The sequence below is a fragment of the Ovis aries genome, chromosome 6, assembly GCF_016772045.2.
Source record: "Ovis aries strain OAR_USU_Benz2616 breed Rambouillet chromosome 6, ARS-UI_Ramb_v3.0, whole genome shotgun sequence".
NCBI lineage: Eukaryota > Metazoa > Chordata > Mammalia > Artiodactyla > Bovidae > Ovis > Ovis aries.
The window spans coordinates 65,277,836-65,422,014 of record NC_056059.1 but is presented as its reverse complement, the minus strand read 5'-3'; the positions used below and the strand labels follow the sequence as shown (position 1 = coordinate 65,422,014).

Sequence of the window (144,179 nt, the reverse complement as noted above, 5' to 3'; positions counted from 1 at the left end):
ATTGAACATATAAGAATAGAAAGAATATATGAAATAATCAAAATAATTGTTTCTATCTACAAGTGTAAATTATATAACCTATGTTGGGTTTTAAATGTAGGTTTGAAGCACACAATGGAGATATTATTCTATTTCCTTGGCAGTGAATAATTTTAGAAGAATTTGTATCTTGCATTTTTGTAAAAACTTAGGCACTTTTTAAAGTATATTAATCAGAACAAATTATTAGCATAAAGAGCATTAATAGAGACAAAGAAAATGAAATATGTATGATCATATTCAAGCCAAGATAACAAAGTAATTATCAGATTATTTTGATATTTACAAAGTAAAACATGACCTATACCAATTTAAATAATGATAAACTTGTTATAGCAATTTTAAAATAACTTTTCATTTATATTTTAGAGATGTAATTAATAGAAAATATTTACTATATCATTTTGCACTCATCAAATTCATGAGAATGGCAATAATTTAATTAGATTAGTGAAATTGTTTTTCACCAAACAACTGAGGAGTAAAATATGGAATCAAGATGAATCACACTTGAGAAAGAATCCTGAAAAAGGATACTGAGTCACCTTTGTTCTTTTATATACATCTTTAGGAGTTACAGCTAGTTTACATATTATAAAGAAAGTATATTAAAAGGAGTCATACAGAATTTTAAGAACAAGAACAAATTTGTTTAAAGACAAGTAGAGAAACCCTTTTAATCCTAACTCCTTCTTGATCATTTTAATTGTTTTAATAAGAAAGTCTTGACAATGGTTCAATCATAGCAAGACAGGCATGACAAGAACGGGGTATGGTGATGGTATGTTAGCTTATCTATAAAACACTATTTTATTATATTTATCTCTTTTATTTTTATATTTTTACTTTATATTTTATTATGTCATATATTTTATTTATGTATTATACATATATATATTATTTACAAATACACATTTATATGCATAATGTTTTTTATAACTACTCCTTTCTTAAAGATCACATAGTCGAATTGTTGGCTTTCAAACTCCACTTTTTTCAATTCTTGAAACTCTGTAAAAGTCCCCATGTCCTTGTCTTTTGAAGCAAAATGTTGACTCAAGAATTAATGATTGGGAAATATAAAGATGTAGAAACAAAGAGTAGTTGTTGGGCTGGGGAACTGGCAACAATTTAGACTATAATTCTGTCACACAGCAGAATTACCAAACACACAGTTCCCTAAGAGATATAGATAAAGGCCTGACACACATTCCTAAGTTGTTTTTACAGGAAGCACACCCGCTCCAGATGAAAATTGTAACCATAAGTACATAGGCTGGTTGAAACCAGAGGTCCATGATGCTTGAAACTACACTTTGATGTTAATCAATCCAAGAATTGTTCACAAGTTGATCACATCCCACTTCTTGAACATGATAAAACTTCACAACACCCTCCAGTGTGGGTCACACAGTTTTGAGGACTTCAGCACATTGTGGTCCCCTTTGCTGGGCAAAGCAATCAAAGCCACTCTTTTCTACTTCACCCAAAACTGTCTCCACATTTCTATTCAGCATTGGTGAATAGAGGCTGAGTTTACAAAACACTTTTAGAAGATTGATTAATGATTCCTGTTGTTGGACGCTATGGGATAAGAACAAATAGCAGTGGAAGAACCAAGCAGGGTTCCATAACTTACATCCTTATTTATCCAGTTCGTATTTATTTTTAGCTTTTTTTGCAATTGGGATTGTGATAAGTATTCATCTGATAATAGGACTACAAATAAAACCAAAGCAAAACCCAAATGTTTACAAATAATTGATATAGTTCAAGATCTGCACTGAAAGAACTCAATCCTTTAAACATTGTTTAATTAACACCAGGCTCACCATTTAAGATCACTTTCTAATCCACACACCAGTCCTCTTAATGAAATGGCACATCTCTTCTCTCTACATTAGTTTTTATTTATTCTACTTAATTCAGTTTATTTCAGTAAACATATTATGCCTCTCCTTTATTCCATGCATGTATTAGGCACTGGAGGCATAAAGATGGGTAATGCATGATTTCTTTCCCTCTGAAATCTCAATTTGCTTAGGAGACAAACAGTAAATACAGATTTCAGAATACAGGAGTAAATGGTACTATGAGGTATATCGTATCCAAACACTATTAAGATTTAAGGCAGGAGTGTTTGAGAGAGGCCTTTTATTTCTCATCTGTTCATTCTAAGTACCAAAATCTTAATCCTAATGTTAAGAAAACATTCATATGTTTTTTATGTAAATATAAAACAATACTAAAGTGTTTTCATTTAACTTGGGCTTCCCTTGTGGCTCAGCTGGTAAAAAATCCACCAGCAATGTGGGAGACCTGGGTTCAATCCCTGGGTTGGAAAGATCCCTTGGAGAAGGGAAAGACCACCTACTCCAGTTTTATGGTCTCGAGAATTCCATGGAGTGTAGAGTCCATGGGTTTGCAAGGAGTCAGATAAGACTTAGCGACTTTCACTTCACTTCACTTCTTCATTTAACTCGGAAAATTTTGAAGTTAAAGCATTTATTGAGCATAACTAAATTTACACTCACTTTTGAAAACTATCTAGAATTACCTATACTATACTTATACATAATGGACTCTAAAGCAAGGTGGCTTTTATCATTAATTTCTAGTTTCTCTTTTTTAAGTAACAGTCTATAACATTTAACCTTTAATGTTTATAAAAGTAGAAGCTGTGATCCAATTTGTGTTTTCTTCCTGGCATTCACCATGTTGTTCTTTTCCACATCTTCCAGTCAATTTTGGGATTCTCATATTTTATTTCATGTCCTTTGTTAATAAAGGTTTTTCTCCACATCCCTGCGCCTCTGCCCACTACTGACCAACTGCAATGGCTGTTTATCTCCAGTCTGAATTATAGTATCTCTGGAATCTCCACTGAATTAATGTTTTCCCAAAGTATCAATGTTCTTCCACCTGACTAAAGACAGGTTCTACTTGAGCCCTCATTTGCATTGATGACACTTCCAGTGACTCATCATCAACAATAACTCAAGATCCAACTTTTTACTTATTTACTTGTCAATATCACATGGTCATACATGAGATGAAGCTCAAATTATGAAGTTTAAATTATCAGAATTTACTGCCAACTTCACTGGAGACCATGTCCTCTCACTGGAAATTATGTCTTATCAGGAAATTAGGTCACAGATTGACAGAACACTTTTCTACTTTGTGTTATACATCATTCTGACTTCAAATATATATGAGATAATAATAAGCATCTATTCTATTATCAAAGAGTAACTTTAAGCTTCAGAGACCATGGCTTATATTGCTTATATGAATGATTCTTACTTTCTAATATTTCTCATTGAAGAATTGATGATTTTGAGGTGTTGGAGAAGACTCTTGAGAGTCCCTTGGACTGCAAGGAGATCCAACCCGTCCATCCTAAAGGAGATCAGTCCTGGGTGTTCATTGGAAGAATTGATGCTGAAGCTGAAACTCCAATACTTTGGCCACCTTATGCGAAGAGTTGACTCATTGGAAAATATCCTGAGCTGGGAGGGATTGAGGGCAGGAGGAGAAGGGGACAACAGAGGATGAGATGGCTGGATGGCATCATTGACTCAGTGGACATGAGTTTGGGTAACCTCCGGGAGTTGGTGATGGACACAGAGGCCTGGCATGCTGCAATTCATGGGGTTGCAAAGGGTTGGACACGACTGAGCGACTGACTGAACTGAACTGAATATTTCTCAGTAGTCACCTTTACTGCTTGTACTTCTATATCTGATTAATTATGTTCATTTCTATAACATCAGAATTATTTAATCTCGTGTTTGAGTAAGCCTATGATCTTTTTAACGAGACACTATGATTAAAAAAAAAAAAAACTACTTGCTGAGGCTTGTGAGACTGATTTCTTCATTAATAGATTCTGATACCCTGAATTTAATTTATAATCATAAATTACTGTCAATAAACCCATGCATCTACTAAATTAGAATGAAGAGAAAAACATTGAGAGAATATTTTTATATTTAAGTGAGAAAAGTCATTTTATTTATTTTAGATATTTGAGTCCCAAGATTCCTTTATGATTAAACAAATCAATGCTTTTTTACCATTGGTATCCAATCTCCATTTTCCTTCTTTGATGTTTTGCTAGCATCACATTAGTTAAATGAAGCAAATATGGTTTTAGTGTTAAGCAGCCACTTAAATTCTCTTGACGTACAGTGGAAAGCAGCAGGGTTTTGGAGTTGGTAAGATCTGGGATTTAAATACCAGCTCTGCCATTTAGTAGCTGTGTAACCCTGGGCAAGTTTTTAACTTCTCCGAGTTTTCATTACTCTATCTATAAAATAAATATAATAATATTAAAGTGGAAGATTTCTTTTAGGGATTAAATGAAATACTAAATATATGCAAAAAGACAACATAGATCTTACTAAAAAGTATAATTATTCATTTAGTGGCAGCTATTACCAATTTTATGGAATTTACTATCTAATGGCAACTATTACTGATTTTACCAGTTTTGACTTATTTCTGAATTTTAACAACTTACTTTATATACACAATTATTTTAAACAATTTTTTATTTGAACTGATTGTTATTCAGAATATTCTAGAAACTTTCACCCAAGACTTATGAAGACATAAAGAAGAGCTTGACTGCCATAAGGGGAAAGAGAATAAATGCAGAGAAAGTCCTATTCCTAAGTCCACCAACAGTGGGTTAGTCTATGGCTCAGGCTGGACCAAGGCAAAAGCAAATTACTGTCCCCACATCTCACACAGTTCAAGCATTAAGTAACAAGCAACAATGGTCCAACAATTAATGGAGGGCAAGGGAATGTAGAAAAAGCCTATCTGTGGTGCAGGTGTGCCAAAATGACTAAAGTTTAAAGAGGAGCAGAGACACTAAAAAAAAAATTGATTCTCTACTCCTTACTTTATATCAACATTAAATGTGAGCACCAAAGAATGAATGCTTTCGAACTGTGGTGTTGGAGAAGACTCTTGAGAGTCCCTTGGACTGTAAGATCAAACCAGTCAATCATAAAGGAAATCATTCCTGAATATTCATTGGAAGGACTGATGCTGAAGCAGAAACTCCAATACTTTGGCCACCTGATGTGAAGAACTGACTCATTGGAAAAGACCCTGGCACTGGGAAATATTGAAAGCAGGAGGAGAAGGGTACTACAGAGGATGAGATGGTTGGACAGTATCACCAACTCAATGAACATGAGTTTGAGCAAGCTCTGGTAGTTGGTGATGGGCAGGGAAGCCTGGCGTGCTGCAGTCTATGGGGTCGCAAAGAGTCAGGCATGATTGAGCAACTGAACTGAACTGAAAATGTGACAACAGTGCATTACTAGATGAATATGTATCTGTATGAGTCAGGATTCTTTAAAGAAATAGAACCAATATGGTGTATACATACAGATGTGTAGAAAGAGTTTACTGTTAGGGATTGTCTCATGTTATTATGGAGGCTTGAGAAGTCCCATGATCTGTCATCTCTAAGCTGGAAGCCCAACAGAGCTGATGTAGTTCCCATCTAAACCCAGTGACTGAGAACCAGGAGGCCAGTGGTATGATTTCCAGTCTGAACCCAAAAGCCCAAGAACTAGAAGCACTGATGTCATAGGTAAGGGGGACATGGATATTCCTGCTCAAGTAGAGCAAGAGGATTTGCCCTTCCTCTGCTCTTTCTTCTAATCAGGCTCTCAACAGACTGAATGATGCATTGGTGAGGGCCATCTTCTTTACACAGAGTACCAATTCAAATGCTATCTGTTCTGGAAATATTCTCACAGACACACCCAGAAAAACATGTTTAAGCAGTTATCTTGGTATCCCTTAGCCCAGGCAAGTTAACACAGAAAATTAAGCATCAGAGTGTCCCCAAAGATAATAAGAGCTATAACAAAACCCAATTAGATTTCAACTACATACTAAATTAGTTCATCCCTACACTAGCAGTGTAACAAAAGAAGTATCATCATTTTTAGGCGTAAATAATATTTACCTCAGTCTTTATTATTTACATACAATTCCTGATACTCAAAATTACAAGGCATTCAAAAATATAAGGCAAAAAATTAAAATTATTGTCAAGGAATAAATCAATTAAAAAAAATCAGACTCAGAGGTGGGCCTGGTTTTGGATTATGAGATAGGGACATTCATATAACTAAAATGAATATGTTAGAAGATCTACAGGACAAAGTAGACAACATATGTGTATGAAGAAAGTTTAGCCAACAGATGAGTAATATAAGAAAGTAAAGTAAGAATGGACATCCCTGGTGACTCAGTGATAAATATTCTTGCCAGTGCAGGAGATGTAGGAGATACAAGTTCGATCTCTGGATCGGGAAGTTCCCCTGTAGGAGGAAGATCCCCTGGAGAATGGAATGGCAACCCACTCCAGTATTCTTGCCTGGAGAAACCCATGGACAGCGGAGCCTGTCAGGCTACACTCCATGAGGTTGCAAAAGAGTTGGGCACGACCTGGTGACTAAGCAACAACAAAAATAAGAATACTAGAATTCTAAAAATGCTATCGTATAAAAAGTTCCTTTGACTGACTTATTAGTAGATTGGACCCCAAAAAGAGAAAGAAGTAAAAGAGAATCTAAAAGAGTAGATAAACAACATGGAATAGTCAAGCACATGTATAATAAAGGTTCTGGAAGGAGAAGAGAAAATTGGGGTGGGGAAGAAATATTTGAAGATATAATGATCAAGATGCCTGTAGAATCTTAATCTGTATATATTGAAAGAGAAATAAACAAAAAAACTATCTACTTAGATACATCATAGTCAAAAATAATGTGGGAAAATATTTTAAATTTTTAATACAATCAGACTAAAAAGAAACTATTACACAACAAAAAATTTAAAAATAATCTTATTGATCAGAAATTATGCAAGGCAAAAGACAGTTTTACATCTTCAAACCACAGGGTAAAAAATAAAAACACTCAAAGCAGAATTTTATGTCCAAAGAATATATCTTACAAAAAATAAAATGAAATAAAGAACATTTTTCACTGCCAACAGATTATGTTAAGAAATTTTTCAGACCATGTTAAGAAATATCATATCAGATAGAAACTTGAATCTAGGCAAAGCAAAAATAATATGGGAAATAAAATTTTTAAAAATCCATGCAGATAGAAATTGCACACCTTCTTATTGTTAATAATTTAAAATATATTTGATTCTTTAAAGCAAAAGTGAACAAATATAATGTGGGCCTTATATCATATATAAAAGTAAAATTATGAGAAAAATAACAGAATGGATGAGAGTGCATAATTGGAATTATATAAACTCTTTTAATTTTCTTAAACTCTTTGTGAGTTGGTATAATATTGCTGTTGTTGAGTCATTCAGTCGTGTCCGACTCTTTGTGACCCCCATAGACTGCAGCATTCCAGGCTTCCCTGTCCTTCAGCATCTCCCAGAGCTTGCTCAAACTCATGTCCACTGAGTTGGTGATTCCATTCAACCATCTCATCCTCTGTCATCCCCTTCTTTTCCTGCCTTTAATCTTTCCCCAGCAATCAGGGTATTTTCTAACGAGTCAGCTCTTACATCAACTGGCCAAGTATTGGAGCTTAAGCTTCAACATCAGTCCTTCCAACGAATATTCAGGGTTGATTTCCTTTGGATTGACTGGTTTGGTCAGTCAAGAATACTGGAGTGGGCATCCTATCCTGAACTGGTGTTTCCTGCATTGCAGGTGGATTCTTTGCCAGCTGAACTATGTATAAGTCATGGAGTTGGCAAAACTACACTCTCTAGAGGCTTTTAGAAATACTCCATTCCTTGCCTTTTCCAAAAATAATTTGACATTTATGATAAAAACTGTTAGCAAAGGAGGAACAAAAGGAAACAATCTCAACCTGGTTAAAGGTATTTACCAAACAATTGCAGTTGATATCATAGATATAATATTGAGAAATTCATTCCTGCTAAGATGGAGAATAAGGCAGTGATGTACTCTCTAACCATTATTACTCAAAATAAAGGTCTTAACCAGAAAAATAGGGCAAACAAAACAAACAAAATCTAAAAGTACAGAGATGAGAAAGAAATAACTAAAACTTATTTTATTCATACTTTGATGTACTTGGGTACATTAAAAATAATTTTTATGTATATTGGTGGTAAAGTATTTAAATTGAATTTTAAATTTTATTACTTAAAATATCATGTAAAGTGACATCTACAGGAGTAATTTTAACCAAATGTAGTCAAGATTTTAAAAATAAAAACTAAATAGATGAGGAAACAAAAATTATGCTTGCAGCAAGCAGCTGAAAACAAACAAAAACCCTGAAATACTGTTTACAGTGGGATCAAAAATGTGAAGCACTAAAAGGGAAAAATCTATCAAAGTGTGTAAATGATGAATATGATGAAAACTAAGACATCAGTGAGAGAAATCAAAGAAAACCTAAATACATGGAAAGTTGATTTGGAAGACCCAATATTATTTAGATATCAATTATCCCCAAATTGATTTGTGGATCCAAAGCAATATCAAACACAATCCCAGTGGTATTTTTTACTTTTTGTTTTGTTACAGATTGATAAGCTTGTTTTAAAATATTTATGGACTGGTAAAGAACCTAAGGTTTTCCCAGATGGCTCAGATGGTAAAGAATCTGCCTGCAGTGTGGGAGACCGGGGTTTGATCCCTGTGTCAGGAAGATCCCCTGGAGGAGAGCATAGCAACCCACTCCTGTATTCTTGCCTCGAGAATCTCCATGAACAAAGGAACCTGGTAGCTACAGTCCATGGGGTTGCAAAGAGTCGGACACAACTGAGTGACTAAGCACAGCACAAAGAACCTATAAGTCAAAACAATTTTGAAGACAAGAAGTAACAGAACTTCCAATATCTGATTTGAAGACTTTTTCAACAAATCTATTGTAATCCAGATAGTGTGATATTGGCAAAAGGATCATTGAACCAGAACAGTGTACAGAAATAGATTTACATATATGTTAGTAATTAATTTTCAAAAAAAGTTGACAAGGTTATACAATGTTAAGAAAGAGCAGTCATCTCAACAAATTGTGATGTACCAGTTGGGTATTTGTATGAAGAGAAGGAGACTTATGCATATTTGCACAAGACATAAAAATCTACATTAATTGGATCATAGAATTAAACACAGAACCTACAACTAAAAAACTTTAGAAGTCATAAGAAAAAATCTTTCTGAGCTTGGATTAAGTAAAAATTTCTTTGATCATGCAAAGTATAATCCATAAAAGAAATCAAACTGATATCAGTATTTTTTCAAAATTACAAACTTTTGGTTTTTTATACATATTGAAGAGATTGAATAAAATATTTACAAGTCATATATCCATCAAAGTCATATAAGTTCTCACAACTCAATAGTAATAATAGTAACAAAAATAAATCCATTAAAAATGGGAAAAAATCTTTTGAACAGACTCTTAACCTTAAAAGAGATTTGGATGGCAAACAAGCACTTTCAAGAGGTTCAACATCCCTGTTTTTTAGGAAAATGCAAATAAAGACCAAAATGAGATTTCATTGTGCATGTATTAGCATGGCTAAAAAATGGCAATGTCTAGTGCAGACACGAATGCTGAGCAGCTGTCATACACTCTTTCCAGGAAAGCAAATGGTGCAGTCATTTGCTTTAGAGCACAGTTTAGCAGTTTTTATACAATGTATACTGCTACTGCTGCTACTGCTAGTAAGTTGCTTCAGTCATGTCCAACTCTGTGCGACCCCATAGACAGAAGCCTACTAGGCTCCTCTGTCTCTGGGATTCTCCAGGCAAGAATACTGGAGTGGGGTGCCATTGCCTTCTCCAGTGCATGAAAGTGAAAAGCAAAAGTGAAGTCGCTCAGTTGTGCTGACTCTTAGCGACCCCATGGACTGCAGCCTACCAGGCTCCTCTGTCCATGGGACTTTCCAGGCAAGAGTACTGGAGTGGGGTGCCATTGCCTTCTCCGTATACAATGTATAAGATGTATCTATGTCACATAATATAATATAATATAACATGTAGCATATGCAACCCAGTAATCCCCACCCCAGGCATCTAACAAAAATTATAAAGACATATGTCCACAAAAGACTGTATACAAAGGCTTATAGAACAGCTGGAAAAAAGAAAATTTATATATCAATCAGTGAATGAATAAATAAATCTTGGAACATCCATACAGTTACATATTGTTCCCAAATAAAAGAAGCAAAGTATTGATAACATCTAATAGAGCAGAATCTCAAATTTATTATGCTAAATGAAAGACACAGAAATGTAAGATTGCATACTTTAAGATTCTGTTTATATGACATTCTGGAAAAGGCCAAGCATAGAGACAGGTATCAAGACAGTGATTACCAGGATTGGGTATGAGATGGATTGACTACAGAGGAACATGGGGAAACTTTTGGGGTAGTGGGAAGATTTTACGTCTTCATAATGAGAATGTCAAAACCTACAGAATCAAACTCCTAAACAGGGTAAATTTTAACACTTGTAAAATATATCTCAATAATCATGAGATATAAGCAATATTCTTTATACTCGTTTCTGTTAGATTTTAACTGTGTCAAGATTTCCCAAAGCTAAATTCTGTCATGCAGTAGATAAGAAAGCTTTCTCTCCTAGCTTCATATTTTTCATTACCTTGCAAAAAATACTTTTCAATTTTCTTTCAGGGTGACATTGGTCAATTAAATCTATAGTGTCTTTGTTTGGTTGACTAACCAACTTTAAACCCACACAGACTATAGCTACTACACAGACTGAAACAGTAGGTACCCTAAGGACTTCAAAGCCATGACCCTTTACTATGTCTGTCAGAGGCAAGTTCCTGCAGTGTAACCAGCTGAGCTATAGAGAGGGTTGATGAAGTTATCTCAGAGCAAGGATTTCTGTCTTGAATTCTAATATGAAAAGCTTAAACCTCTGAGACTATTCTACATGTAAATTACCGTGGAAAAAAATGATGTTACTTGGCCTTGTTTCCTGATCATACTGTTTCCTTTTTATTCTAAGGGCATATGGATTCTTGGTAATTGCACTTTGTTTAACATTCAAATGATTTTGGTTGTGAGCCTAGAGGAAAGATTTTAGCATGCATGCAAATCAACAGCAATATGAGTAATTTAGGGCAATGGTTCTTAACCTTTGGGAGATGGAAGAAAGAATCCCTCATTGATAGTCAAATATTTGCTAAATTAGTGAGAATGAAATGGAGCTTCTTCTTAGAAAAAAAATACATACCTACTATTTATGTAAAATGGAGTTCAAAGACAATGAATCCCATTCATCTTTTCATTAAGAAGTTACCAAACTCTAAGAGAAGGATCACCATGATGTTGGCTTATAAATACTTGTTAAGCTCTGGCAAATATTTTAACATCCCTAGGAATGTGATACATTTAGCCAGGCTGCAAAGTTGGTCATTTATATATTCAGTGAGCCAATATGTATTGACCACATTTTGCAATTGTATATGGTATCAGTGGTTTCAATGTAGGTCTATATATCCTTTGTGTTAGTATTACTATCTTTTGAGAAGTTTGTTAGATATACAAATTTCAGGATTTTACCTAGTGAAACTGAATCATGTGGTATACAGTGGTGAAATTTCTATTTTTAAAGCCTCTACTAGGTCTTTCTGTTCAATAGCCTAGTTTGGAAATGTGGTTCAAAACTTACTAAGTCTTGTGATATTTTTCAATGTTTATAAAGAACTGAAATTATCTAACATGTTCTTTAACTTAAACTTTCTCAGTGGAAAAAAAATATTGATAACAAATTCGTTCCTAAAGATAATGGCAGTTAATTCCATGCCTTCATAATCATTTCAAACATTTGTTCTGGGAAGGATTATTTATGGATTAAATATGGATTATATTTAAATAATTAAAGATTATTTATTTTTTATTTTTGGAAAGATATTTATGGATTCTTTAGCAATAATGACAAAATAATAGTAAAGCATCTGTCTACAATGCAGGAGACCCAGGGTCGATCCCTGGGTTGGGAAGATCACCTGGAGAAGGAAATGGCAACCCACTCCAGTACTCTTACTTGGAAAATCCCATAGATGGAGGAAACTGGTAGGCTATAGTCCATGGGATCGCAGAGAGTTGGACACGATTGAACAACTTCAATTAAAAAAATTTAGCAATAATGAAGGAATCTTTACCAAGTGAACTACTGAATTTGAAGAAATAATATGATAATACTAAAAAAAAATTCATTTTCAGAGAATGGCACACTGATGTTCATAATTCTTCTGATGTTAAAATATGACAGAAAATGTTATAAAGACTTCTAGGAATCAGCTGTATTGGCCAAATATTTAATCTTGGGGAAAGTGAAAGTTGCTCAGTTGTGTCCGACTCTTTGTGACCCCATGGACTATAATCCATGAAATTCTTCAGGCCAGAATACTGGAGTGGGTAGCCTTTCATTTTCCAGGGGATCTTCCCAACCCAGGGATCAAACTCAGGTCTCCTGCATCACAGGCAGATTCTTTATCAGCTGAGCCATAAGGGAAGCCCAAGGATACTGGAGTGGGTACACTTACATTATCATGCATACATGTAATGTAAATTTGTAGATGTTTCCTCCTGTTCATCTACTCCACTTGTAAAATATTTTGTTTGACATTATTTGCTTTTTTAGTCCTCATTTCTGTGTCTCATAATTTGTTTCAGAGATTAATTGTCCATACTCTTGTTCTTTATCAAACCTTTGATATCCAGACAAATATATTCTTCTCTTTTACCCATGAGATATGATATAATTCACCTGATTAACTTTTAACTTTTGTTTGAATCAACAAAAATGCAATATATCATAATTCTGAAAGACTTAACTTGTACCAGACCCTTGTACCATCTCAATTTCTACTGAGAAATATCTCCCTGCATTAACCCTGACATCCCATCCCATGCACTCAAATTTACGACAAGTCTTCAATTCTTCATTATGCTTTCTTGACATAAATGCTAGTCTTATTTCTATAGCTAGTTATCTAGATAGATAGACTGACTGACAGATAATTTACAAATTTACTTTTTCATCCAACAACTAGTATACTTACTATTGCTAGGTATTATTAGAAGGATGGACAAAAGGGTCTTTGCTACAGAGAATTTGCCATATGGTATTATGACAAACACCATAATATGAAATACTAATGGCTAAAATGGAACATATACACAGTGTAGAAATACAGAAAATATATGGCAATATCTGATGATTGTGTGTATGTGGCATCTGTTGATAAAAAATTATTTTAAAAATATGTTTTACATTGTGATAACACATTAGCCCATGTTTATTCTCAAAAACATTTTGAGAATAATATTAATAGACATTAATATTCTTGGAGACTTTGTAATTTGCTCTTCTCTCAGAGCACCCTTAATTTTTGTTCAAAATGAGTCAGACTGCTATAGAATTTCATGGGTGGTGGTGGGTGAAAAATGGCTATAGGTCAGCAGGGATTGCAATTTTGGAAGAAAGCTGGCTGCAAAGGGATGAAGGGTGAAGAAAAACTGGAAACTAGGGTGTTTCTCACAACTTCCAATCTTGAAACTCAGGTAACTTGCTGAAGGGAATGGCATCCATGGTAGGGTCCAATTCAATCCACCTGCTACTGAGTGGCTAATTAATGCCCTCATGGAATGGTATCATGTTTGGAGCTAAGTATTAGCATCTGATATTGACTGGTTGGAAAATTTCCAAGTCAGACCATTCTCAGTGAATCTATGTTATTGAATCTGTGTATAACTTTCATCATTTTGTGTAAGATTACAGTCTGTAAGAACATGGGTGGTTGGAGAAAGCAGGTAGTCATATAGAACAACATTTGTTCATGTGAATATAAAGGACTTATTCTGCTGAGGGTATCTTTGGTGAGAATCACAGATAGAGTGAAAAATAACTTGATATTCTGTTCCTTCAGAGAGATCTATTCAAATATCTCTTCCCCATTCTTCTTGTCACTGATTTTCCAAATATGGCTCTTCCATGTCTCTGACTTTACACAACCTATATATCAATGTAGATTCTACTTCTGAAATCTCTTATTTAAAAAAAAATCCAACAAAACTATTTACTACTCAACATTCTGCCTCCTGGAAAGAGATTTTTTCAATTTATTTGGGAGGACCTGGAACAATACTTTATTAAGCTGAAGTTATCTACTTTGGGGTGCCAATTCTACAGAATCATTTGTAAAGAAGGCCTGATTTTTTTTTTTCATTCTGTTTACTACTCATAGGAAATGCCTAATGAAACTCTAGGTGAAGATTATTTTTTTCTTTTATTAAAATTTATTTTTAATTGGAGGATAATTGCTTTATAGTGTTGGGTTGGTTTCTGCCATACATCAACATGAACCAGTCATAGGTATAAATATATTCCTTCTCTCCTGAACCTCTTTCCCACCTCCCACCCCATCCTAACCCTCTAGGCTGTCACAGAGTACCAGACTGAGCTCCCTGCATCATAGAGCAAATTCCAACTGGCTATCTATTTTACATAGGGTAATGTATATGTTTCAGAGAAGGCAATGGCACCCCATTCCAGTACTCTTGCCTGGAAAATCCCATGGATGGAGGAGCCTGGTAGGCTGCAGTCCATGGGGTTGCTAAGAGTCGGACACGACTAAGCGACTTCACTTTCACTTTTCACTTTCATGCACTGGAGAAGGAAATGGCAACCCACTCTGTTTTTCTTGCCTGGAAAATCCCAGGGACGGGGAGCCTGGTGGGCTGCCATCTATGGGGTCACACAGAATCGGACACAACTGAAGTGACTTAGCAATGGCAGCAATGTATATGTTTTAGCACTACTCGCTCAATTTGACCCATAATCTCCTTCCCCGGCAGTGTCCATGGCCTGTCCTCTATATCTGCATCTCCTTTGCTGCCCTACAAATAGGTTCATCAGTACCATTTTTCTAGATTCCATATATATGAGTTAGCATACAATATTGTTTTTCCTTTTTCTGATTTACTTCACTCTGTATAATAGGGTCTAGGTTCATCCATCTCACTAAAACTGACTTGAATTCACTTATTTTATTGCTGAGTAATATCCCATTGTACATATATACCACAACTTCTTTATCCATTTATTTGTCAGTGGACAGCTAGTTTTCTTCCATATCCTGGCTATTGTAAAGAGTCCTGCAATGAACATTGGGGTACATGTGTCTTTTAGAACTGTGGTTTTCTCTGGGTATATGCCCAGTAGTGGGATTTCTGGGTCATATGGTAGTTTTATTCCTAGTTTTTAAAGAAATCTCCATACTTTTCTCCATAATGGCTGTATTAATTTACATTCTCAGCAGTGCAAGAGGCTTCCTTTTTCTCCACATCCTCTCCAGCATTTATTGTTTGTAGATTTCTTGATAATGACCATTCTGAACCTTGTGAGGTGATACTTCATTGTATTTTTGATTTTCCTTTCTCTAATCACAAGGGATATTAATTAAGCTGGAATCAAGATTGCCAGGAGAAATATCAACAACCTGAGATAGGCAGATGATACCCCTCTAATGACAGCAAATGAAGAGAAACTAAAGAGCCTGTTGATAAGGGTGAAAGAAGAGTGAAAAAGCTGGCCTAAAACTCAACATTCAGCACACTAAAATCATGGCATCCAGTCCTGTCATTTCATGGCAAATAGAAGAGGGAAAAGTGGAAACAGTGACAGATTTTATTTTCTTGGGCTCCAAAATCACTGTGGATGGTTACTGCAGTGAGGAAAATTTAAAAGACATTTGCACCTTGGGAAGAAAGCTATTGACAAACCTAGACAGTATATTAAAAAGCAGAGACATCACTTTGCTGACAAAGGTCCATATAGTCTAAGCTATGGTTAATCCCTTATGATTATACAGTGGAAGTGAGAAATAGATTTAATAGATCTGATAGAGAGAGTGCCTGATGAACTATGGAATGAGGTTCGTGACATTGTACAGGAGACAGGGATCAAGAGCATCCCCATGGAAAAGAAATGCAAAAAAGCAAAATGGCTGTCTGGGGAGGCCTTACAAATAGCTGTGAAAAAAAGAGAAGCAAAAAGCAAAGGAGAAAAGGAAACATATAAGCATCAGCATGTAGATTTCCAAAGAACAGCAAGAAGAGATAAGAAAGCCTTCTTCAGTGATCAATGCAAAGAAATAGAGGAAAACAACAGAATGGGAAAGACTAGAGATCTCTTCAAGAAAATTAGAGATACCGAGGGAATATTTCATGCAAAGATGGGCTCGATAAAGGATAGAAATGGTATGGACCTAACAGAAGCAGAAGATATTAAGAAGAGGTGGCAAGAATAAACAGAAGAATTGTATAAAAAAGATCTTCACGACCGGGATAATCATGATGGTGTGATCACTCATCTAGAGCCAGACATCCTGGAATGTGAAGTCAAGTGGGCCTTAGAAAGCATCACTACGAACAAAGCTAGTAGAGGTGATGGAATTCCAGTTGAGCTATTTCAAATTCTGAAAGATGATGCTGTGAAAGTGCTGCACTCAATATGCCAGCAAATTTGGAAAACTCAGCAGTGGCCACAGGACTGGAAAAGGTCAGTTTTCATTCCAATGCTAAAGAAAGGCAATGCCAAAGAATGCTCAAACTACCACACAATCGCACTCATCTCACACGCTAGTAAAGTAATGCTCAAAATTCTACAAGCCAGGCTTCAGCAATACATGAACCGTGAACTCCCTGATGTTCAAGCCGGTTTTAGAAAAGGCAGAGGAACCAGAGACCAAATTGCCAACATCTGCTGGATCATGGAAAAAGCAAGAGAGTTCCAGAAAAACATCTATTTCTGTTTTATTGACTATGCCAAAACCTTTGACTGTGTGGATCACATTAAACTGTGGAAAATTCTTCAAGAGATGGGAATACAGAACCACCTGACCTGCCTCTTGAGAAATCTGTATGCAGGTCAGGAAGCAACAGTTAGAACTGGACATGAAACAACAGACTGGTTCCAAATAGGAAAAGGAGTATGTCAAGGCTGTATACTGTCACCCTGCTTATTTAACTTATATGCAGAGAATATCATGAGAAACCCTGGACTGGAAGGAACACAAGCTGAAATCAGGATTGCCGGGAGAAATATCAATAACCTCAGATATGCAGATGACACCACCCTTATGGCAGAAAGTGAAGAGGAATTAAATAGCCTCTTGATGAAAGTGAAGTAGGAGGGTGAAAAAATTGGCTTAAAGCTCAACATTCAGAAAATGAAGATCATAGCATCCAGTCCCATCACTTCAGGGGAAGTAGATGGGGAAACAGTGGAAACAGTGTCAGACTTTATTTTTTTGGGCTCCAATCACTGCAGATGTTGATTGCAGCCATGAAATTAAAAGATGCTTACTCCTTGGAAGAAAAGTTATGACCAACTTAGATAGCATATTCAAAAGCAGAGACATTACTTTGCCAACTAAGGTCCATCTAGTCAAGGCAATGGTTTTTCCTGTGGTCATGTATGGATGTGAGAGTTGGACTGTGAAGAAAGCTGAACGCTGAAGAATTGATGCTTTTGAACTGTGGTGTTGGAAAGACTCTTGAGAGTCCTTTGGATGGCAAGGTGATCCAACCAGTCCCTTCTGAAGGAGATCAGCCCTGGGATTTCTTTGGAAGGAATGATGCTAAAGCTGAAACTGCAGTAGTTTGGCCACCTCATGTGAAGAGCTGACTCATTGGAAAATACTTTGATGCTGGGAGGGATTGGGAGCAGGAGGAGAAGGGGACGACAGATGATGAGATGGCTGGATGGCATCACTGACTCGATGGACGGGAATCTGAGTGAACTCCAGGAGATGGTGATGGACAGGGAGGCCTGGCGTGCTTCGATTCATAGGGTCTCAAAGATTTGGACACGACTGAGCGACTGAACTGAACAATGGTTTTCCCAGTAGTCATGTACAGATGAAAGTTTGACTGAAAGAAGGCTGAGCACAAAAGAAAAAAAAATAGATGATTCTGAATTTTGGTGCTGCAGAACAACCCTTGAGTGACCCTTGGATAGCAAGGTGATCAAACCTGTCATCCTGAGGGAGGTCAACCCTGAATATTCACTTGAAAGACTAAAGCTGAAGGTGAAGCTCCAGTACTTTGGCCATCTGATGCGAAGAACTGACTCATTGAAAAAGATCTTGATGCTGGGAAAGATTGAGGGCAGGAGGTGAAGGGCACGACAGAGGATGAGACAGCCGGATGGCATCACCGACTCAATGGACATAAGTTTGAACAAACTCTAACAGACAGTGAAGGACAGGGAAGCCTGGTGTACTGCGGTCCATGGGGTTGCAGAGTTGGTCACAACTTAGTGACTGAATAAAAACAACAAAGTGATGCTGAGCATGAAGACTGAGAGACACAAAGGAGCTAGGGAATAAGGGCCATAGACACCTTAGCCATTTGCTTGCATGTCTTAATCTATGCCTTCAGGCCTCATTCAAGCCTGATCTCTTATGTATGTGTTGCTATCATTTGACCGTGGACTTCTGTCCATGCTGAGAGTACCAGGTCATGAAGGGTAGCTCAGCTTGTAGGGTAACTTGGTGGCTTGTGGTAAATGTTCAGTCTCTATTAGGGGCCTGTAGCAAACCAGAATCTATCTCTTAAAAGGAGAATATTAATCTGAAGAGGATGGAACAGCTTTGCTCTAAAATTTTAAAAGTCTACTTTGTATTTCACCAACAGAAGTCTGTGTATAAGTGCCATACATTATCCCTATCCACTAAAATCTTTTCAGACATAATCGGATTAGCATTCACTTTTGGCTCAAGTGGTAGAGGCTCTTGTGCAGTAGTCTAAATCTATTGCAGAGTTTTCTATGTTTTTAAGTCCTAATAAAAATAATAATATCCCTAATAAAAACAGAGACGCTAAAGTTACTTGGTAAATGGGTTGGAGAAATAAACCTAAACAAGTGATATATTGCTTCTAAAATCCAAAGAGACAGTATTTTCCTTCTTTCATAATAGAAAGGACCTGATGCATGAAGTTTCCCTTCACCTTCACAGGAATATCTCCACGCCCAGGTCATTGAACCCCTAGTAATTTCATCAGGGTGTAAATAAGGCCTCTCATTTTTGTGGAGTTCTTTTCCCACATTTTAGTATGCATGTGTCTTATCAAGGTGTCTAGAGTAGTTCCTTCTTATTCACTAGATCCAGTCAGAATGGCATCTTCAATTCAATGAAAAAATATGATGTCTTATACAATAAGGGCTTCCCTGGTGGCTCAGATGGTAAGGAAGTGAAATGAAGTGAAGTCACTCAGTCGTGTCCGACTCTTTGCGACCCCATGGACTACATGTAGCCTACCAGGCTCCTCTGTCCGTGGGATTTTCCAGGCAATAGTACTGGAGTGGATTGTCATTTCCTTCTCCAGGGGATCTTCCCAACCCAGGGACTGAACCCGGGTCTCTCGCATTGTAGACAGACGCTTAACCGTCTGAGCCACCAGGGAAGGCTGCCTGCAATTCAGGAGTCCTGGGTTTGATACTTGGGTCAGGAAGATGCCCTGATGAAGGGAATGGCTACCCACTCCAGTATTCTTGTCTGGAGAATTCCATGGACAGAGGAGCTTGGCAGGCTACAGTCCAAGGGGTCACAAATAGTCAGATGTGACTGGCAACTAGCACACACAGAAGCTCTCTTTTGACTAGGTTATGTCACTGGGCTGGATGTTTGATTTGGCTCTGAGGTAAGTCAGCAACAGTGTATTCTGACTCTCTCGTCTGAAAGTAAACTTCTACTGACTTTCACCATTGATCTGTTTTTCTACACACCAGGTATCAGGAGATTCACTCCAGCAATAAAATCACATCTAGGAAAAGAGCTGCAATTGGAATCATTACCCAATTAGGTTTTTGCTAATCCACTCTTATTCTCTTATATCCATCTGATTTATGAATAAGCCAAATGGACAAGCTAAATTTCTTTTTAGTAAGAAGCACCACTTTGTCTTCTTTTATGTCTTTGATGTGGCAGAGATGTGGTATTGCAGTTTGCTTATTACATTGGTAGGTAAAAAAATAGTTCTATGACTTTTAATTGAGCTTTTCCCCCACAGGTCACAGAATTAATCCAGCATTCTACCAGTTGCTAAGTATGTGCCTCCCAACTATGTCTTGTATAACTGGGAAAAAACCCACATGATATGTTAAGGTGCATGTAGGCCTACTTTGGGAGTATCCCATACTATAAATGATCTTATATCTATTGATGCCTACTGTGGCTACATTGGACTATGGCAGCATTCGGGATCTCCAGTAATTGCTGTATGTTAGAACCAGGGCCTTGTAGTCTCAAGGAATCTGGTTATTCAGCTTCTATAGGTACTCTGATAAATGGTGGCAGGACTTCTTAGAGAAAGGCCAGGACATAAATTTACAGGATGAATTTTTGTATGTGTATCTGTAACCTTCTTTAAGCAAATCTCACTTCCCCTTCATTAAGAGTCTCTAGACTCAAAACTAGAAACTGGTTTGAGGGACTTGCACTCTTTTGTGATAATTCAAATTACATCTTCACCAGAACTAGTGACTTTTTGATTATACAAATCAATAAGATTCTATAGGCTGATCATTTACTTCAGTTCCAAGTGGTAAAGAATCCGCCTGCCAAGCAGAAGACGTGGGTCTGATCCCTAGATCAGGAAGATAACCTGGAGAAGGAAATGGCAACCCACTCTAGTATTCTTGCCTGGAAAATTCCATGGACAGAGGAGTCTGGTGGGCTATAGTTCATGGGGTCACAAAAAGATAAAACTTAGCGACTAAACAGCAGCAGCAGGAAAGGTCTCTGGGGATCAAACCAGGTTGATTACCATGTTGCCTCTGGTATATATTTCTGTACTAATGCCTACCTTAACCCTGATTATAAGTGTTGTCACTAGGCCCCTGACATTCTAGAATTCTATCAAGCTCATTGATACAGAGAAACCCTGAGTTCCATTATCCCCACTGTTTTGGGGAATCCAGTTTGATGGCAGCATTTCCCCCTATCGTCTCTGGCCTACATGTAATAGCCACCCAAGAGGTTCAAGGTGGCTGGAGCTTCCCCAGTGAATACATTAAAATTAAGGGAGTGTGCTTGGACAAATTTTGGGGCCACTATATTGGAGTTGGTAAGCTGGACAAATCTATATGCTAAAGTCCATTTCTTCTAAAATCTTTGTGAAAGTGAAGGCGTTAGTCACTCGGTTGTGTCTGAGTCTTTGTGATCCCATGGACTGTCTGTTGCCTGCCAGGCTCCTTTGTCCATAGAATTCTTCAGGCAAGAATACAGGAGTGGGTTGCCATTCTTTTCTCCAAGTGATCTTCCCAACCCAGGGATAGAACCTGGGTGTCCTGAATTGCACACAGATTCTTTACCATCTGAGCCACCAGTGAATGCCCTTCTAAAAATTCTGGATACCTACTTTTCAGTACCATGGATATTTTAACTTCATAACTTGCTACTTTTGGGTAAAGGATCAGTCAACCATTGATGCCAACTGTTAGAAACACTTTGATTAAACATATTGAATCCAAAATCTTCACTTAGTGAATGTGCACATTGCAACACGTGCTAACAATTCAGCATTATAATTCTTCTACTCTGGTCTAGTCAGCTTAGAATTTATTCTCACAAAGACTCCCCAGAGTGACTAAGAACAATTCTTTTGCTATGCATGGCATCTGCTCATGGGTCTAAAAGGAGATTTGAAGACTATAAATGCTTTTCTGATACTTACACATAATCACTGCATGCTTTGTTGGACCAAGAGTTCAGTTTAGTTCAGTTCAGTTGAGTCACTCAGTCGTGTCTGACTCTTTGCGACCCCATGAATCGCAGCATGCCAGGCCTCCCTGTCCATCACCATCTCCTGGAGTTCACTCAGATTCCTGTCCATCGAGTCAGTGATGCCATCCAGCCATCTCATCCTCTGTCGTCCCCTTCTCCTCCTGCCCCCAGTCCCTCCCAGCATCAGAGTCTTTTCCAATGAGTCAACTCTTCGCATGAGGTGGCCAAAGTACTGGAGTTTCAGCTTCAGCATCATTCCTTCCAAAGAAATCCCAGAGCCGATCTCCTTCAGAATGGACTGGTTGGATCTCCTTGCAGTCCAAGGGACTCTCAAGAGTCTTCTCCAACACCACAGTTCAAAAGCATCAGTTCTTCAGTGCTCAGCCTTCTTCACAGTCCAATTCTCACATCCATACATGACTACTGGAAAAACCATAGCTTTGACTAGATGGACCTTAGTCGGCAAAATAATGTCTCTGCTTTTGAATATGCTATCTAGGTTGATCATAAGAGTTACTGTGAGACAAATAAGGGAGTAAATATGCAAGCAGGAAGAGGTTCTCTCTCTGTGGACTATAATGGCCGTATGAAACTATATGATTCTTTAGCTGCTAGTCAAAACCACATAAATAGACATATTATGGGCTATTAACTAGATGAGTAGCGAGTTAAGTACTAGATAAGGACACATTCAGAGATGCCCTCGGGGCTACTATTTCAATGCCAGTCCTGCTAGCAAGACATTTTTAAAATAAAATATATTGGGCTATATACAAGGTGAATGAGTAATTGATATAATAAAGCTTCATCAAGACCTTTAAGGTTTTCATTAAATGTCAGGCTTTGATATATCTCCAAGTCCTGGACCTCTTCCTATAAGTGTCTCATATGCTGAACAAGACTGTATTCCTTTGAATCACGGCTGCTTAAGCGTCATTCTTTAAAAGCTCTTTGCCATCTTTGACATTTTTATGGGATGGGCCTTTAAAGTAAAATATGGAAGGTTTTCATGACAGTGATGCCCTCGTACGTAGTCACTAAAATAACAGTGTTGGTTGACCTGAGGTGGGAAAGGGTGTCATGGCAGAGATATAAATTATCTTCTTTAAAGCAGAAATCATGATTCATCTGTCATGGTGAAGACAATATCACATAGTAGTTCAAATGTGGGCTATGAATGCTGACTGCCTGGATTCAAATCCAAATTCTCTCATTTATTTGCTGTCTGAAATGAATAGTTACTAAATCTACTAGGTCAATTTTCTTATCTGTAAAATAAAGGAATTAAATAGTAACTGCCTCACATAATTATTTCAGGCTTTTAATAAATTACGATATCCAAACTAATAATTCCAAGTATTAGAAAACCATGAGGATTAAAAAATGGTGAGCTCTTGAAATTTCTTTGACATATCTCCTTTAATTACTGTCTTTTTCTACTGATCATTGAAGAATAATAACAGTGATACTACTGTTGTCTGATATTCAGTTCAGTTCAGTTCAGTCTCTCAGTCATGTCTGACTCTTAGCGATCCCATGAATCGCAGCATGCCAGGCCTCCTTGTCCATCACCAACACCCGGAGTTCACTCAGACTCACGTCCATCGAGTCAGTGATGCCATCCAGCCATCTCATCCTCTGTCGTCCCCTTCTTCTCCTGCCCCCAATCCCTCCCAGCATCAGAGTCTTTTCCAATGAGTCAACTCTTCGCATGAGGTGGCCAAAGTACTGGAGTTTCAGCTTCAGCATCATTCCTTCCAAAGAAATCCCAGGGCTGATCTCCTTCAGAATGGATTGGTTGGATCTCCTTGCAGTCCAAGGGACTCTCAAGAGTCTTCTCCAACACCACACTTCAAAAGCATCAATTCTTTGGCACTCAGCTTTCTTCACAGTCCAACTCTCACATCCATACATGACCACTGGAAAAACCATAGCCTTGACTAGATGGACCTTAGTCGGCAAAGTAATGTCTCTGCTTTTCAATATGCTATCTAGGTTGGTCATAACTTTTCTTCCAAGGGGTAAGCATCTGATGTTATTAGTAACATAACTAATATTTCTACATTATTTAATCATTTATTAAAAGTTATAATAAGATTATTGCATTTGATCTTCATACCAATTTTTTAGGGGTTTTCATTTTCACTTTGTAATTGAGAAATCTGAGGTTCACAGAGATGTTGTGTTTTGCCAAATGTCACAAAAATAATTAGTGTAGGCAGGATTTAAATTTATGTAAGATTGTACCAAATAGGAAACAGAGAATGTCAAGGCTGTATATTGTCACCCTGCTTATTTAACTTATATGCAGAGTACATCATGAGAAACACTGGGCTGGAAGAAGCACGAGCTGGAATCAAGATTGCTGGGAGGAATATCAATAACCTCAGATATGCAGGTGACACCAACCTTATGGCAGAAAGTGAGGAGGAACTAAAAAGCCTCTTGATGAAAGTGAGAGACAAGAGTTAAAAAGTTGACTTAAAGCTCAACATTTAAAAAATGAAGATCATGGCTTCTGGTCCAATCACTTTATGGGAAATAGATAGGGAAACAGTGGAAACAGTGTCAGACTTTATCTTTTTGGGCTCCAAAATCACTGCAGATGGTGATTGCAGCCATGAAATTAAAAGACGCTTACTCCTTGGAAGAAAAGTTATGACCAACCTAGATAGCATATTCAAAAGCAGCAACATTACTTTGCCAACAAAGGTCCATTTAGTTAAGACTATGGTTTTTCCTGTGGTCATGTATGGATGTGAGAGTTGGACTGTGAAAAAAGCTAAGCACCAAAGAATTGATGCTTTTGAACTGTGGTGTTGGAGAAGACTCTTGAGAGTCCCTTGGACTGCAAGGAGATCCAACGAGTCCATTCTGAAGGAGATCAGTCCTGGGTATTCCTTGGAAGGAATGATGCTAAAGCTGAAACTCCAGTACTTTGGCCACCTCATGAGAAGAGTTGACTCATTGGAAAAGACTCTGATGCTGGGAGGGATTGGAGGCAGGAGGAAAAGGGGACAATAGAGGATGAGATGGCTGGATGGCATCACCAACTTGATGGATGTGAGTTTCAGTGAACTCCGGGAGATGGTGATGGACAGGGATTCCTGGTGTGCTGTGCTTCATGGGGTTGCAAAGAGTTGGAGACAACTGAGTGACTGAACTGAACTGAACTGAAGCTGACTCCTGATGATAAGAGCTGACTCATTTGAAAAGACCCTGGGAAAGACTGAGGGCAGGAGAAGGGGATGACAGAGGATGAGATGGTGGGATGGCATCACCAACTTGATGGACATGGGTTTGGGTGGACTCCAGGAGTTGGTGATGGACAGGGAGGCCTGATGTGCTGCAGTTCATTGGGTCACAAAGAGTTGGACATGACTGAGCGACTGAACTGACTGAAGCTGACTCTACACACCTTACTTTTACAAGTGTAATTTAATCATATACTTTATGACGTTAACAAGAGTTTACCCACCTGATTCCAAATCTTAGCCATATATTGAGGTCTATTATGTGCTCGGCATTTTTGTATTATCTAATACTAGTACATCAACTCTGCAAATTTCATACTGATATCCTGTACATTTTTTTAAATAGAGAATAAATGTAAGCTTACAGAAATGAAGTATGCTGCTCAAACTTTTAGAGACAGTGAATGTAGAAATGTACTTCATTTCTTCATTCAACCAATGGATATGATGGGGGCAGAATCACAGACATTCGGGACAATGTACAAAAGGGTGAAAAAAAAAGCCAAAATGTCTTGTCATCATGGAGCTACAGTGTAGATAAGAGGTAAAAATTAAACAAAAGAGAATTTATATATTTCAGCGCTCTCTCTCAATGTGTCCCACCCTTTCATTCACCTGCTGTGACTACCAGTCCATCCTCTACGTCTGTGTGCCTCTGTTCCTGCCCTGCAAATAGGTGAACCCTGGCGGAGTGGGATAGAAGGAGGGGATGGGATGAATTTAGAGAGTAGCATTGACATAAACACACTACCACGTGTGAAACAGATGGCTAGTGGGAAGTTGCTATAAAACACAGGGAGCTCAGCTCAATCAACTGACAACCTAGAGGGGTGAGATAGGGGAGAGGGTGGGAGAGGGGCTCAAGAGGGAGGGGACGATTGTATAGCCATAGCTGGTTCAACTTGTTGTACAGCAGAAACCAACACAACATTGTAAAGCAATTATTCTCCAATTAAAAATATTTTTAATAGTCAAAAATAATAGATTGTGAAAAATATATTTAAGAATGAAAAATATATCTTTCATTTATTAAAGCTCAATAAAATGTAAGCTCCATGACAGCATGAATCTCTGTTTTATTTATTATGATGTGTATACTATATCAAAGAATGCTTAAAACCTTGAAACCTTCAATATATCAAAAAATGCTTAAAACTTTGGTGCTCAATGACTATTTCTTGAATTAAATAAATCAGTGAGTTATAGTTCAAGTGTCAGAAAGGAAAAGTACTGAATGCTACTAGATGGCATAACAGAGGACATAATTTAAATTTGGAAATTGGGGCTTCTTTGAGAATGTGCCAGTCAAGCTGAGACTGAAAAGAGAGTAATGAAATAGCCAGATAAAGGGTGAAGTGTGAGGTGGAGTGACCAAAATAAACAGAAAACATCTGTAAAGCCCAAAATTAACAGAGTTTTGGCAATGGGAAAAACAAAAAAAGTAAGTTCATTCTGGTAGGAACACATTGAGAGAAAGGAAGAGCTGAAAAGATGGTGCAGGGGAGAGATGTAGGGACCAGAAGCTGGAGGGTCTCAAAGTCCAGGATTAAACTTTGCATTTTGTCCTAAGTACAACCAGAAAATCACTGAATGTATAAGCAAAACATTAGCATTATCAGATTTCCACTTTAAAATTACCATTCAGGTAGTTATATAAAGAATAATTTAGGTTAGGCAAGGTTGAAAATGGTAGGCACTTAGTCCATGTAACTGATGATGGCTGCTTGGATTAATTGGCAGGAGAACTAGTTGGATTATGATAATAACAATAGTGATAGTAATAGCAGTAGTAATAATTGTTAAGATTGAGCACTTACTAAATTGTCTAACAATTTTCACATCAATCTAATGCAAATTAAGACACTGAAAAATGAGTAAACTTCCTATTCTTAGACAATTAGTAGTAGAAGATCTTGAGTTTGAACCCAGGCTAGTTTATATATGAGCCCATGGCCACTGCAATCTATTTATGTTGGTTGACGGGAGATACAGGCTTCTTAGGTAGTGCTGGTGGCAAAGAATCCGCCTGCTAATGCAGGAGATGTAAGAAAGGTGGGTTTGATCCTTGAATAGGGATGATCCCCTGGAAGAGGGCATGGCAACCCACTCCGGTATTCTTGCCTGGAGAATCCCCATGGATAGAGGAGCATGGCAGGCTCAATTCATAGGTTTGCAAAGAGTTGGACAGGACTGAAGTGACTTAGCACACAATCACGTGACTGGAAATATGGTTTGCAAATATTGAAGTGTTAATGACAGTTTAGATGATACATGTATCTAGAAGAAATGTGAGGTTTCTCATTTGACTACCTGGCTGGGATTAGTTTGATGTATGTTTTGATGGCCCAATAGAAATTCTTGGATTTTAAATTTCAGGGGATACACTTCAGGTTTTAAAATTATATAAATAGCTTAGGAAATAGATGAGTTTACTCAGTGTGAAAGTATGATGCAAAAAAGCAAAGAAGTTGAATTCATATTTGAGGAACTCAGAAATGTTGGAGTCAGGTAGAATAAGCATGCAAAGAAGCCTAAAATAAATTAGCTAAAGGAATGTAAAAAACAAACAAACCAGGAAAGCATGGTGTCATGATGCCAAGTATTTTGAGAAAGAGAATCAACTGGATCCAATGGAAATGAAACACAAGGTGACTGAGGGAAACTTCTACTGAATTTAGCAACCTGGATCCATCAGTGTCATGGCACAGAGGCCAGACTACAAGCTTGGTGAGTGAATGGGTGGTGACAAAATAGAGAAGAATGGCTCTTAGTGGGAGTAAGGAATAGGCATAAAAAACAGAGGAGGTAATAAGGTTAATGTAGTATGTGTACAAAGTTTAATGCTCTACATGGACATGTTTAGACTTTCCTTGTGGCTCAGTTGGTAAATAATCTGCCTGCAATGCAGGAGACCTGGGTTCAACTTCCTGGGTTGGGAAGAAACCCTGGAGAAGGGAAAGGCTAGCTACCCACTCCAGTATTCTAGTCTAGAGAATTCCATGGACTGTATAGCTCATGGGGTGGCAAAGAGTCAGACACAGTTCAGTTCAGTTCAGTCGCTCAGTCGTGTCTGACTTTTTGTGACCCCATGAGTCACAGCACGCCAGGCCTCACTGTCCATCACCAACTCCCTGTCCATCACCAACTCCCGGAGTTCACTCAGACTCACGTCCATCGAGTCAGTGATGCCATCCAGCCATCTCATCCTCTATCGTCCCCTTCCCCTCCTGCCCCCAATCCCTCCCAGCATCAGAGTCTTTTCCAATGAGTCAACTCTTCGCATGAGGTGGCCAAAGTACTGGAGTTTCAGCTTCAGCATCATTCCTTCCAAAGAAATCCCAGGGCTGATCTCCTTCAGAATGGACTGGTTGGATCTCCTTGCTGTCCAAGGGCTCCCAAGAGTCTTCTCCAACACCACACTTCAAAAGCATCAATTCTTCGGCACTTAGCCTTCTTCACAGTCCAACTCTCACATCCATACATGACCACAGGAAAAACCATAGCCTTGACTAGATGGACCTTAGTCAGCAAAGTAATGTCTCTGCTTTTGAATATGCTATCTAGATTGGTCATAACTTTTCTTCCAAGGAGTAAGCGTCTTTTAATTTCATGGCTGCAATCACCATCTGCAGTGATTTTCGAGCCCCAAAAAATAAAGTCTGACAGGGATCAAGATCATCCCCATGGAAAAGAAATGCAAAAAGCAAAATGGCTGTCTGGGGAGGCCTTACAAATAGCTGTGAAAAGAAGAGAGGTGAAAAACAAAGGAGAAAAGGAAAGATACAAGCATCTGAATGCAGAGTTCCAAAGAATAGCAAGAAGAGATAAGAAAGCCTTCTTCAGTGATCAATGCAAAGAAATAGAGGAAAAGAACAGAATGGGAAAGACTAGAGATCTCTTCAAGAAAATTAGAGATACCAAGGGAACATTTCATGCAAAGATGGGCTCGATAAAGGAGTCAGACACAATTGAGTGACTTTCACTTTCACTTTTATGGACATATTTGCATACTGAGAGGAAATCAGCTAAAAAAGAAAGCATGGAAGATACGAGAAAGAATAGTAATAACCAGTGGCAAAAGGTTATCGGAAACTACAATATAGAAACCAAAAAATGCAATGGATTTAGAAGCTTTAAATCCATGGCTACCTGCCACCAATGATCAGAATTCCTTCTCTTGGCTTTATGTCAGAGGTCAGGTACAGGATAAAGGAGATTGAACAGATTGACAAAGAAAGGGTGTGTGCTTTCAGTTTTGTGAAATTTCTGTCTGCTGGTCCTCTCTTCTGTTTGGTTTAAATACTAATCTTATTGCATAAAGTGCCTGAGTTTGTTAAGTTTTATCATTTATCAATATATAAATAAGAAAAATAATTAATTCCCATAGTGTGATAAGAAGGAATAAGTCAAGCAACAAGGTCTGGATTTTGTCTAATTAGGGATGGGCACTTGGAACCTATGCTGTTGAAAGAAGTCCCTTAATGACTCCAGAAATTTATAGAAGGATTAAAGCCATGTGTGTGTTTATTTATTGTCTGAACACTTATTTTCATTCTATAGGTATTTATCAAGTATCTAAAACTTACTAGTCATTGCTTTGGACAAAAGGAGTGAGTGATGAACACAGATGAAATCTTTGACATCATGGAGTTAAGTTCTAGGGAGAGAAATGTACATATGATATTAAAGATAAACTATAATAATATTAAATATATATATAATATAACATGTCTAGAAAGTGCTATAAATCTTTATATGTAAAATCTAAAAATACAGAATTAATAATTTGGGCAGAAATACAGATAGCTTTAACACATTTAAAAAATGTGTTATATTCTGTGATACAAATATGAAATGGTTACTTTAAGTTGTGAGAGTATTATATACATCTATAATGCAGAACCATTAAGAATAATGTCTGGTGACACATCAAACACTCAGTAAACATTCACTATTATTGGATGATAGAACTGTACCACAGACTAGCAGGTAGTGAACAATCAATAAAGACTCCCTGGAGAAAAATGACACTTAAACACTCACAAAGAATAATGAGAGACTAAGCAGATGAAGAAGAAGGAAGGGCCCCATGAGCTGAAGGAATAGCATATGACAGGATAAAACAAACACAAAATTATGATATTGAATGATAAGTTTAGGAAGCTACAATTACAGTTTTAACTGTATAGAATTTGTGGCCATCAGAAGAAAAGTGTTATCAGGAGAACTAGAACATGACTCCAATTATCTTCTTGCTCTGGAGAAGCCAGTTTTCAGGACAATGTTGAGGGTAGGATGAGAACACCAGTGTTCTCCTGATCTTCTCCATAGTCTCTGGAGAAGCCAGTTTTCAGGACAATGTTGAGGGTAGGATGAGAACACCAGTGTTCTCCTGATCTTCTCCATAGTCTTTATAAGATTGCTCATTCTAGGAATGCTGCTTTGTGCCAGATTCTATACCAATGGCTGGAATAAGAAAATTATATTTGAAATCCACTCTCAACAAGTCAATGACAGTGACAAATCACATTTTTTGAGTAATCTCTATTATCCACATACTGTTCAAAGCAATCCCCTTGTGTTCATCCATTTGATCTTAAAAACAACTCAATAGACTAAAAATTCTTATCACCTTCTTATAGATGAAGAAAGCAAGGCAAGAAGTTGTAAGTCTTATTCACTACTGTATTCTTAATGTCGGGTACAGTGTCTGACATCAAAATTTATTCACAAATATTTCAATGAATATATTAACAACAGACAGGTGAATCATGTGGAAATCTAGCTTTCCTAAGGCCAGGATTGCACATTCATAATCAGGTCACTGTCTCACTAGTCATTTTGTAGGACGATTATCAGATTATGTTTTTCAAACATTTTGACACATGAGAAGCTCCAGAGATTCTTGCTAAAAATTATAATTCATTTGGTCTGGGTAGAAGCCCATGTTTTTCACATTGTAAGTAGATACTCCAAACAATTTATTCTAATGTTCAAATATTCATTTTATTCTAATATTTGGATACATTTTGAAAAAAAAATTGCTGTGAACTATCAGTCTATGGTCATTACAACTAGATATGAGATGAATGAATAATGGTTATGGCTCAGCCGGTCAAAAGAGGGGCTTCCCAGGTGGTACCAGTGGTAAAGAATTTGTCTGCCAATGTAGGAGACCTAAGAGATGTAGGTTTGATTCCTAGGTTGGGAAGATCCCCTGGAGGCAGGCATGGCAACCCACTCCAGGATTCTTGCCTAGAGAATTCTATCGACAGAGGAGGCTGGCAGGCTGTAGACCATGCGGTTTCAAAAAGTTGGCCTTGACTAAAGCGACTTAACGTGCACGTCAAAGGAAGGAGAAGGGGTATGATGATTTCAATGATAATATTCGGAGATCATCAGCTGCAAGGGAATCAGTTTACTCTTCCTATTTTTATACATAATGCAAGGCTTCTCATCTTTGGTACTATTGACAGTTTGAATGCAAGAATTCTTTGCTGTGGGATGGCTCTCTCTTGCATTTTACAACATGGAGTAGCAACTCTGGACTCTGCTCACTCAGTGCCAGTAGCTCACTCCTCCCTCCAAGCTGTGACAACTGAAGATGTCTCCAGACACTGATACATGTCTTATGAGGTAAAACTGCCCAGGTTTGGAAACCACGGCCTTAATGGAAGACAGAGTTTTGTCTAGACTCTTCCCTATAGCAGCTTCTGGCCTTCTAATCTAGATGTGTGTAAGACACCTAATCTGTTTCTCCATAAGGCTCCTCCATGACACACTACGGTTGGTTTGATGAGCTCTGTTTTCCTTCTTGGCTTTTTTCAGAGCTCGCACTGTGTGTCATCCCCCACTCCCACCACACACACACACACACACACACACACACACACACACACACACACACACACAACTGATTCAGTAAATCAAATGAGACAGACTGTCAGGGTCAAGACATGGCTGATATACAAAATTAGGTTCTGTAGGGCACAGATCCCTCTAACATAGTTTACAGGGAATTATAATTAACTATGACAGCAGAATAGGATCCTTTTCCCAGAAGACAAATGTTACAAAAAGGAAAAGAAAAATCGAAGAAAGAGACATAGAAATAAAAAGTCACGTGACATTGTTTGAAGGAAAGGATTTAAATAAATTTGAAATATTTCAGCCCCAAATTGGCAAAAATGTGTATTTCAGAAAATACAGAAAATTTCCCAGTTTGGAAATTACTCCAGTCCTTTATCTTTTACAACAATAAACAATGTATAGTAGTCTAAGGATATATCCTTCACCTTTCCTCTCCATTAATTTTTTGTAATGGCTCCCAGCATTTTTCAGTTATGCATTAGAACAATAAAAGTAAAATTTTTGATGGGAGAACTTTCAACTACCGTTGTATAAATACATGCAATATCATATTGTCAACTCGATATCATATTGATTATATGCAGAAAACTTACCTAATCTTTGAAAAATGCAAAGAGTACCTAGACAAATATTTGTTATTCACCACATACTTCTAATAAATTCATTCCTAAGTTTGCTTGCTAACCAGAGCAGTGAATTAGTGTGTGCACCCAATGAAACAGTTAAACAGCTCTGCAAAGTGCATTCTTAATTGGCCAGAAAAACAACTACTACCCAGATTCAAATTGAAATCAACTTTTAACTATATTCAATTCATCTCAAAATTTATTATAATGAAACTTTATTCTTATTCAAATTATTTAGTATGAGGTACCTTGACTAATGTGGTTTGATGAAAGAGAATAATGCTTAGTAATTAACAAGTAGAAGAAGAAAAATAAGGAAGTCAACACCTATATTTAGAGAAGACTAAAGAGATGGAGAACCAAAGAGAGAGGAGAGAAGCCCTTGTATTTCACCATCTGTTATTCTGGGTAAGAAAATATCTGTGACCTTGTTACCCCATCCAGTTTCTTTAAGTGATTTCAGAAGCTAGGGTAGCAACAGCTACTCATCCACAAACATTGTTACTTCCACCTTGAACTATTTGCTGGGGAGACAAATACTCTAAAGTAACTCCATCAAATTGCAGTTCACCCCTGAATCTGGTCAGTTCCAGGTAGTTGTGAGATGATTAAAGGACACAGCCAAAGCCTCCAACCACACGGGTTTTGCGGGAAGCAGCGATCTAGGAGGGGACAGAGGAGGAAGATGGCTGGGCAGAGCGAGCCTGTTTCCACCGCCACCACTGTCAGCCTGTACAGTTGTTCAGGCTGCCAGAGGCTTTCTAGTTGCCATAGCAACTGTTGGGCTCTGCTGCAAACTCAAAGCAGAGCCTCTGAAGTTAGGTACCAAACACTGGAGCTCAACAAACGCAAAGGGGAGAACAAGGATTACACATGTATTCAATCTACAGCTCCTAGGACTAAAATAATCTCTCTAAAATCGGATTTTTGTTTATGTTTTTGTAAAATGAGAGAATTCTTCCCTGGTATTGTTCATTACTATCATTTGTTGCCCAGAGCGAGGAGACGGCAAATCCTCTCACTTGTAACTGCAGCTGAAGGGAGGTGGGTAGGAAACGTGATTATCAGGAATGCACCCAGCTGGCTCATTCACTCATACAGTTATATATTTCAACACCTCCCGAGAACATATTTGTGTGGGGCATTATGCCAGGTGCTGGGTCTGCAAAGAAATGAGACACCGCCCCACGCAAAGTAACAACGGTAATTACCAAAATTAGCAGAACCTTTGGGAGCCTGGGGAAAACCAATTAGGCATGGCAAGCTCCCCACGGATCCCTTTTGGAAGACAGATTCAGAATCCAAACGCGGGAGAGTAAAGAGACTCCCGAAATAGAGTCGGTCGGGAAGGCTGGGGGAAAAGAAGGAAGCCGCCTTTCCCTAGGGACGGAAATCTGTCAGAGCCACTCAACTGTTTCTCTGAGGCTGCCAGGGAGAAGAGGTTTGTTTTTCTTTTAGGAAGAAAAGAGCCCTTTTCCCTACTGGGCTCGATTTCTAGTAGGGGAAGCTCCGCCTCCTTGGGCTGTTGATTGGCCCAACTTTTTTTCAGATAATTTCTACCGGCATCCTCTCGGTCTGATTGGCTCGCTTTGCTCAATTCCGCTGGGAGTCGCATCCTACCTGGTTGGGAGGTGTGCAGCCTTTCTACCTTCTCCTTTCTGTACTCACCAGTCTGCAGCTGAGGTGGGAGGAAAAGTCCTGGCTGGAGAGCTAAGAAGAAAAAGCTATCCCCATGGGTTCTTGGAAAGCTCTTCTCTTCTCCCCTTTTCTTCTGTGGAATCAAAGGAGAGGGGTGAGGTTGATGTTCCTGTTACTGACCGTGCATCTGGGAAACTGGTGAGTAAATTCAAGGACTTTAAACTATTCTCTGGTATCTACCCACTCCTTCCTCGTTTCTCTTTAGAAATCATTCTGGGTTAAATAATTTGCATTTCCCCGGGCACATTTGGGATATTTTACCATCAGTTTATTTATTAGATCTACTCATACTCATTTTCTGATAGAATGAAATGAGCCTATGTGTGAAGCACCGAAATTAGCTCAGTTGGTTCTGACTTGAATCGCAGTGGAAACTAGTGAAGACTCAGTTACTGGAAGTAGGGAGGGGAGGAGAAATTATTTTGTTACTGCATTTAGTGAATGAATGCCACTGTTGAACTTTCTGAATTATTCTTCATTTTAAAGACAAAGTTATTTTAGAAACTTGTTACACAGCATGGAATGTATGATGCTTTTCTATACACTAATACTGCTTTTTCCCTTATCCTTTCTTTTTTGCTATTCGAAAAAAATAAGCAACGTTTTAGTCAAGAAAGACCATAAATATGGCTAAAAAAATCCATCAGGGTGGCAAGTGTGTTATATTTGTTAGAAATTAATTGTGTATAATTTATTGAGTCAGTTTTGAATGATTTTTATTTTCATTGGATGTGTACAAGTAAATGAAAGTGTTATGTTGATATGAATCTCCTGGATGCATGTGTGTGTGTGTGTGTGTGTGTGTGTGTGTGTGTGTGTGCATGTGTATGACAAAGGAAAGTGGGGGCAGTGTTTAGAACTCAAGAGTAAAATGCAATCACTATAGAGATGGAAACATGCTTTTATAACTACTTGCATCATTGCTAAAATTTATGATGATGATGATGATTTTTAGCATATAGCCAGAGTTTACCACTGGCCTATAGAACAACTGTATTTTCTCTCCAAAAACAGAGAATAAAGTATGCTAAGTAATATGAGTCTTGCCAGAATATGTTTGACACTGTTTTTTAAATATTACGGTTTTAGTTTTTCCTTAGAAACTTAAATGTTCTGTATGGGCACAAACATACTACGTAATTAATAACTTCTTATATTTAAGTGTATCATAATGATTTATTTCTTTGAATATATCATAAAATTATGAAAGATACCTTGGTAGGCCATGTATCAGTGCTCTCCTGCATCTTTATAATATTGCAAATGAATCTGTGTTCTCATAAGTATAAATAGATTACCCATTGGTTTTCTAAAATAGCAACCTGTATGCTCCTTTATCACTCCAAGTACAAGTTTCTTTTGCGACCTAATAGACAAGCTGGTTACTAAAGGGGATATTGTCTTTCTAAAGAGATGTTTGGTTTTAAATAATATATTTTCTTCTTGAGGATATTTGCATTATCCAGGTTCCGGAACTCTCTTTCAAGCTGCTCAGAATTAGAGAGTTTTGTTGTGGTGGTGTAGACAGAGATTGGACTCTGGGAGTCTGGAGACATGATTCTATGTGTCAAGAGTCCTTAATCTCTCTGAACACAGTTTCTTCATTTAGGAAATGAAGGAGAGTAGTAGATCATTCATAATTTCTTCAAGTTTTCATATACAACATGTCCAAGATTTGAACTGAAACAAAATAACTCAGTAGTCATGTCACTGGCTTTTCTTAGTAGTTTTCAAGGGGAAAATTTTAATTGGGAATGTCATGTACTTTTTTTGCCATTATGGATAAGTGAGAGACAAATGTGTTAACAGCTAAAGTAGATGAATTATTTTATCACAGTACCAAACAGAATATGAATTTTTCTGGCCAGTGAATAAATACATAGTAAAAAATTAAAGCTATATATTGCTGTTGTAGTTAGCTCTTAGGGTCTCAATGATGAGAATGTATGTATTCACTTTTCAAAGTAGCTACAGTTGTGATGAACTTTTCATCCTTTTAATATTTAGTTGAAGATAATTGATATAGACATGTATAAAACACTTATATTCATATTTTCTTCTTCCTTTTTCCTTTTTTGAGAGATCTTCCTAAAACTAACCACAGATGGTTCTTTCTAAGAATTTTGATGTCTGATGCCAGTTTCTAAATTAAATCTTCAAAGTCACCTATTTTGGAATTTACCAAATTGGAAGCCATTATCTTTTTGTATCTAATCAGAGACAGTAGCTTGTTTCCTCATTAGTTTTCATCAAGAGTATAAAGAAGAGACATTTTATTGATTTTTATATTGCTGAACTATGAAAACCGATCCTGGTGTTGTAGCTAAAACCTGAAGTCACAGTTCCTGTGTTTCATTCTCAGAGAGGCTCTATGGCATCTTGGCAAGTTGGTTAAAATTTCTCAAGCTTGAGCTGTCTTATTTGTAATGTTGAAAACAATCTCATTTTGATCAGACTTTGTAAAATAATTGAAAAAATGGTGTGAGATTTTGGCTGTTCTAAACTAATTTACACTGAGCTTTGACTAAGAAGTTATATTTTGAGAGAGCTCAAGGAAGAGAACTCTTCATTTTTAAAAACAATTTCTTAAGTCAGCAATCATTTGCCTAAATGATAATATTCAAGTATAATTGCTTTTAAAATATATTATTTTCAAATAATTTTAGTGAACATGATAATACATGGGTTTTTTTTAGACATTTAGATTTTTGGCTTCATTCTCTAATAAAATATGGGTGCAAACTTACAGACAAAATGACTGATAATGTTCTATAATAATTAAATATTTTAAGAAGAAATGAGAGACAAAATAATTTTGAAGCTAAAATGCAAATTCATAATTAATAAATCCCCTGTTTATAGAGTCTTTCAAGTATACTCTTCTTCCCTTTTATCCCATTATATACTATGAGACACATTTTTCTTAAGCAACAGAAGGAAATTTCTGATTTTTCATTAAAAAATGAAATAGACAAATCTGGTATTTTATATTTATATACAGGTGATTAAGATTTATCTAAGAAAATAATAATGAGAATAGGGTCCCAAACAAGAGGAGGCAAATCAGGGTGGAAAACTAAAAAAAAAAAAAAATTGGCTCTTGAGATATTATCAAAATATGATAAAATGACCACCACAGGTCTCTAGAGATTAATTCACATATATGCATACTGCCAACTGAGAATCCTGGACCTGATCATTAGATATAATTTCTAGTTTCAGCTACACTCCTTCCCACTAGGGTGATTTCATACAAATCTTTGAGGCAGAGTCCTCATTTGTGAAAAGCAGAAATGACATCTATGTTTTTAGCTTGTTTCAGGACCAAGAAAGAAAATTTGTGCAAAGTAATGTCACCTAAATTTTTAACTGAAATGACATACCAGATATTCTCAGAATCACAGTAACTCTAGAATTATTCTAGTTAAAGTCAAGCATAGTCAACTCCTTGAATTATTGTGTATTATTATTAAATATCTTACAGTGAACTGAACTATGAAACTACTTTTCATATTACTAAATCTCTTTTGAATTAGAGATATCATAAAGCCATCAGAAGCGTCCCTGATGGCTGAGATGGTCAAGAATCCACCTGCATTTCAGGAGACTGGGTGGGGAAGATACGCTGGAGAATGGAATGGCTATCCACTCCAATATGTTACCTGGAGAATTCAACAGACAGGAGCCTGATGGGCTACAGTTCATGGGATCATGAAAAGTTGGACACTACTGAGTGACTAACACTTTCACACTTTCAGTTTTGAATTATGAGAAATATCAGTCTTTCAGTCAACAAATATTTACTGAATGCCGGCTATCAGTGGCGAATAAACTAGACATGAGTTCTAACCATATGGACAGTACTTGTGTCCAGAATTTTACATGAGTACTACTGTTATACTCACTGCTAAGGCTGAGATTTATGATATTACTCAAAGGGAAACATCTTGTAGTCAAAATAGGGAAATACACCTTAACTCCAAAGATAAACAGAGAAGTCTAAATTTTTAAGGTTAGAGGGTGCTAATAGAAAATACCACAGTCAAGGCAAGAAAATTAGAACACCATGAGATTACTCATTGACAATACCAGAAAACCATGGGGGAAATGTCTCCAAAATAAAGACATATGTTCAACCTAGAATGTTATACTTAGTGGAACTACAATCAAGCATGAAGGGAAAATAAAGGTTAGATACTGTTATTTTCCCAGATTTACAGATGGAAAAATCAGGGCACATCAGTTTTTAGGAACTCACTAAAGATGCCAGGTATCTCAGTGGTAAACAATCCTCCTGCAATGCTGGAGGCACAGGATGGATCCTGGGTCTGAAAGATCCCCTGAAGGAGGAAATGGCAACCCACTCCAGTATTCTTGCTTGGGAAATCCCACAGAGAGACAAGCCTGGCTAGCTACAGTCCATGGGTTCACAAAAGAGTCTGACACAAATACGTAGCTAAATTCAGTTCAGTTCAGTTCAGTCGCTTAGTCGTGTCTAACTTTTTGCAACCCTATGGACTGCAACACACCCTGCCTCCATTCCCTGTGCATCACCAATTCCCAGAGCTTGCTCAAACTCATGTCCATTGAGTTGGTGATGCCATCCAACCATCCCATCCTCTGTCATCCTCTTCTGCTGCCTGCAATCTTTCCCAGCATCAGAGTCTTTTCCAATGAGTTAGTTCTTTGCATCAGGTAGACAAAGCATTGGAGTTTCAGCCTCAGCATCAGTCCTTCCAATGAATACCCAGGACTGATTTCCTTTAGGATGGACTGGTTGGATCTCCTTGCGGTCTAAGGGACTCTCAAACATCTTCTCCAACACCACAGTTCAAAAGCATCATTTCTTCAGTGCTCAGCTTTCTATAAAGAAAGTCCTATAAATGACTTTTGACTATAAAGTCCAACTCTCACATCCATACATGACTACTAGAAAAACCATAGCTCTGACTAGACAAACCTTTGTTTAAAAAATAATGTCTCTGCTTTTTAATGTGCTGTCTAGGTTGGTCATAGTTTTTTGTCCAAGGAACAAGGGTCTTTTAATTTCATGGCTGCAATAACCATCTGCAGTGATTTGGGAGCCCCCCCTAGATAATACAGAGTAGGCACTAAATACTACATAGAAAGAAAATGAAAGTTGGTCATGTCTGACTCTTTGTGGCCCCATAGACTGTATAGTCCATGGAATTCTTCAGGCCAGGATACTGAAGTGGGTAACCTATCCCTTCTCCAGGGGATCTTCCCAACCCAGGGATGAACCCAGGTCTCCCGCATTGCAGGCGGATTCTTTACCAACTGAGCTATCAAGGAAGCCCAAAATAAAACACAGTAGAGCAGCTAAACAAACAACAGCAAAGATCATCTTGCTGATAATGCTGAATCCAAGACTCAGATCCATGTGCTGTCTGCACAGAACCTGCATTTTTAATCACCTTTCCTCTAAGATTACAAATGTCATGTAAATCAAAGTCATTAACATAACTGTGGATGAGGAAAGCAAGGGAGGGAAGGAAAGGATGAGGAAGGGAAAGTAGAGAAAAAGAGAGGAGCAGAGAGAGGAGAAGAGAGGGGAGGAGACACTTGAGTGCAATTGAGAGAAGCGCAGTAGGTATACGATCCACTGCGTCAGTTCAGTTCAGTTCAGTTGCTCAGTCATGTCTGACTCTGCGACCCCATGAATTGCAGCATGCCAGGCCTCCCTGTCCATCACCAACTCTCGGAGTTCACTCAGACTCACGTCCATCGAGTCGGTGATGCCATCCAGCCATCTCATCCTCTGTCGTCCCCTTTTCCTCCTGCCCCCAGTCTCTCAAAGGGGAAGACAGAGGAAGAGATGGCTGGATGGCATCGATGGATGTGAGTTTGAGTGAACTCCGGGAGTTGGTGATGGACAGGGAGGCCTGGCGTGCTGCAATTCATGGGGTCACAAAGGGTTGGACATGACTGAGTGACTGAACTGAACTGAACTGACACAGTGGATAGTGTACCTACTGTGCTTCTCTCAATTGCACTCAAGTGTCTCCTCCCCTCTCTTCTCTTCTACCTGACACTTAATCTAGAATATTATGTGCAGTGCTGGATTAATTATTTTGGGAAAAAAAACTTCAACTGGACTTCTTAATCTAGAAAAAAACCCCACTGGATAAAGAGTTAAAAACGAGAATTTGGAATTCAGGAGACTTGTATTGAGGCATCTTATATTCTTAAGGATGCCAGAGAAAATCATGTTTGAATTTACTATGTATAGATGTTATAAACCGCCCATAACTAAGTAGTGAAAGCTATGTGAAGACAGATTTTCATCCATACAAAAGTCTTCTAACAAAGTAATGAATGCCTTATCACTAGACTTTTAGCAGAAACTTGTTAGCAGGAGATAAAATCTATGATTTTCTTCTATTTTTAAATAGCTCAGGATCTAATTCTATCTGTACTAAAATAATTTAGCCAACTGAAGCCCCGTGTTTCAGGAAAGAGTCTTAGCTATTAATTCAGTAAACAGTTATTAAACATTAGCATCCATTCAACAATATTTACTCAGTGCCTAATATGTATGAAGCAGAGTCTGGGAACTGGGATACAGTGGTAAGCAAGACATAGTCTTTGCCCTAGTAGTGTTTGTATACTGTAGACAGGACATATATGTGATAGTATATGTGCATCCATTGGACTTAAATTCTAGTAGTTAGTGTTGAGATGGCCTGTCAATATAAAAGTAAAGACAGTAAAATACTATAATTCTTCCTCAGAATTCTATATGAGCTATAATGAGGTATAAAGGAGACTGGCATCAGTTGCAACTCTAGGAAAAGACTAATATTCTTAGCTGTCATATACATAAGTTCAGGTCAGTGTTAGTAAAGAATATGCATAGAGAGAGAACATTATATTTTGTGGCCAGAGGTATGGCCTCACATTTTGGTGAGGCTTTTGAAAACTATATTCCCAGGATATTCTTTACTTTGGTCATTGAGTATGTTTCATTAAAATGGCAATGCTTCCCTGACAGCTCAGTTGATAAAGAATCCTCCTACAATGCAGGAGACCCTGGTTCAATTCCTGGGTGGGGAAGATCCACTGGAGAAGGGATAGGCTACCCACTCCAGTTTTCTCAGGCTTCCCTGTGGCTCAGCTGGTAAAGAATCTACCTGCAATATGGAAGACCTGGGTTCGATCCCTGGGTAGGGAAGATCCCCTGGAAAAGGGAAGGGCTACCTACTCCAGTATTCTGGCCTGGAGAATTCCATGATAGTCCATGGGGTCACAAAGAGTTGGACACAACTGAGTGACTTTCACTTTCTAACATCCTGTTAAAATCTATATAATTTAATGAAGTAGTAAATTTCTGAACTGTAGGAATCCTTTTCTCTTAAATACAATCCATTTGGAGATTTAACATTTCTCCTTACTTTTAGACAAATATTTTGAGTACCACAGGGATATAGAAAGAAAGTTAACATAGACCCTGAACTTCAACCTGTAGGTGGATGGGCATATCAGAAGGCTTATGATTAGAAAATAGTAGGTTTAATATAAAATTTTAACACTGTTATGATCAGGGTATGATTCGGTTCGCTACTTAACTATAAGACTATTAGAATCAAGGGTTCTGGAAAACAAGTTAATCTTTGGGTATGTTACTAGGACCATGATTTGTGCTTGCAGAATTTGAGAACTGCTTTAATAAAGGCATGTCATTCACCTCTCAGTCATCCTGCTATTGCTGCTGCTAAGTCGCTTCAGTCGTGTTCAGTACTTTGCGACCCCATGGACTGCAGCGCACCAGGCTCCTCTGTCCATGGGATTTTCCAGGCAAGAGTACTGGAGTGGGATGCCATTGCCTTCTCCGTCAGTCATCCTAGATGTGTATAACTATCAGAATAATTTTCCAACACATGCAGTAGAGGGTTTTGAGCAAGGATTACTTTTTTACTAAAGAGCCATATTGACTGAAACAAGGTAGCTCTATTGGTTGGATTAAATTTAAGTTTTAGTCAGACATCTGTGTTTTTTAAACTGATTTCTTACTCTGTGCAGGTGACTTATGAGTGTACATTTGTTCCTGTCATTTCCTTAGTAACAATTCTTTCTGAAAACCTTCAGATTGTCATAACTGTAGGTGACAAGAGTGTTTTGTTGTTCCTGTTATACTCATTTGTATTCTCTCCCTTTTAAAGTGAAAGTTCTGAGAAGATAACTTACGTTAGTGAAATTATTTTACCACTTACTTTACGATCTTAAGACTTAGGAAAACGTATACCTCTTTGCATTCGGAAGAACCAATTCCCATTTATTTCTTCCATTTAAAGATCTTTTCATATCTTTTATAATTTAATAACCCTCAATATTATGCCTCAATTTTGCAAAAATTTTTGCAGCCTTATGTAATTTATCTGAGCATCAAAGCCTTAGAGAATGTGAATGTCATGAAGAGTTATATTGTTTCTAAGTCTAATTTATGTTGTGTTGTGTTCTATGAATATAAAGTGATATAATGACAAATTTGGTGTTCATTTTAATATACTTTCAATCCAGCAGTAATTTTTTAATAGACTGAAGAAAATTATGGTTTATTTCCCTTCCTCAAAAAAATATTCATGTGGAAACAGGCTCAAAAAACATTTATAATCCCTCCTAAATATTATTCTTTGGAATCATGGTTCACAATTTTATAAACTCTGTTTCAAGAAAATAGAATTGGTGTGTCAAACAAAGTAATTAGAAATCCAAAAATTTGCATAAAACATTGTTTTATTATTAGCATTTTTGGATCAGTCACTAAACCATGAGAATTTCATAACTATGAGCAAAGATGTTAAGAAAAAATAAGCTGCTTTATTTTGTATTTTTCTCATTTTGTTCTCTTTCTAAATATGTCACTTCACTAATTAATTTTTAAAAATATATTCTGATATGAGTCTTTCCCCTGTCTTATTAAATATTATAACTCTACATTCCTATTTCTAGTCTAATCACATCAAACTATATTCTACTAGATTTAGGAATTTGTCATACTTCTTTTTGAAACTAAGAATGAAGCACTGTGTGCCCAAGCAATCTCTATGGTCATTAATTTCTTAACCTTAATGTAATTTGATGGATTCTATATATTCTACTTTATCAAGAAAGTCACATAAAGTTCACAGTGGATGAAAATATATTTTATTTTTTCTTCTAGACTAATATTTCATGTCTCAAATTGTAGAATCATTAATATTTAATCCAATTTCTCTGTGGACATAAAATGTTTTAAGCTTTTTACCACAAATAATTAGAATTTATTTTTCTTTATTTTCCTAAATAATTTAAATAATCTCTTAGTGATATACATATATGTTGTTGCTGCTGCTGCTGCTAAGTCACTTCACTCGTGTCTGACTCTGCGACCCCATAGATAGCAGCCCACCAGGCTCCTCTGTCCCTGGTATTTTCCAGGCAAGAATACTGCAGTGGGCTGCCATTTCCTTCTCCTATATGTTGTTGAAGTACATGGAAAAAATAAAACTTTTTTCCCTAGAGTCATAATGTTTTTGACCATGTACTGTTAATAATAACAGAATAAAACTTATTACATTTCTACTTCTCAAAATTACTTAGCCATTTGAAGCCTATACTTCCAGATTTTTCTGTAAGTTTAAACAAGTATGTGCATACACATTTGTGTGTACATTTTTTGTACAAATGAAATCTAACACTTGTTTTTGTCATGCAACTAATATCAAAGGTATTCTTCTAGATTTATATATATACATACTTAGTTGTTGTTGTTCAGATGCCCAGTCATATCTGAATTTTTGCAGCCCCATGGATTGCAGTATGCCAGTCCTCCCTGTCCCTCACTATCTCCCCAAATTTGCCCAAATTCATATCCATCCAGTCATCTCATCCTCTGATACTGTCTTCTCCATATGTCCTCAATCTTTCCCAGCATCAGGAACTTTTCCAATGTGTCAGATGTTCGCATCAAATGACCAAAATACTGGAATTTCATCTTCAGCATCAGTCCTTCCAATGAGTATTCAAGGTTGATTTCCCTTAAGATTGACTGATTTGATCTCCTTGCTGTCAAAGGGACTCTCAGGAGTCTTCTCCAGCACCATAGTTCAAAGGCATCAATTTTTCATTGCTCTGCCTTCTTTACTGTCCAGCTTTCACAATCATACACTGAGAAGACCACAGCCTTGACTACAGCCTTTGTCTTTGTCGGCAGAGTAATGTCTCTGCTTTTCAACACACTCTCTAGGTTTGTCATAGCTTTCCTGCCAAGAAGAAAATGTCTTCTGATTTCATGGCTGCAGTCACCATTCACAGTGATTTTAGAGCCCAGGAAGAGGAAATCTGTCACTACTTCCAACTTTTCCCCCTCTATTTGCCATGAAGTAAGAGACAGCTGCTCCTTGGAAGGAAAGTTATGACCAACCTAGATAGCATATTAAAACATAGAGACATTACTTTGCTAACAAAGGTCTGTCTAGTCAAAGCTATGGTTTTTCCAGTAGTCATGTATGGCTGTGAGAATTGGACTGTGAAGAAGGCTGAGCACTGAAGAATTGATGCTTTTGAACTATAGTGTTGGAGAAGACTCTTGAAAGTCCCTTGAACTGCAAGGAGATCCAACCAGTCCATCCTAAAGGATATCAGTACTGGGTATTCATTGGAAGGACTGATGCCGAAACTGAAACTCCAATACTTTGGCCACATCATGTGAAGACTTGACTCATTGGAAAAGACCCTGATGCTTGGAGGGATTGGGGGCAGGAGGAGAAGGGGGCAACAGAGGATGAGATGGCTGGATGGCATCACCGACTCGATGGACATGAGTCTGAGTGAACTCTGCGAGTTGGTGATGGACAGGGAGGCCTGGTGTGCTGTGATTCATGGGGTCGCAAAGGGTCAGACATGACTGAGTGACTGAACTGAACTGAACTGAACTGAATGGGGCCAGATGCTGTGATCTTAGTTTTTTTAATATTTAGTTTTAAGCCAGCTCTTTTGCTCTCCTCCTTCACCTTCATCAAGAGGCTTTTTAGTTCCTTTTCACTGTTTATGGACTAACAGAATAAATTATGATACTTATGTAATATAGAATACCACATCATCATTAAAAGGAGGAACTAAGTATCTCAGTTCAGTTCAGTTGCTCAGTCGTGTCCCAAATTTTTGCGACCCTGTGGACTGCAGCACCCCAGGTTTCCTGTCCAGCACCAACTCCTGGAGCTTCCTCAAACTCATGTCCATCAAATCGGTGATGCCATCCAGCCATCTCATCCTTTGTCATCCCCTTTTCCTCCTGCCTTCAATCTTTCCCAGCTTCAGAGTCTTTTCCAGTGAATCAGTTCTTTGCATCAGGTGGCCAAAGTGTTGGAGTTTCAGCTTTACCATCAGTCCTTCCAATGACTATTTAGGACTGATTTCTTTTAGGATTGACTGGTTTGATCTCTTTGCAGTCCAAGAGACTCTCAAGAGTCTTCTCCAATACCACAGTTCAAAAGCATCAATTCTTTGGCATTCAGCTTTCGTTTTAGTCCAACTCTCACATCCATACATGACCACTGGAAAACCATAGCTTTGGCTATACAGACCTTTGTTGGCAAAGTAATGTCTCTGCATTTTAATATGCTATCCAGGCTGGTCATAGTTTTCCTTCCCAGGAACATGGCTTTTTTGTTACTGTGTTCATATATACACATGTGCTCGCATGTGTATTGTCACTTTAGTCATGTTTGACTGTGCAACCAACCCTATGCACTATAGCCTGCACAGGCTCCTCCGTCCATGGGATTCTCATGTTTTAATTTTATTACTTCATCGGTGTTTCCAAGCTACCCAATTTGTTCTATTAGAGTAATTTATTCTATTTATGGCATCATCAACTCAATGGACATGAGTTTGAGGAAACTCCAGGAGATAGTGAAGGATGGGGAAGCCTGGTGTGCTGCAGTCCATGCGGTCACAAAGAGTCCAACATGACTGAGTGACTGAACACAAATGGTTATAAAAATGCCGTTTATCTATATTATGTACTATATTATGAATGTACTGCTACCAAACTTTGAATGTTTTTTCCAGTGTTATGGCTAAAATTTGCCATATTGTAAACTTATTTTCCCTTGCTACCAGTAAATAATAGCATAATTTCATATATTTATTAGTCTTCTTTTCCCTCTGAAATTCCTGTACAAATTATGTTGTAAATATCTTTGTTTTTATCCTTTGCTCTATAGTTTTTATTTGAATTCTGTCTAATGTCCTCCATAATTTATTTTTTTTGTCAGTTTTTTTTTACTCTCCTGGTTTGACAGCATGTTGTGTATAAGGAACTCCTTACCCCAAAAAGTTAGAAAATAAATATTTTTTATATTTTCTTTAATTTTTTATACTTTATTATATTTTGATCTTTAGTATGCATGCTGAATCGCTTCAGTTGCTTCTGACTCTTTGTGACCCCATGGACTATAGCCCTCCAGGCCCCTATGTCTATGGGATTTCCCAGGCAAGAATACTGGAGTGGGTTGCCATTTCCTTCCACAGGGATATTCCAGATCCAGGGATCTAACCACATCCCGTTTCTTCTGCATTGGCAGGCGGGTTCTTTACCACTAGCCCCACCTGGGTATATTAGTAATTTATTATGTAAGTGGTAATTTATTTTTTCTAAATGTTTTAACAGGAGTTTACTGAATTATTCATGTTCTCATTTCTAAGCTGACTAGTCACATTTATCATATACTGAATTTCTGGACACTTGGTATATCACTTTGAATGTTTGATTTCATTCTCACTGATTTCTTTATGTGTTACCACAATTTGGTTTTGATTACAGTAACTTTATTTTTCTCTTTATTCTGGCAAGGCAAATTTTATCTCACAATCTATTTTTCAAAAATTTCTTGTAATCCTCATATTGAGGATTAACTACAGTATAATGATTTTAACATTTTACATAGGAAGCTTTCTTTTTGTTAACTTATTTTTAATTGAAGTCTAATTGCTTACAATATTGGTTTAGTTTCTGCAATACATCAACAAAATGTTTAACATATAGATTTCTTAGATTTATAAACTAGTTTGAGAATTATATATTAATATGACAGTTTTATAGCCAAAATATTTACTTTGCATTTATTTTTTCTATTCTTATATGCTTCAATTAGTTTTTTAGTTTCCTCACATAAGATGTACACCTTTTCTGCTATATTTTTTGTAACTGTTTTTTAGATTGTTTTGCATTGTTTTTTCTGACATTTATGATAGATTAGTACTAGGATGAGAACGCTACTGTGTTTTTAAAATTAATTTTATATTAGGTAAAAATTACAATAATTTATGCAGGTCAAGAAGCAACAGTTAGAACTAGACATGGAACCACAAACTGTTTCCAAATAAGGAAAGGAGTACATCAGGTTTTATATTGTCACCCTGCTTATTTAACATATATGCAGAGTACATCATGTGAAATGCCAGCCTGGAAAAAGCATAAGCTGGAATCAAGATTTCTGGGAGAAATATCAATAACCTCAGATATTCAGATGACACCCTTAGAAGAAGAACTAAAGAGCCTCTTGATAAAAGTGAAAGAGGAGAGTGAAAAGGTTGGCTTAAAACTCAACATTCAGAAAACTAAGATCATGCCATCCAGTACCATCACTTCATGACAAATAGATGGGGAAACAGTGGAAACAGTGACAGACGTTATTTCTGGGAGCTCCAAAATCACTGCAGATGGTGACTGCAGCCATGAAATTAAAAGATGCTTGCTTCTTGGAAGCAAAGCTATGACCAACCTAGACAGCATATTAAAAAGCAGAGACATTTTTCATTGCTTTACCAACAAAGGTCCGTCTAGTCAAAGCTATGATTTTTCCCAGTAGCCATGTATGGATGCGAAAATTGGACTGTAAAGAAAGCTGAGCAGCAAAGTATTGATGCTTTTCAACTGTGGTGTTGCAGAAGACGTTTGAGAGTCCCTTAGACTGCAAGGAGATCCAACCAGTCCATCCTAAAGGAAATCAGTCCTAAATATTTATTGGAAGGACTGATGCTGAACCTGAAACTCCAATACTTTGGACACCTGATGCAAAGAACCGACTCATTGGAAAAGACCCTGATGCTGGGAAAGATTGAAGGCAGGCAGAGAAGGGGACAACAGAGGATGAAATGGTTGAATGGCATCACCGAGATGGTAGACATGAGTTTGAGTAAGATCCGGGAGTTGGTGATAGACTGGGAAGCCTGGTGTGCTGCAGTCCATGGGGTCGCAAAGTGTCAGACATGACTGAGTGATTGTACTGAACTGAACAATAATGAATTCTCTGATTAAGGCCAATATTTACAGTTCTTACTTGTTTATTTTCTTTATTCACTATAATTTTGCCTATGAACATCAAGATGATTTCAAATATTCTTTACACTATTATTCATTTATTTAGTGATTTTTTTTATTGTGCACACTATATGTCAGGCTAAGCAACAGTGTTTTCATATTGAAAATATTAGCCTCAGTTTTCAAGGAGCTTATAGAGCACCATAAACAAAGTAGTTGAATAAGATACAGTGTGATTAATTTATGTTAGAGTTAAGCACTGAATAGACTGGAAACATAGGGTGGAATACACTTGCTTAATACTCTAGGCATGCTTCCCTTCTCCCTTCTCAGATTTCCACAGCATTCCTCTCTAGTGCCTTAAGTGATGGGTCCCAAATTCATTTGTGCTTATCAGATAATCATAGAATTGAGTGGACTGTCATTTCACCTCAGAAGGTTCAAATCTGTAACATTGTTATCTATCACTGTTACTTATTTTGCTTCCCTACCAACATTTATGAACAATGGAAATGATTCAGCACCACTACCCTAAAAAGGACCCTATACTAAAGAAATAAGTGGTGAGAATATAAAGGCAAAAAGAAGAAAAATAATTGAATTTTTAAAATTTTATTTTCTCTTTTAAATCTAAAATCAGTGCCTATAAATTCTCTTTAAAAGTTAGCTCCTGTAGGCTTTGACTTTAAGATATAGTCTACTTAGAAGCATTAGAGCATTATATTTCTTCCCTGGAATCTGTCAGTTGACTTATGGAAATGTATCTGATGTTTATAAAAAAACACTAATTTGTCATGAGCAACGGTTCACTGATGAGGCCTGGCTTTTGAGTTTCATCTGTACTGTCTTAACAGATTAATGAAAGGGTCTTCCCCAGGTGTCAGAACAAGGACACCTGCATTGAAGTCAACCTTATATGAACTATATACAGGGTGACTATACAATTTATAATTCAAATTAGGCTTTTTGTGAGTGAAAGAGGGTACTATTTATAATTATTCTAGGGCAACAGGTGTAAATCAAGATTGTCTTGGGCAAATCTTGATGAATGTTTACCCTATTTATGAAAAATTGTATTGATTGATTGACTTGTTATATATATATATTGGAGAAGGCAATGGCACCCCACTCCAGTACTCTTGCCTGGAAAATCCCATAGATGGAGGAGCCTGGTGGGGTTCAGTCCATGGGATCACTAAGAGTTGGACATGACTAAGCGACTTCACTTCACTTTCATGCACTGGAGAAGGAAATGGCAACCCACTCCATTGTTCTTGCCTGGAGAATCCTAGGGACAGGGGAGCCTGGTGGGCTGCCGTCTGTGGGGTTGCATAGAGTTGAACACGACTGAAGCAACTTAGCAGTAGCAGCATATATATATATATATATATATATATATATATATATATATATATGTATTTCTAGCAGTAGAGATGAATTCTTTCATGATTATATGCATTAGCATATCTTGTCTATACTCTTAGTTATCATAAATTTAAACTTTTGCTCATTGTATTAGGAAGAATAATATACTCAAATTATTTTTACATCGAATAATTTACTATATATTTACTATAATCAGACTTGTAGTAAAATAGCTTAGTAAGACATAAATACAGACTGATTCTTTACCAGCTGAATGACAAGGAAGCCCCAAAATACTGGAGTGGGTAGCCTATCCCTTCTCAGTGGATCTTCCCAATCCAGGAATTGAAACAGGGTCTCCTGCATTGCAGGTGGATTCTTTACCAACTGGGCCGTCAGGGAAGCCCAATACTGAAGCAGGTAACTCAAAAAACTTTAGTAACTGGACACAAGGATCAGTTAAGGAACATGAGAAGCAAAAGCCTCAGAGAAGCAGATGCCAAGATGGGATTAGACATGTAAAAGTTTTTTTGTGAGAAATGCCCAGCAGGGTAAAGGAGAGGAAGTGGAAGTAAGCAGAGAGAGCCTTCAGATAATAATGGAGATCTGACCCCTATGAAAGTATAGGGCAAAGATGTTTGATTCAAAATAGTCTCAGAATAGAGTGCCCTTTCAACAGGCTTTAGTCAGGCCTTCTGGATTCATCCAACCAAATTTGCCCTGTAGAGAGGTCCCTCGTCCTGCAGGAATGGGTCTGTACTACCATTGCCACAGTGTGGAGTTATTGCCTGAAAGCTGCCCGGGGGAGCTTGGATCTGGTGCAGACATAGTGCTGGTCCAGAGAACTGACACCTGGGCTGTCAGTAAACCATATTCCCAACCCAGGAGAGCCGAGTGGCAACTTTTTAGGGCTGCCATATTCATTTTTGTGGCAGAGTATAAAGCTCTACTTCTCTCCATAAAAGTCTCTATTTAATTATTTAATTTTTATGATTAGAAATTTATTTCAGAGCATTATCTGGTATATAGGAAGAGGCAGTTCATTTTTAGGTAGGTATTAATGTCAAATAAACTGCTTTTCATGTGTTTATATTACAAAATTATAGCAGAAAAAATTAAATTTTTTATAGCTCCATGAGTGTAGAACACTTAATGTATTCATTATGCTACTTTCTTGTTAAATATTTTAGCTATTTTATACCTAGGGTTTGATAAAAGCAAATTATTATGTGTTACTTTGCATATAAGATTCAATTATGAAAATAATTTTATATTTTTACGAGACACTTCACAATCACCAATTGAATGGATAAATCCATTAGACGCTATAGGCAAATAATAATTTACTAAACATGATCTTACTGTTTAAAGTTTGTGCTACTATACATGACACTGTGATAAGCATCTTTGTATATAATGGTTTTCTGTGTTGTTTGAATGTGCTGTGCTTAGTTGCTCAGTCATGTCTATTTGAGGCACCATGGACTGTAACCTCCCAAGCTCCTCTGTCCATGGGGATTCTCCAGGCAAGAATACTGGAGTGGGTTGCCATGCTCTCCTCCAGGGGATCTTCTCGACCCAGGGATTGAACCTAGATCTCTCACGTTACAGGTGGATTTTTACTGTCTGAGCCACAGGGAAGCCCAAGAATACTGGAGTGCATTGCAGGCGGATTCTTTACCAGCTGAGCTACCACAGAAGCCTGATTTTTTGAATAATTATCTCCTTTAATAGAAAATAATGTCATCTAGGGGTTTCTCTGGTGGATCAGTGGTAAAGAATCTTCCTGCCAATGTGGGAGACTCGGGCTTAGTCCCTGGGTTTGGAAGATCCCCTGGAGGAGGAAATGGCAACCCACTCTGGTATTCTTGCCTTGAAAATCTCATGGACAGAGGAGCCTGGTAGGCTAGAGTCCATGGGGTTCCAAAAAATTGGACACGACTTAGTGACTAAAGAATAACAACAACAAGATCATTTAGATCAGGAATATAGTTTTATTTGTCTTTATGTTTTCTGTAGTTAACATATTTGTAGCACTTGTTATTTCTGCTATAAATGAGTGAAAGCATTGGATTGAAGATTAAGCATACCTGTTAGAAAATCTTTTTCATCAGAGAGTGTGTGTGATTCCTTGAAATTATCATTCTAACTTCTCAGAACTCAAGGCAGAGACTAAGCCTCCTACACATGCACAATCCAAATGCACGTGCTAACTATTTACCACAAGTGTTGTGTTCTTATAAATTAGAAGACTCAAAATTCAACCACACTGGATTGTTTAATAATGATAAGATATCATGGAAACTTCAGAGAGAAAATGAGTCTTCAAGCTAAATCAATCTTGTTTCAAATTCTGCCTCTATTGTTTAGTAGGGTGGCTCCTGGAAATTCTGTATATGTATTTTTTCTCATTTGTAAAATAGGAATAGTAATATGTATTTAATAGGATTACTCTGTATTAAGTAACATAACTTAATATGGAAGAAACCTTGCACACAGTTCTGAAAACATAATAGGAATATAATGGCGCATCACTGGCCCTCAACAGTTGCTAATAAATATGAAAACATCAATCATTAAAATAAACAATTTATAAAATTATATGCTGAGTAATCTATGTATTTCCAGTACTTATAAAATTATATTTATTCACATTATTTAAAATAAGTTCTTGAGAATGAGTCAGGAATTTCCCAGGGAAATTTCCTAAGGAAATACTACTTGTTTCCCCAAAATGAATGTTCACTCAACATAGGTAAATGTTACAGATCTTCCAGCCTATGAAAGACAGTGAGACATTGATGTGCTATACAAACTATGTTTAACTTATTACAAGTGTTTTTTAATCCACAAATAATACCAATATGATATTAAAGTAGTTAATTTTCTGAAGGCAATTTATAAAATGTAGAAGAAAATGTAGAATAATGAACTATTAATATAATGAAAGTTCCTTTCTGTTATTGCCAAAAATGAACAAAGTTAGCTTTATAATATCATTGAGGTAAATTTTCATATTACCTCTGAGCTTTCTGGGAAAATGGGAATATACATCATTGTGAGCATGTACTTTTGGGATTACCAAGATTTTGTTACCCTAAAAATTAGGGAAAGCTTTTATATTTTCTGGGAACATCCATTTGACTACAATCATATTGCAAAGAAAAATCAAGTTCTTATATGTGTAATGATCTTCTCCATCGATCAGATTTTTCTTTATAAAACCGGGTTTTAAAGCTAGATGTATGCCCTAAAGTTTTGGTTATTGACAATATCTCAGCAATTCTAATTCATAAAATTTTGCTGGAGGACATACCAGCAGGGATTCCTAATACTTCAGTATTTTTTACTCCTTCGTTCATAAATGAATGTATCTATGTACATATATTTTCCTTTTATTGACAGAAAATGAATTATTTGAAGGAAATCATATAACTAACTATATTTCAGTAGTATATATTTTAAAGTTAAATACAGCAAAATAATTATGAATGAACATTAAAAATCTGTTAATATACCAGAAGTATAAAATTTGTATACTGTGTTAAAAGTGGTAATAAACTACCCCCCAAGTCTCACTAGCTTACAAAAGGGATAAAATTATATCCTCTAGTAATAAACTACTCCCAAATCTTAGTGACTTACAATTGTAAATGTTTATTTCTCACTCAGGCTGCGAGTCCATTGTAGGTCAACTGTGGCTCTGTTCAGGTTGCCTTTACTCCGATAGACAAGTCATGGAGTAGTAGCCTCTGAGTGTGTCTGGGTCTTTTCACAGAAGGACGAGAGAGATATGGTGAGCGTGCATTGGCATTAGATCTTCTGCTTGGTAGTGGCACATGTTACATATTCCATTAGCCAAAACAAACTACTGAGCCAAACTTGAGTATAGTGGGTCACTCTTTGAGAAAGGAGAACTCAGGTCACATGACCAAGTTAGAAGCCAGTGAAGTGGAGACTATAACTATCTGACAGAAAGAAGATGAGAAATATTGAGAAGACTAATACATCCCATTATCTGTTATAACTATCAATATAATGACTTTGAAGATGAAATGAGGCACAAATATTTCAAAGGTTAAGTTTTTGTTTACAATGTTAATTTATACTCTTTAAAAGGATAAAAAGGGTGAATGTTAACTAAACTTACTGTGGTAGTCATCTTGCTGTATTCATAGATCAAATCATTGTGTTGTACACCTTAAATATATACAATGTTATAAGTTGATTATATATCAATAAAATTGGAAAAAAATGATAAAAGAGTTAAGAACTGCATTAGCTAAGATGTTTAGGTCCACAGCAAAAGAGAGCTAAATGACTAGTGTAGAAATGACAACTAAAGCTGTTATGATAAACTTCAGTATCTATTTTGGGAGGGAAGCCCATCTCTGAAACATATGTAAGTAAATAATGTATTGTAGATTTACCTAATTTTACAAATATAAAAGTTTATATATTTTTTTCACTGGGAACTAAGATTTACTAAAAGTGAGTATAAGTCTAGGATAATCTCACTCAAATGATGATTGGGTAATTCGTGGGTAATAAAGATGAATATTTTTTATCCTGGTGGCTCAGCTTCCCTAGCAGCTCAGCTGGTAAAGAGTCTGCCTGCAATGTGGGAGAGCTGGGTTCGATCCCTGGGCTGAGAAGATTCCTTGTAGAAGGGAATGGCTTCACACTCCAGTATTCTGGTCTGGAGAATTCCATGGACTATACCATGGACTGGCAAAGAGTAGGACACAACTGAGCAACTTTGACTTTTCAAAGATAAATATATTACAACTGAGGCTTCCTAGGTGGCACAGTGGTAAAGAATTTGCCTGCCAGTGCAGCAGATGCAAGAGATTTGGGCTCAAACCACGAGTTGGGAATATCCCCTGGAGTAGGAAATGGCCACCCACTCCAGTATTTTTGCCTGGAAAATTCCATGGACAGAGGAGCCTAGTGGCTAGAGTCCAGGGAGTCTCAAACAGTTAGACATGACTGAGAGACTAAACTCACACACACACACACATACACACACACACACACACACACATTACTACCACAATATGTTTCTAATATAATTCATAAGTAAGTTGAAACTTTATGCTTGTTAAACACACAGGTATAGCAGGAAGCATTAGCTGTATGATCAGGGTTTGAGTTTCAGTTTTGCAAACAAATGTGTTTGTGCTTTCCTTAGTTCCCTGCAAACTTTAGTTTCCTCTTTACAAAATAAAGGCAGTGGGCTATTTGATCCCTAAAGTCTAAATTCTAGTCCTAAAATTTGATAATCAGAGTTTTTAATTATGTATATATGGAGAGTGAGTCATTCACTTATGATTTAAAAAGATAATCTTCAACCAAATTGTTGAAATAAATCTCTGGGGTCTGGATTCTTCTGACTTGGAAGAAGCATCCAGTTCAGTCAATCAGTTGGTCTGACTCTTTACAACCCTATGGACTGCAGCACTCCAGGTTTCCCTGGCCATCACCAACTCCTAGAGCTTACTCAAACTCATGTCCATTGAGTTGGTGATGCCATCAAACAATCTCATCTTCTATTATCCCCTTCTCCTGCCACCATCAATCTTTCCCAGCATCAAGGTCTTTTGAAATGAGTCAGTTCTTCGTATCAGGTGGCCAAAATATTAGAGTTTCAGCTTCAGTATCAGTCCTTCCAATAGATATTCAGGACTGATTCCTTTAGTATGGATTGGTTGGATCTCCTTGCTGTCCAAGGGACTCTCAAGAGTCATCTCCAATACCACAGTTCAAAAGCATCAATTCTCCCATGCTCATCTTTCTTTATAGTCCATTTTTCACATCCATACATGACTATTGGAAAAACCATGGCTTTGACTAAATGGACCTTTGTTGGCAAAGTAATGTCTCTGCTTTTTAATATGCTGTCTAGGTTGGTCATAGATTTTCTTCCAAGGAGCCAGTGTCTTTTAATTTCAGGGCTATAGTCACCATCTGCAGTGATTTTGGAGCCCCCCAAAATAAAGTCTGTCAATGTTCCCATTGTTTTGCCATCTATTTGCCATGAAGTGATGGGACCAGTTGCTATGATCTTAGTTTTCTGAATGTTGAACTTTAAGCCAACTTTTCACTCTCCTCTTTCAGTTTCACTAAGAGGCTCTTTAGTTCATTGCTTTCGGCCGTAACCGTGGTGTCATGTCCATATCTGATGTTATTGAGATTTCTCCTGACAGTCTTGATTCTAGCTTGTGCCTCATCCAGTCCAGCATTTCTCATGATGTACTCTGCATATAAATTAAATAAGCAAAGTGACAATATGCAGCCTTGACAGACTCTTCCCAATTTGGAACAGTTTTTCCATGTCCTGTTCTAACTGTTGCTTCTTGACCTGCATACAGATTTCTCAGGAGGCGGGTAAGGTGGTCTGGTATTCCCATCGGTTTAAGAATTTTTCACAGTTTGTTGTGATCCACACAGTCAAAGGCTTTGGCATAGTCAAGAAAGAAGAAGTAAATATTTTTCTGGAACTCTCTCACTTTTTCGATGATCCAGCAGATGTTGGCAATTTGATCTCTGGTTCCTCTGCCTTTTCTCAACCAGCTTGAACATCTGGAAGTTCATGGTTCACATACTGCTGAAGCCTGGCTTGGAAAATTTTGAGCATTACTTTGCTAGCGTGTGAGATGAGTGCAATAGTGCAGTAGTTTGAGCATTCTTTGGCATTGCCTTTCTTTGGGATTGGAATGAAAACTGACCTTTTCCAGTCCTGTGGCACTGCTGAGTTTTCCAAATTTGCTGGCATATTGAGTGCAGCACTTATGCAGCGTCATCTTTTAGGATTTGAAATAGTTCAACGGGAATTCCATCACCTCCACTAGCTTTGTTCATAGTGACCCTTCCTAAGGCCCACTTTACTTCACATTCCAGGATGCCTGTCTCTGGTGAGTGATCATAGCATCGTGATTATCTGGGTCGTGAAGATCTTTTTTGTGCAGTTCTTCTGTATATTCTTGTCACCCCTTCTTAATATTGTCTGCTTCTGTTAGGTCCATACCATGTTTGTCCTTTATCGAGCCTATTTTTCCATGAAATGTTCCCTTGGTATCTCCAATTTTCTTGAAGAGATCTCTAGTCTTTCCCATTCTATTGTTTTCCTCTATTTCTTTGCATTGATCACTGAGAAGGGCTTTCTTATCTCTCCTTGCTATTCTTTGGAACTCTGCTTTCAAATGGGAATTTCTTTCCTTTTCTCCTTTGCCTTTTGCTTCTCTTCTTTCGCAGCTATTTGTAAGGCCTCCTCTGACAACCATTTTGCCTTTTTGCATTTCTTTTTCTTGTGGATGGTGTTGATCACTGTCTCCTGTACAATGTTATGAATCTCCATCCATAGTTCTTCAGGCACTCTGTCTATCAGATCTAATCCCTTGAATCTATTTGTCACTTCCACTGTAAAATTGTAAGAGTTGTCATTTCCCTTGTATAATAGTAAGGGATTTGCTTTAGATCATAACTAAATGGTCTAGTGGTTTTCCCTACTTTCTTTAAGTCTGAATTTAGCAATAAGGAATTCAAGATCTGAGCCGCAGTCAACTCCTAGTCTTGTTTTTGCTGACTCTATAGAGCTTCTGCATGTTTAGCTGCAAAGAATATAATCAGTCTGATTTCAGTTGACCATCTGGTGATGTCCATGTGTAGAGTCTTCTCTTGTGTTGTTGGAAGAGGGTGTTTGCTCTGACCAGATGTATTTAATACTTCTTCCTTTTATTCTTTTAACTCTATTTCTGTCATCTTTCCTTGTCTTCTTTTTTATATTTGCATTTTAAATACATTTACTGGACTAATTATTGCAACTTTTCCTATATATATATATATTCACCTTTTAATTTTTATTTTAGTGTCTGGTTTAGAATCACTGTATATGGCTCTGCAGATTGTGGTCTGCACAAATCTAGGGCCACTACTTACACTACCATCTGCATGACCTCTGTCATTGTAAATGACAGTTGTGGGATGGGAAAATTTTATTTTATTATCTTAATAGTACATGATTATTCCTTGTATTGATTTCTTCATTTTTAGATATTATTGAAACAGGGAGTTCATATGATGATGATATTAGGTATTAGGCTTACTTAGTGTAAGATATTTCTAATGCTTTTCTTTTACCTCTTATTACTCCCATATACAATTATAGCAACCTTAAACTATTTTTTTAAATCCCTCTTTGACTGAACTATCATACAAATTTTTCTTTGAATTTCTTAGTGTTGATAAAGCAGATGACGAAGATGATGAGGACTTAACAGTGAACAAAACTTGGGTCTTGGCACCAAAGATTCACGAAGGAGATATAACACAAATTCTCAACTCCTTGCTTCAAGGCTATGACAATAAACTTCGCCCAGATATAGGAGGTAAGTTTGAGTAATCATTCTGGGATTTTGGTGCCTATGAAAGCCACACTTACTGATGTTACTTTAATCATATCTCATATTTCTTGATTTTCTGACAAATGTTATAAACTGCTAGGTTTGACAATTATTAGTTAGACTGGTACTACTTTGAAATATTCACAGTTTGATGTGGGAAGAAAGATATCTAAATATTTTTGATGTCATTATTTTACAACTGCTACATTTCCACAAAGGGTGAAATAGCAAAGTTTTGATAAAATAGCCATCAAAGTTTTGATGAAATGCTAAGAGATATTTCATTAAGCAGAATGTTTCAAATGTAACTAAGAGTTCTAATTCTGTATAGTACTGCTGCACTGTCTTAGATAATGTAAAATTATAAGCCTTGAGTGTATATTTAGCATAGGTAATCCAACTTTGTTCTTCTTTGTAAAATTGTTAGTCTGAGTTCTGTACATTTTTGTATACATCTTATAACATGATTAACTTCTGTTTCTCCTGTGACAATTTAAAACAAAGAAGCAAAATACATTAATAAGTCAGAAAAAACTTTTATTGAAATTGCATTTAATCTATGATCAATATAGGGAAATTGAAATGTTATCATATTGAATTTTTACCAAACCAAATTCATGATCATCATATATCCTTCTATAGGTATTCTATTTTTATTAATGTTTTCTGAAAGAAGTTCTGAATATATTTTGCTAGATTTAATTATCTGTATTTGGAGTTTTTGATATAAGCATAAATAGATTTTTAAAAATTTTATTTTGTAAGTTTTTATTAGCAGCATATGGAAATACAGTAGACATTTTGCTATCTATTGTATCCTCAGCAGCCTTGCTAAATTTATCAACTTTATTTGTTGAATGGTGATTGTTACAAATAATGACTACTTTGCCAATAGTGTCCATTTTTCAACGAATGAATTTTTACTTCATTTTCAAAAATTTTGCTAGGGCTCTTTCTTCCTCCCTAATGTTTAAAATGATTTCTGTTCCTCTTTTGGAACAATCATATTGATCATATTTTGTTCTTTATTCTATTTACCATTTGTTCTATAAATTTGACTGATTTTTAAAACATCAACCAAATGTGCATGCTTATAATAAATGTCACTTGGTTGTGACACGGTAAGATATTTAAAATATCACTAGATTCAATTTGTTAATATTTTCTTTTAGAATTTTATATATATGTTAAGGAAGATAATTAGTTGTTTTACTTAAAATTTTTTTTTTCAGTTGTAGAGTCAAGATTATGCTAGCATCTACAAATGAGTTATGGTTCCCCATTTTCCTCTTCACTGAAAGAGTTATTTAAAATGGATACTCTTTCTTTAAGAAATTTGAAAAGATTATTTGGTAAAATCATGTTGACCTAGAGTTTGCATTTTAGGAAAAAATTTTAACAGTTCTATTACTTCAATAATCACTTTTGGTGGGCTTTCAAGGAATTTAAATTTACTAATGTTAAATTGTTTCATAAAGCTTTTGTGATATTTTTAGTGATTTTTAGCACTAAGGATTTTTCCCCTTAAGGATTTGTCACTTATATTGATAAACTATTCTTTCACTTATGAATAAATCTTGAAGGACTTAAAACTTTTTATCAGTTGTCATAAAATCAAATATTGGCTCTGTCAAATTTCTTAAATGTCACTATTTTGTTTATTATGTTAATTTATTTTTTGTGTATTTAATTTCCTGTGTTCCTACATTGTTTTAATATTTCATTCCAAAATAGAATTTAGACCTAGTGAAATACTATCTGGGCTTCCCCGGTGGCTCAGCAGTAGAAAGTATTCTCCTGTGTGTAGAGGAAATGTGGGTTTGATGTCTGGGTCAGGAAAATTGCATCGAGAAGGAAATGGCAATCCATTCTAGTATTCTTGCCTGGAAAATCCCATGGACAGAGGAACCTGGAGGGGTACAGTTCATGAGGTTGCCAAGACAGACATCACTAAGCTACTCAACAACAACAAAATGCTATCTATACATGGAATTCCCATAAACCTTTTAAATGTACTGTTAACATTTATGTAATCATAGAACTATTACCATAAATCAATGCATTAGTAGTATCAATACAATAACATTAACTAATCTATGCTAAGTCGCTTCAGTTGTGTCCGACTCTGTGCAACCCCATAGATGGCAGCCCACCAGGCTCCTCCATCCCTGGGATTCTCCAGGCAAGAACACTGGAGTGGGTTGCCATTTCCTTCTCCAATGCATGAAAGTGAAAAGTGAAAGTGAAGTCGCTCAGTCAACCTTATTCAAATTATGCTAGATACTTCACTAATGACCCTTTTTTCTAGTTCAGAACTCTAACCAAGATCACACATTGCATTTTGTTCTCACGTCTCCATACTCTCCTCCAATCTGGTATAGTTTTTCAGTTTTTCTCTTTGGTTTATGAACTTGATAACTTTAAAGTATATTAGCCAGTGTAAACTACTCACTTTGTCTCATATCTCCATTATTGAATTGTGCTTATGCATTTTTGCCAAGAATACCACAGACTGATATTTTGTGCTTTCCTGCACGTGTGCTCACAAAATGAAGCAGGGCAAAGGCTAACAGAGTTTTGCCAAGAGACGCACCGGTCACAGCAAATATCCTCTTCCAACAATCCAAGAGACAAATCCACACATGGACGTCACCTGATGGTCTATACTGAAATCAGATTGATTATAAAGTTTGCAACCGAAAATGGAGAAGCACTATACAATCAGCAAAAACAAGACTGGGAACTGACTGTGGCTCAGATCATCAGTTCCTTATTGCAAAATTCAGACTTAAATTGAAGAAAGTAGGAAAAATCACTAGGCCAGTCAGGTATGATCTAAATCAAACACCTTACATTTATACAGTGGAAGTGACAAATAGATTCAAGGGATTAAATCTAGTAGAGATTAGATCTGGTAGAACAAAACAATCCCAAAGGAAAAGAAATGCAAGACAGCAAAGTGGTTGTCTAAGGGGGCTTTACAAATAGCTGAGGAAAGAAGAGAAGTGAAAAGCAAAGGAAAAAGGGAAGGATATACCTGAATGAATGCAGAATTCAAGAGAAGAACATGAAAGAAAAGAAGACCTTAAATGAACAGTGCAAAAAGTAGAGGAACACCATAGAATGAGAAAGAGTAGAGATCTCTTCAAGAAAATTGGAGATATCAAGGAAACATTTCCTATAAGGATGGGCACAATAAAGGACAGAAACAGTAAGGACCTAACAGAAGCAGAAAAGATTAAGAAGAGGTGGCAAGAATACACAAAAGAACTATACAAAAATGTCTTAATGACCCAGATAACCACTATGGTGTGTTCAGTTACCTAGAGCCACACATCCTGGAGTGTGAACTTAACTGGACATTATGAAGCATTGCTATGAACAAAGCCAGTGAGGTGATGGAATTCAAGCTGAGCTATTTAAAATCCTAAATGATGACACTGTTTAAGTGCTGATTCAATATGTCAGCAAATTTGGAAAACTCAGCAGTGGGCACAGGACTGGAAAAGTTTTCATTCCAATCCCAAAGAAAGTCAGTGCCAAAAATTGTTCAAACTACCATAAAATTGTGTGTATTTCACATACTAATAATGTTATGCTCAAAAACCTTCAAGCTAGGCTTCAACAGTACATGAACCAAGAACTTCTAGATGTATAAGATAGATTTAGAAAAGGCAGAGGAACTAGAAATCAAATTGCCAACATTCATTGGATCATAGAGAAAGCAGAGGATTTACAGAAAAACATCTTCTTCTACTTCATTAACTATGTTAAATCCTTTGGCTGTGTGAGTCACAACAAACTGGAAGATTCTTAAAGAGATGGGAATATCAGACCACTTTACCTGTCTCCTGTGAAGCCTGAAGCAATAGTTAAAACCTTGAAAGGAGTATGACAAAGCTGTGTTTTGCCACCCTGTTTAACTTATATGCAGAATACATCATGTGAAATGCTGGGCTGGATGAATCACAAGCTGAAGTCAAGATTACTAGGAGGAAATATGAGTAACCTCAGATATGCAGATGGTGCCACTCAAATGGCAGAAAGCAAAGAGTGTCCTGATGAGGGTGAAAGAGGAGAGTGAAAATGCTGACTTAAAACTCAACACTCAAAAAATTAAGATCATGGTATCTGGTTCCATCACTTCACAGAAAGTAGAAGGGGAAAATATGGAAGCAGTGACAGATTTTATTTTCTTGGCCTCCAAAATCACTGCAAATGGTAACTGCAGCCACAAATTTAAAAGACACTTGCTCCTTGGAAGAAAAGCTATGAGAAACCTAGATAGTTTATTAAAAAGCAGAGACATCACTTTATTGAAAAGGTCCCTATAGTCAGTTATGTTTTTTTTTTTTCTAGTAATCATGTATGAATGAGAGAGTTGAACCATAAATAAGGCTGTGGTGGTTTAGTTGCTAAGTTGTGTCTGACTCTTGTGGCTGCATGGACTGTAGCCTGCCAGACTCCTCTATCCATGGGATTCTCCAGGCAAGAATACTGGAGTGGGTTGCCATTTCCTTCTCCAGGGGGTCTTACCTGCCCAAAAATTGAACCCTGATCCCCTTCATTGCAGGCAGATTTACCAACTTTACCAACTGAGCAATGAGGGAAGCCCCCTAATGAAGGCTGAACACCAAAGAATTGATGCTTTTGAATTGTGGTGCTAGGGAAGACCCTTTAGAGTTTCTTACACTGCAAGGAGATCAGACCAGTCAATCTTTAGTGAAGTCAACCTTGAATATTCATTAGAAGGACTGATGCTGAAGGTAAAGCTCCAATACTTTGACCATCTGATGTGAAGAGCCAAATTATTACAGAAGCCCCTGATGCTGGGAAAGATTGAAGGCAGGAGGAGATTGTTGGGTGGCATCATCAACTCAATGGACATGAATTTGAAAAAAAAAACTCCAGGAGATAGCCTGTTGCAGTCCATGGGGTTTCAAAGAGTCAGATATCACTTAGGGACTGAACTACAACCTCCTATAATTTGACTGCTCTTTCCTTTCACGTTTGCATCATTTCCTGGGCATATCCTTTCCTTTCTAGCACATAAGATATTTCAGGCTCATCTTGATCCAGGAATATAATTCACTATATCTCTAAAAATTCCTGGTTCCATTTTTTTAGAATGATAATTAGAAACCAAGATCCAGGTACTTGGTGGTGGTGGTGGTTTAGTCTCTAAGTCATCTGACTCTCACGACCCCATGGACTGTAGCTTGCGAGGCTCCTCTGTCCATGGGATTCTCCAGGTAAGAGTACTGGAGTGGATAGCCTCTTCCTTCTCTAGGGAATCTTCCCAACTCAGTAATCAAACCTGGATCTCCTGTTTCACAGGCAGATTCTTTACCAACTGAGCTATGAGGGAAGCTTCCCTGATAGCTCAGTTAGTAAAGAATCTGCCTGCAACGCAAGAGACCCCAGTTGGATTCCTGGGTTGGGAATATCCCCTGGAGAAGGGATAGGATACCCACTCTAGTAGTCTTGGGATTCCCTTGTGGCTCAGCTGGTAAACAATCTGCCTACAATATGAAGACCTGGGTTGGGAAGATCCCCTGGAGAAGGGAAAGGCTACCCACTCCAGTACTCTGGCCTGGAGAATTCCATGGACTGTATAAGTCCATGGGGTCACCAATGGCAGACACCCCTAAAGGGGTCTTTGGTGTATTCATTAATATTGAGGGTCATGGCTTCTTGACTTCATTGGACAGACAGAGAAAATATATGTTCTGCACCATTCACGCATTCCTGTGTGTATCCATGGGTAGATGTATTATGAACCATGAGTCCAAACCTTTCACTTTTCCTTATTTGTAACTTCTTTTTTCCAACAAATAGGTAACTGGTTCTCATCTTCCCATCGTATATTTTCTTATTTGTTCAATTCTAATAAATAAATAAAGTGGTTCTATAATTTTAATAGGTCTATTAAAAAAATTACAGAGAAGGCAATGGCACCCCACTCCAGTACTCTAGCCTGGAAAATCCCATGCATGGAGGAGCCTGGTGGGCTGCAGTCCATGGGGTCGCACAGAGTCGGACACAACTGAGCGACTTCACTTTCATGCGTTGGAGAAGGAAATGGCAACCCACTCCAGTATTCTTGCCTGGAGAATCCCAGGGACAGGGGAGCCTGGTGGGCTGACATCTATGGGGTCGCACAGAGTTGGACACGACTGAAGTGACTTAGCAGCAGCAGCAGCATTAAAAATTAACTAACATGAATAAAACATTCATATACAATTAGTTTTGTGTTTATCTTTGAAGTATGTAATGAAAACACTGTTCCCCAAAATTACTTAATCTTTTCTTCCCTATCCTCATTCGGTATTGTTATGTTACCCATTTTTCAACAGTTTGGTTTCAGTGTTACTGATTATATTCCACTTTGAATGGAATCTGTCTATGTTTACTTTAAGCATTTGTATGGTTTTATTTCATTTAATTCCCTAATACACTCGAACTTTATCCTGTGTATGGTGTAAAGTATGAATCTAATTTTTATCTTTTTCAAATGGCTTTTCTGTTGACTCAGCATGATTTATTAAAAAGTCAATCTTTGCTTCCATTATTTGAGATGTCAACTGTATATTATATTCTTATGTATTTTTGTTATTTATGACCTTTCTATTCCATTCTCTTACTTGTTTTTCTATTTATTTGCCACTACACTACATTAACAGTAGAGATTCAACAGTATTTTGAGACTTGTAATGCCTTGTAAAGTATTTTAATGCCTGCCCTAAAGCTGGCCCCACCTCATATTTTCATTTTAGTTTGTTTTTCCTTTTAAGTTTTCCTGGCTATTGTGTGTCTTTATATATATATATAAGCTTTATTCCTGTATATAGGAACGACAAGTTTAGTTCCACTTGAAAAAGATTTGTTGGTATTTTTATTGAGATTCTGTCAAACTTGTGAATTAACTTTGGTAGAACTAGCATTTTATAACATTGAGTCATTTAAAACAGGAACATGGGCTGTCTTTCTAAATCTTCATGCTTATTTTCTATCTCTCTGGAATGTTTTGATTTAGTCATTGATTTTTTTCACATTTGTTGAATTGAATCCTAAATATTTAACTTTTTCTTCTGTAAATGATATTTCCTCAAACATAATGTCCTCTGTTTATTGTTTTTGTATTTCAGTGCTATTGATTTATGAATGTTTATTTTATATCTTTTTACCTTAATAGGTTTTTGTTAGTTTAAGCATTATTTCTTTTCAAAATTTTGCTATCATACCATATGCAAAAAAATCTTTTGTTTACCAATTCATATGAAACTAATTGAATTCTCTTGTCTAAAAACATTACAATGTCTCATTGTCTAATATAATAAATAATAGTGGAGATGATGGGTGACTTTGCCTTGTTCTCATTCTTAGGGAAATTATTCAAAGTATTCCTTTATATAGATAGTCACATTAAGAACTTATCCCTTGATTCACTTCATTTAGTTTTAAAATCAAGAATCAGTGTTGAAATTTTTCAGTCTTTTTCAACATTTATGGAAATTTGAGTTTTACCCTCCTTAAATCTATTAGTATGGTGAAAGTGAAGTCATTCAGTCGTGTCCGACTCTTTGCGACCCGTGGACTGTAGCCCACCAAGCTCCTCCATCCATGGGATTCTCCAGGCAAGAATACTGGAGCGGGTTGCCATTTCCTTCTCCAGGGGATCTTCCCGACCCAGGGATTGAACCCAAGTCTCCCACATTGCAAGCAGACGCTTTAACCTCTGCACCACCAGTGTCTTCTCTGGTATATAAAAGTAATTGAAACTATTTGAATTCTGGACTAAAGTTGGATTCTGCTTGCTAATATATTATTTAGTATTTTGCATTGGTATTTATAAGTGATATTCATCTTCCATTTTATTTTTGAGTAACATTTTCATATGTTTTGTTATCCTTTTATATTTGTTTCATGAAAGGGTATTTTCCTTCATTCTCAAAGGTCTAGCACTTTTTAAAATTAAGTTTTGAGTATAGTTAATTTACAATGTTGTGTTAATTTCTGCTGTACAAAGTGTGTACAAAGTGTGTCAGTGCAAAGTGTGTCAGTTAGATGTATATATATATCCATGCTTTTTTAGATCTCTTTCCATATAGGTCATTGCAGAATATTGAGTCCAGTTCTCTGTGCTATTTATTAGATTATTAGTTTTCTATTTTATAGATAGTAGTATATATATATGTGAATTTCAATTTTTTTCCAATTTATCCCTTCCACCTGTTTCCCCCTTGGGAACCATCAGTTTGTTGTCTACATCTGTGACTCTATTCTATTTGTGAATAGGTTCATTTGTTTTTAGATTCCATATATAAGTGATATCATATAATCTTTATTTCCTTCTGTCAGACTTACTTCACTCAGTATAAGAATCTTTAGATTCATCCATGTTGCTGCAAATGGCTTTATTTATTTATTTTTTATGGCTGAGAAATATTCTATTGTATATATGTACCATATCTTCTTTATCCATTCCTCCGTTGATGGGCATTTAGGCTGCTTCCTTGTAGTAGCTGTGTAAATAGTGCTGCACTAAACATTGGGGTTGGGTTTCCCTGGTGGCTTAGTATTACAAGAATCCATCTGCAATGCAGGAAATGCATGTAGGAGATGCAGGTTCAATCCCTAGTTTGGGAAGATCCCCTGGAGAAGGAAATGACAACCCACTCCAGTTATTCTTGCCCAGAAAATCCCACAGACAGAGGAGCCTGGCAGGCTACAGTCCATGGGGTTACAAAAGAGTCAGACATGAGCTGGCAACTAAACAAGAAATAAAAAGAACATTGGGCTACATGAATCTTTTCAAATCACGCTTTTCTCCAGATATGTACCCAGGAGTGGGATTGCTGGATCATGTGGTAGCTCTGTTTTAGTTTTGAAAGGTTGTTGCTGAACAAAAAGACTCCAGGATTCTTGGCCTCTGGAGGAGAAGAATTCAATCTGGGGCCAGAGATGAGGCATGATCGCTCAGAGCTTTTGTGTAATAAAGTTTTATTTAAGTATAAAGAAGATAGAGAAAGCTTCTGACATAGACATCAGAAGGGGGCAGAAAGAGTACCCTCCTGCTAGTCTTCAGCTGGATGTTATATAGTCACTGCTGCTGCTGCTGCTAAGTCGCTTCAGTCATGTCCGACTCTGTGCGACCCCATAGACGGCAGCCCACCAGGCTCCCCCGTCCCTGGGATTCTCCAGACAAGAACACTGGAGTGGGTTGGCATTTCCTTCTCCAATGCATGAAAGTGAAAAGTGAAAGTGAAGTCGCTCAGTTCTGTCCCACTCTTTGTGACCCCATGGACTGCAGCCCATCAGGCTCCTCCATCCATGGGATTTTCCAGGCAAGAGTACTGAAGTGGGGTGCCATCACTTACTCCTAGCAGTCTGTTAATGAAAGAAAGAAATGTCTTAAAACTCAGAATGGCACGAGGCCCCTCATCCATAAGATGCATTTTGGGATAATCTTGGCACCAGATGATTCATCTCAGGCCATGAAACGATTGACTTGAATCTTGTAGAAGGGCAGGTTACCATACAAATAGTTTCGTTTACATAGATTAGGGGAACAATATCCGAGTATAATATACGGGTTTGTCAAGTAGGTTCTGAGCCATTAGGTGGAACTGACTTGAAGACAGAGTTTGGGGTAAATGCATAGTACATTAACATAGCTTAAGACAAACATTTCCATAAGAAAAATGCATTGGTGAACTCAAGGTTTGAGAATAGTTAACTTCAGGTGAAACCAGGTGTCATTATGGCAACACAGTATTTTAAGAGAAACCTCTTTTTAAATTTGTATAGAGAAGGAAAGATATATCACTAGTTTGTTTCCTCCTGTTGCTTAAGAGAGATAAAAGTATCTGACACTTGCAGCCTATTTCCTCCCTTTGGAGACCCCTGGCCTTCCTGCCTGTTACCCTCTGAGTTTTTAAAGGAGCTTCCATGCTGTTCTCTGCAGTGGCTGTATCAATTTATATTCCCACCAACAGTGTATATGCCCTTGTTTCCACACCCTCCCCAGCACTTATTGTTTGTGGATTTTTTGATGATGGCCATTCTGACTGGGGTGAGATGATACCTCATTGTAGTTTTGATTTGTATTTCTCTAGTAAACAATGATGTTGAATGGGAACTAATTAAACTTAAAAACTTTGGCACAGCAAAAGAAACCATAAACAAAATGAAAAAACATCCGTCAGAGATGTTGGAGAATATATTTGCAAATGGATTTACTAACAAGGGATTAATTTCCAAAATATATGAACACCTCATGCAGCTCAATATAAAACAAGCAAACAACCCAATTAAAAAAAAATGGCAGATCTAAATAGACATTTCTCCAAGGAAGACATACAGATGGCCAAGAAGCATGTGAAAAGATGCTCAACAAAGGTCTAACACTTTCTTTGTCCAGGTGTTAGCATTGTCTGACTCTTGGAAATTTGGTAGAATTCCATTATAAATTCATCCAAGTCTTGTGCTATTTGGAAATAGTTCATCTTTTGATCATTTTTTTCTCTGCTTCAATGTTTAGTTCCCATTTGTTATTTCCTACTTTATATTTTGTACTATTACCCCATTTTTTCTAATCAAGAAAATTATGAGTAGTGGATTTTTTCAGGATTTCCATTTATTATAATAGCAAATGAGTTCTAGTGGTTTTCTATGAATTATCTCATTATTCCTACTCTGTCTTTATTATAACCTTCATTTTATTTTGTTTATTTTATTTTGTATTTTATTTTGTTTTGTGTTTTTCGAGCTTAAAATTTAATGATTTATTTTCCCTCTTTAAGTTTTGGTGTGTTACTGTCTGTTTCCTTTTTTTTTTTTTTTCTTCCCTGTATATTTTACCTCATGAATGTTGTTTAGTCATTGTGTCTGACTCTTTTGTGATTTCATGGACTGTCACCCACCAGGATTCTGTCCATGGGATTTCGCAGGCAAGAATACTGGGAAGTGTTGCCATTTCCTTTTCCAGGGTCCTTTCCAGACCCAGGGATTGAACCTGCATCTCCTGAATTGCAGGCAGATTCTTTTACTGCTGAGCCATCAGAGAAGCAAAGGTGGCTACATTTTATTTAGTGTAGAAATATTTGTGTTATAGCTTCATACTGACTTGTGGATTTAAATATTAAAAAGAGAAGTTATTTGTCACCTATAAGGTTTTTTTGGGGTTCCCTGGTGGCTCACTGGTAAAGAATAAAAACTGCCTGCCACTGCGACAGGACACAAGAGATATGAGTTCAGTGCCTGGGTTGGGTAGATTCCCTGGAGAAGGAAATGGCAACCTGTTCCAGTATTCTTGCCTGGAAAACCCCATGGACAGAGGAGCCTGATGGGCTACAGTCCATGGGATCACAAAGAGTCAGACATGACTGAGCACAGAAGATCACAAGGCTTTTTGACTTTCATTTTCCTTCATCTGATATCAAGATATTGTTAATCCTAGTATTCTTACTGTTTCCACTTGCCTGTATCTTTTTGTCCGCATTAATTTTGCTTCTGTTGATCACTTTGTTTTAGCTATATCGCTTGTATGCACCATGTCATTAGGTCTTGTTCTGTAGTCCAAGATAAAGACAATTTGTCTTTTTTTTTTTTTCTTGTAACAGATCATTTGATTCCATTATATTTGTCAATATGACTGATAGGTTTGCTCTCAATTCCTTCATAACATTTTAGTCATAGTTACTGTCTTTCTATATGAGATTGGATTATTTGCACTTTAATTGATAATGTTTATATTTTAGTATTTTCAAAGCTTTATATTTTTGTTCTACTTTACCTTTATAGTTTTAACTTTCATAATGGACTTAGTCCCCTTTTTCAAAGTCTTTGATCTTTCTATTATCAGATGATTTTGGTTTAATTTAACGCCCACCTATTATCCATGAAACAGCAAGCTTTTTCTAGGTTTTAATTATTCCTCTCCAATGCTTTATTATTTTTAGTTAACATATTTTCTGCTTTACAACAACATATAACAATTGTAAATAGTCTCACATCCTTGTCTTAATCTTTGTTTTAGTATTTGATCTGCTGTGATATGTGTTAAAAGGCTCACCATTAGCATTTTTTTTTTCTTGCTATTTTCCCGGTTCTCTCCAATCTAGTATATTTTTTGAGAAGTTTTTCTATATTGAAAACTCTTTCATTGACCCAGTGTTTGAAGGACACATTGGCTGCATATGATATTCTTAGTTCAGGCTTTCTTTCATTGAGTTTTCTTTTATTAGACTATTTCAGAGTTGATGTGCTTTGTGTGTTTCTTTTAAAAAACATATAGCTGAGGTACAATATTGTGTCAAGTGTACTACTTTGTGGTTGGCATTTCTTTACATTATGAAATAGTCACCATGATACATTTAGTAATTGTCTGGTCCCATAAAATGTAAAACTATTTTTGATCATATTCTTTATACTTTATATTATATACCCATGAATAATTCATTCTATAACTATAGGTTTGTACGTGTTAATCCCTTTCACCTATTTTGTCCCTACCCCACCTCTCCTTTCTGTCAATTAACTGTTTTCTGTATCTATTAGTCTGCATTTGGCAGGGGGGAGGGGTTGTTTATTTGTTTTTTAGATTACACATATGAGATTAAATTTACTTTGTTTTACTTTGACTTATTTCACTTAGCGTAATACCCTCAAAATCTACCCGTATTGCTGCAAATGGCAACATGGCTAGTGATATTGAACATCTCCAAATGGATTAAAGGCCTAAATGTAAGATGGGAAACTATAAAACTCCTAGAGGAAAACACAAGTATATTAGTCTTTGACATAAATCATAGCAATATTTTTCAGATGTCTCCTAAAACAAAGGAAATAAAAGAAAAACTAAACATATATGGCCTAATTAAACTTAAAACTTCTGCACAGCAAAGGAAATGAAAAACTACTAAATGGGAAAAAAAATTTGCAAATGATCTGACTGATAAGGGTTTAGTATCCAACATATAACCATCTCATACAACTCAGTATCAAAAATGAACAACCCAATTAAAAAATGGGCAGAATAACTATCTTTAATTTTTTAAAGACCCTCCAGACTATTTTCCTGTAAAGTGGCTCTACCAATTTACATTCCTACAAATAGTTCCCTGGGCTTCCCAGATGGTGTTAGTGGTAAAGAACCCATCACCAATGCTAGAGACACAAGAGACATGGGTTCAAAGTCTGGGTCGGGAACATCCCCTGGGGGAGGAAATGGCAACTCGCTCCAGTATTCTTGCCTGGAAATTCCATGGACAGAGGAGCCTGGTGGGTTACAGTCCATGGGACCACAGAGTTAGACATGACTGAGTGACTGAGCACACACACTTACAACAATAACTAGGGCTTCTTTTTCTCTACACCCATGCCAGCACTTGTTATTTCTTGTCGTTTTGATAAAGTCCTTGCAGACATGAGGTGATAACTCAATGTGATTTTGATTTATATTTCCTTGATATTAGTGATGCTGGACATTTTTTCATATGTCTGTGTGTCTTCTTTGCAAAAACGTCTATTCAGGTTCTCTGCCTGTTTTTAATTAGGTGTTTTTTTTTTTTTGATGTTGAATTGTAGTGTCATTTTTGAGAAAATCTGATGCCAATACAATTTTCTTGCCCTGGTTATCGATTCAATCTCTGTTTTATGAAAGCTAGAGGACTTTATGGATTTTTCTTTGTCGTTCAGCTGGATGCTTTTGTTAAGATGTATCTTAGAGTTGTTCATTTTCGGTAACATTTTTTCTGGGTAATCAATGTCTTTTTAAAATGCAATTTCAGGTTTTCTTTCATCTGTGGATAGATTTATTTATTTATTGTATTACAGTGTTGAATATTGGTTTTCTTTAACTGTTTTGGTTTTCTTTTTAAACTACAATTACACGTGTGTTCATCATAGCTTTCTATTTTCTTTCATTCTCTTTGAATTCTAACTCATTTATATTCTCTTGATATTTTCCTTGTTTTTATTCATTATTTTTAGTTTATTTATTTATTTTTCTATCTTATAATATTATCTTCCATTTCTTTCATAAGTTCACTAAATTTCTTGTTCATCTCTTCCTATGTACATGTTTGTGTTGGGGGAATGGCACATTTTTAGTTTCTGAATTTCTGAGACAAGGAAGTTTTTCTTATCCCCAAGTGATTTCTTGACTTTGTGTACCTGTTTTTTGTTTTTTTCTTAATCAGGGTTTTTTTTTTTTTTTTTTTTTCCCCTGCTTATGTGAATTGAGGGGATTTTTCCACAGTTAATTTGCATTGGATCTTGGTTTCTTATTCAGCATTTTGGTATGGATCCTTTCCTTGCTGTTTTCCTATTTCTTTTTGCTGTTCTTGAGTGTCTTGTATATTACTAGTTTATCAGTATTTCTTTTGTCTGTAGAGCAAAAACCTCAACTTTGAATGAATTGGTTGTTGTGGGTGGTGTATATTTGGTTGGTGGTGAGTGAGGGGTTGCATGGTTTCCAATATATTGGCTCTCTATTTTTTTTTTTTTTTTTTTGCTGTACGATCAATTTTATCCAGATTTTATTTTCCCTCAGTTCATTCCCTCTTTTGAATTCATCATCTAGTTATAATTCTATTTTCTTTTTATATTATCTTACTATATGTACAATTGCTTATCAATTTTAGTGATTAAAATATGCCTTCTTTATTAGATTTACTCATACATTAGTAACTTTAGCATGATTTAAGGACCTCACAAGCCATTTACTACATAAACTGTAGTCCTTATTTTTTTTTGCTATTACATTCACATATTTTCATTCTATATTTTAAAATACTAAAAGAAACTATTGTTTTTAAATGTTGAACAACAATTAACTCTAAAATAGAAATTACTCTTTCTGATATTCTTCTTTTCAGTACTGTATTTCCATTTAGAAATATATGCCCTATACTATTTCTTTTGGTGTAAGTCTCCTGGCAAAAATTTATTTCCGTTTTTATGTGAAAATACTTTTGTGTGGCCTTCAGTTTTGAATCATATTTTCAATGTATGCAAAACCCCAGAATGGTTATTATTGCCTTTTCAAAATTTATACATATTACTTCATTTTCTTCAATTATTTCTATTGAAAATCACTTTTAAACATTAATAACTTTTAAATCAACTTTAGGCATTTAATCAAATTTGACATCATCTCATCTATTTTCTCATAGTTATATTAAAATCTCTGATAATCACAATAACTTGATTACTTAAATTTTATGTCTTGGTTAAAGGTGATTTGCTTCTGTTTCATGAAATGTGTGTTAATATTTTATTGAATGCCACTAAGTCATATTAAAAACAATAGATATTCTAGATGATGTAATTTCCTGCAAAGTTGATGCAATTTTTCTTGTGTAGTCAGGCTGAGTTTGGCCAAACTTCATTTGGCCAAGATTGGTGTATTTCATTTTATAAAACTTTTATTTCTCCTAGAGCACAGTCATTTGAAATTTCTCAACTTATAGCCTGAGGGTTGTACTAGGATTCCCTCTCCTTGGTGGCCCTAGACTTCTCTAAATAGCTGAGATCTCTACATAGTAACTTAGAGTTCAGAAGCTGTTTTATATTTGTTTCCTCAGCATCACATGTGCACACACACACAATTTAGGAATTAATACATGCCTTGAGGGAAAGTTGATTGTGGATTGTCTGATTTAATTCCCTGTGGGAGAGGTACAAGTTCTAAGCCACTGTATTTTGTTTAGACACTATTGCTGTACAGTGACAGAACAACTATACCAAGGGGAAGAGTGATCAAAAATAGCATAGAACTCATATCTGCATTTTTAAGTTGAGAAGCAAACATATACATAATGACTATTTTATAGGTAGGAGTAGAGGAATGCTTTTGCTCTTGTTCATAGGCATTTTAAATTGCAAAAACAGGACCAGGAGCAAACTGTGGCCCTGATCACAAATTTGTTACTGCAAAATTCAGACTTATATTGAAAAAGTAGGGAAAACCACTAGACCAATCAGGTATGACCTAAACCAAATCCCTTATGATTATACAGTGGAAATGACAAACAGATTCAAGGGATTAGATCTGATAGACAGAATTCCTGAAGAACTATGAATGGAGGTTTGTGACATTGTACAGGAGGCAGTGATCAAGACCATCCCCGAGAAAAGGAAATACAAAAAGGCAAAATGGTTGTCTGAGGAGGCCTTGAAAATAGCTGAGAAAAGGAGAGAAGTGAAGGCAAAGGAGAAAAGGAAAGATCTGCCCATTTGAAAGCAGAGTTCCAAAGAATAGCAAGGAGAGATAAGAAAGCCCTCCTCAGTGATCAATGCAAAGAAATAGAGGAAAACAACAGAATGGGAAAGACTAGAGATCTCTTCAAGAAAATTAGAGCTACCAAGAGAACATTTCATGCAAAGATAGGCTCAATAAAGGACAGAAATGGTCTGGACCTAACAGAAGCAGAAGATATTAAGAAGAGGTGGCAAGAATACACAGAAGAACTGTACAAAAAAGATCTTCTTGACCCAGATAATCATGATGGTGTGATCACTCATCTCGAGCCAGACATCCTGGAATGTGAGGTCAAGTGGGCCATAGGAAGAGTCACTACGAACAAGGCTAGTGGAGGTGATGGAATTCCAGTTGAGCTATTTCAAATCCTAAAAGATGATGCTGTGAAAGTGCTGCACTCAATATGCCAACAAATTTGGAAAACTCAGCAGTGGCCTCAGGACTGGAAAAGGTCAGTTTTCATTCCAATCCCAAAGAAAGGTAATGCCAAAGAATGTTCAAACTACTGCACAATTGCATTCATGTCACATGCTAGTAAAGTAATGCTCAAAATTCTCCAAGCCAGGCTTCAAGAGTACATGAACTGTGAATTTCAAGCTGCATTTAGAAAAGGCAGAGGAACCAGAGATCAAATTGTCTACATCCACTGGATCATGGAAAAATCAAGGGAGTTCTAGAAAAATATCTGTTTCTGCTTTATTGACTATGCCAAAGCCTGTGACTGTGTGGATCACAGAAAACTGTTGAAAAATCTTAAAGAGATGGGAATATCAGACCGCCTGACATTCCTTCTGAGAAATCTGTATGCAGGTAAGGAAGCAACAGTTAGAACTGGACATGGAACAACAGACTGGTTCCAAATCAGGAAAGGAGTACATCAAGGCTGTATATTGTCACCCTGCTTATTTATCATATATTCAGTGTACATCATGAGAAACACTGAGCTTGATGAAGCACAAGCTGGAATCAAGATTGCTCAGAGAAATATCAGTAACCTCAGATATGCAGATGACACCACCCTTATGGCAGAAAGTGCTGCTGCTGCTGCTGCTGCTAAGTCGCTTCAGTCATGTCCGACTCTGTGCAACCCCATAGATGACAGCCCATCTGGCTCCCCCGTCCCTGGGATTCTCCAGGGAAGAACACTGGAGAGGGTTGCAATTTCCTTTTCCAGTGCATGAAAGTGAAAAGTGAAAGTGAAGTTGTCTTGGTCGTGTTCCACTCTTCATGATCCCATGGACTGCAGCCTATCAGGCTCCTCCGTCCATGGATTTTCCAGGCAAGAATACTGGAGTGGGTTGCTATTGCCTTCTCCAGGCAGAAAGTGAAGAACAACTAAAGAGCCTCTGGATGAAAATGAAAGAGGAGAGTGAAAAAGTTGGCTTAAAGTGCAACATTCAGAAAACTAAGATCATGGCATCTGATCCCATCACTTCATGGCAAATAGATGGAGAAACAATGGAAACAGTAACAGTTTATTTTGGGGGGCTTCAGAATCACTACAGATGGGGATTGCAGCCATGAAATTAAAAGATGCTTGCTCCTTGGAAGGAAAGTTATGACCAACCTATACAGCATATTAAAAAGTAGAGACATTACTTTGCCAATCAGGGTTCATCTAGCCAAGACTGTTTTTTCCAGTAGTCATGTATGGATGTGAGAGTTGGAGTATAAAGAAAGCTAAGCCCTGAAGAATTGATTTATTTGAACTGTGGTGTTGGAAAAGACTGTTGAGAGTCCCTCAGTTGGCAAGGAGATCAAACCAGTCAATCCTAAAGGAAATCAGTCATGAATATTCATTGGAAGGACTGATGCTGAAGCTGAAACTCCAATATTTTGGCCTCCTGATTCGAAGAGCTGACTCATTTGTAAAGACCCTGATGCTCAGAAAGACTGAAAGCAGGAGGAGAAGGGGATGACAGAAGATGAGATGGTTGAATGGTATCACTGTCTCAGTGGACATGAGTTTTGGCAAGCTCCAAGAGTTGGTTATGGACAGGGAAGTCTGGAGTGCTGCAGTCCCTGTGGTTGCAAAGAGTCAGACATGACTAAGCAACTGAATGGAACTGAGTGTGAGTGTGAGTGTTAGTGTGAGTGTGTAAAGACTCTACTGCTTCTCTTTCTTTAAATCTTACCACTCTTTTTCTTTACCCCTGTTTAGGTATAAGCCCAGGGGTAAGTTGCTCAGCCTTCTGCCTAAAAGAGACATTTATTCAGAATGAGAGATCAGTCTTTTTTCTCTAATAAGACACTCTCAATAATTAAGTTTATATGTATTAATTATATGTCATATATATTAATAATAGCCTTATATTTATGAGTATTGGATATTTGAAAATGGTTATTGACTACTGAGTATTGAAATATGTTAGTATGGCTAAGCAAGTACATTTAAATTCAAGTTTATTTAATTAATTTTTATTTAAATATAGAGCCTCTTGATGGAGGTGAAAAAGAGAGTGAAAAAGCTGGCTTAAAACTCAGTATTCAAAAAAACTAAGATCCTGACATCCCATCCCATACCTTCATGCCAAATTGATGGGGAAAATGTAGAAATAGTGACAGATTTTCTCTTCTCAGGCTCCAAAATTCCTTTGGATGGTGACTGCAGCCATGAAATTAAAAGACACTTGCTCTTGAAAGGAAACCTATGACAACCTAGACAGCATATTAAAAAGCAGAGATATCATTTTGATGACAGTGGTCCATATAGTTAAAGTTATGGTTTTTCCAGTAGTCATGTATGGATGCTGGGCCAAAAGAAGGCTGAGCACAGAACTGGTGCTTTCAAAGTGTGGCATTCGAGAAGACTCTTGAGAGTTCCTTGGACAGTAAGGAGATTTAACCAGTCAATCCTAAAGGAAATCAACACTGAATATTCATTGGAAGGATTGATGTTGAAGCTGAAGCTCTGATACTTTGGTCACCTGATATGAAGAGCTGACTCACTGGAAAAGACCCTGAGGCTGGGAAGGATTGAAGGCAGGAGGAGAGGTGACAGAGGGTGAGAAGGTTGAATGACTCAGTGGGCATGAGTTTGAGCAAACTTTGGGAGACAGTGAAGGACAGGAAAGTGCAGTTCATGGGGTCCCAAAGAGGCAGACAGGACTTAACAACTGAACAGCAACAACAGATTGTACAGTGCAAAGTAGCTTTTTATCTTTTCATCTCAGAGTATATATAATAAGTGACTTAAGTCTATTCAAAAACTGGTATTGGAAAAGCTCGACAACTACTTATAAATCAGTGAAATAGAACACTCCCTCATACCATACACAAAAATAAACTCAAAATGGCTTAAAGACCTAAATAAAAAACATGACAACATAAAACTCCTAGAAGAGAACATAGGCAAAACATTCTCTAACATAAATTGCAGCAATATTTTCTTGAGCAATATTTTTCTGAGGAAAAATAAATAAAAGCAAAATATAAACAATTGGTACCTAATTAAATTTAACAGCTTCTGCACAGCAAAGGAAATCACTGACAAAACAAAAAGATAACCTATGGTATAGGAGAAAATACGGGTAATGATGTGACCAATGGGGAGTTAACATACAAAATATATAAATAGTATCTACAACTCGATATTTAAAAAAACAAGTAACCCAATCCAAAAATAGACAGAAGATGTATATAGACATTTTTCCAGAGAATACATATAGCTGGTCAACAGGCAGATGAAAAGATGCTCACATTTTTAATTATTGAAAGTGAAAGTGAAAGTTGCTCAGTCGTGTCTGACTCTTTGTGAGCCCATGGACTATGCAGTCAATGGAATTCTCCAGGCCAGAATACTGGAGTGGGTAGCCTTTCCCTTCTCTAGGGAATCTTCCCAACCCAGAAATTGAATCTAGGTCTTCTGCACTGCAGGTGGAATCTTTACAACTGAGCTATCAGGGAAGCCCAATAATGTCCTCAAGAATCATTTAGTTCTTGGTATAGACTATGTTCAACTCCAAGTATCATGCAGTAAAGAGTAGTTATTCAGTGTTTGTTGGTTTATCAGATGAACCAAAAATCTAATCAAATAAGACAGGTACACTGCACTTAATTGCTTATAACTAGTAAAAAATGTACTTGCAAATGAAACTAATAAACCTATTGTCTTGTTATTAATTGGCTTGCATAAAAACCACTCTGAATATAGTTATAATTAGCTTAATAACATGATATTTATTGGTTACAACTCATAGCTGGTCAAAAATAAATGGCAGCTGATTGAAAGAACTTATTTAGAAGTCATCAGTTTAAGCTATAAAACCTTCTCTACTTTACAAGACCTACTTTTATTTAAGAAATCTAATTGTTGGTTAGTAGATCCAATTACATTGTCATGTATTGTGTAAATCTAGAAGCCTACACCTGGAGGAGGAAATTGCAACCCCCTACAGTATTCTTGCATGGAAAATCCCATGGACAGAGGAGCCTGGCAGGCTACAGTCCATGGTGTCACAGAGTCAGATGTAAAGAATGGGACTGAGCAACTGAGCACTCAAGTACAGAAACCTATAGTTTTGCATACTGAGACTATTTATAATTTCAAAGATTAAAAATAAATATGGTTTTAAAATAATATAAGCACTGTTTCTCAAAAGGCCTTTTCCATGGAAGCTTACCAGCCTGGAGGCTCTGCCAGAGTAGGTTACCAAGACAGAGAGATTTGGGACAGGCTAGGGAATCAGACAGGCAGACCCAGCTACATATTAAAGGAGAAGATTCATCCTGCCAGGTCTAATATAGTGTTTGCATTGTAAGAATGATAAACACTGGGCTGGAAAGGGAAATCACATAAAGTTATCCAGAAAGGATGACTGAATAAATATTACTAGAAACATGCTTACTTTAGAAACTTTTAATGTACAAGGTGGTTTTTCTACTTTAATTTGCATTATCTCTATGTAAATCTCTTTGAGATCTATTATAGATTTTTTCTCACAACGTTTGTTCCCTTCTTGTCTACTTATGAAACCTTTACATGTATTCTTCAACAAGTATGTGTGGAATAAATAAGTGAATCTTTGGGGGAGTAGGGAATAAAAAGAAACTATGTGAAAATGTTTTTCATAGTAAACAAAAAAATCTTATGAGTATAAATTATCATTACTATGGTAAATCTCATTATAGGAAGCCAAAAATACCTGACAAAGGCAGAAAGCCTAAATCACAATCACTATTTAGTAATCAAAAAATATTCACTATAGAGGGTATTAGTTAACCATATAATTCAGTAAATGTTTAAAAGGCTGACCTGTGCTACACATTTTGATAGAATATAAGACTGTAGACATTTAAAGACTAACTCAGAAAGCACAAATGGCTGCATACAAAACACAACAGATGAAGTTCACAGTGGTGGCTATATAGTATACTCTGAGAATTAGATGAAAATACACCTTTCCTTGGAGCCAACTGTAAACAATCCAAAGGAATATTGTTAACAAGGGAAGAAGAAGGTGTAAATACACCAATTATGCTCCCGATAAGAATCAGACCTAGAGGTAGATGCTTTACATTCATCACTTCCTTTGATCATCATAACTGTGCTTCAAATTCTAGTATTGCTGGAACTGGTTTATACTGGCTCACAATAGCCACTAATTACATATTGTCCCCACTCTGCACTCATTGACTTCACAGTGGTATCTCTACATCAGTCATTGTGGGAGTATTTGCAACATTGAAATCAGCAAAAGATACAAATCAGGGCTTTTTTACTCATCTGTGAGTAAGCTTGGTAACATTTGCTAGCACACCACTGATATGCACTAAATAGATTAATAGGTTTCCCAGGTGGCTTAACAGTAAAGAATTCACCTGCAATGCAGGAGACATGGGTTTGATCCCTGAGTTGGGAAGATCGCCCGAAAGAGGGCATGGCAATCCACTCCCTCTTGCCTGGAGAATACCATGGACAGAGGAGCCTGGCAGGCTACAGTGCATAGAGTCGCAAAGAATCGGACACGACTGAAGCAACTGAACATGTGCGCACGCACAGGCTTACATAACAATACTTAGGCTCTAAAATCCATCCGATCCTAAATTCTATAACTGTTGCAGAATAAGTTATCTAACAGTTTTAACTGAATTAACTTTATTAATTTTCATGGAAGGTTTGAACTGTTTTAACATTTTTAGGCTACACACTGGAATATTTTTAGCCAAAATGGTCTTTTTTAGTTACATAATTGATTTAAAAGATTGTTGTGTTTATATAATGAATCATGCTTCTTCATTTCATATTGCAAAATGTTTTATAACTAAAATAATAAAGTATTAATGATTAGTAAAGACTTATTTAAATAAGATTTAACACCACCTCTGATTGTATCTTTGAACATTCTTTGTATTGGTATTTTGCAGTGAGGCCCACAGTAATTGAAACTGATGTTTATGTAAACAGCATTGGACCAGTTGATCCCATAAATATGGTGAGTTATGAATATTAAAAATTATTATTTGCATAAAGTTATTGTGTACATACCACAGCAATAGAATGAATATGTGAGCAATTTCTGAGAGCTAATTCTGAATGAGTTCAGGGTGAAAAGGTGAAGTGATTCTCCGGTTGTGCGTAGGCTGACTCTAAGGTATAGAGATGACTTTGTGGACAGCAGAGTAATCTTTTGAGATTGGGAATATAGTCACATATGCCCTCAAATGCTAAAGGCACATTCAGGAGGAACTGTCCAGCAATGACTTGAATTTTAAGTTCAGGGAATAAGTTGATTTGGAGATGATTTGGAAATAGATATAAATTGAGAAAGGAGGAAGAACAAGCAGTATAAGATATAGCTTGAAGCCTCGAGAAGTGATCCAAGGAAGATACATATTAAGAACAGCACAGATCTGACCATCAGATGGTAAAATGAGGCCAATGTGTATAAACTACAGGTGGAAAAAAAGAGAAGTGCAGAAAAGAGACATACTCAGAAAAATCAGAGGGAAAGAGAAGCAAGGATAAGATGATATTAAATTATCTGAGGAAGAAAAGAGGATGAAGAAGGAATTAATAAACAATTGTCTATATAAATGAGAATCCAATGATGAATTAAATTAGGCCTACTGGTATTGGCTAGATGGTACTGATTCTCTCAGATAAAATTCAGAGGAATGATGAAAAATAGAAAAGAATAAGAGCTAAATCATATGTCTCTCTTCCAGCCTCATAATTGGTCTCGTACCCAACTTCTTGGCACAGAACCCTGAAATACAGGTTCTGCAAGAACAGACATGAAATCATGTTCTGATTTCAAGGTGATGGAGATTAAGTGGGAATGCAGGTTAATTTTATGAACTACTATTTTGAGAAAATTGATTTACGCTATAACTACTATTTTAAGAAACTTGACTTAGAAGAGAATGAGATAAGAAGTTTTTGGTAGAGAGGGAAGAGAGTGTAAGAGAAATATTGAGAATATAAAAAAATGCCAAGGGAAGGTTATTTAAGCTGAAAATTAATAAAAGTGTGTAACTATGCTTTATCTCTTACATGTAGAATGAATAGTTTTTCTTACCATTAGAAAGACATAATTAACACCTACAATACAACCCATAGACATTATTTAAAGTAGATTGAAAATGTACTGATCCAAACCCTAATAATCCCATTTCTGAGTCAGACTACTTGATGCCTTTCAATGGGTTCTGTCAGGTGTTATTTTCATTTCCTTTGATGGACACCCATCTCAGGCTGCCATAACAAAGTATTAGAGACTGGATGGCTCTAACAATAGACACTTACATCTCAAGTTCTGAAGGACAGAAGTCAAATCAAGGTGTCAGCAACTTTGCCTTTTTCTAAGACTTCTCTCCTTGGTTTGCATATGTCCGCCTTTTTGCTGAATCACACGGGCTTTCTTCAGTGCATCCACTTCCCTTGTGCTCTTTGTGTATCCAAATTTTCATCCAAATTTCATCCAAATATCCAAACTTTCCCTTATTATAAGAACAGCAGTCAGATTGGACTCAGGTCTACCCTTACAACCTGATTTTAACTTAATAATTTCCTTAAAAGCCCTGTCTCCCAAAACAGTCATACCCTAAGGTATTGGGGTTAGGGCTTCAGCATATAAGTTGTGGGAGGACACCATTCAGTGCATAATACCATGCAAAGACAATTTTCTAATGCTTTGATGATTTTTCTCCCCAACTTCGTTTATTCATTATTACAACAGATTATCCGTTTATTCTAGTCTTAAACATTTTATACTTGAATGGTGTTGTTTAGACATTGTCATGTCTCACTCTTTTGTGGCTCCATGGACTGTAGCCCGCCAGGCTCCTCTGTCCATGGTTTTTCCCAGGCAAGAATACTGGAGTGGGTTGCTATGTCTTACTTGAGGGGAATACTCCTGACCCAGGAATCGGACCTGCACCTCCTGCATCGGCAGGCAATTCTTTACCGCTGAGCCAATGGGGAAGCCCTTTATTATACCTGAATAGCCATCGTTATATACCTAACAATTATCTGTGTCTACTTTGTCCTATAGTATTACAGTCATGATTGGTTTTTCTCTTACTCAACATGATGTTCATGTGATTGTCATTAACTTTCACAGCTGCCTATATTGATAAGAAAATGAAGATAAAGCAAGGGAAGGTAAAATTTGGAAGTGTTTTAGTTTTCCTTCTAACTCCAAACAAATTTGTATACAACCACTTGGTTTTTGTAAAGATAAAAAAGTTTACATACCTGTGTGTATTGATTTAAGATTATGCAAATATAAGATTTTATAAAGTAATGCTTTACTAAGATGTTAATTTTCTCTTTAAAAGAATCTTAAAATATTCAGTCTCTACTAATGCTTAGGTAAACCCATTTGGGGATGTGGAAGTCTAAATTTTCCTGCATTGTATATTTTTTATTTGAGCCTTTTGTCTTCAATTTGAATGAATTCATTAAAGAAAAAACATGGTTATTAAAAAGATGTAGAATTCAAGACTGAATTAGTATTCCAGAAATACTTTGACAAGAATAGCTATCAAGAGACTTCTGTGATGATATTCTTGCATAAAAGTTTCATAGTATTAAATATTTAGTTTCCAGTGGGGCAAATCACACACTTGTAACCTTGGACAGTGATAGTTTTTTTTTTAAGGCTAATTAAGTGAAATTGCTATTAAAATTGGTGATACTAAAGCACATATAAAAAAAAACTAGAATACTTAATAGTGTTTATTAAAATAGAAGCACATTATACTAGGAACGAAGAAACAGTTTACAGAGAAAACTAACTAAACAATGCAGGGACATTATAATTCACTTATTATAAAATGAATAGAATTGCTTTGGCTGTGACAGTAATAAAACAAGCAGACTTGAATAGAATTAAGCAAGCAAGTCTTTTTCCCCTCTTAACTACATATACAACTTAAGGTAATGATAAGAAACAAAGCTAATATATAGGTTTAATAATTTTACTTTTTCAAATGAAATAAAATATGGTTTGGTGCAAAATGTTTTCTTTTTTTTTCAAACTTGACTGCATAAAATAGTATCTGTAGATTATTGATAAGACCTAGAACAGTATCATTCTACAATCATACATATCTTTCTTTTTTTTAATTTTAATTCAAGGTTAGGTTAATGGCTTCAATCCTGGTGTCACTGTCAAACATTGGATATTCAATAATTGCATGTTAAAAGAATGAATAAATTAGTAAATAGATTGTCCCATAATTTTTATTTTGAAAATTTTAGTGCAAAGTGAGTAACAGACTAATCAGAATTAAAAAAAAAAAAACTAACTTGGAAAGAGGCCATTCAACTATGCATGCTCTAATTAAAACTATCTAAATGTAAACAGAAAAAAATACAATAGAAACTGAAGGCACAAAATGTTAATAGAGGTTATTAGACTGAAATGAAAGTATTTCATCCTCTTAATTTTTCAGGTTTTGAAGAGATTATGTGTTTTCACTCTTTTGAGTAAATATCTCAGGGTAATTAAACAATTGCAGTTATCCTCTGCAGTTATCCTCTTGGAGAAGGCGATGGCATCCTACTCCAGTACTCTTGCCTGGAAAATCCCATGGACGGAGAAGCCTGGTGGGCTGCAGCCCATGGGGTCGCGAAGGGTCGGACATGACTGAGCGACCTCGCTTTCACTTTTCATTTTCATGCATTGGAGAAGGAGATGGCAGCCCACTCTAGTGTTCTTGCCTGGAGAATCCCAGGGATGGTGGAGCCTGGTGGGCTATCGTCAGTGGGGTCGCGCAGAGTCGGACACGACTGAAGCAGCAGCAGCAGCAGCAGTTATCCTCTGGTAGCACATATAACAGTCAAGGGTTATGGAAATTCCCTGAATAAAGTAAAAATCAGTGAAAGCTCCAGTGAATCCAAGATGATATAATGGATATCTAACACAAGGGGAGTAAGTATAGAACAGTAATCATTGAAAATTATAGCTATAGTTTGGACATGGGTTTACTTATAGGAAGTAGCACACCCTTATATAGCCCAATATTAAGAGATTATCAGTATAGGTACTTTGAAAGTGTCAGATCAGAGAGAAAAACAGTGATAAAAAACTTCTCAAGAACAATATCCCAAATCATGTCTATAGAATTTAACTTTATATCATTGTAAATACCAGGGTCATAGGTCACATGATCTGAGACTATGCTTCCTAAGCTGGATAGATTCTTCAGGCTTGAAATTTTTATTGGGTTTGGTACTGGAGACAGGGCTGAAGAATGAAGGCACCAGTTATAAACAGGGCAAATTAGAAACAAGCCAGGGCACCAGCTGGGCTCGATTCCAGAGTACCTGCTGGAGTGACAACACAGGGCAGTTCAGTTCATTTCAGTCGCTCAGTCTTGTCTGACTCTTTGCGACCCCCTGGACTGCAGCATGCCAGGCCTCCCTGTCCATCATGTGATGACATCCAACCATCTCATCTTCTGTCATCCCCTTTTCCTCCCACCTTCAGTCTTTCCCAGCATCAGGGTCTGAGCAGTACACAAATAGGACTTACTGTATTTAGCAAAAGACAAGTTGTTTTCTTTCTTGCAGTATAGAAATATTTAGCAATAATGCCCCCTTTCAGGCTCTTTTTAACAGAAAAGGAAAGTTCAACTGTTCCCTATTAAAGCATAAATAATCTTGAAGTATAGGTGAACTTACAAAAATTATAAACATTAATTATTATTGCATGGAAATAAAACAAGGGGGGATAAGAGATTTTTTCAGTAAATAAGTTTTGTTCCATCATTTAAGCAGAATGAGCAAGCATCAAATGTCTGTATAGAAGGTGCCTGCATGCATGCCAAGTCTCTTCAGTCATGTCCAACTCTTTGTGACCCCATGGACTGTAGCTTGCCAGGCCCCTCTGTCCTTGGGATTCTCCAGGCAAGAATACTCAAGTGTTGTTGCCATGCCCTACTCCAGAGGATCTTTCCAACCCAGAGATAGAATCCTGGTTCCTGCGGCTTCCTGCATTGTAGGCAGATTCTTTACCACTGAGCCAACATATAGAAGGTGGTGGTTTAGTCACTAAGTCAAGTCCAACTCTTTGTGATCCCATGGACTGTAGCATGCTAGGCTCCTCTGTCCATGGGATTTTCCAGACCAGAATACTAGAGTGGGTTGCCATTTCCTTCTCCAGGGAATCTTACTGACACAGGGATTGAACAGATGTCTCCTGTGGCTTCTGCCTTAGCACAGATTTTTTTTTTTTTTTTTAACCACTGAGCCACCTGGGAAGACCATGAGGTATAGTTAGAGGGTAAGGTATAGTTAAATAATTCATTTGAAAATGATGAGAACTGACTTTTAAGATTTTTTTAAAATTTTACCTTATTTTATCAAACTCAATTTTTATAATTAAATTGCTAAACATATAACTTTTGTTTAACCAATATACTGAGGAAGCTGGTGCTCGGGGAGAATTTTTTTCTTCATGAATCATGAATTTTTTTCAAGGAGCACATTTCTTTAGCATGGTTCATACAATTGGTCATGATGTTCATGCTGCTACTGCTGCTAAGTCGCTTCAGTCGTGTCCGACTCTGTGTGACCCCATAGACAGCAGCCTTAACAGGCTCCTTGGTCCCTGGGATTCTCCAGGCAAGAATACTCAAGTGTTGTTGCCATGCCCTACTCCAGAGGATCTTTCCAACCCAGAGATAGAATCCTGGTTCCTGCGGCTTCCTGCATTGTAGGCAGATTCTTTACCACTGAGCCAACATATAGAAGGTGGTGGTTTAGTCACTAAGTCAAGTCCAACTCTTTGTGATCCCATGGACTGTAGCATGCTAGGCTCCTCTGTCCATGGGATTTTCCAGACCAGAATACTAGAGTGGGTTGCCATTTCCTTCTCCAGGGAATCTTACTGACACAGGGATTGAACAGATGTCTCCTGTGGCTTCTGCCTTAGCACAGATTTTTTTTTTTTAACCACTGAGCCACCTGGGAAGACCATGAGGTATAGTTAGAGGGTAAGGTATAGTTAAATAATTCATTTGAAAATGATGAGAACTGACTTTTAAGATTTTTTTAAAATTTTACCTTATTTTATCAAACTCAATTTTTATAATTAAATTGCTAAACATATAACTTTTGTTTAACCAATATACTGAGGAAGCTGGTGCTCGGGGAGAATTTTTTTCTTCATGAATCATGAATTTTTTCAAGGAGCACATTTCTTTAGCATGGTTCATACAATTGGTCATGATGTTCATGCTGCTACTGCTGCTAAGTCGCTTCAGTCGTGTCCGACTCTGTGTGACCCCATAGACAGCAGCCTTAACAGGCTCCTTGGTCCCTGGGATTCTCCAGGCAAGAATACTGGAGTGGGTCACCATTTCCTTCTCCAATGCATGCATGCATGCTAAGTCACTCCAGTTGTGTCCGACTCTTTGTGACCCTATGGACAGCGGCCCACCAGGCTCCTCCATCCACAGGATTCTCTAGGCAAGAATACTGGAGTGGGTTGCCATTTTCTTCTCCACCCAGTGTTCATAAGTTCTTCCATTTTTCTGTCTTTGCCTCTTTCTGCCCCCCCTCTCTCAGGGTTTCTTTCTCTTTACTCTTTTCCTTCTCATTCCTCTCCTTCCTTTCTTCTCTTTTTTTTTGTTACTGATGCTTCTAGATTTAAGGAAATAAAGATTTAAACATAGCTTCTAAATATTAAATTAACTCCACATTTTCCTTTTACTATATTAACAGGAAATAGTCACTCCTTGCCAGCTATATTACTTTTAGGAATTATAAAACAGCAACACATTTGTTATCTGTTTCATTTGTATAATATTTTAAAGCTTGCTACCATAGTTTTCATTTCTTTTTTTGCATATTACATTGATTTATTTTTTCATTATATCCTTTAAAGTCAATTTCTTTTAACTGGCTCTATTTTAGGTATCTTTTGACTCAACACTAACAGAAATAAAATTAAAAATTATAAATAAATGAGTGTTATTTTCATCTCTGTGCTGCTTTGATCCAGAATGCTCATTTGCTCCAAGAATAGGAAGTTATTGTTCTTATAATAAAGAAATTAAATTGACCTCTAAACCTCCAAAAAATATTAAAATAATTTATACTATTTCTTAATGTTAAAAACACTTTAAAATTTTTATTCTATGATCTTATTTGTCTTTTATTTATGTAATACTTCTATTGTGACAGTTGATACATTGATTACTAAGTTAGAAAATGTATGGCCTTCTTTGGAGAAGTATAAAACCTAGTGGGGAGGATGGCTTAAAGTATTAAATTAGATCAATACAGAGGAAGAAGGGTCAGGAAAAATTCTGTTATGAATCCATACATATTTTAACTTGCAAATCATGACCCTATGCTATATTATCTAAAATATTTTTGAATAATATCATGGATTATCATTATATAGTGGTCACCACTGTTAGCTACTATTTTAACATTTTAATAACTTTATGTACTAGGTTTCCCCAAATGCTATATCATGATGCATGTTTTTACTATAACATGATATCTTTCCATGTATTATATCATGGCTATTATTATACTTAATTCTTGTTTAAAAATATCATTAAATATTGCCTCATATATTAAAATATATTTAACAATTCATTTTCTAATACCGTGGTTAGTCTTTGGAGGTGTCTAATGTTGAATTCTTTTTTAGTGATACGCCTCCCATCTTAGTTATAATTTTGAGTCCTTTGTGAACTAATAGATATAGAATGTTCTATAATGGGCTAGTACTGCTTGACAGTTCTGGCCTCAGGTTAGGATTAGGGGAAAAGTTCTGTCAAAATGTGGTTAAAATCTGGTTTTTAGTTTTGCTTCCTACCTAGCTAATTTAAGGCCCTATTTCATTTGTCAAATGTTATATTTAATACAGCTATACCTTATAAGTCTACAGTTTTCACCTCTTTATTTAAATTGAGTTATATGGTACCTACCAAGGGTTTTCAATGATGAATTCAAAGTTATTAGGCAACCACTTTGATTCTTTCATTTCTTAATATAAAATTTATTTATATGAGGAGAGTGACAAATAGTATTATGTTGCTAATAATATGTTTTAAAAAACAGAAAAGCAATGAATAGGAAAAAGCGGTTTAACACATAAGGTGATGATTTATCATGAACTAAATATCACTTCAAAGGGATAATATTTCACCATTTTAGAAGATTCAGTTCAGTTCACTTCAGTCACTGAGTCATGTCCGACTCTTTGCAACCCTGTGATATGCAGCACACCAGGCTTTCCTGTCCATCATCAACTCCTGGAGCTTGCTAAAATCCATGCCCATCAAGTCAGTGATGCCATTCAACCATCTCATCCTCTGTTGCCTCTTTGCCTCATGCCTTCAACCTTTCCCAGCATCAGAGTGTTTTCCAATGAGTCAGTTCTTCACATCAGATGGCGAAAGTATTGGAGCCTCAGATTCAGCATCAGTGCCAGCAGTGAATATTCAGGACTGATTTCCTTTATGATGGACTGGTTGGATCTCCTTGCAGTCGAAGAGTCTTCTCCAACACCACAGTTCAAAAGCATCAGTTCTTCAATGCTCAGCTTTATTTATGGTCCAAATCTCACATCCTCACATGACTACCAGAAAAACCATAAATTTGAATATATGGACCTTATTCAGAAAAGTAATATCTCTGCTGTAATGTCTCTGCTATAATGGTATAGACCTAACAGAAGCAGAAGATATTAAGAAGAGGTGATAAGAACACACAGAAGAACTGCACAAAAAAAAGATTTTCATGCCCGGATAATCATGATGGTGTGATCACTCACCTAGAGCCAGATATCCTGGGTTGTGAAGTCAAGTGGGCCTTAGGATGCATCACTACAAACAAAGCAAGTGGAGGTGATGGAATTCCAGTTGAGCTATTTAAAATCCTAAAAGATGCTGCTGTGGAAGTGCTTCACTCAATATGCCAGCAAATTTGGAAAACTCAGCAGTAGCCATGGGACTGGAAAAGGTCAGTCTTCATTCCAATCCCAAAAGGCAATGCCAAAGAATGTTCAAACTACTGCACAACTGAACTCATCACACACGCTAGTAAAGTAATGCTTAAAATTGTCCAAGTCAGGCTTCAGCAATACATGAACAGTGAACTTTCAGATGTTCAAGCTGGTTTTAGCAAAGGCAGAGGAACCAGAGATCCAGTTGCCAAAATCCAATGGATCATCTAAAAAGCAAAAGAATTCCAGAAAAACATCTATTTCTCTTTTATTGACTATGCTAAAGTCTTTGACTGAGTGGATCATGATAAACTGTGGAAAATTTTTAAAGAGATGGGAATACCAGATCACTTGACCTTCCTCCTGAGAAATCAGTATGCAGGTCAGGAAGCAACAGTTAGATCTGGACAGGGAACCATAGACTGGTTCCAAACCGGGAAAGGAGTAACGTAAAGGCTGTATATTGCAGCCTTGCTTATTTAACTTATAGCAGAGTACGTCATGAGAAACACTAGGCTGGATGAAGCACAAACTAGAATCAAGATTGCTGGGAGAAATATCAATAACCTCAGATATGCAGACACCTAGCCAGTCTGGTCACTACCATAGGCTTGTCTAACTCAATGAAACTAAGCTGTGTGGAGCCACCCAAGATGGATGGCTCATGGTGGAGAGGTGTGACATAATGCGGTCAACTGGAGAAGGGAATGGCAAACCACTTCAGTATTCTTGTCTTGAGAACCCCATGAACAGTATGAAAACACAAAAAGGTAGGACACTGAAAAATGAACTCCCCAGGTCGGTTGAGTTCAGTTCAGTCACTTAGTCGTGTCCGACTCTTTGCGAACCCATTAATTGCAGCACGCCAGGCCTCCCTGTCCATCACCATCTCCCGGAGTTCACTCAGACTCACGTCAATTGAGTCCAGCCATCTCACCCTCGGTTGCCCCTTCTTCTCCTGCCCCCAATTCCTCCCAGCATCAGAGTCTTTTCCAATGAGTCAACTCTTCACATGAGGTGGCCAAAGTACTGGAGTTTTAGCTTTAGCATCATTCCTTTCAAAGAAATCCCAGGGTTGATCTCCTTCAGAATGGACTGGTTGGATCTCCTTGCAGTTCAAGGGACTCTCAAGAGTCTTCTCCAACACCAGAGTTCAAAAGCATCAATTCTTCAGCGCTCAGCCTTCTTCAGAGTCCAACTCTCACATCCATACATGACCACAGGAAAAATCATAGCCTTGACTAGATGGACCTTAGTTGGCAAAGTTATGTCTCTGCTTTTGAATATACTATAACTAGGTTGGTCATAAATTTCCTTCCAAGGAGTAAGTGTCTTTTAATTTCATGGCTGCAGTCACCATCTGCAGTGATTGGAGCCCCCAAAAATAAAGTCTGACACTGTTTCTACTGTTTCCCATCTATTTCCCATGAAGTGATGGGACCGGATGCCATGATCTTCATTTTCTGAATATTGAGCTTTAAGCCAACTTTTTCACTCTCCTCTTTCAGTTTCATCAAAAGGCTTTTTAGCTCCTCTTCACTTTCTGCCATAAGGGTGGTGTCATCTGCATATCTGAGGTTATTGATATTTCTCCCGGTAATCCTGATTTCAGCTTGTGTTCCTCCTTGATGTACTCCTTTTCCTATTTGGAACCAGTCTGTTGTTCCATGTCCAGTTCTAACTGTTGCTTCCTGACCTGCATACAGATTTCTCAAGAGGCAGGTCAGATGGTCTGTATTCCCATCTCTTTCAGAATTTCCCACAGTTTATTGTGATCACACAGTCAAAGGCTTTGGCATAGTCAATAAAGTAGAAATAGATGTTTTTTCTGGAAGTCTCTTGCTTTTTCCATGATCCAGTGGATGTTGGCAATTTGATCTCTGGTTCCTCTGCCTTTTCTAAAACCAGCTTCACATCAGGGAGTTCACGGTTCATGTATTGCTGAAGCCTGGCTTGGAGAATTTTGAACATTACTTTACTAGCATGTGAGATCGGTAGTTGCCCAATATGCTAGTGGAGATCAGTGGAGAAATAACTCCAGAAAGGAAGAAGGGATGGAGCCAAAGCAAAAACATCACCCAGTTGTGGATGGGACAGGTGATAGAAGCAAGATTTGATGCTGTAAAGAGCCACATGGCATAGGAATCTGGAATTTTAGGTCCATGAATCAAGGCAAATTGGAAGTGGTCAAAGAGGAAATGACAAGAGTGAACATCGACATTCTAGGAATCAGTGAACCTAAGATGGACTGGAATGGGTGAAAATAACTCAGATGACCATTATATCTACTAATGTTGGCACGAATCCCTTAAGAAGAAATCAAGTAGCCATCATAGTCAACAAAAGAGTCCGAAATGCAGTACTTGGATGCAATCTCAAAAATGACAGAATGATCTCTGTTCATATCCAATGCAAACCATTCAATATCACGATAATCCAAGTCTATGCCCTGACCAGTAATGCTGAAGAAGCTGAAGTTGAACTGTTCTATGAAGGCCTATAAGACCTTCTAGAACTAATACCCCCCAAAGATGTCCTTTTCATTATGGGGTACTGGAAAGCAAAAGTAGAAAGTCAAGAAACACCTGGAGTAACAGGCAAATATGGCCTTGGAGTACAGAATGAAGTAGGGGAAAGGCTAATAGAGTTTTGCCAAGAGAACACACTGGTCATAGAGAACACCCTCTTCAACAACACAAGAGAAGACTCTGCACATGGACGTCACCAGATGGTCGACACTGAAATCATATTCATTATATTATTTGCGGGCAAACATGGAGAAGCTCTATACAGTCAGCAGAAACAAGACCAGGAGCTGACTGTGGCTCAGATCATGAACTCCTCATTGCCAGATTCAGACTGAAATTGAAGAAAGTGGAGAAAACCACTAGACCTTTCAGGTATGACCTAAATCAAATTCCTTATGACTATACAGTGGAAGTGAGAAATAGACTTAAGGGACTAGATCTGATAGACAGAGTGCCTGATGAACTATGGACAGAGGTTCGTGACATTGTACAAGGGGACAGGAATCAAGACCATCCCCAAGAAAAAGAAATGCAAAAAAGCAAAATGGTTGTCTGAGGAGGCTTTACAAGTAGCTGTGAAAAGAAGGGATGTGAAAAGCAAAGGAGAAAAGGAACGATATACCTATTTGAATGCAGAGTTCGAAAGAATAGCAAAGAGTGATAAGAAAGCCTTCCTCAGCATCAGTGCAAAGGAATAGAGGAAAACAATAGAATGGGAAAGAGTCGAGATCTCTTCAAGAAAATTAGAGATACCAAGGGAATATTTCATGCAAAGATGGGCTCAATAAAGGACAGAAATGGTAGGGACCTAACAGAAGCAGAAGATATTTAGAAGAGTTGGCAAGAATACAAAGAAGAACTGTAGAAAAAAGATTTTCACGACCTAGATAATCACAATAGTGTGATCACTCACCTTGAGCCAGACATCCTAGAATGTGAAGTCAAGTGGGCCTTAGGAAGCATCACTATGAACACAACTTGCGATGGTAATGGAATCCCAGTTCAGCTATTTCAAATGCTGAAAGATGATGCTGTGAAAGTGCTGCACTCAAATGGTCAGCAAATTTGGAAAACTCAGCAGTGGCCACAAAACTAGAAAAATTCAGTTTTCATTCCAATCCCAAAGAAAGGCAATTCCAAAGAATGTTCAAACTACTGCACAATTGCACTCATTTCACATGCTAGTAAAATAATGCTTAAAATTCTCCAAGCCAGGCTTCAGCAATACGTGAACTGTGAACTTCGAGATGTTCAAGCTGGCTTTAGAAAAGGCAGAGGAACCAGAGATCAACTTGCCAACATCCACTGGATCATCAAAAAAGCAAGAGGTTTCCAGAAAAAAACATTTGCTTCTGCTTTTGACTATGCCAAAGCCTTTGACTGTGTGGATCACAATAAACTGTGGGAAATTCTGAAAGAGATGGGAATACCAGACCATCTGACCTGCCTCTTGAGAAATGTGTATGTAAGTCTAGAAGCAACAGTTAGAACTGGACATGGGACATCAGACTGTTTCTAAATAGGTAAAGGCTATATATATACATCAAGGCTGTATATTGTCACCCTAGTTATTTAACTTATATGCAGAGTACATCATGAGAAACGCTGGGCTGGAGGAAGCACGAGCTAGAATCAAGACTGCCAGGAGAAATATCAATAACCTCAGATATGCAGATGATACCACCTTTATGGCAGAAAGCAAAGAACTAAAGAGGCCTCTTGATGAAAGTGAAAGAAGAGAGTGAAAAAGTTGGCTTAAAGCTCAACATTCAGAAAATGAAGATCATGGCATCCGGTCCCATTACTTCATGGGAAATAGATGGGGAAACAGTGGAAACAGTGTCAGACTTTATTTTTCTGGGCTCCAAAAATCACTGCAGATGGTGACTTCCACCATGAAATTAAAAGACGCTTACTCCTTGGAAGGAAAGTTATAACCAGCCTATATAGCATATTAAAAATCAGAGACATTACTTTGCCAGCAAAGGTCCATCTAGTCAAGGCTATGGTTTTTGCAGTGGTCATGTATGGATGTGAGAGTTGGACTGTAAAGAAAGCTGAGCACAGAAGATAGAAACTTTTGAACTGTGGTGTTGGAGAAGACTCTTGTGAGTCCCTTGGACTGCAAGCAGATTCAACCAGTCCATCCTAAAGGAGATCAGTCCTGGGTATTCATTGGAAAGACTGATGTTGAAGCTGAAACTCCAATAGTTCAGCCACCTGATGTGAAGAGCTGACTCTTTGGAAAAGACTCCGATGCTAGGAAAGATTGAGGGCAGGAGGAGAAGGGGATGACAGAAGATGATGGTTGGATGGCATCACCGTCTCAGTGGACATGGTTTTGTGTGGACTCTGGCAGTTGATGATGGACAGGAAGGCCTGGTGTGCTGTGATTCATGCAGTCACAAAGAGTTGGACATGACTGAGCAACTGAACTGAACTGAAGTTATCAGAATTAGTCAGAAGGTTTTCAGGAAGGAGAAACCGCTCTCAGCAGGATACATTGTTGTTATATAATCCCTAGTGCAAAGTTTAAACTGAGTTGTTGTGTAATCATCAGTTCTGGGCTTAAAGAAAAAAAATGTTTTATATCACTAACACTAAGGACTGTAGAGAAAAAAGAAAAAAAAATCTCCTCCTTGGGAACCTTGGATTTCTTATCAACCTGTGTAGGTATTCTTTCAATACCTTAAATCAGAAGTATTTTTATGAGCATAGGTCACTGGATTATACAATGTCGATAGGCCCTTTATTCTTATTCATGTTTAGAATATGATTACCGAAACTTAGAGCTAGGAAAGATAAGAATGATAATTTTATGTAGTGCCCTCATTTTTCCATTGAGAAAGAATAAAGGACTTGATCAGCTTCCTACTTTAGGAACTCACAAAACTGGGTGTCTGACATGATTTCCTGTCTCCATTCAACCAGTATTCTTTAGATTACATCGTAACTTCTCACTATAACACACATTTGATGTATTTGCAGTAGTTTATCTTAAAAGTATTTAAAATTATGTATACCGTTAAAGACAATGTCCTATTCCTTAGTTGTGTTATATATATTTATTTCAGTCCAAAGGCTTTTAAATAATGTCTGAAAGCCTTAGGTTTCCGATTGGCAATGGATTCTAACTCACATCAGTTTAAGTAAAATCTGAAGTAGATAAATCTTGTTAAATGCCTCCACCTTTAACATTTTACTATAATGGAAATCATGACAAATCTCTCTAAGAGAAGTTGTGCAAGTCCTGCAGTAGGCTTTGGTTTTATCTGCATAGAAAACTCTATTTTGTGATATGTACAGATTTGATTTGACCTACTGAAGTAAACACTGGAAGCCAGCACTTCCAATGATACTGTGAAGAGTGGTATTCTAGAAGCATACTGACATATCAGAAATTCTCTGATTCTATGTTTGTGTTAGTATTTAAACTTGGACAGCATAATTAACTTTTGTTTTAGAGACAAAAATCTCTAATGTTAGTTTGCAACTGTTTAAAAGTAAATTCAGGTTAAATACAATTTCCGTCATGAAGTCTTTATTAATTTCTCCTAGCTGAAAATAATCTTTTGTTTTTATTTCTCTTTAATTCTGTCTCTCCTAAGTAGTATTAATTTCCAATTTTATTATGTAAATATATATATAACAGAAAAACTTCATGTTCATCTTTGTAAACTGAGAACAATAAAGAAGTAACATGAACACTGAAAAATATTTGTTAAAAAGTTATTTGATGAATGTACGTGGCATTATGTACTTTTGGCAATCTAAATTTACAGACATAAAAATAGAACCCATTTGGTAACTGAATGTAGGGTTTATGTTATAATGTCCCTCAGTGTATTGATGACTGACTTCAATGATTTAAGCAAAACCATTTTTTCTTTTCCATTTGAAGAAAGGAATACCAAGTCTTTTTCTTATCTTGTGGCAGTATCAAGAAGTTGGTGGTTTTATAATAATTGAGCAAAGTTGGGAAGAATCCTATGAACTTGCATCACTAAAGCTATTTGTGCTGGTGATTAGCTACACTTGTACCTTTTCTCTACATGTTTATAGACTTAGTATCTGATTCACTGCTAACCACTGATCTATTTTACCCTTTTGGCATGTGGATCGATAGCTTAGGAAGAGATCAATGCCAGGTTCCTAACATCAGATGAAAATCAACCCAATTTCTTGATGTAATTATGCACCTAAGTTAATTATTTAGGTCTGCATTTTGTGTGATGTTAATTTCATTACTAAAAAAAGATAGTTAACCTGTGCATTTAAGGTTTAGACACAGCATGTAATTGCAAGCTGACAGTGAAGTAGGAAAAGGGCATGACACTCACTTTCATCAATTATAGTTTGATTGATTGACGATGGCTCACTTCTTCACCTTTACCCACTAATGCTATTTTCTGGGCTAACTGCAAGGAGGCAAAGTTTCACAATGTACATATGATCTCAAATGCTAAATGCACTGCTCCTCATCTTGAAATGTTTATCCTAGAAGCTATTCTACTTGTTGTTCTGAGTGACTGGAGTTCCTTTTCATGTTTCTTTTGCTTAGTTATTATGTAGATAATTATAACCTGTAAATAGGAACATGAAGTACAAGAACAGGGTTTGATCATTTTCTTCAAACTACACTAATACAAATGAGCAAATAAAATGGGATTTTTCAATTATGTATAAAATGGCACAGTCTTGAATAACTTCTTATCTCAGTGAAGCATTTATTAAGGATTAGTAATTTAAAAGAGCTTGGAAGTATTAACCTCTGCAAAAAGTTTAGGAAGGATGGATTATCAAGATACATGCTCTGTATCTTTCTCTTCTTGAACCTAGATTGAGGGAATTGTGAGCAGAAAAAAAATCTCATTTTCCCAAAAATCTCTGCTTGAGGAAATTTGACCCTTTGGAAGTCATAACTCATCCAACAGTGATTAGCACAGTTACAAACAGATCTGCTAAAGAAGGAACTGCCAGCTGAAAAGCAGGATCCACAATTGTTTGCTGGGCTGTTTCCCGGCCCTATACAAGCTAGTTTTCAAGTGTCGTTTTTAATGCCCTCTTCATTAGGAATACTGCAGCCAATATACCTACTAAGTAGCTTAAGTTTTCTTCTACCAACTAATGTTGTATCTTTGCTAATCCATAATCCTGGTGGGGTATGTTAGCCTCTTACTTTATCTTAAGCAGTTTCTGCTGTTCAGTTCTCTCTACCATTTAAAGATTTTTATTTCATTAGTCAAACTCTCAATTATACTTCTATCTATTATATTAAATATTTCTTTCTGGGTAAGTTTGGATAAGAGCTAGCATTACATCAAGAGTGAGTAAGTAATCTTTCCCACCTCAAATGACTCATATAAAACTTCATACTTTTCGGTTTACTCTTTTCCTAACTTTCTAACATCAAAGTTTCACACATACATGCACTTACTCATTTTCCTTTCTCAATAGCATTGGTTATGCATTCTTATTCATTAATTTTATCAAATTATTTTTTACTTTTATAATATGGTAGGCATAACTGTCAGGATACAAAGGCAGGTTATACTTAAGCACCTACTTCTAAGAATTCTCTCATAACCATGAAATTTCCTATTTATAGTCTTTCTGATTATGAACAGAGGCTTTTCTCTAATTATGGCACCCATCAGGCCTCACTATGATGACCATTATATGTGGTTGCTATGTATGTGGATTTGGGATTCAATTTAACAATGCCTCAGTTTTCATATCATCTACTCTATGATGTAGGGAGAATTATTTTATGTCTCTATTGATAAACATCCCTTAAAATAAATATTATAGTAGTACTTATTTCAAAGGGCTATGCTGCTAAGTCACTTCAGTCGTGTCCGACTCTGTGCGACCCCATAGACGGCAGCCCACCAGGCTCCCCCATCCCTGGGATTCTCCAGGCAGGAATGCTGGAGTGGGTTGCCATTTCCTTCTCCAATGCATGGAAGTGAAAAGTGAAAGTGAAGTCACTCAGTTCTGTCCCACTCGTCGCGACCCCATGGACTGCAGCCAACCAGGCTCCTCCATCCATGGGATTTTCCAGGCAAGAGTACTGGAGTGGGGTGCCATTGCCTTCTCCATCATAGGGCTGTAGTAAGGATTTAATGACATGATACTTACAAGTGAAAGTCGCTCAGCCGTGTCTGACTGTTTCCAACCCCATGGACTATACAGTCCATGGAATTCTCCAGGCCAAAATACAGGAGTGTGAAGCCTTTCCCTTCTCCAAAGGATCTTCCCAACCCAGGGATCAGAACCCATGTCTCCCCCATTGCAGGTGGATTCTTTAACCAGCTGAGCTACAAGGGAAACCCAAGAATACTGGAGTGGGTAGCCTATACCTTCTCCAGCGGATCTTCCTGACCCAGGAATTAAACCAGGGTCTCCTGCATTGCAGGTGGATTCTTTACCAACTGGGCTATCAGGGAAGCCCTGATACATGCAAAACTCTATTTCTCTCTTTCTCAATTTTTGATACTTACAGAACTCAACACAATACTTAGCATATTATAAGTGCTTAATGGAGTTTCTGTGTGTGTGTGTGTGAAAGAGAGAGAGAGAGAAAAATGGGGTTTCTCTGTGTGTGTTAGCTTTAAAACATTTGAATCGAAATGACTGAAATTAGTTTTCTGGACAAAGGATAATCTGATGGCTGTTAGATAATTTGGTGAGTGCTTGAATTTTGATATTTTAGTTTGTGCCTTTTTGTGTGACTTAATCACTCATAAATATCACAAAATTGTTATATAGTTGTTGACATGAAAGTGATTGACCTTTATATTAATAACCATATTATAAAATGTTGAATACAATTTACAAAAAGTATGTGAAGCCACACTGCACAGCAGTTACTGCTAGAAATCTTGGATTTTGTTTTACATGACTCAGGTAAATAATGAAAAAGAAAGGTTATGATAATGGCATACACTTTTCTAAAAAGATTGAGTTCAAGTGCTATTTACTTGCAGAAATTTTAAAATATAAAAATTCAAATGTCTGAAGAGAAGCTAAAAGCTTCTAAAATAGAAGCTTTACTATCATGAATCATTACTCTCTTTTTATCTCTTAGGAATACACAATAGATATAATTTTTGCCCAAACCTGGTTTGATAGTCGTCTAAAATTCAATAGTACCATGAAAGTGCTCATGCTTAACAGTAATATGGTTGGGAAAATTTGGATTCCTGATACTTTCTTCAGAAACTCAAGAAAATCTGATGCTCATTGGATAACAACTCCTAACCGTCTTCTTCGAATATGGAATGATGGACGAGTTCTATATACTCTAAGGTATTACTGTTTTGTTTTTTTTTTTTAGAAAAAAAAAAAACACTTGTAGTTGCTCTAATTTAGTTTCCATATGAATATTTGAAACTCATAAATGTCCCTTTTTCACAGTTGCAAAGTGATCAATATGAAGCTTCTTTTATACACTAAAATTTAAAAAGGTGAAATATTGTAGAAACACTTGTTTAAGCTTGGTGTTACCAGTAAGTGAATAGGACTGAAAGCAAAGAGGAAAAACTCCTTGATTTCCCTGTTTTGAAGCAGAAAAGGCTGTGGCATAAATACTATATTTTTAAACCTATAAGGCAAATGATCAACAAAGATTTTCTTTAGGAGTCCACCCTGCTATAATACTTTAAAATACTCTGATTTTCAGTGGTATAGTAAAACATCCCTAACAGAGGATTAAATGAGGGTTGATAGGTAAGATTCAGGTTTATTTAATTCATTGTCTTGAACATATTGACTCATTATAAATTATCCCCTTAATGGGAAGGTGTTTATGATCCAAAGAAAAAAATTACCATACTTAACTGAATACACTCTGTTAATCTGCCTGTGTATGTACGCCTGTGTGTTTGTTGAGATTCTGAAGTATAAAATTTTAATCACAAACACAGAAACCACACTTGGGCTAATTGAGGCAAGTTAGTTGGCTGGAGAGAAAAATGTCAGAATTTTATTAATCATTTATGAATGTTATAATATTACTACTTAAGTTTTGAGACTTCAGAATTAATATTATTTTATATTGTATCACAGTCCATTATTGTAGGACAAAATTATGTTTTAAAATTAAAGAAAATATTTTTAATGCCTGAAATTATTTCTCATTATCTAATATCTATTTTCCCATCTAAATAGACTGACAATTAATGCAGAATGTTACCTTCAGCTTCATAACTTTCCTATGGATGAACATTCATGTCCATTGGAGTTTTCAAGTTGTAAGTGATAAAATGATTGATATTTTAATAGAATTTTATAGTCTATGATCCTTTTTATTTAAAAATATAAAATTATGTCAGATAAACCATGATTTATACAATTATCAGAAGTTTAAATTATGTTTAACTGTCTTAGATAAATTTATAAATAACATTAATTTCTTACTTTAAAAAGTGATAATAAATGTATATTTAATATATAATCTTATTATTTACAAATATTCATTCTATCTGTATCCTTTTCCTATTTTGATTAACTAAAGGACTACTGAAGATAGATTTATATTCAAATATTTTTACACTGCCATGGATAAAAAGTTGATTGAAATTTTATTCATCTTCCAGGAGGCCAGATTTAAGTTTATTACATTATATTTGAAAATATATTTAATTGGTCTGGTGAAGAATTTTACCACAAAAATAGCAAATATTTAAGAAGACTTTAATTAGTTGGAAAAGTCAAGGAAGAAATGTTTATTTCATTCAAAAAAATGAATGAAACAAAGATAAATTTCTAGTGAGAAATAAATATATTTCTAAATAAATATATTTAGAAGATGTCATTATAGTTCCCATTTTAAGACTCGAAATCATGAAATTTAGAGTGGTTAAGTAACTAGCTCACTGTGTTATTTGACTAAGGTCTAAATCAGCATCAGAAGTCCACCCAACTTGGATTTTCCCAAATTTCCTTAACTTGGTCCAAAATACCCTTGTGTATTTCTAGGACATGTAGCAAAAATAAAAGCATGTGTTTTTTAAAAGAATGCATTTCCATTCTAGATAGCTATAGAGAAGGTAGATGTTTTCAACACAAATAACTAACAAAGGTCTAGTATCCAGAACATATATAAGAATTCAGACCAAGAAAAGATAGGGAAAAAACAAACAAACAAAAAAAAACCCAGTAAAATAATGGACAATTGAATGAGCAATGATCCAAAGGATAAACTCAAAAATTTAATAAGCATGTGAAATTTGTTCTAGATTTTATTCATATTCAGGAAAAAAAATAAAACACTCTACAGTGAAAATAAAGAAGCCTGTCCACATAAACTTTAATGAAAACATGGATCAACATGCATTTTCAAACTCTGCCTGATGAGAGATGAGGTTAATATATTCTCTATGGAAAAGAGATTGGCACTATTTCATAAAGTGGGAAGTATACGTAATCCCCAACCCAGCTATTTCATATCTAAGTATTTATACCAGAGAGACTTTTGCATATATGTGTTTTGTGAGACATGTACAATAATATTGTAAACTGCAGTGTTAGTAATAGCCAACAGGAAAGATTACAGGTGTGGACACAGTAAAATGGATGAATAATTTTGGCGCATCTTTACAACAGAACAAATTTACTACTGCTACATAAAATAGCATAAATGATGGTTATAAATACTATATTAAAATAAATAAGATATAAAATAATACATCCAGCATGGCAAAAATCAAGCAGAGTTCAAAAAGAACCTAAACTATATTTTTCAGAACTGCTTATCAAAAACATATATAACCAAAATCATAAGGGGAGGATTATTATATAAATCAGGTCAGTGGTTACCTCTGGCTGAACAGGGAAATACGTTATTGGAGTGGATGCATGGTTTTTCTTAAATGCTAGCAAGATTTTATTTCTTGATTTAAATGTAATTAGCATGGACTATCATTATTTAATCATTAGGATTATCTTTATACTATACTCACCAATTTTATACAGTATTTTTCTATATTAACATGTAAAAGTGAGAAAGAATTTCCAAACATTTGTCTTTTAATAATGTTGGTATTGCAACAGTAACGGATTTGGATCTGCTAATATGTATATTTTTAATTTTAATTTTTACCTAGATGGATACCCTAAAAATGAAATTGAATATAAGTGGAAAAAGCCTTCTGTAGAAGTGGCTGATCCTAAATACTGGAGATTATATCAGTTTGCATTTGTAGGTTTACGGAACACAACTGAAATCTCTCACACAATCTCTGGTAAGAAAGGAACGCAAATCAATGACTAATGCTAGCATCAAGTGGCATTTGTATTTAAATCTATGGCTTGAAATCCTATACTTATTTGTATTTTATAGCTAAAATATTTTTTTTTCTTCCAGGGGACTATATTATCATGACAATTTTCTTTGACTTGAGCAGACGAATGGGATATTTCACTATTCAGACGTACATTCCATGTATTCTGACAGTTGTACTTTCTTGGGTATCTTTTTGGATCAATAAAGATGCAGTACCTGCAAGAACATCATTGGGTATGATGTAATCTTATGCTATAGTGTCATGCAACTTTTAATATGCTAAAAGTTTATAGTTTAATATATTAGAAATATTCCTCTAACTACAGACAAAAATGGACAGATACTCTAGTGCAGTGTGATGTTGAAGTGAATATATGTAAACAAGTGGGAAATAGAATTGTAAAGAGATGGAAATCTCAGAAATGTTTTTAATGGAGGTCAAGGGAAGGATAGGGGCTAAATAGAATTAATGCATGAAAATCATACAGAATCCAAACATCTTAAATGTGGTCAGTATTGTCAATACTTTTTATCAGGACTTTATTTTTTAGCTGAATCACTAATAGGCAGTGTTTATTGACTAGCGTGTAGTTAGAAGGCTTTGAAATCCCCTGCTCTTACAATGGTACTAATGAATATTCATCTGTTCCAAAGGACAGGGACAAGAAGTTTCTGGGCTTCTGTTATCTATAAAATGTGTTATTATTCTGTGAACTTTTGAGAATTGCCTATATAATAACATTGATTAAAAGGGTAATTTGTAGTTCGTACTTGATAAAAGAAACTTTTCCTTTCTTTCACTGGCATTCTGTTGTAATAATCAGTGTAATCAGTAATTAGGCATAAGAAAATGTGCCTAATTACTATACATTTATTTAAAAGAAAATGATAACCTAAACTCTTATAATATAGATATACAAAGATAAATTATTGATTAATTGATTACTTCCCCACATCAGTATAGTACATGAATCTCACTACTGACAAGCGTGTCTTAAAAACATAAAAAAAGTTGGCACAGTTTCTATTTTCAAAAATAAAGAGATTTTCCTATGGTTCTATTGTAGCTGGTAAATAACTCCATTTAGTAAATAGTAAAAAAAATTTGTAAAATTCAAATCACATAAAAGTAGGAAGATAAAACAGGAAGTACCTAGTTCTGTACTTGGAACTGCAACTCCCAGAGAGTCTAAAGAGAGGTATGGATGCAGCTGGGGATAATAAATTCATATCTGAATGTTGTTTCTGTAATTATTTCAAATTATTTTGTGTTACAAGGTAAATAAATTACTTTAGATTCTTTTTGTATGATACTCTAAGTTTTCTTGCCTGGAAAATCCCATGGACAGAGGATCCTGTTGGGCTATAGTCCACAGGATCACAAAGAGTTGGGACATGACAGTAGCTAAACAACAACAACTGAGTATTTACCTATTTACAATAGGTAAATATTATATGTTGTTTTTAAACATTATTTTCCCAAAGATAATTTGGATGGATTTTTTTATACCTTTAGGTTTCTACAAAGCCAAAAGCCTATGCCATAATGTCAAAGAGAATAGACAATTGTGGAATTGTATTTTTCCATGAATTCATATTTTATAATGTTATGGTATCAACTATAAACATAAGCCATAGTCAAGTCTACTTAGAAGATATCTCTTAAAATTGTGGATCCTGTGTAGTTGGAGGAGCAAGGATATTTTAAAAATTATATATGCATACATGCATATATATGTCACTGAATGACAATTTCCTCAGCTCATTTATTCAACATTGCATTTTAACAAAATTTTTAAACTGCTTTATGTGAAATACGTAGTGTTCTAGGTGCTGCAGTGTTAACAGTGAACATATGTTATAAAGTGCTAATGTTCATGTTAAAACAGGAAACATTTATGTTTTAGTGGGGTATACAGGTGATGTACACATGTATAAAGCATATAATAAAATGTCAGTGAGTAATAACAGCTATAAAGAAAAATAAAAGTAAATGGCTAGAGAATCACAAGGTATATGGGTCGATACTCATTTGCTGTGTTATCTTGTGGAGTCAGACTAGTCCTCTCTGAGGTGTCAGAGACCTAATGAAGTCTCTGTTGGATATTTATCTGGTGTTCTAAATGTTTTCTTATGAACTCAGAGATATTTTAATAGGAAATCCACCATATTATTTTTAAGCTAAACTCTGTGATAATAAATACTAAATAAAATAGGTAAATGTCTAGAAGCTAAGTTCTACTATAGTTTTCCTTACTTCATGAAATAGATATGTAATAGTATTTTAGTCAAGTGAAATTTAATTTTATCACTGATAATGAAATCAATCTACTTTAAATGAGACATAATAATGGAAGCAAGGGTACCTTGGGAAATCTACCTTTGACCATAAGAATGTTATGATTTAATAAATTACAAAAAATAATGTGCTAAGCAAGGAAGAGAGAAGAGTGGTAGTCACTGAGATTATTTCACACTTACTATATGAAAATCCTTTAATTATAATTTTGGGTTAAAAATAATTGAAGCAAAAACTGTCAGGAAAAATGAGAGAAATATAGAAAATCTACAATAACAATTGGACATTTTAATACCCTTTCTTTTTCATTTACAGAATAACTACATGGAAAAATCAATTAAGATGTATAAAATTTAAATGAAATTATCAACCTACTTTACCTGATTGATATTTATAAAATACTGTACCTAACTACAGAATATACAGCATATTCAAACGCATACAAAACATTAACCAAGGTATCAACAACATTCAAAAGCCTAAAATTTTCCAGAATATATTTTCTGAACAAAATGAAAGTAAATGAAAATTAATAAAACTTTTCATAGGTTAATAATTGCCTCATTTATTTGGAATTTTTAAAAATGATCTTTTAGATAACCCCTAAGTTAAATAAGGGAAATTAGAAAACATTTCAAATTGAATTTTAGTAAGAAATTAGCATATAAATATTTGTAAAATGTAGCTAAAGCCTTGCTTAGAGGGGGAAATTATAGATTTAAAATCTTAGTAGTAGAAGGGAAGAAAGATTTTACATCTACTTTAAACCCAAGTGAAGTTAAGTACATTTTTTATAAATATATTAAACAAAATATATTACATTTCTGTGTCAATTTTTTAGCTGAGGGACACAGATGAGTTAAGAAACTTCCCTGAGGTCACAGAATTAATAGGTGAGAGTGTCAGAATTTGAGCTTATCTCCATAACTTCCAATCCATCATAATTGTATCCACCTTAATTTTTTTCAATCCTAAGTGATAACAAAAATAAAAAGATGGGCATATGAAAGAAATTATTTTTAAGGTGTATTTTAATGTAGACATGAAGGGAAAAGTTGGCTATTAACTTCATCATACAAAAGAGGTGCTATTTTTTTCAACTCAGATAATGCCAGTCTGTAAATAGCTGGCCAAATTAAGATTCATCTGGTATTATATTAATACTTCTTAGAGAGAAAACAATTCCACTAATGGTGCTCTGTTTCATGAGACAAAGAATGAGAATTGAGGTAGTTTAGATAAGAAGAGCTAGAGCCTGTGCATCTGTAAGGGGGACTAAAATGAGCAGTGGTGAGAACCACAAGAAGGCCATGGATAAAGAGAAATAGACAGCCTCAGGGATCCATACACAGGGCTTGGGTCCAGGGGGACATCCTCATTTTATATGTTGAGTTCTTCAAAATATGATTTACTCTTGTCGTTTAAAAAGAGTCTCTTGATATCATTTGCCTGTATTCTTTACTGAGACTAAAAAATAGGTTTAATACAAGTTATAAAAATGTTATGGCAGTTTGGATTAATTTTAACTGCATGTGACAGGAAACCTTAAATCACTGTAGATTAAATTAGACAGGGATCTAATGTGGCTTCTGATGGTCTGGCCATCATATTCCAGCAGAAATCAATTGAGAAAAAGGAAAAGAAAGGCATTTCCTATCTCTCTAATGTCTAAGGACATCTTTTGGTCTTTGTTTACACCCTTGACTTGATTCTTCTTGGCTACAGTTCAGCCTGTGGCCACACATAGCTAAAGGAAGCTGGCAAAGAAATGTGTACTTCCAGGCAGGCACAGGCCAGCTAAAAATTGAATAATCTCTTATTCTGGAAGAAGGCAAGGACAGGTATGGGGAGTTACCTACTTGCAGTCCAGAGAATTTACATGATTAAAAGTTATACAGAGAACACACTGAACACAATGTAGCTATGGTTACCAGATTTTTTTCCCCTGTAAATCATGAATAAGCATATTCTTTTGTTTCCATGGTTTATTTATGCAAACAATATTGCCATATCAAATGGAAGAATAAAGATGGTCTAAGATCATTGTCATGATCTATTTTTCTTCCCTCCCTCCACAGGTATCACCACAGTGCTGACTATGACAACTCTGAGTACAATTGCCAGGAAGTCCTTACCTAAGGTTTCTTACGTGACTGCGATGGATCTCTTTGTTTCTGTTTGTTTCATTTTTGTTTTTGCAGCTTTGATGGAGTATGGCACCTTGCATTATTTTACCAGCAACAAAAAAGTGAAGACTTCTAGAGAAAAAAAGCCAAAAATCAAGACCTCGGTATGTTAAAATATATATCTATATATCTATATATCTATATATCTATATATCTATATATATCTATAAACAACTTACTGTTGGAGATACTCTTTTGAGTTCTCATGTTATATTTTCTTAGACTGATGTAAATGCTAGAGGTACCCTGACAAAAGATAAAAAATAATAAAATGAAACTGAGTACCTAATATTCCCCACTACCAGAAGTATACTTATATTTTTTCCCTAGAAAGTACTTTTGAATCACCTCTGCAAAGAGTGGTTATTATGCTGTGAAGTTTTCCTTAAGTAGTAAATTCTTTGCCCTAGAAAACTCCTCATTTAAGCTCTCTGTTTGAATCTATTTTTGTGATAGGATTTTAATTTCTAATATGGTTGTCCCACCAACCTAATTTTTAGAGATTAATATCCCTCTTTAATGTTGGTATTCAACTGTGTTTGAAAGATGCAGCTTTCTATGTCATAGAAAAGATATCTGTTTGGCTTTTGTACCGATACAGTTGTACTCTCTTACTCCCCCTTCCTAGGCATATGTCTACCTTAACTTATAAAACATCAGGTTGGTAAATTAGAATTAATTCTACTGACTCTAAAATACTTCAGTATTGGATGACTAACTATAATTTCTTTTTATAATGGCATTATAACAACCTTAAAGTAATACTTAACTTTTACTGAGTATACCAAGAACTCCTCTATTTTACATGCATGATTTCATTTATGCTCATAGGCACCTACTAAATACTTTGCACAAGGACAACCTTAGAAAGTGAGGAATCCAAGACTCAAACCCAGGTTGTTTTTGGTGCCAGAGGTCAAGCTTGTAACCCTTCCTTTATGTTGTCTGTTCTTAAAAGACTCTGAAAAATAAGACACTTCATTGCTAATTTCACTAAATGTTCTCCAAGAAGATTTGTTCCATAATAACAATATACTTGAAAACTATATAAAACAATTATGCATGAGTGGCAAGCTTGTAAACTTACCATACGTGCGTGTGTGCTAAGTTGCTTCAGTGATGTCTGCCCCTTTGCAACCCTATGGACTATAGCCAGCCAGGCTCCTCTGTCCATAGGATTCTCCAGGCAAGAATACTGGAGTGGGGATCTTCCTCCAGGGTATCTTCCTGACCCAGGGATTGAACTCAAGTCTCTTGTGTCTCATGCTTTGGTGGATGGGTTCTTTACCACTAGCAACACCTGGGAAGCCCAAACCTACCATAGCAGATACATAACGAAGCATGGGATTTTTCAGGTTATGTGCTAAATTTGTAAGTTCTAGGATATAATGATTTTTCTCCTGTCCCTCATTTTTCATCAGTTTGTTTATATAATTTTGCCATACTTTAAAATTATATTATGTTGTACTCCAAGGACCAAAGCCTTATGTATTTGCTTCCAGATTTCCACAATATTCCAAGGAAGAAGAAAACATTGTTGGTGGTACATGTTTCAGATTTACGTGGTAGAATTAGCCTGTGATTCTCTCAAGTTGATGTCATTTTAGCTTATTAATAAGATTTAGTGTGGTCTCTGAATGGACAAAGCATCAGGAGGCAATGATTTCAAGTTTAATACCCATTTGCTATTTTTTTAAGTAATGAAAAACACAGGTTTTCTACTTTCTTCCTTTACTCCAAGCCAAGCATCCTCTCTGGATTTTCCATTTCATCATTTACTCATCCACAGCTATGTTCAGTTACTACCTTGACAATTTTATTTCTGAACATTGTGAATGAGAATGTTTAAAATAAAAATAATTGACATTATAGAATAACAATGTACAGTCTCACATGGATTCTAGAATTTCATTCTAAGAATATGTGATATAGATACTAATATTGTCTAAGGCTATTGTAGGACTACAGATAATCAGTTTGACTCCAGGTCATGTGCTCTCAACCACCTTACCAGATGCCTCACTCAGGAAGCTGACACACTGGAGTGCAAGCTTTAAAATTATGATGTTCATATAATTGTTCATTCATCAAATATTTATTAAGGACACCCAGGTTCTAGGTACTGTTCTGGAATAGCTATTTAAGAAAAAAATTGTCTATATGTTTAATATTTACAATATATCACCAAGCCCTAGAAGCAAAATACTAAAGTTGAAAAAGTAAGGAATAAAAAATAAATGAGTGCTTAAAAGCACTAAATTATAAATATTGAAAAGTTAAATTAAACATTTAATTGACTACCTAGAGAAGAAATATATTTAGAGCTATCTAAAATAAAACTCTATAGTATCTTCTTTCTGTTCAGTTACATGCTTCATTAGCTCTTTCAATACTAACTGACTCTTTAAGTGAAAAACTGGATCACTAATCAAAGCTGACTCCTGGCCTAGTTCAGTGTTCAACCATATGGTCTCGCTAATCAGGTAAATCAGAACACACTCTTATGAAGAATAGATAGCTCTGTTTGCTGTTGTCTCAAAATGTTCTATTTAAGGGCTTTGTGGAATCTGTGTTTTTCTTCTGTTCCAGCCAGGAGAATCAAATGCAAGCCTAGACCCAGAAATCTTGCAGCACATTCCCTTTACACTTGTTTCAGTAGTTTGTGAGTTTATCTTCCTTTCTCATTCTCTATGTCTCTGTTCTGCCAACACTCTACTTTATTTTATAGGCCCCAAATTGTGAATAGTTTAAAACCAAGCATTTTCTTTCCTTCACCAAATTATTTATGGCAATGGGCCAGGACCAAAGATTTTGCCTGGAGTCATTGAAAGGTCAATATGTCTATTTAAATGATACCTAAGGGTGTTCTTGAGATCTCTTTGACTGCTTAGCTGAGAATCCCTGAGAAGTTAAATTTATTTTACTTCAGAAGAGATGATGCATGCATAAGTACTAGGTTGCTTCAGTTGTGTCCGACTCTTTGCAACCCTATGGACTGTAGCTGTCCAGGCTCCTCTGTCCATGGACTCTCCAGGCAAGAATACTGGAGTGGGTTGCCATGCCCTCTTCCAGGAGAAAGAGATGATACTTGAACACAATAGATTTTTAGCTTCAATGACCACTCTAAGAAAAATAAAATTTAATAAAAATGTTTTCTGCATTATTCTCCATGTGGTATTATACAATGGACCTCTTCTCTGTTTCTCTTACTGCATCCCCCACCTTCCTTCCTTCCTCCTATCATTTCATCCTTCCTTTTGTCCTTCTATCATTTTCTTATGTCTGTATTTCTTTATTTTTTTCTTCTTTATCTTTTTATTGTGAATGTCAGTGCCATTTTGACTTGGTCTTTATTACCATAGCTGAGAAAAGAAGAGACGCTAAAGGAAAAGGAAAAAAGGAAAGATATACCCATTTGAATGCAGAGTTCCAGAGAATAGCGAGGAGAGATTAGAAAGCCTTTCTTAATAATCAACGCAAAGAAATAGAGGAAAACAATAGAATGGGAAAGACTAGAGATCTCTTCAAGAAAATTAGAGCTACCAAGGGAACATTTCATGCAAAGATGGGTTCAATAAAGGACAGAAATGGCATGTACCTAACAGAAGAAGAAGATATTAAGAAGAGGTGACAAGAATACACAGGAGAATTACTCAAAAAAGATCTTCAAGACCCAGATAAGCACGATGGTGTGATCACTCACCTAGAGCCAGACATCCTGGAATGCAAAGTCAAATGGGCTTTGGGAAGCATCACTATGAACAAAGCTAGTGGATATGATGGAATTCCAGTTGAGCTATTTCAAATCCTAAAAGATGATGCTCTGAAAGTGCTGCACTCAATATGCCAACAAATTTGGAAAACTCAGCAGTGACCGCAAGACTGGAAAAGATCAGTTTTCATTCCAGTCCCAAAGAAGGGCAATGCCAAAGAATGTTCAAACTACTGCATGATTGCACTCATCTCACTTGCTAGCAAACTAGCGCTCAAAATTCTCCAAGCCAGGCTTCAACAGTACATGAACCCAACTTCCAGATGTTCAAGCTGATTTTAGAAAAGTCAGAGGAACCAGAGATCAAATTGCCAACATCCATTGGGTCATTGAAAAAGCAAGAGAATTCCAAAGAAACATCTACTTTTGCTTTATTGACTATACCAAAGCCTTTGACTGTGTCCATCACAACAAACTGGAAAATTCTTAAAGAGATAGGAGTACCAGACCACCTGAACTGCCTCCTGAGAAATCTGTATGCAGGTCAAGAAGCAACAGTTAGAACTGGACACGGAACCACAGACTGGTTCCAAATCAGGAAAGGAGTACATCAAGGTTGTATATTGTCACCCTTCTTATTTAACTTATATGCGGAATACATCATGCAAAATGCTGGGCTGATTGGATAAGAAAGCTGTGGTACATATACACAATGGAGTATTACGCAGCCATTAAAAAGAATACATTTGAATCAGTTCTGATGAGATGGATGAAACTGGAGCCGATTATACAGAGTGAAGTAAGCCAGAAAGAAAAACACCAATACAGTATACCAACACATATATATGAAATTTAGAAAGATGGCAATGATAACCCTGTATGCAAGACAGCAAAAAAGACACAGATGTGTAGAGCTGACTTTTGGACTCAGAGGGAGAGGGGGAGGGTGGGATGATTTGGGAGAATGGCATTGAAACATGTATACTATCATGTAAGAATTGAATCACCAGTCTATGTCCAATGCAGGATACAGCATGCTTGGGGCTGGTGCACGGGGATGACCCAGAGGGATGTTGTGGGGAGGGAAGTGAGAGGGGGGTTCATGTTTGGGATCGCGTGTACACCCGTGGTAGATTCATGTCAATGTATGGCAAAACCAATACAGTATTGTAAAGTAAAATAAAGTAAAAATAAAAAGTTAAAAAAATATATCAAGTAAGAATAAAAACAAAATGCTGGGCTGGATGAAAAACAAGCAGGAATCAAGATCACTGAAGAAATATCAATAATCTCAGATAGGCTAATGACACCATCCTTAGGTCAGAAAGTGAAGAGGAACTAAAGAGCCTCTTGGTGAAACAGGGGAGTGAAAAAGCTGGCTTAAAACTCAACACTCAAAAAACTAAGATCATGACATCCAGTCTCATCATTCCATGGCAAATAGATGGGGAAACAATGGAAACCGTGGGAGACTTTATTTTTTGGGGCATAATCACTGCAGATGGTGACTGCAGCCGTGAAATTAAAAGACACTTGCTCATGGAAGAAAATCTATGACGAACCTAGACAGCATATTAAAAAGCAGATACATTACTCTGCTGACAAAGGTCTGTCTAGTCAATGCTATGGTTTTTCCAGTAGTCATGTATGGATGGGAGAGCTGGACTATAAAGAAAGCTGAGCACCAGAGAATTGATGCTTTGTAACTATTGTGTTGACTCTTGAGAGTCCCTTGGACTGAAAAGAGATCCAACCAGTTACTCCTAGAGGAAATCAGTCCTGAATATTTTTTGAAAGGACTGTTGAAGCTGAAACTCCAATCCTTTGGCCACCTGATGCAAAGAACTGACTCATTTGAAAAGACCCTGATGCTGAGAAAAATTGGAAGCAGGAGGAGAAGGGGACAACAAAGGATGAGATGGTTGGATGGCATCACTGGATAAACGAGTTTGAGCAAGGTCTAGGAGCTGGGGATGGTAGGGAAGCCTGGCCTGCTATAGTCCCTGGAGTCACAAAGAGTCATACAGGACTGAGCATCTGAACTGAATATATATTAATAGGATTTTATTTCTATTCACTGAGAATATGATTCAGGTATGTTTGTATCAATATCTATTTTCAGTTAAATCTAGTATACTAAATATATGGAATTTTAAACTCAAGATCCCCTATGAAAGAGGTAAAGATATCAGAAAAGCAATAGTAATAATCCAAATAAAGAGTCGTTCATTTTAAAACTCAAATATTCAGCCATTTGATGATTAAAAATACCAGAAAACTATTTTATACCTATATTAGGAGCCTGGGAAGGAAATGACAGTCCAGTCCAGTGTTCTTGCCTGGAGAATTCCAGGGACGGGGGAACCTGGTGGGCTGCTGTCTATGGGGTCACACAGAGTCGGTCATGACTGAAGCCACTTAGCAGCAGCAGCAGCATAGCCGTTTGAGGATGGAACCTTCTTATTTGTAATCTCTCAGTTGGTGGAAATGTTAAATGTTTGAAGTTTATTTCACCAACAGTGGACAAGATGGGCTTCCCTAGTGGCTCTGAAGTAAGAATTTCGCTGCTGTGCAGGCAACCCAAGTTAGATCCCTGGGTCAGGAAGATCCTCTGGAGAAGGGAATGGTTGGTTACCCACTTCAGTATTCTTGCCTGGAGAATTCCATGGACAGAGAAGCCTTGTGGGCTACAGTCCATGGAGTTGCATAGAGTTGGACACGACTGAGTGACTAAGAATGGACAAGACACTATGAAAAGAATAATGACAGAATGTGTTCTCTGCTTTCAGGGCTCTGCAAATCTAGTTGTGGGAAAATGAATTAGAAGTATAAACAGAAGATAAGAAATACAGTACAAATAACAGTCCAATGTAAAAATCAAAAGTAAACAAAGGCACTATAAGGAAGGAGAAGTTAGATAACTGGTTTCAAATACCTTTTCAGCCCCAAAAGATTTCCTATGACAGATATAAGTTAAGCATGTTTGAAGATGTTTTCAATGAAATAGAGATAGTTACCACAGAGTCTGAACTAAGTGGGCTGTCCCATGCACAGAAGGAGTCTTGAGACATTATGTAATATAGTTTGTGAAACACGAACAAGCACATAGTGTTGAGTAGAGGCTATGCCATTGTGAGTGACAGTGCAGTGGGTGGGCTTCTCTCATTCCACTGTAAATAATTTATTTAAAATGTATGTAAACTAATTCTTCCAAGTGGGAATTTGATAGAGAAAACGACATAGGAAGCATGACATCATTGGAGTAGTTCTCTGAAGAATAAATTGCAGTTTTCAGGAAAACAAATTAGCAAGAACATTTGAGAGAAGGAACCATGTAATCCAGGTTGAGGTTTACATGTAAGAATAAAAAGTAGACTGGTGTATTTCTCAAGCTGTTTGTCTAATGCAATAACCACTAGCTAGGTTGATTTAAATTAACTAAAATCAACCAAAAATGTAACATTTAAATCTTAGTAGCAGTAGTCACATTTCAAGTGCTTAATAGCCACATGTAACTAGTAGAAACTTCTGGACAATGCTGGTTTAAAAATAGGAATCATAGGTAGGAAATTAAGCCAAGTTGAGGATAGAAAAGTTGTTTATTGCCAAGATGTTGAAGTTTCCATCAAAATGTTAAGAAATTCAGATTTTGCCCAGTCAGTACTGATGAACTATGAATGTTTTCAAAGATGGCATATTTGTTTCTATATTTTTGAAAGACAATTATAAGTAGCATGGAATACTTTTGAATTACAAAAGAAGCAAGGAGATAAAGACTACTGCAAAAGTTCAAGATATAATATATTACTGAGAATGTAACTAGAATATGAGTGGAAATACAGTGTGAAAGGTATTTTTGTGTGTGTGTATTTGTTTTGGCCACAGTACCCAACCCACACCCCATTCTTCAGCTAATACATATCGTATCTTTATGAATAAGCAATCCTCTATCTTTTAGAGCACAAAAATAATGAAAAGCTGTATCAATACACAGTTTCACCAATTATAAACTTTCTTTTCTTTAATGGTATTTGCAAAGCTCCCAGGAATGATTATTTGATATTGGTGAAATCTGAAATACAGTAAGAAGCTTACTTGTGTATGATTGAAACAAATGAACAAATCAAACAATGTATAAATGTACAAGTGAAAATACAATTCTCTGCTTATCAGCCTTGGTCCCAACCCTCAGAATTAGGTTTATTTGTTTTTTTAACTTTCTATTTTTTTACTTTCCTCTGATAATTATTTACATTAACTTCTATATTCTTGAAGTACCAAGATTGATAACTTAGAATGACAAAAATCTACCTCATATCTATTTTAATGCTAATATAGTTTCATAATATTTGAAATTTTGACTGATAATTAACTAAGTATACTCATGTATAACTTTTTGATGAAAAATTAATAGTAGTGATACTAGTCAATATTTTATAATATCAATAACATGACCTAATAATGTCTACAATGTCTGTTAATTGCTAATACTGAATATTATTAATGGTAGTAGTATATGATCTGAGTAGTAAGTATTGGCCTTGGTGCTTAAAGTATATTTTGTATATTAACTATATGATTAAACTATAAGTAATAGAGTATTTAGTATATAACCAGATACATATGTGTCTTTAATAGAATGGAATTGATTTCTCAAAATGTTAAGTTTAGCTATATTCTTAGTGATTTTTTTGAAATAACAAAAAGATGGTATATTCTCAAAACTACATCATTTGAAGTAGAAGAAAATTCTATTTGATTGTTGTTTTCTTTATATTATTTAAACAGATCTATTTTATTTTCTCAATGTTTGTTATTTTGGGTGGACATCAGGATCTTTATTTAAGACATTATAAGGTAGGCTATGTAGTTGTACTTCAGATAAATAAAGTTTGTAATGTTTATATTTTTCCAATTCATATTTCAGTGGTTCCAGATTACAAATTTGTATATCACAAATATTTTATTTTACTGATACTATATCAATTCTTTAATTATTTTTCTTAGCACATACAAAATTCACTTCAAGTCACGTTCATCATTCAATGAAGTATAGTTTCAGTTTATGGTTAGTGGCATTTTGAGGGAGATAGCAGGAAAGTAGAAAACCATCAATCTAAAGTGTCCCTGCAATAGATGTTCTCCATGATTTTGGCCACCAGGGATTGGTTCATATTTTACGTGAAACATTTGCAAGTTTTCCTCCATTTTTGTGCACTTTTATGTTTGATCAACCTTCTCATACAAAATTGATATCTTCCAACAAACACACTGTCTCCATTTATGGCAGTTCTGAGTGATAAAGGGAATGTGTTTTATGTCTTATAGCCTTGAAATTGCATACTAAGAATCTTATATTTTTCACTCTGATTAACATTGGAGCATATGCTATTTAAGTATCAAGTGATAAGAAAATTAATACAAATTTATCTCAATTTTGTACGTGTTAGTGCTCCACTAAAATTGAGGAATCTAGTCTAGTAAACCCGAGTATCAGTCTCAGAAGATCATCGTTAACATATAGTAATATGTTGCCTCTGTTTTTCATGATATGTGTGCACAGGTTCAGTCACACTTATATTTACTTTTAGGGCATTATTTATCTTTGAGCTGCACAATTTGTTTCTAATATGGATAGTATACCTTGTGTGATGGATTTATCTTTTTAAAACATCATTAACTGGGATTATTTGCTTTTTGCGTCTACTGAATGTTTAATATTTATTGGTTCAGATTCTCTGTTTATTTTAGAAATAAAGTGGGTTTGAATATATGTCCAAATGTTTTTAAATTCTCATTTTTGTGCTTGATTTTCTAAATCTTTCTCATACAGTGTTTAATTTTGATAGTTTTGAGATTTATTTCAGAATTTAGGATGAAAAACTTTTATAAATATTTTCATTAGAATTTAAAATCATGATAAAACAATTATTATAATTTCAGCATTGTATTCAGTGTTTACAAAATAAAACCATTGATTATATTATATTGTGAGATTCACATCTAAAATAACCCCTGAAATATGTGGATGTCCTGAAGAATAAGGGTTACTAAAGATGGCAATTTTCATTCATAATTTACTTGCCATTTTATTTAAGCGTTCATTAATGTAATTCTTCCCCAGCTATGGGGAGGACTGGAATGAGACAAATTTTGGTAGAATGAGCAAAATTTTGAATATCAGTTGTTTCCAAGCTGAGTTTTTAACTCCTACATGTTCTTTCTCCCAAACACAAAGCTTCATACTTATCCACAACTCCAGACCTCAAATATTTTTTATTCATTTACACCGTCTTAAAATTTTCTGCTTTACAAAATCATATATTAACAATCTTGTATTTTAACCACTTTCACTCTGATTAACATTGGAACATATACTATTTAGGTATTAAGTGATAAGAAAATTAATACAAACTTGTCAATCTTTATTATTTGTTCTCATTATGACTAAAATATAATACAGAATATAACCACAGCAAGCCAACTGATGTTTATAGTATTGTAAATGTTTTACTGTAAAATATCATAGAAAATATAGTTTATCCTCATTTTAGAATTAGATTCATGGTCAACAATAATTTAGTAGATCATCTTTTTAAAGGTAAAAAAATATATTTCAGTTTTTAGTGTCTTTTTCCTTCAAAATCTTTGGAATATAAAATAATATTTGTATAGTACTCTTGCCTGGAAAATCCCATGGACGGCGGAGCCTGGTAGGCTGCAGTCCATGGGCTTGCAAAGAGTCAGACACGACTGAGCAACTTCCCTTTCACTTTTCACTTTCATGCATTGGAGAAGGAAATGGCAACCCACTCCAGTGTTCTTGCCTGGAGAATCCCAGGGATAGGGGAGCCTGGTGGGCTGCATCTATGGGGCCACACAGAGTCAGACACAACTGAAGTGACTTAGCAGCAGCAGCATACTACAAAGTAAATTATAGCCTAAAAAAAGATGTTAGGATTGAATATTTGTTTGATTTTTGAAAAATGCAATTTTTTTTTTTTTTTTTTACTGCATATCACTCCTAGAGTTTGCCTTGCGGGGACAAATTGATCTTTTTTATGCTATTTTCTCCTCAACATTCATTTATTATCTTACTCAGATGTCCTCTGGACTCCATCCTGGATCCACTCTGATTCCAATGAATAGCCTTTCTCTGCCACAAGGAGAAGATGATTATGGCTACCAGTGTTTGGAGGGCAAAGATTGTGCCAGCTTCTTCTGTTGCTTTGAAGACTGCAGAACAGGATCATGGAGGGAAGGGAGGATACACATACGCATTGCCAAAATTGATTCCTATTCTCGAATATTTTTCCCAACAGCTTTTGCCCTGTTCAATCTGGTTTATTGGGTTGGCTATCTTTACTTATAAATCCTACTTACTAGGAAAAATGAAAAAGAAGTCTGACTAAATCCAACATCGTCTACTGTCCTTCAATATTGCATGAAGTTTGAATTCAAAATGCAGAGAAACCAATGGTTTAAATGTGAATAGTTATTTTACCTGTTTTATGGCTTTCATAGGTAAATAAAATAGCAGCTTTCAGTTAAATGTACTTTATATAAAATAGATTATTGCAAAATTCAGCCTATTAAAATAGTATTGTATATTTGTACTTTATTTTTTTTTAATTTTTGCATATATCCTGTTAGGAGTTTGAATTTATGAGTTCTGTGATTCATATTTTAAAGATGGAATAATTTATTAAAGATTTTATTTAAATTTAACCAATTGTTTGTAACTGTAGCCTAATCTAATGCCTAATACTATGTAATCTGTTTTTGCCTAGAAAATATTGTTGATTTTTTTTTCTTTTTCTTTTTATGCTTTGTTTGGAATAGAACTAGTTGAAAACATTAAACCATGATTTCATTGGGTTGATTTCTAAGAAGCTTTACTCCTCCAAACACATTAATTTAAAATTTTTTATTTTTTAAAGAAGAAAAAGCCAGTTTTTAGCTTACCTTTAATCTAGTTCATTTCCTGATGAAATATTTAGGTTTGGTGGCTTATAAACTAGGATGGAAACTATCAAAGACACTTAAATACAAGGTGAAAAGAAATGAAAAATATTACATTTAACCATTTTTTCTGTTTCATAGCATTTATGAAGAACAAAGAGAATAATACTGAAATGTTTAGATCTATCAAGCTTAAAATTAATTGACTTTTTCTTAACCTTCTACAAAAGTGTTATTTTCCTTAAATTAACAACAACAACAAACATTGAGGAACAGGGCTTGTATTTACTCATGTGGCTAAAGAATATTATCCAGCGAATTGATTTGAAATTCAATTTGAGGATATTGTCTTAAGTACATGCTATTAACATTTTTCAGACCAGTAATATTCTGGAAACACAGTTTCAGGCCTGTATTGCATATTGTCTTTTCCAGTTCCTAAATTTCAACTTGGTCAGGTTTATGAGTTTGTTATAAATTGTAATGACATTCTCTTTTTTAGAAAATGTGAGCAGGTGCAGAAATTATATTAAAGGTGAAATTCTGTTAGAGGTACCTCTAATGAAAATGAGTGTATGGAACTCTCGATTCTGAGAGACAGGAACAAAAATAATCTTACTATAGTTTAGAGCCTGTTGGTTAATAGTTTCCAAATGTCTGTTTTGTTAAGAGGCGAGTTAAACTCAGGCTTTAATTATTATATTCCTATAACTAGTTTGGCATATCAATTATTTATAAGAACTCCCTATTCATTCACCATCACCTAATCATTTGGAGAATCACCAGGGTGATCTTGAGGGTAGCCTTTAAAAATTGTTTCCACTGTCAACAGCAACTATCAGGACAAAGAGTTTTATGGTCCTGACCCATCTTATGGTATGTGGAGGAAGCTGTCCCTTGTGCACTTGACACTACGTGGTTAGTAAATACATGAATATGCTCTGGCATGGTATTACTTAGGTTTTTAGAATATATAGGGGTTTTTTCAGTCTAGTATATTTCATTTTGTATCAACAACCTACATCTGAATTTTTTCACTTTGCTTATAAATCTTGGGGAAAAGTAATAATGAATTAAGTGATATTGCCCAAATATCCACCGACACTGCTTTTTTTGAATGGAGAGCCAAATTAAACTTTGGCCATGTATATATTCACTTACAAAGTGCTTATGCTTTCATTTTTATAACATTGCATATTGACGGATATTCTTAAAGTAAACATTCATTTAAAGATAAATGAAAAATGAAGTATCAATGAAGAATAAATCATTTCACTAAAATGTATCATGGGTATTTCCATGTTTTAAGCTCCAGCCTGCTCATTATCATGGGGCAGTTTTAATTCTGGTATTCTTTCAAGTCTATCTGAGCATGACCATACTTCAAAATTCTTAAAAATTAATTTGAATAACTTTGCTTTTCTCACTGTGTTGCATTAACTCAACTTTACTATTGACAATTTCACATTGTGAATAAGAGAAAATAAAATATGATAAAAGTTAGATAAAAATATGACAGATGTTTTCCTACGTACATTCATTGTATATACCATTAAGACATGTGATTTGTTTTCAAAGCCAGTGGTATTCTGAACAGTCCTATTTAAACATGCAGATCAGAAGAGGAAGTGTGTACAAATTTTATTCTTTCTAAAAATGAGAGTGAAAAGAAGATGCAATTAGATTATTTTTACAAGAAATCAAATAGATCTTACTTTAAAAGGAAATGCAGTCTAATCCCTGTTTCTCTCTTCTTTCAAGTATTAGTTTTATTATCTTAAGAAAGAATTCTTAAAAAAAAATTCCTCCTCTTTCTCCAGGTGAGTTACATCTTGATTTTATTGGATTCACTGGTACTTGTGTTTTCTGACTGTTTAAATATACACCAAATAACATACACCAAAAAGAAAAGATATAGATAGAGAAAGGATAATTGGACCAGAGGGACTTAAAATAATTTGGAGAAGTGTTAATTCACATAGCACTATCCTCTAAATATGTTACCAGGATCTAGAAGTATTGAAAAGGAAAATCGTGACTAGCATGATTTTATTCCCTTGGATTTATGAGTGCATGAAAATATTTTATCTATTTTTGAATTGCATAGACTTAATTGAAATAAAACTCCTAAAATTTCAAGTAATTTCTGAAAAAAATAAAGAACTTAGATTTTCTGAGAATTCAGTAGGGAAAGAGCATAATTCAAGAGTAAATCTAGCTACATAGAAGATGTTAATGTAAGCAGAAATTAGACAATTCATGGGATACATTATATTTTAAAGATATAGATTTCATTAAGGAGTTTTTAAAACTTATTAACTTTAGGTTAAAGTACAATAAATATGGGGAGAAGGAAATGGCAACGCACTCCAGTATTCTTGCCAGGAGAATCCCAGGGATGGCGGAGCCTGGTGGGCTGCCGTCTATGGGGTCGCACAGAGTTGGACGCGACTGAAGCAACTTAGCAGCAGCAGCAGCAGGTGGCTTAGATGGTTAAGAATCTGCCTGCAATGAGGTAGACTCAGGTTCATTCCTCATTGCAGGCAGGGGTTGGGTAGACCCCCTGGATAAGGGAATAGCTTCAGTATCTCAGTATACTGAAATATACTGAACCCACTTCAGTATTCTTGCCTGGAGTATTCCATGGACATAGGAAGCTGGTGGCCTACGGTTGATGGGGTCACAGAGTCAGACACGACTGAGTGACTAACATTTCACTTTTCACAATAAATGTGGGTAAATATAGAAACAACCCCCACGGTTTTTTCCCCCTTTAGTGTGTTCCCATATTCTGATAGTAAATTTAATCATAAAATTATCTTAAATTTCAGCTTAATAACAAGACCCATATTGAGAGCTACATCCTTTCCAAGGATTCAAAATTAAAAATGATTGACAGAGCTCCCACATCAAGGGCCCATAACTGTAAGATGTGAAATTGTATTTCAAGTCAAGTGTGTTGTGAAGAAAAGCATCTTGTACTTTGATTATGCAAGAGATTTAGATCAGATGATATGTTTGAGTTTAAAATTTAAAGTGATTACCAATAACTGAATAAATGCATAATAAATAAATAAACACCTGTATAAAATCATCGGTTTATTTTTTTGTTGCTCAGTCATTCATTGTGTCTGATGCTTTATGACCCCATCAACTGTAGCCCACCAGGCTCCTCTGTCCATGAGATTTTTCAGGCAAGAATACTGGAACTGGTTGTCATTTCTTCCTCCAGGAGATCTGTCTGATTCAGGGACCATAACTGTGCCCCTTGTGTCTCCTGCAATGGCAGGCAGGTTCTTTACCACTGAACCACCTGGGAAGTCTCCAAAGTTTTATACCAGTGCCTATTTTCACTCTTGAAAAATTCAGCAAGATATCACATTTGTAATTACAATATTTCATTGGTCTTAGTGCTAGAGTTTAAGAGAAAGGGTTCCATAGACCATTAATGATTTAGCATTTGTCCCAAGAATAACATTTTGAAAATAATTTCTGACCAATCTATTTTTCTTTACATCATCAAATTTATGTAACTCCCTTTGTCATACCCAACAAAGTCCAGACTTACTTGTTATTGTTTCTATTGGTCATCATTGTTTTTGCGGCTGGAGAGCCCTTGACAAAGCATAGTAAACTTTACCATAGTAAAGTCCATTTACTTTACTTTTACTTTACCATAGTAAAGTCCATTCCCAACCTTCTAACAAAATTTCCAAAATGTTGTTTCCAGACGCTATTGACCACACTGCTCTAGTCAATATAAGGTCAGGTTTGTGTTTTCATTTTGAAAATAACCTAACTTAATTCAAATATTTATGCAGCACTTCCTATGTAAAAGGTAATGAGGTACAAGAGGGAATATAAAAATTAACTTTCCTTAGGAAAATTGTCATATCATCAGAAGATGAGTTATACAATCTAAGGGAGGGAGGGTAACTCTGAGACAGTTTCTTGGAGAATATGCGCTTAGAAATGGGAGTTTGAGAATATAATATGTCAATAGCTGAGGTTAATAGAGAACACATTTTCCAGTTGAGTAAACATCTTGAATAAAGAAGCAGAATCAAATAAAAGTTTGCTTTTATTTGGGTACAAATAAAAGTTCATTTTAATTGAAGGTTAAAATTCATACAGGGACAAGCAAAGATGAGACTAGATAGGTAGGTCTAACCCCATAATAGAGAGGCAAGAATACACATTTCAGAGGACTGGGTGATACAAGCCTGGCATGCTGCAGTCTACGGGGTCGCAAAGAGTCAGACATGACTGAGTAACTGAACTGAACTGGGTGATACCAATTCTTGAGGAGTTTATGATGTTATGTGAGTACAGAAGCATCATTATTAATATCACAAAAGTTTCATCCTACTGGTGTGTGATGCTTAGAATAAGAAAAACCAGTTAGGAAGCTTCTACTATAATACATGGAAGGAGAGAGAATGAAGGTCAGTATGCTAGGAATAGAAGTTCAATGGAGTAGGAGGAAAGATGGATCCTGAAATAAAAGGAAAAAAAAAAAAGGCAAACAAGAAGCTGTGATTAACAGACAATATTAACTAAGTGAAATGCTGTGGGTAGGAAAGGGGATCCTGTATTTCATAGTAGGTATAAGTGTAAACTGACAGTAAAACATTACAAGGTAATTTTGGATGTATTATGATCTTGTTGTTACTTGTAACATTTTAATCAAATGCTTATTTTTCCTACTGATCTAAGGTTTTCCCACATTCAGTTCAGTTCAGTCGCTCAGTTGAGTCCGACTTTTTGTGACCCCATGAATTGCAGCATGCCACATTTAGGGATGACAAAAAAGAATCTCCTGAAGTACAATCTGTCCAAATTATTATTATTTTGTAAAAATCTGTTCCCTCACTGAAAGGGCTTTCTCTTCAAGTAACTTTCTCTTCTTTCTAACTACGGAAAAATATTATATTTGGACAAAGAGAGGAAGGGAGGAGAAGTGTGAGTAGAAATAGGCTGCTGAGTGACCAGACAAATCTAGGAAGTTGATTTCTGATTCTCAAACAATTTCTGAAATATTTGTCTCAAAATAAATTATTGTTGGACAATGGAATATACCTGGTACCTTTGAATCTGTGTGAATTTAAGATGAGCCTGTGATAACTATAATGCAGTTAAGCTGAAAAGAGTTACTAATTAAAAAACTTTTAAGATATAGATGATCTAAATGGTTTGGATCTTGATAAACCACTGTAATAACAGTTATTTGTGTCCATACGTAGTCACTTTGTATAATAAAATTTTATGGCTTGTGATTGCAATGGCTTCTGTTGTCAGCTTCTGACATCATTTTGGGGAGCATTTTGTGAGTGTGTGGCAAAAGTATCTCAGTTTATCAGCCTTCTGTCCTTTAATGACTCTAAGTGCAAATAAATGCAGTAACTTATTATGAAACAAAAAGTTACATTCTCTTACAGTGTGTCTTTTTTGTAGTTTTCATACACATAGGTCACTTTTTTGGTTCTGAATGTGTAATCATGATTTTAGCATAGAAGTTAATTTCTGATAATGTTACTTCACATTTTTTCCAATTAAGGAAATAAATTTAAGAGTTTCTCTTTAACACAGAGATCTGAAAATGAATTAAGCTAAATGAACTAAAAGGTTAGGCAAAGATAGTTAATGTTTATGCATGATTCTCACTGCAAAGACAAGAAATCTCTGGATTATTTTAACAACCTGTGATTTCATCTTAATCAGAACAACCAGATAGTATTCCCCACATGAATCAAGGAGAACAATATATATTAGCTAGGATTAATACCCAGGCCATTCCAAATACCCTGATATGAAAATGTATTATTTCAATTGAGGAAACAGGTAGTGAAGAAAAATTCTCTACCACTAAAATACAGTACTTTAAAAAGAAGGAGGAGGGGAGTTTGTGATTCTTCCTTAAAGTCCAATGCTGTTTCTATAAAAAACTGAATAAGATGTGGGAGGTTTTAGTGTTTTCTGAGCATTTGCCATGTGTCTAGAACTTTAAGTGTATTATATATGAATAGCCTAGTCTTCAAAGTAAAGAGCTATATGTAACAGATGGAAAAATTGAGGATCAATATGTTAAATGCATTCTCTCAGCGCACATACCTAAAGAAACATATGTACCTTAAGTTGTACAGATGCTTCTCTTTCAATTACAAGGAACTACTCTGATGACAACATAATGTTCATATTTCAACATTAGAACAAGACTCCTTTCCAAAAGAGACATTTTGACTTAAAAAAAAATCCACTCAATTGTGTTTGAGGCAAGAAATCCTATATTATTCAGTAAGAACATAATCTTTATCTAATGTGGACTTAATGTCAGCTGAAACATTTTAAACAGGTGCTAAAAGTGTTCTAAAAAATTACCCTGATATCTAATCAAATATAATACAGACTGCACAGCATGCCTCAGAGATACTGTGGGTTCAGTTTTACACCTCTGCAATAAAATGAATATTGCAATAAAATGAGCCACACAAATTTTTGGTTTCCCAATACAGTTAATAGTGAGCTTATATTTACACTACACTGTAGTCTATTATGGAGAAGGAAATGGCAACCCACTCCAGTGTTCTTGCCTGGAGAATCCCAGGGACAGGGGAGCCTGGTGGGCTGCCGTCTATGGGGTCACATAGAGTTGGACACGACTGAAGTGACTTAGCAGTGGCAGCAGTAGCAGTAGTCTATTAAGTGTACAATAGTTTTGTTTATTAAAAAAGGTACATACCTTAACTTAAAAATATTGCTGAAATCATCATCTGAGCCTTCAGCAAGTAATAATCTTTTTCCTGGTGGAGGGTCTTACCTAGATGTTAATGGCCGCTGACTAATCTGATGGGTGTTTACTAAAGATTGGGTGGCTGCAGCAATTTCTTAAAGTAAGACCAAAAATGGAGTTCTCCATATCAACAGACTCTTCAAGAATTATATTTCTTTAGTTCAGTTCAGTTGCTCAGTCGTGTCCGATTCTTTGCAACACCATGTGTCACAGCATGCCAGACCTCCCTGTCCATCACCAACTCCCGGAGTTCACTCAAACTCATGTCCGTCGAGTTGGCGATGCCATCCAGCCATCACATTCTTTGTCGTCCCCTTCTCTTCCTGCCCCCAATCCCTCCCAGCATCAGAGTCTTTTCCAATGAGTCAACTCTTCGCATGAGGTGGCCAAAGTACTGGAGTGTCAGCTTCAGCATCAGTCATTCCAAAGAACACCCAGGGCTGATCTCCTTTAGAATGGACTGGTTGGATCTCCTTATAATCCAAGGCACTCTCAAGAGTTTTCTCCAACACCATAGTTCAAAAGCATCAATTCTTCGGCGCTCAGCTCTACTCTCACATCCATACATGACCACTGGAAAAACCATAGCCTTGACTAGATGGACCTTTGTTGGCAAAGTAATGTCTCTGCTTTTTGAATATGCTATCTAGGTTGGTCATAACTTTCCATCCAAGGAGTAAGCGTCTTTTAATTTCATGGCTGCAGTCACCATGTGCAGTGATCTTGGAGCCCCCCAAAATAAAGTCAGCCACTGTTTCCACTGTTTCCCTGTCTATTTGCCATGAAGTGATGGGACCAGATGCCATGATCTGAGTTTTCTGAATATTAAGCTTTAAGCCAACTTTTTCACTCTCCTCTTTCACTTTCCTCAAGAGGCTTTTTAGTACCTCTTCACTTTCTGCCATAAGGGTGGTGTCATCTGCATATCTGAGGCTATTGATATTTCTCCCAGCAATCTTGATTTCAGCTTGTGCTTCTTCCAGCCCAGCATTTCTCATGATGTACTCTGCATATAAGTTAAATAGGAAGAGTAGGGAATGCTATTTGATATCTTTTTACCCACAGAAGACCATCATTCAAAATCGAAGTTAATCTTTCAAACTCTACCTTGGCTTTGTTAACTAAGTTTATGTAATATTCTCAATTTTTCATTGTCATTTCAACAAGCAAGTTTGCCACCTTATATGAGATGGTTTATGGCAGCACCAAATAATTATAAGAGTAACAGCAAAGATCACTGATCACAGATTACCAAAGGAAACAGTGGAAAGTTTCAAAATATTGAGAGAATTACCAAAATGTGTCACAGAAATAGGATGAACAAATGCAGTTGGACAAATTTGTGTCAACAGACTTGTTTGACCCAGGGTTGCTACAAATCTTCAATATGTATACAATACAAGATCGACAAAGCACAATAAAATGAGCTATGTCTACATCTACCTTTTAGAAAAAAAAGTGGCACTCTATCACAGCAATAGTTATTGGTTCACAGCCATACCCTTTCATTTATGTGTTGTCTGGGGCTGGTTTTCCACTGTATTGTCAGAATTGAGTAGTGGTGTGTGTGCATACATGTTAAGAGTTTCAGTCATGTCCAGCTCTTTGCAAACCTTTGGGCTATAGCTCACCAGGCTCCTCTGTCTATGAGATTCTCAAGAGTACTGAAATAAGTTGCCATGCCCTCCTCCAGGGGATCTTCCCAAGCCAGAGGTCAAACCCACAGCCCTTATATGTCTCCTGCATTGGCAGGTGGGAAGCCCAGTTGAGTAGGTACCAGAGATCAAGTGGTCCATAAAGCCTCAATATTTACCCTCTGGCACTTTACAGAAAAAAATTGCCTCCTGTATTGAAATAACTTTATTAGGCTATTTAAAATGTGCTACATGTTTTTAAATGCATTTTCTTAGTTTTCAAAAAATACTTCATTGGCCAAAAAGTTTGTGTGAGTTTTTCCATAAGATATTACAGAAAAATCTGAATGAGGTTTTTGGCCAACCCAATAATGCAATTCATTGCTCTTCACTGTACTTTGCAGTCTCAATTCCTCTCAGAGACATTAATCACAGCTGTGATCTTTTTTTTTAATCTGCTTAAAAAACTGTTTGCAATATGTTTTATTAAGTCAAATGCATGCTTCATAATTATTCCAATGTTTTCTGAAGTAGATAAAGTAGATTAATCTAGAGAGAATATTGCTACAACTAAAATTGACACAAGATGCTTTAAGTAAAAGAAAAGTGATAAATGCAACTACTAAAGTAATTTTAATACTTTCCCCCTTTAGACAGCATAAAGTATGTTTCTTCATTAAAGGTGTTTGTGCCAATGTATTATCTTGCTTTTAACATTTTTCACAGTATCAAAATCTGAACAGCTCTTTCTGAATAATTTTATTGGAATAAATATTTGATTTACTTTGCACATTACTCATGTGCTTTCTCTCTGCATTTCAGTATGTGCACTTCAATAATTAAAATTTACAATTCCAATAGTCACAAAAATTAGTTTGTTAAAAGTTTTATACTCTGACTAAATAGGAAAGCATCTTTAATATAATACTACAAAATAGGTAACTTTAGTAATGACATATTCAACATCTACCATAAATCAAATCTCTGAATACTGATTCAAGTATACTACTAAAAAATTGTTTATATTCATATTAAGATTTAGATTTAGAATTTTTAACTTTTTACCTTCAAGTTATTGTGCAAAAATTTCAACTCTTCATTATGCCTTCTCTTTTTAAAAGATTATTCTCAATAAAATTTTGAAACTGTGAAAACCTCACTTTATATTAATCTTAAAAATTAGTATTAGAATACTCTTTTGCTACACATTTTAAAATTAATACTCTCAGCTGACAAGTGAGAAAGGTTATGCCACATGAATAACCAATAGTAAGCATCCCATTTGGTCAGCTAGAAACCATAAGTTTGGGTGACCCAGATAACAAGGCACATGTCAGGTTCAAGTCTTTTGCTCATAAGTTCTGTGTTTATAATGTAAGCTCTGGATTTTAAGAACTATCACAAAGGAATTAGAGCCATTTGTACTGTGTGCATAATCCCTCCCATCTTCCCTGTCTCTTCTCAAGGATGAGTAAGGAAAGGAAGAACCTATACTCTTTTCTTTAAATTTATTTTTAGTTGGAGGATAATTGCTTTGCAACATTGTGCTGGTTTCTACCATACATTAACATGACTCAGCCATAAGTGTACGTACATCCTCTCCCTCTTAAACTTCCTTCCCCTCTCTCACCCCATTCCATCCCTCTAGGTTGTAACAGAGCCCAGGGTTGATCTCCACGTGTCATACAGCAAAGTCCCACTGGCAGATGGTGATTGCAGCCATGAAATTAAAAGACGCTTACTCCTTGGAAGGAAAGTTATGACCAACCTAGATAGCATATTGAAAAGCAGAGATATTACCCTGCCAACAAAGGTCTGTCTAGTCAAGGCTATGGTTTTTCCTGTGGTCATGTATGGATGTGAGAGTTGGACTGTGAAGAAAGCTGAGTGCTGAAGAATTGATGGTTTTGAACTATGGTGTTGGAGAAGACTCTTGAGAGTCCCTTGGACTGCAAGGAGATTCAACCAGTCCATACTAAAGGAGATCAGTCCTGGGTGTTCATTGGAAGGACTGATGCTGAAGCTGAAACTCCAGTACTTTGGCCACCTCATGTGAAGAGTTGACTCACTGGAAAATAACCTGATGCTGGGAGGGATTGGGGGCAGGAGGAGAAGGGGACAACAGAGGATGAGATGGTTGCATGGCATCACCGACTTGATGGAAATGAGTTTGAGTGAACTCTGGGAGTTGGTGATGGACAGGGAGGCCTGGCATGCTGTGATTTATGGGGTCGCAAAGAGTCAGACACGACTAAGTGACTGAACTGAAGTGATCTATTTTACGTATGGTAATGTATATGTTTCAATTCTACTCTCTTTATTCATCCCACTCTCTTCTTACCCCACCATGTCCACAAGTCTGTTCTCTATGTCTGTGTCTTCATTGCTGATTCATCAGTACCATAGGTTCATCAGCATGATTTTTCTAGATTCCAAATATATGTGTTAATGTACAATATTTGTTTTACTCCTTCTGACTTACTTCACTCTGTTTAATAGTTTCTAGGTTTATCCACCTCAATAGACCTAACTCAAATGCATTCCTTTTTATGGCTGAGTAATATTCCACTCCAGTGTTCTTGCCTAGAGAATCCCAGGGATGGGAGAGCCTGGTGGGCTGCTGTTGATGGGGTCACACAGATAGTGCTGCAATGAACATTTAGGTATATGTATCTTTTTCAATTATTATTTCCTCAGAGCATATGCCCAGTATTGGAATTGTTGGGTCAGGAACAAGTTAAGGGTGCCACTTTTGCCACTGTTATTCAACATAGTTTTGGAAGTCCTAATCACAACAATCAGAGAAGAGAAGGAAAAAAAAAAAATCCAGATTGGAAAAGAAGCAGCAAAACTCTCACTGCTTGCAGAAGGCATTATCCCATACATAAAGAACCCTAAAGATGCCACCAGAAAATTATTAGAGCTAACTAATGAATATAGTAAAGTCACAGGATATAAAACTAACACACAGAAATTGCTTGCATTCCCTTACAATAACAAAGAAAAATCAGAAAGACATGTTAAGAAAACAGTCCCATACATAACTGTCCAGGAATAAACCTACTTAAAAGGACAAAAGACCTGTATGCAGAAAACTACAAGGAACTGGTGAAAGAAACCAAAATGACACAAACAGATGGAGAAACACCATGTTTCTGGGTTGGAAGAATCAATATTGTGAAAATGACTATACTATCGAAAGAAATCTACAGATACAATGCAATTCCTATCAGGCTACCAACGGTATTTTTCACAGAACTAGAACAAAAATGTTCACAATTTGCATGGAAATGAGAAAAAAAAAAAAAAAAACCTGAATAGTAAAGGTAACCTTGAGAAAGAAAAACAGAGCTGAAAGAATCAAGCTTCCTGACTTCAGACTTTACTATAAAGCTACAATCATCAAGATAGTATGATACTGATATAAAGGCAGAAATATAAACCAATGGAACAAGCTAGAAACCCCAGAGATGACCCATGCGTCTGTTGGCAGTTTATCTTTGACAAAGGCAGCAGGAATATACAATGGAGTAAAGACAGCTTCAATAAGTGGTGCTGGGAAAAATGGACAGCTGCATGTAAAACAATGAATTTAGACCATCTCCTAACACCATACACAGAGGTAAACTCAAAAAGGATTAAAGACTTAAACATAAAGCCAGAATCTATAAGGCTTTTAGAGGGAAACATAAGCAGTACATGTCTTGACATAAATCACAGTGATATCCTCTATGACCCACCTCCTAGAGTAAAGGAAATAATAACAAAAATAAGAAAATGTGACCTAATTAAACTTGAAAACTTTGTACAGCAAAGGAAGCTATCAGTTCAGTTCAGTTCGGTTGGTCAGCCATGTCCAACTCTTTGCGACCCCATGAATCGCAGCATGCCAGGCCTCGCTGTTCATCACCATCTCCCGGGGTTCACTCAGACTCACGTCCATCGAGTCCGTGATGCCATCCAGCCATTTCATCCTCTGTCGTCCCCTTCTACTCCTGCCCTCAATCCCTCCCAGCATCAGAGACTTTTCCAATGAGTCAACCCTTTTCATGAGGTGGCCAAAGTACTGGAGTTTCAGCTTTAGCATCATTCCTTCCAAAGAAATCCTACGGTTGATCTCCTTCAGAATGGACTGGTTGGATCTCCTTGCAGTCCAAGGGACTCTCAAGAGTCTTCTCCAACACCACAGTTCAAAAGCATCAATTCTTAGGTGCTCAGCCTTCTTCACAGTCCAACTCTCACATCCATACATGACCACAGGAAAAACCATAGCCTTGACTAGACCTTAGTCAGCAAAGTAATGTCTCTGATTTTGAATATACTATCTAGGTTGGTCATAAGAAGTGGGAGGAAAAAAAAAAGAAAAAAACAACAACAACAAAAAAAGGAATGATTTTAAAAATAGTAAAATATACTAACACATATATATGGAATTTAGAAAGATGGCAATGACGACCCTGTATGCAAGACAGGAAAAAAGACACAGCTGTGTATAACGGACTTTTGGACTCAGAGGGAGAGGGAGAGGATGGGATGATTTGGGAGAATGGCATTCTAACATGTATACTATCATGTAAGAATTGAATCACCAGTCTATGTCTGACGCAGGATACAGCATGCTTGGGGCTGGTGCATGGGGATGACCCAGAGAGATGTTATGGGGAGGGAGGTGGGAGGGGGGTTCATGTTTGGGAATGCATGTAAGAATTAAAGATTTTAAAATTAAAATAATAATAATAATAAACATTTTTTAAAAAAGAGAGAGAAATGTTCCATAAAAGATATCTCAGGTAGCACTACCAAATGAAATGCAGGTCTCTCAGTTAAATTTGAATTTCAAATTAAAAAAAAAAAAAAGAAGTGGCAGGAATACACAGAAGAACTGTACAAAAAAGATCTTCAAGACCCAGATAATCATGATGATGTGATCAGTAATCTAGAGCCAGACATCCTGGAATGTGAAGTCAAGTGGCCCTTAGAAAGCATCACTACAAACAAAGCTAGTGGAGGTGATGGAATTCCAGTTGAGCTATTTCAAATCCTGAAAGATGATGCTGTGAAGGTGCTGCACTCAATATGCCAGCAAATTTGGAAAACTCAGCAGTGGCCACAGGACTGGAAAAGGTAAGTTTTCATTCCAATCCCAAAGAAAGGCAATGCCAAAGAATTCCCAAACTACCACACAATTGCACTCATCTCACATGCTAGTAATGTAATGCTCAAAATTCTCCAAGCCAGGCTTCAGCAATACGTGAACCATGAACTCCCTGATGTTCAAGCTGGTTTTAGAAAAGGCAGAGGAACCAGAGATGAAATTGCCAAAATTTACTGGATCATGGAAAAAGCAAGAGAGTTCCAGAAAAACATCTATTTCTGCTTTATTGACTATGCCAAAGCCTTTGCCTGTGTGGATCACAATAAAATGTGGAAAATTCTGAAAGAGATGGGAATACCAGACCACCTAACCTGCCTCTTGAGATATCTGTATGCAGGTCAGGAAGCAACAGTTAGAACTGGACATGGAACAATAGACTCGTTCCAAATAGGAAAAGGAGTACGTCAAGGCTGTATATTGTCACCCTGCTTATTTAACTTCTATGCAGAGTACATCATGAGAAACACTGGACTGGAAGAAACACAAGCTAGAATCAATATTGCTGGGAGAAATATCAATAACCTCAGATATACAGATGACACCACCCTTATGGCAGAAAGTGAAGAGGAGCTAAAAACCTTTTGATGAGAGTGAAAGAGGAGAGAGAAAAAGTTGGCTTAAAGTTCAACATTCAGAAAATGAAGATCATGGCATCCGGTCCATGGGAAATAAATGGGGAAACAGTGGAAACAGTGTCAGACTTTATTTCTGTGGGCTCCAAAATCACTGCAGATGGTGATTGCCGCCATGGAATTAAAAGACGCTTTCTGCTTGGAAGAAAAGAAGCTATAAACAAGGTGGAAATACAATGCTCAGAATGAGAGAATATAATAGCAAATGAAACAAATGGCAAAGGATTAATCTCCAAAATATGTAAGCAGCTCAGGCAGTTGAATACCAGAAAAACAAAACAAAACAACCCAATAAAATACTAGGTAGAAGACCTAAATAGACATTTTTCCAAAGAAGGCATACATATGGCTAATAAACACATGAAAATATGTTAGGATCGCTCATTATTCAGTTCAGTTCAGTTGCTCAGTCATGCCCGACTCTTTGCGACCCCATGAATTGCAGCACACCAGGCCCCCATGTCCATCACCAACTGCCGGAGTTCACTCAGATTCCGGTCAATCGAGTCGGTGATGCCATCCAGCCATCTCATCCTCTCTCATCCCCTTCTCTTCCTGCCCCCAATCCCTCCCAGCATCAGGTTCTTTTCCAATGACTCAACTCTTCACATGAGATGGCCAAAGTACTGGAGGTTCAGTTTTAGCATTATTCCTTCCAAAGAACACTCAGGACTGATCTCCTTTAGAATGGATTGTTTGGATCTCCTTGTAGTCCAAGGGACTCTCAAGAGTCTTCTCCAACACCACAGTTCAAAAGCATCAATTCTTTGACTCTCAGTTTTCTTCACAGTCCAGATCACACATCCATACATGACTACTGGAAAAACCATATCCTTGACTAGACAGACCTTTGTTAGCAAAGTAATGTCTCTGATTTTTAATATGCTGTCTAGGTTGGTCATAATTTTCCTTCAAAGGAGTAAGCATCTTTTAATTTCATGGCTGCAGTCAACATCTGCAGTGATTTTGCTGCTGCTGCTGCTAAGTCACTTCAGTCTTGTCCGACTGTGTGACCCCAGAGACGGCAGCCCACCAGGGTCCCCCGTCTGTGGGATTCTCCAGACAAGAACACTGGAGTGGGTTGTCATTTCCTTCTCCAATGCATGAAAGTGAAAAGTGAAAGTGAAGTCGCTCAATCATGTCCATCTCTTAGCGACCTCATGGACTGCAGCCTACTAGGCTCCTCCATCCATGGGATTTTCCAGGCAGTGATTTTGGAGCCCCCCAAAATAAAGTCTGGCACTGTTTCCACTGTTTCCCCATCTATTTCCCATGAAGTGATAGGACCAGATGCCATGATCTGGGTTTTCTTAATGTTGAGCTTTAAGCCAACTTTTTCACTCTCCACTTTCACTTTGATCAAGAGGCTTTTAGTTCCTCTTCACTTTCTGCCATAAAGGTGGTGTCATCTGTATATCTGAGGTTATTGATATTTCTCCCAGCAATCTTGATTCCAGCTTGTGCTTCTTCCAGCCCCGCATTTCTCATGATGTACTCTGCGTAGAAGTTAAATAAGCAGGGTGACAATATACAGCCTGGACGTACTCCTTTTCCTATTTGGAACCAGTCTGTTGTTCCATGTCCAGTTCTAACTGTTGCTTCCTGACCTGCATACAGGCTTCTCAAGAGGCAGGTCAGGTGGTCTGGTATGCCCATCTCTTTCAGAATTTTCCACAGTTTATTTTGATCCACACAGTCAAAGGCATTGGCATAGTCAATAAAGCAGAAATAGATGTTTTTCTGGAACTCTCTTGCTTTTTCCATGATCCAGTAAATTTTGGCAATTTGATCTCTGGTTCCTCTGCATTTTCTAAATCCTGTTTGAACATCTGGAAGTTCATGGTTCATATATTGTTGAAGCCTGGCTGAAGAATTTTGAGCATTACATTACTAGCATGTGAGATGAGTGCAATTGTGCGGTAATTTGAGCATTCTTTGGCATTGCCTTTCTTAAGGATTGGAATGAAAACTTACCTTTTCCAGTCCTGTGGCCACTGCTGAGTTTTCCAAATTTGCTGGCATATTGAGTGCAGCACTTTCACAGCATCATCTTTCAGGATTTGAAATAGCTCAACTGGAATTCCATCACCTCCACTAGCTTTGTTTGTAGTGATGCTTTCTAAGGGCCACTTGACTTCACATTCCAGGATGTCTGGCTCTAGGTGAGTATCACACCATCGTGATTATGCTGGTCGTGAAGAATATGTACTCTTAACTAAAAGTGTTTTAATGTGTTTTTCAGTCATACTCCCAGGAGCATGATGAGATTGTTTAATTGTGTAACTTGAGGAGGGTTTAACAAAAGGACACTTTTCAAAAGTGTGAGCATTAGGAAGGCTCCCAGGCATCTTCCTGAATCTTGAAATCCAAAAGGAAGAGCTAGTGCTAAAGGATGAGAGGGGAGGGAGCATTTGCAGAGAGCAAGAAAGAAGTAACTGTAGGCAAAGGGACATTTGATAGGTGCTATGATCTTCATTTAAGGTCACTGGCAACTTGTGGCAACCCTGTTGGAGGATCCTGTGGAATAATGTCATTTTCTTTCTTCCTTCTGATCATCTGTTAAGTGCTTGTGGAGTCATAAACAAAGGCCACACGTGTGGAGCCTAGAACCATGTCACCTCTGAAATTCACTGAGTCCTTTTGTAACCTTTGCCAAAGGCTCCCTGATCTTTGCCAGACAGCTTCCTGACTCCAAATTAGGCAAAAATGCCCACCCCAGTACTCACCCTATTGCACCCTAGTCAATCACCTAACACCACCCTTCCAATAGGAATTTTGTCTCTAGGCTATAAAAGTTGGCTACTAATCCAAGAAAGGGATTCCCAGATGGTGCAGTGGTAAAAAATCCAGTTGCCAGTACAGGAGACACAAAAAATGCAGGTTTGATCCCTGGTTTGGGAAGATCCCCTGAGTAGGAAATGGCAACCCACTGCAGTATTCTTGCTTGGAAAATTCGACAGACAGAGAAGTTTTGTGGGCTATAGACCATGGGTCACACGAGCTGGCCCTCTGTCCTAACAGTCAGCTTTCCCTGGCCCACTGCATTTTGCAGCACTTTCATTATCTCTGTTCCTTGCCCTTAATATACTCAAGTCCATTTGAAATACTCTGTGTCTGGAAATTCTTTTCTAACCCACACTTGGATTGCCACAGAATTGCTTCTCATTGGCAAATCCTAACTGGAAGCCAGAAAGCAAAGGGCATTTGATTTAACCCATACAGGTCCTTTTTCTGGGACACAGACCAGAGATCATAAGACGGGAGATTTTTAGAGGGCAAAGTGGAAAGCATCCAGAACAATGTTTGAGGATCCTACTGTGAAATTTAGGGCTTCCCTAGTAGCTCAATTGGTAAAGAATCTGCCTGCAATGCAGGAGACCCAGGTTCAACCCCTGGGTTGGGAAGATCCCCTGGTGAAGGAAGCGGCAACCCACTCCAAAACTCTTGCCTGGAGAATTCCATGGACAGAGGAGCCAGGCAGGCTATAGTCCATGGGATCCCAAAGAATTCGACACTACTGTGCAATTAACATTCATTTTCACTTTTTCACTGAGAAATTTAGAACTCATTACACAGTTAATGAACTTTATGGTTACATAATTACTTTCTGTCTGGAAAACCAGAGTTAAGGCAGACCGTGGAATCTCTGAGCTATGTGCTTCTCACTGCACAGTCACTAGCCAAGGTTAGACTAGAAAGCCTTGGCAAACTTGACCTATGCATTGCATAAGCTTGTCTGTCCTCAGTACTGGTGGGTTGCTGTCTATGGGGTCGCACAGGGTCGGACACAACTGAAGCGACTTAGTAGCAGCAGCAGTCCTCAGTAATATTTTCTCTGACACCTGCAGGTATTATTTTTGACACAATGATACAGTGCATTTTTAGGTATATGTTTGTTCTAAGGGCAAAATTTATAGATTTTTTTTCAATTGACATTTGTTACCAAAATTCTATTTACTTTAAGTTTTTTTTTTTTCCATTTGTCTCTACTGTATACCTCTTTTTCTTGATTATTTGAATGGAGGAAGCAGGACCGAGAAAGACAAGATTCTGGTCTCTCTAGCTCTTCCTTTTTGCTAGGATTACAACAAGGAATATGACAGACTTTCTCACTTCCATAATTATTATAAACTAAAGTGTAATAGCCTATGCTGAGTTTTCACTATGTACCCAGAACTATTTACAAAAATTCAGTCACATATAAGGGTGAAACTTCAAAATATATTGATGCTATTGACTAGTCTGCAATTGAACATCTGTGATACACAAATATACCATAGTTCAATTCTGATTTAACTACCTTTGACAAATAACTATAACATAGGAAATTGAAGGTGACACACTGATCTAAGTATAGTGAGAATGAGCCATGTTTTTCTAGGAGGAATTGTGAGAGGAAATGGCTTCTGAGGAAAAAAGGAAAAAACAGTAGGCAATAAAATATAAAAATAAGGAAAAAAATAAAAAACAAAAAAAACAAAAACAGCAACAAAAAAGAAAAAGTAATTTTAACCAGTACATAATGTACACTTGACATATTAACTACTATAAATTTTATAATATTCCTAAGTAGTAGCTAGTAATTTATTTGTAATTTACACAAAGGGAAGTTGAGGCACAGAGTATTTGACATACTAGTTCAAGGACACAGAGAAAGTGAATAGGACACCTGGGATTAAACACTGGTATGACAGCCTAAGAGTCTGTTCTCTACATCTCTCTACAAATTGCCTCTCTAAGCATACAGGATCCACATACTCAGCCTGACTCCTAATGGATTAATATGAAAATATTAATATATGTGTGTGTGCATATATATGCATATATACTCAGCCATATATATATATATACATAATATAATTATACATACATAATATATATGTGTATATATATATATATATATATATATAGAGAGAGAGAGAGAAGTCTATCACTTTGGAGAATAGTCAGCAGAAGATGAATGTTCAGAATGTGATTAAAAAAATGATTTCATTAAGGGTCTGACAAATTGGAGAAATAACATTACTTATATTAATCTATATAACTGGGAAGTCAAAGGACAAATGTTAATTGTCCTAGCAAGAGAGACTGCAGGGATGAAGCAGGAAGAAAAAAGGGGAAACGTCCAAATGGAATCTATAGATTTCACATTTTGTGCCTTTTTATTAATTAAAATTACATCTACAATGATTCAGAAATCTTTTATATATCCAAAAGAATTAAAAGCAGGATCTTGAAGGGATATTTGCACACCCATGTTCATTAGAGAATGATCTACAATAGCCAAAATGTGGAAGCAAACCAATAACTATCAATGGTGGTGGTGGCTTAGTTGCTAAGTCATGTCAGACTCTTGAAACCCCATGGACTGTAGTCTTCCAGGCTCCTCTGTCCATGGGATTCTCCAAGCAAGAATACTGGGGTGGGTTGCCATTTCCTTCTCCAGGGGATCTTCCCAACTCAGGGACTGAACCCTGGTCTCCTGCATTGCAGGCAGATTCTTTACTAACTGAGCTACAAAGGAAGCCCTATAACTATCAATAGTTGAATGGATATAGAAAATGTAGTATATACATACGATTGGACATTACTCAGCTTTTAAAAAGAAAAAAATTGTCACATGCTAGAGCATGGATAAAAATGAGGACAATAAGTGAAATAAGCAGTCATAAGAAGACAAACACAGGTTCCCCCAGCTATCCAAAAGCAGAGCATGCCCATGAAACCTTTCCTATAAACCGTGTAAAGCAAGGAGACAATTACTGAAGGACACATCTTGATAACAGATGCTCAAAATAAATAAAGTACATATACTCACATAGTTCAGAGCTATGGTGGACTGATGCTGAGATGTTGTGTAGTTCCTGGAGAAGTTTGGTGCACAAATGCTGAACACTATTTTCATTTTTTGCCTATTTTTGTTAAAGTGAAAATCCTCCTAGGGTTTTATTTCAGTAAAATCAGGTACCAATAAAGGTCTTTCCATAAAAGTGAAGTGGCATAAAGTGAACTTCTGAAAAGATACATGTGCAGTGAAGTTTCCCCATTATGAGGTATCCAGAGCAGTGAAATTCATAGAAACAGGAAGTAGAAGGGTACAAAGGCTTGGGGAAGGGACACATTGTAAATGGTTCAATGGAAACAGAGTGTCAGTTTTGCAAGATGGAAAACTTCTAGAGAGCTGCTGTACAATAATGTATATGTAGTTAGCACAACTGAACTACACAGATTAATATAAAAATTTTGTCATTTTTTAATCACAGCTAAATATATGAAATGCAAAGAAGCAAAATGGCTGTCAGAAGAGGCCTTACAAATAGCTGTGAAAAGAAGAGAAGCCAAAAGCAAAGGAGAAAAGGAGAGACATACCCATTTGGATGCAGAATTCCAAAGAATAGCAAGGAGAAATAAGAAAGCCTCCCTCAGTGATCAGTGCAAAGAAATAGAGGAAAAAGAAATAGAATGGGAAGGACTAGAGACCTCTTCAAGAAAATTTGAGGTACTAAGAGAATATTTCATGCAAAGATGGGCTCAATAAAGGACAGAAATGGTATGGAACTAACAGAAGCAGAAGATATTTAGAAGAGGTGGCAAGAATACACAGAAGAACTATACAAAAAAGATCTCCATGACCGGATAATCACGATGGTGTGACCACTCACCCAGAGCCAGACATCCTGGAAAGTGAAGTAAAGTGCGCCTTAGGAAGCTCACTACAAACAAAGCTAGTGGAGGTGATGGAATTCCAGTTGAGCTATTTCAAATCCTAAAACATGATGCTGTGAGATAACTGCACTCAATATCCCAGAAAATTTGGAAAACTCAGCACAGGACTGGAAAAGGTCAGTTTCATTCCAATTCCAAAGAAAGGCAATGCCAAAGGATGCTCAAACTACCACACAATTGCACTCATCTCACATGTTAGCAAGGTAATGCTCAAAATTCTCCAAGCCAGGTTTCAGCAATAAATGAACCATGAACTTCCAGAAGTTGAAGCTGGTTTTAGAAAAGGCAGAGGAACAAGAAATCAAATTGCCATCATCTGCTGGATTATCAAAAAAGCAAGAGACTTCCAGAAAAACATCTATTTCTGTTTTATTGACTATGCCAAAGCATTTGACTGTGTGGATCACAATAAACTGTGGAAAATTCTGAAAGAGATGTGAATACCTGCTTGAGATACCTGTATGCAGGTCAGGAAGCAACAGTTAGAACTGGACATGGAACAACAGACTGGTTCCAAATAGGAAAAGGAGTACATCAAGGCTCTATATTGTCACCCTGCTCATTTAACTTGTATGAGAAATGCTGAGCTGATTGAAGTGCAAGCTGGAATCAAGATTGCTGGGAGAAATATCATTAACTTCAGATGTGCAGATGACACCACCCTTATGGCAGAAAATGAAGAAGAACTAAAGAGCCTCTTGATGAAAGTGAAAGAGGAGAGTGAAAAAGTTGGCTTAAAGCTCAACATTCAGAAAACTAAACTTATGGCATCCGGTCCCATCACTTCATGGTAAATAGATGGGGAAACAGTGGAAATAGTGTCAGACTTTATTTTTCTGGGCTCCAAAATCACTGCAGATGGTGACTGCAGCCATGAAATTAAAAGATGCTTACTCCTTGGAAGGAAAGTTTTGACCACCCTAGACAGCATATTAAAAATCAGAGACATTACTTTGCCAAAAAAGGTCCATCTAGTGAAGGCAATGCTTTTTCCAATAGTCATGTACGGATGTGAGAGTTGGACTATAAAGCTGAGCACCAAAGAATTGATGCTGTTCAATGTGGTGTTGGAGAAGACTCTTGAGAGTCCCTTGGACTGCAAGGAGATCCAACCAGTCCATCCTAAAGGAGATCAGTCCTGGGTGTTCATTGGAAGGACTGACGCTGAAGCTGAAACTTCAATATTTTGGCCACCTGACGCAAAGTATTGACTTATTTGAAAAGACCCTGATGCTGGGAAAGATTGAGGTCAGGAGGAGACAAGGACGACAGAGGATGAGATGGCTGGATGGCAACACCAACTCAATGGACATGAGTTTGGGTAAACTCCGGGAGTTGGTGATGGATGGAGGCCTGGCGTGCTGCAGTCCATGGGGTCACAAAGAGTCGGACACAACTGAGCCTCTGAACTGAACTGAACTGAACTGAACTGAAATATATGATTATACATCTAAATATACAGCTATACAGAAGATAAACTACTTCCAAAAGTTTTTTTTAGGCTAGATCTAGCTGAGTGGTATCAGTGACAGTCATTATACTTAAGAAAATTAAAACCATGTTGTATAGTAAAAAGGAGAAACTGTCTTAATGTAATACAAGACTGAAATCCTATCCTAACCTTCACTTGCATCTGTGTGGCCATGGACAAATTACTTAACTTTATAGCATTGTTTTTTTTTAGTCTAAAAATTGGGCTAACATATACTTCAAAGTATTTTTAAAGATAGTATTTGAAAATATTTGGTGCCTTGCAGTTGCTCCTAAATTGTTAATATCTGTGCTTAATGTTTCCATGATGGGAAAGACTTGGGAAAGGGAGATTTCTTGAAATAATTCTATTTTGGTCAATAACTTAAAAGGAAGCAGCTTTTTATAGTAGCTGAAAATGTTACTTGGACTTCAGATGCTAAGTTAGCAGCCCGTATCCACTAGTTATTGAGCACATGGCACTAGGAAACCCATTTAACCCCTTCATGTTTGAGCCACATTCCTCTCAGCTGTAAGACGTGAATGATAATAGTTGTACCAAGTCTGTAGAATGTACAGCAGACACTGTAAAGTGAAGTGACAAAGAAATATTCCAGAGAAAGATAAATATCATAGGACATTACTCATTTGCGTAATCTAAAAAATGATACATATGACATTATTTACAAAGCAGAAATAGACTCACAGATGTAGAAAACAATTTTATGGTTACCAAAGGGTAAGTAGAGGAAAGAAATTAGGAGTTTGGGATTAACTCTTTATATAAAATAGACAAACAAGAAGGACCTACTCTATAGCACAGGGAACTGTTTCAGTATCTTTCCATAACCTATATTATAAAAGAGTAGGAAAAAGTATATATATATATATATATATATATATATATATATATATATATATATATGTATATATGTATATATGTTTGTGTGTGCTCAGTCACTTCAGTTGTGTCCAACTGTTTGAGACCCTTTGGACTGTAGCCCACCAGGCTCTACGGTCCATGATATTCTCCAGACAAGAATACTGGAGTGTGCTGCCATGCCTTCCTCCAGGATATCTACCTGACCCAGGCATCGAACCCACATCTACCTGTGTCTCCTGCATTGCAGGAAGATTCTTTACCCTGAGCCACCTGGGAAGCCCATGTAAATACATAATTGAATAACTTCGTTGTACACCTATACAAATACAGCATTGTAGAGCAACTATACTTCACTTTAAAAAAATATTACAAATCCTTTTCTTTCCCCCAGTGTTTCTCTACTATAGAGGCAAGTAAAAAAAATGGAAAATATTCATTTTCCCATACTTTCTTATAATCTAAGGATGACCATACGATCCAATTATCATTAATTAGATGTAAGAAAATGCCTGGGTGTCCCCTTTAGCAAGATTTTCTTTTGTTCTTAAGAAATATACTAAGCTGGTGTCTGCAAACAGTCATAGTCCTGTCAGCTTTTCTCAGCATCTCTTTCTTTTCTTGGATTCAGACAGAAAATTTCTAAGTGCAAAAGTTGATGTGCAGAAAAAGTAGAGATCATTATACTGCTGAAGAATTGTCATATGAGCCTTATATTACTTATGCCAGAATTTCCTATCCTCATGGATTTTTTTAAAAAGGGGAAAAAACTCTATTCTTCCAGACACTGTATATGCTTATCACAAGCATTAAAGGAAGCAAAGTGAAGAAAACAGTAAAGAGACTTGCCTGCAGAGAATTATTATTGACAGACATGTGTGCCTAGATGAATTGTGGATCTCACAAGTCTACTTCATCTTCTATGATGCTGAGCATATGCTAGCTATGAATGCATTGGTATCCATTTCTACAAAAGTCTTAATTTTACTTTTCTAACCTCTACCAGTAAATACATAAATATGAAGAACCAATCGCACTACAGGTTTCCTCAGTTTTTAGAGTTGCTTTCCACTATATTTTGATTGATTGGTTGAACCATGATGAAAATAGACATTCAAGAATGCATGAGAATATACTGTGAAATCCTCCAAAGGATGTGTAAAAAATCATTTCTGGGATAAATGTTATTGTTGCATTAAAAAAATGGATCTACATCTGGTTTGGACTATTTAGACAAGGTTAAAATATCTTAAGGGGAGTACAGTGTGTATGCCATATGCTCAAGCCTTAGTTCATTGATTAGTTTATTGAGCCATGCTGATTTCCTAGTATAAAGCTGATTCATTTTGTGATTCATCATAGAGAAAGCTAATAAGTTGAAATGCTTTTTTTTACTATTATGGAAAATGTATGTTTTTTTTTAAATGGGCTTCATAATGGTGTAGTTTTCAACCATGACCTGCTTTCTTTAAACTATCAAGATGAAAATTAGAATAGCATTTAAACTAAAATGATATATTCAGTGAAGTAAAGATGTGACTGGCTCTTTGAAAGCATATGTATCAAATCACATTTCCAGAGCTCCATTATTTACTGAATCTGTTGCACAGCAGATTGTGCTTTCCAAAAATGGTTGCCACAACACTTTACAGCATATATGATTTGTTTCTTTCTTTATTTTACAGTGTGATTGTTTACCTTCCTTCAGTTAAGAGGTAGGACTTAATTCAGTTACTTATTAGCTGGAAAGTTCTGCAGTATCTGGACTTGCAAACATTTGCAAGTTAGTCTAATGCCATTTCAAAGACTCTGGGAGTTCACAAGAACCTTGGC

The 144,179-nt window shown here is 36.5% G+C and overlaps 1 protein-coding gene across 1 annotated transcript; it reads left to right on the top strand.

The window, feature by feature from the left end:
• Positions 1-34,208: 34,208 nt before the first annotated feature.
• GABRG1 (gamma-aminobutyric acid type A receptor subunit gamma1) lies at positions 34,209-124,480 on the top strand. Its single transcript, XM_004009804.6, has 9 exons — positions 34,209-34,449; positions 58,241-58,389; positions 81,038-81,105; positions 99,703-99,923; positions 100,785-100,867; positions 102,722-102,859; positions 102,982-103,134; positions 107,278-107,489; positions 118,200-124,480. The coding sequence occupies exons 1-9, from the start codon at positions 34,346-34,348 to the stop codon at positions 118,467-118,469; spliced, it is 1,398 nt and encodes a 465-aa protein (XP_004009853.1). The 5' UTR covers positions 34,209-34,345; the 3' UTR covers positions 118,470-124,480.
• The last annotated feature ends 19,699 nt before the right edge of the window (positions 124,481-144,179 follow it).

Excerpts from the sequence above, each read along its gene's own strand:
- GABRG1 (XM_004009804.6), top strand. The coding sequence starts at position 34,346 with ATGGGTTCTTGGAAAGCTCTTCTCTTCTCCCCTTTTCTTCTGTGGAAT. Across the intron at positions 34,450-58,240 it reads ACCGTGCATCTGGGAAACTG|TGTTGATAAAGCAGATGACG; the intron begins GTGAGTAAATTC and ends TGAATTTCTTAG. Across the intron at positions 81,106-99,702 it reads CAGTTGATCCCATAAATATG|GAATACACAATAGATATAAT; the intron begins GTGAGTTATGAA and ends TTTATCTCTTAG.